We start from the raw sequence: 142,330 nt of genomic DNA, 5'->3' as shown, positions 1-142,330 counted from the left end.
TTTCAAATCAGACCAATTTTTTTGACAGTAACTGGCCCAGTGGATAAAGAGAAGCAATAGATGTGAAATATATTGACTTTAAGGCTTTTAACACAGTGCAACGGGATGTTCTCTGAGCAAACTAGGGAAATATACTTTATATTTCTTAAGAGGATGGGGGTGCAAGTAGGTGAAGGGATATTCTCAGAGAGATCCTAACAATCTGTCAAACCAGAAGTGTTGTTCGGATAGGTCTGTCCTGAGGCTGATCCTCTTTTGAGTTTCGATTCCCGATTTACAGGACAGAATTGAAAGGGTGCTTCCACCCATGTGAATAACGCCCAGCTGGAATGAATGGCAGAATCAAAACCAGAGAGGCCTTGGTAAAATGCAGAAATACTCTGAAACCAGTTACCTAAAGGGGTGCTATGGAAAAGATGGAACCAAACTCTTCCCAGAGGTGCATAACGAGGATTAAGAGTGAATGGACACCAATGCCTGAGTCTGTGATCTCATTGACCTCCCATGTGGAGAGCTGATATGAAGAAGGAAATGCTCTGACATGACCATCCAAGAGACAAATAGCCTCAAACCCCCCAGGAATCCATCCCTCCCCTGCACACGGGGCTCCAGGTTAGCCATTGTAGACCACCTGCCCTATCAAGTAATAAATCCCTATTGAAGGTCTTTGCTAGTTTTCATCTTTTCTCGCATTTGGCTAAAAGGACAATAGACAGTGAATTCTCCAAGATGTCATGTCAAATCCTGGCTGATGGCTTATCTTCATTTCCTCCCACTTAACAGCGGTGAGGTAAATCCTAGGCTCCCACAGCACCTCCCGTGTTCTCCAGGAGCAGCAGAGATGCAGCACTGCTCCATCGCTAGCCTGGCTCAAGGAAAGCTTGTGCAGCATGCCCCTCACCAGGGCTCCCAAAGGCAGCTCAGCTGGGCCAGGGGACGGTGGCATTCATTTCCAAACTGCAGATTACAAAAGAGTCTTAGAAAGGTTTCTGCTATGGGAGTTTTTCTAAAGCTTTTGTATTCTGCTCAAATGGTGCTTTTTTTCAGAGCAGAGCAAGCCCCCCCTGCCCTTCCCCACCCCCACCCCCCCACCCCCCCAAAAAAAAAGAAAAAAGGTCAAGCCTCTGCACAGATGAAATCCCTGAAAGAGCTGGTTTCATTGTGCAGCTCAAATGCTGCATTTGCCTGACTAAGACACGACGGCTGCTGCCAGCCTTTTGCACCAGTCCCAGGAGCCTCCATGGATTGCCACTATTGGCAGGTGCTGTGAGAGAGCCCAAGGAAGTCCTTGAAGGGAACGTTTCACTAGGGCTGCAGACCAGCAGACACCCCCTTTGCCTTAATTGCTTAATTAATACTCTGCACAGGCATCCAGCAGCATGAAAGCAAGCAGGTGTGAGGTTGTGAGCCGCCCTGCAGAGCTACTTCCCATTAACATTCACTTGGCTTCTGCAGCGGGAAGCGAAAGAGCAGGGCAGATAAAGCGTAATTAAAGGGCCATTCATTCAAATGTTACATTTCCATCTACTCGAGTGCTATCAGGAAGGCTCTGGCCTGGTGTGGGGCGCCAGTGATTTGATTAAATTTTCAGCCGTGCCCACTTGGATGTGCAGGAGGGGATGGAGTCTGGGAATGCTGCTGACCGGATGGCTGGGTCCGGGGGTGTCACAGTAAGTGCTGGGACTGGGACAGCGTAGGACCTTTCCCTGCACACCTAACTGCCCTCCTGCCTGCCTGGCATGTACTCGGAGCTGGGAGAGACCCCATTTACCCCAGTGATGGCCATGCACTGCTCCTCTGCCAGCAATACTTCAAGCAAACAAGTAACACATCCTTATCAACGCCCCATCTTTAGGACAGAGAGAGCTGGGTATGTGCAGTGCTCTTTCCTCCTGTTTTCTAAGTCCAGCTGCATCATATTGATTGAAGCCATGACCCTCCTGCCCCAAACACCACTTATCATAAATGCACGAGTGCTTCAAGTATAAACGTATTCCCTCAAAGACCAAAGCTCTCAACCTGCTGAAGTGATCCCCAAATAAAAAGCAGAGCAATAATGGGATGGATGAGTTGCATCAGGCACAGTCAGCTTTGTAATGAACACCTAGGGAAGGATGAGCATGTTAAACAGGGCTTGCTTATGCTATATGTGGTCACTATTACATGCCCTTCATTACTGGAAGCTTGTAATGGGCAGATGCCTCTGCCTAGTGTGAATTATTTTTTTTTTTAAAAAGACATGACATTTATGCTTCTCACAGCACTATCATTTGCTACCTAAAGAAGCATTATTTCAGCAAGAACTTATAAAAATAATGAGCAGGTGATTCTCCTTGCAATTTCTTGACATTTATTCTGAATGTCCTTAACTGCCTCATTTCTCAGAGCACAGACAGTGGCACTCACCTGCTCCAGGTGGGTGTATTTTTGATGCTTTTCTTCCCAGGATGAGATGTCCCATGGAAACCCTCCAGGAATTAACCTGAATGGGACAAAGGTTTCTATTTTGCGTGCAAATGCCTGGTTTCTTCTCCTCTGAAACCTGTTTTCTGGAGGCCAGGGTTTATCTTTTCAAGCACATTTGTTCCTACTTCTTGAGTGACTTCACTGCTCAAAACTTTCTATTTCCACAGCAAACACTGAGCAACATCAAAAAGAAGGGTTCCCCATCTTCCTCCTTCTGCCCTTCCTATACTGAGTGGGGATAAGAGGAAAAAGTGGCACAGCTTTAGGAGATTTTTGCTGTAGTATATTACTTGTATATTGATGAGGAACAACAGCAATGAAAATGTTCCATGTTGATTTTCTCTTGGGTTTCCACTGATGTGGAAGGTGTTTGGGTTTAGAAATGAAGGATTTTGCTTTCTCTCCTCGTTCCCTGGACAAATAGTACAGGGTGGTCGGTGTGCTGTGCACCCCTGGGGTGAGGTGGCTGTGCAATGCCTCCCGAGCTCTGGAACAGCGCTGGTCACTCTTCAGTGACAAAGATTCCTCTGTGTGGACCCAAATCCTGTGCCCTGTTCACAAAGAACAGCTCTGTTCCCCCACACCAGACCTGACCGCCTAGGAACCACTTCTTCTAATGTCCCTGAGGGATGGATGCCCTGCTCTGTTGCTCCTCAGCCCAGTTCTTGTGGATCGAGCTGCTTTGCTCTACACGGCTGCTGACGGTCCAGCAAACCCACCGGCCGCTCAGCTGGCCGTGCTGCTCCATAACAAGAAACAGGGGGGTTGGGGGGGTTCTCCTGAGCAGAGCAGAGGGGCAGTGGCCTGAACCATCACTGCCATCTGTTGGGCTCACATCTGTTGGGCTCACATCTGTTGGGCTCACTCATGCAGCCAGGATCCCTCCCAGGGAGGAGGAGGGTGAATCGTGTGGCCCTGCCGGAGTGCAGGGACTCCGGTTTGCATCACAATTCCCAAACTTACCATGTGCTTGTAAAAATGAAATGGTGTTCCAGTACCTACGGAACCGTTTTTTGTCGAGTGTAACATTATACTGAATATTTCATTAGTATTTAGGATAGTAGGATTAGTAGGATCACATTGTTAGGGAATTTACTTTTAGGTGCTTGCACAGTATAGATTTTGATGGATAAATCCCATTTTCCTTTGCTACTTAACCAGAATACCAAGAGATTTTCTGTTTCTCCTGTGAAAGCCCGGACAACCTGAGAGTTCAAAAATTACTTTAAAAAGTCTCAAAAATGAGGAAACTGACTTAAAAATAGATTTTTTTCAGAGACTGTTCCAAGTATCCTTGAATTTTACAGCATTTTTTCCTTCTGTCCTCCTCCCTTTCCTGCAACTGATCCCTACTGCCTTGATAAAAGATAAAGCAACTCCCTAGTAGCCACAAGTATTTGTAATTTTAACTCCAAGCTGTTTGGACTATTTGTAGGACTTGTGTTGACTCTTCTGATGGCAGCAACCGGGGCCCCTGAAGCAGAAAATGAGCAGTGTGTCTGCACCACGCACCAGCTGGGGACTAGCTTCTGCGTAAGCCTGTGGAGGTCCTGAGTCCATCTGGGATGATGAGGCCAGAACGGAAAAGCTTCCTATTTGGAGACCGTCCTGGATGCTGCTCAGCTCCCCTCTTGCCAGACAACTGGTTCCTTCCTCTTACATCTAAGAAGTCCCCCAAGTGCCAGAGCTGGGGCCTGAGCTTCTATTTGCAAAATCGTTTTGATTAATAGCGGTTCAATTAGCTTCAAACACGAAGGTTTGGGGCTTTTTCTGTCATTTTATGAATTTTCAATGATGTTTCCAGTGGCATAGTTTGCTCAGCACTCTGTTAACGACTGGGAGGCATCTGGGGTGATGTAGTCGGTGCTTTTTTCTCCTGAATTGCACAGCAAACAGCCCATTACAGTCACAGTTCAACCCAGTGCAGGGGAAGACCTTTCCAATGGTTGCTACACCAGGCTCGGGCGCTCGCTTGGGTGGCAGCTGGCAGGTGCTGCCTTCTGGCAGCAAGGGTGCCAAGCAGGGCTAGTTCAGAGGAGTCTGAGGGTCACCCAGAAGAGCAGGACACCCCAGCAGGGAAGACGTGTCCCCATGGCTGCTTGTCCTGTCCCCTGCTGTTGCAGCCCAGCCAGGTGCTCCCCTCCCTTGGGCGCCTGATCTTCTGAGCTGCATGGGCACATGCTGCCCATGTCTGAAAAGCAATGGCGGTGGGAGCACCAGCTTTTCTTGGCTTTGACTCTTCCTGCTGCTCTCTGCTCCTAGCACCAAGCCATCAGATGCCAGCTGTCCAAAGGGCCTCCAAACCACGTGCTCAGGTGGAGGCAATGCTAGCTTTCACTCATCTGGGGCTCTGACTTTGCCTCTTGCCATTAGGACATTTGGCAGTCAGGTCTTCAGGGTTTTAATTCTTGCTCTGCGAACCAAACCCTCAGAAGTTTTAGAGGAGAGCTGTGGTACAGGTGGCATCCCTCGACTTCAGTCCCTGGAACCAACCCCCCTGCTGTTCCTGCTTCGTGCTCTGGATGCTGCTGGAGGCTCTGGGTGGCCTCACCTGGTTTGGCTGGATTGTTCGTTCCCAGAGCCAGCCTGCTCCCTCCTCCTCCCCTGCTCAGGGTGTCACAGCTGGTCACACTTGCAGTGCAGAATGCATTTCCAGTGCAGGGACGGAGCCTGGCAAAGTGGGGGAGCCGAGCAGGGAAAAGGAAGGTGCTTTCCCAGCTGGGAATCCAGTCTCACAAGGCATCCCTGAGATGCAGAAGTGAAAATGCAGACATCTGATCGACTGCTGGTGGAAACGATAGCACAGGAGAAGCCTTTAGACAGTGGAGTGTGCAAAGACACTCTCCTGCTGGTCACCATGGGGAGAGAAGAGCCTCTGGTGGGAGAAGGTTAAAAACCACATACCTGGAGAGCCCAGAGCAGTTTCTAACCTCCCTGTGCGCCACTGGAGGGACCACACCGTACCAGGAACTGCTATTCCACAAAAAGACAATCAGCTTTTGTAAAATGAAGTCCATTAATCCCTTAGATGTCTCCAGTCTATCTTGAGATAAAGATGGCATGTTGTAAATGTGTGCAACTCGGATGATGCAGCAGGGGTGATGCTGCAGGTGAGATGCAGATGCCCAGTGTGACAGCGGCCCAGCTGCTGTGACCCAGAGGGGACATGCCATATGGTGCTGTAAAACGGACAAGCCCGCGTGTGAACAGCACATGGCACTGTACCACACTTCGCATCACTGCATGTGATGTGTGATTGTGGTTAAGTGTAGAGAGTTCTAGCTACAGATTAGGTTAAGATTATTTATAAAGACTTTTTTTTTTTTAACATATGTTTTCCCTTGTGCTGGACAGTTGTAGGCAAAAGCCTCGCTAAGTCTGCTTATCCCCTGCACAGCTGTCTGTGCCCATGTGCTGCTTCTGCCACTCCGTGTATCTATGGCAGTTCGCTCTCTCTGCTCAAGCCTTTGTGCTCTGGGCACGGCTGCTCAGAGCATCCTCCTTCCCACATTTCAGCTGCAACTGAAATAAGCAGAGCATCCTGCTGAGCCTTCACTTTTTTCATGCCCTTAGTACGCTCCCCTGGGCTTGAACTCCAGGTGTCCGCTGGGTGTGTTGGGTCCTGGGTGTATTCTGCAACCTGACTCTGAAAGGAATCGATAGGAGATACCCTGTGCTGGGCTGAGGATGCTTGTGCGGAGTTGGATAACCTCTTGTGTCTTGCTTTGGTGACTGGCAGACTCCTGAATGACATTTGCATGGTTTCTTAGCGGTGCTTTATTAATTCATAAATGGCTACTTCAAATAAAAGAGCTGCTGAATGCTTGGGATTAGACCAGCCAGTTTTTGGGGGGTGGTGGTGATGAGTTGTGTTCTGGTTTAAAAATCAGGTGAAAGAAGAGTCATCATGACATACAAAAGGTAAGTAAGACTACTTTCCCTATCCAAATTCCTATACTCATTTCTCTTTCCTGCAGCAGCTGAGAACTCTCCAGAGGAATCAGAAGCTCTTGTTGAAACAGCAGGTGACTTTGGCTGTTCCTTGCCCAGTGATGGGGGGTGTCCTGAGCCTGGAGTCCCCCTTAGGCAGCACAGCCTTGCAGGAAAGGTGCTTTCTGCCCCAAGGATCCCCAGCATGGGCTGTCTATGGCCATCAGAAGAGCAGCAGGAACATGGGCGATGGTGCCATGCTGAGAATGGGATGCCACTGGGAGCCTTGGGGTGCTACTAGCTCTGCCCAGGGGCAGTTCACCAGGAGGGCTTTGGGCAGGGAGCACAGGGCTGAGCAGGCTGCAGCCATACACCCTCCTTGGCTCCCCTCTCCCCGCCTGATTATTCTCGGGATTGCTGCATGGGAAATGCACCTTTTAATAGCTAAGAAGTCCTGTTGACTCTCTGCCCAAAACCTAGTGGAAGAGGCTCCGTTTTTCCACTGTACGATCTCTGATAAATCAATAGTGCCTGGGCATTGGAGATCCCAGGTAAATGAAGCACTGATTATTAATTTAATAGAATAAAAATCTCTCAGGTCATAAAGAGAAAGGCCACTCCCCCTCAAAAGTGAATACAGCAGTAAGCAGAAAGACAGTGGATAAAGCTAATATATCAACAAAATGCTATACCGTCTTAACAGAGTTTTCCAAAAAGGCTGAAGGCACCTCTCAGCCTTTTCTGTGCTTTGGGTACTGTGTGCGTTTGGTTTCTTCGATCCAGCAGCCTCCTTGTGAAGCAAAAAATTATTGTGAGGGAGAATGCTAATAGCAAAAGTTCAAGTGCTACAGTCAAAATCTGTTTCCTCTCTTCTTGGAAAGCTCATGAAAAAAAATATATGTATACATGTAGAAATGAAGCTAAGAAATACATCACTTGGAGCCAGAATATTAAATCTAAAAGCTGTGGTTGCTCTGCATCTTAATCTAGATGCTCTGGCTAAGGTTTCCTTTGCTGTTAGTGCATTATTTAGCGACTAAAAAGCAATGGAGGATATAAGCTGCAATGCCTAACACAGCGCAGAGAGGTCCGTGTGGATAGCAGTTACAGCACTGTGCATGCAGACCTGCCACCTGGAGAGCTTACTCCAGATTTAATTAATCAACAAGAAATAAGGGCACTCCTGAGCATGTGGTTAGAGATTTTGAACACGTGAATGGGGTGGAAAGCCCGGACCTCCACGGGTATTTTTGCTGTGTAAGGTCTTAGCTACAGGTGATATAAAACCCCCAGAGGGATCCCAGCATCACTGCCTGTTTGTCCTTGCTGTGACTCAAAATCCCCCTGCAGAAGAAGGTCCTCCTGCTGTCACCTGAGGTCTTTCTCTCCATGCTGCGCTTCTCTTGGGAGCTGAGGTCTTCTGGAAAATCATCCCCAAGCAAAGTACCACCTGCCAAACAGGAGAAAAATAACAGCGCTGATGTGTCCTATCCGTGCTCACCTGGAAGCACCACAGCCTCCATCCCTACACGCTCTGGCTAGCACCCTGTGACTATGTGGCCACGGCTGTAGATGAAGGCTGGAGCCTCTGCACTTGTTTTTCAGTGCCTGGCAGCTTCCCAGCCAGCCCAAGAGCATCAGTGGTACCGCAGTGCTGAGATGTGCTGAATGAGCCACCAGGGCCAGAGCAGGACCATCAGCAGAGAGGAGGCATCACTGGGCTCTACAGCCAGGCAGGTGAAAGGCACCAAGAGCTCTTCCTTTGCATATTTATCCCCTGAAACCTCTGGTCCTTGTCCTCTGGGCTTCCGGACTGCCCAGGCTCTCCCAGCACTGTCAGGCAAATGAAATAGCAGTGGCTGCAGTTGTGGATATTGATGTGTGCCTATATTCATAGCTCCATAAAGCTATTTTATGGTGATATAATAACCTTAAATATGGGACATATTGGCAACAGAGAGTTAGCAATTCTAAGTGGTCTATCCGTAGCGAAATAAATGCCTCCCAGTTATCAATAGAGGAGCTTGATGGAGTCAAGTAAACAGCCGCTTTTCAATATCTCTCTCTGCTGCAGATCCACAAGGTATCAATATATCTATTGGAGTCCTTTGTGAGTAAGACATAAATCTGGGCGTTTGTTTCCTGGGAACAAATGCTTTATTATTAGCAAATTGTAAAGCAGGGTCTAGGCACTTGGCTAACAAGTGCACGATCTGCAATTCTAATGGCAGTTCATCTCCCGTCTCACATACACATGCATGCACACACAAACGCCTCTCCAGTAAACACCTCCATGGGAGTGATTAGTATCTCCTGATGACTGATAGCCAAGCTTTCTCCTCCCGCTTATGCTGCCAGTTCAGCTGCTGAAAACAAGATCTGCAATAGCTCCAGGCCTGGCAAGGGAGCACACAGAAGAGCTGGGCAACACTGTCCGTGCAGAGTGGCAGCAGAGCATTTTGACATCTTGCCAGGTTTCCTGCAAGAGGAAGGGGGGAAAAAAATCCACTTTCACTGGTCCTTTCCTGCTCGTTGTTATTAAATGTGAATGGGGAGCTGTGTTTGTCAGGAGCCATGAGCCAGACAGGCTGCTCGTCACCCGTGTGGTGCAGAGAAGCGACAAAGCCTGGCTGGGAGATGGCTGCAGACATCCCTCGGGGATCTCCAAATGCCCAGGATATCAGACCTTCACATCTGGGTGGTAGCCACTACGAGTCATGAGCAGTTTCAGCAGCTTCCTCCAGCCCCGCTCCTCTTTCACACATGCTTTCAGCTCTGCCTGAGCTCTGTTTCAAAAGGGACCAAGTGGAGGCAGTGAGCAAACCCACTCAGTCCCTCTTACCTCCCTGTGAAGTGGAACCGGCCCAGGAGGCTGCCACAAGATCCTGACAGTGGATGCTGAGGGAGGTCTCCTCTTCTGGTTTTCTATTTTCCCAAGGCTTCACCATCCCTGGTCTGGGGGGCTCACAGCTGTGAGCTCTGCAGCAGCTCATCAGATACTCTCTGCAATTTAAAGGGGAAAAAATTAGCTGAAAGGCTGGTGGGGTGAGAGTCGAACTTTAAAAGACTCTCCTATCCTCCTGGAGCTGATCTTCCCTCTCTAGCGATGTGCAAGCTGCAGGGCTGTCATTTCAGGATACTTCAGAAGTGTGGTTTGCAAAGCTCCGGTATTCACAGCAGCTCCTTGGGAGCACTGCAGAAAGGCACCTGCCACCCACTCCTCTCAGGGAACAGCAAACACATTCAGATATTTGCAAGCTACGTTCATAATGCTTTGAACCAGTTTTTCAGGTGAATTTTGGTAAACCTATCAGTGATATTCCTCGCTTTGAAACTACTTTATAAATTTCAGAGCACGTTATCACACGTACATAGGAAGATGCCCTTCAGAGATGGCTTTTCTGTTGCTTTAGGGTGACATCAAGTTGTCTGTGTGATTCACTGACCTTCTAGAGCCTGGGAAGAGAGCAACCCCAAGGTCTGTCCGGACATCGACGGTCTTCCCACATCCAAGCAGTGGTGCAAGAACTTCCCATCCTGCAATTTTTCAGTGCATATAACTGACGGCCCTTCTCCACAAGGCATCTGTTAGACCAGATTGGAGATGCTTGCCATGAAAACAGCGGTGGAAGATGGAGTGTTTACATGAAGCCTTCCACTGCTGCTTTGGTGGGAACTCTGTCAGGGTTAGTGAAGGCGAGACAACCAACAAGACACACAGACCAACTGCTGGGGGACCTGCTTAATCCTGTGGACCTGCCTCCTTCCAGTTTCGATGTGATTAATTGCACAGGAGGAGCTGAAGCTGGATGGGATGCACCCTCATATGGGCTCCTTCATGGATGTAATTGCTGTCCTTGGGTGCTTGCAGCTGTGGGACTGCAGCGGAGGTGAAAATGGAACCAAGTGCTACAAAAGGAAGAGGCAGGACTGTGAAGTGTGGGAAAGGCAATAAGGTGGGTGCATTAGCCAAAGGGGCTGGATAGAATCTGGGCTTTGGAAAAACTTGAGGAGGAGGAAAGAGGAATCAGCAGTGAGTCCTGCCCTGCTCCCAGGGCACAGGGCAGTAGTAGGGGTAAAACCTCCATCACCACAGTCCCCCATGCATTCAGTATGAGGGCTCCTGCCCCCAGGGCAGCTCCTTTCGCCAGATGTGATGTGCAGGAGCCGAGGTAGGTAGTCTCCCAACCACTTACGGGAAGGAACTTCCTTCTGCACTGAGATGCTGAGGCTTTTCACCGGGCCCTCCCATTCTCACTGCTGTCTTTTGCATGCCAGAATCTGCAGGGGTGGGCAGGGGCCGGTGTCCTCCATACCTGCCCTGTTCCTGCACTGCTCCCTGAGCATCACTGCTGCTCGCTGCCAGAGTGGCAGCTCCAGCCGTGGACAGCCTTGGCACCACAGTTCCTCTGCTCCACGCCAGTTCACAGGGAAGGCCCCTTCAGCTGTGCCCATCATCCCTGAGATGCCCAGGACAGCAGCACATTTTTCACACTGCCTTCTGCCTCCAGACCACCTACTGTGCTTCAGCCTGTGCCCAAGCCAAAGCTGCATTGCTGAGCAAATATAGCAAAAGTGGTTATTTCCAGCAGACTGTGGGAAAAGCCCCCTGCCCTACAGGTACCACTCATGGAGAAACGATGCCAAAGTCACACCTGCAGCATGGAAATGCTCAGGGCTCTCTTGCCTGGCACCTGCAGCTATCTCTCAGCCTTGAGCCATGCGGCTGCTGGCTTTACCTGATGTCCCCATCATCACATGGGTCACCACACAAACACAGTCCGTGCCCGGCACTTGGTAGCATCATGCCAAGCTACTGAAAATGCTGCACTTTGAAGAAACAGAGGTAAACAGCAGAGCAGAAAGCAATGTTCTCCTTTCATCCTGCCATCCCTCCTGCTCTGGGAAGGCCTAATGCAATTCCTGTTCTTACCGTGCAGATGGCGGTAAGCTGTGCTCTGCGGTTTGCTGTGACTGCCCTTAGCAGCACGCCCGTGTGCGCACGGCTTTGTAAGGCCAAATATATATGCATGTGTGTATACATATATATATTTATGTATATATATATATGTATGTATTTGAAAATGTTATGTTTTGATAGTGATCAACTATTGGTGACCTAAATGATTTCTCTCTGTTTCGTGCTTAGCTCTGTTGTGCTTCAGATCCACTTCAACGCTGTCACCCAGGATCATCTTCTCCTGTCTCTCCTTTGTAGTCCCTAAGAAGGGGACTATCATGTGTACCTCCGTACCCTGCACGAGATGAGCGCCGTGATGCCTCTCGCCTTTGTGCTGCTAGAACAATGTGCCTGCATTGATGCTCTCTTGCTTCCTCTGGGGCAGCATGGTCGGATCACCAACACCCTGCCAGGCTCGATTTTCTCTGCCAGCTCCCCCCCAGGTCTGGCCTGCTGTTTCCTTGAAACTTGTCCTGTACTTTACTTTGAATGCAGCAGGGAGTCAGAATTACGCCCACTGTTCCCTTCTATTCTTGGCCCTCTGCTTCCCTCACCTCCCAACCAAAATCTGTTCAGCTTCTGAAAATGGCTTATATTTTCTGACTGCGAGAAAGCATCTCTCCCACGGGGGTTGTGGTGCCGTTGGCTGTCACACTTCAGAGCCCAGCAGCCTGGGGCAGGGGTCTGCCCCCCTCCCCTCCCTGACCCCTCTCTCCATCCATGCTCAAGTGGCAAGCGGCTTTCTTCAAGTGGCAGCAGGTTTTGTGGCTCCCCCACCCACTGTTTGCTGCGTTTACTGCTTGCTTTATGCCAGCATTGCTAAATTTACTGGAGTTTTCACTGGGAGTTGCTGGTGTGTCCGTATTTCTCTCCTTTAAAACCTGTGGTTGCTGGGTGAAGCGGAACATGCTATTTGTCCCCTTTCCAAACAACATTTCTGTCGAATCAACAAGAACAGACTATTCATCTGCTGCAGGAGGCTAATTGCAAACAATCGTAAAACAAAATATTATTCCTTTGCAAAGTAATGGACAGCACTGTCCCTCTACCATATGGCACCCTAGTTCCAACACGGCCTGGTCTGGCCACCTGAACATAGCTCCTGAGCATGCGCTCTTCCACTTGCTCAAGGGGGATTCATCTCCTGGGATGTTCTCCTCAGCATGGCAGCCGTAGAGTGCTGTCATTCACAGCCCAAGGGGTGCACCTGTGATGCCAGAGCAGGATGACCTGCATCTGAGGAAAAGCAAGAGACCCCAAGCTCACGTTGGGGCACAGCTGTAACACCTGCACCAGCTCCTCAGGGCTTCTAAACCCCTGCCTGCAGCATGGGAAATTGTGAGGTGCTCTGTAGTGCTTTGAGATCTCTGGAATACGAAAAACCCACCCAAATCAGCCTCCTGGAGTTGATTTATTGATCCTATTTTATGATCCTGAGCCAAGGGGTGGCACATACATCGGTACCCAGGGAGTCATGGCAAAGAGGAATGTCATGGAGACAACCGCGGAGCCCATTCGACTCAGAAACACCGGCAGGGTTTTGCTGGAGATGAGGTCTGCATGTCTTATTCTCACAGCATCCTCCAGCATTTATGGTTGGACCTTCCCTCTTCCGATGCACTGTGACATTTACCCTGGAGGAGTAGCTAGCGTGGCGTGAATGTCCCTGCGTGGCTTCACTTGACCAAGAACTGCTCAGCGCAGCCTCCAGGAGTCCTGGTTCTACAGGAGACGGGAATAAAAGACATGGAGCTTACGATGCTTACTGCCACAGCCAGGTCTCTAAATCAAGCAGCTGGTTTTCAGATAGTCAAATTTTCAATGAAAAGAACTGATTTCCATGGGACACTGAGTCTTCCCACAGAGAAGCATTATGTTTACCTCCAGCCTTCTGTCTTTTCCTGAAAACCACTTTCTTTAGGCAACTACGTGGGCACTTCATTTTTCCTGGGGACACACTACACAAGAACAGGCTTTTAGTCATCTCTTCAGCCTCCTAACTGAAATTTGAAAGGATGGATGACCAAGTGGCCACCGGACTAGTGGGGTTCACGAGATGGCCTAGCCACCGGAGGTCATCTAGGCTCAGGGCATTGCCAAGACCACCACCCCCCTCTCACTGTACAAGGTAATATTTTTTGCCAAAATGCTCCCTTCCACGAACGCCTCTTCCTAGTTCACCCCTGTGAATCAGGTGCCCAGATGTTCATGGGCCTTTTGTCAACAGAGCAAAGCCGTTGCCTGGACAGTGATATTTGTAAAATCTTCGTTAAGAGCTGGTTGAACAACGTTGCCATCATTTTCTTTGGGTTCTTTCTTCAAGCTGAAACCGTCTTTGTAAAGCCTCAATAGTTTCAGCACACATCTTCCCAAAAAATCATTGTGGTCCAAGCAGCAGCAATGCAACAGTAATCTTGTGGCTTGGTGATTAGTGTTCACTGGGCTGCAAGATAGGCAGCTCCAAAAGGCCAAACACTGGCATTTGGGGAGATCAAGGTAGCCTGGGACAATAATTGCCAAAATAGATCAAGGACAAATCCACCAGATTTGAGATCACTGTTCAAATATTACTATATATTCTATCCTGAATATAGAGCAAGTTTTAGGACAGAAAATCAGGTCTGAAAAAGTCCAGCTTGCCACAGATTCTCTTTAGGTGATGTCTGGGGTGACATTTAATCTAAAACCTTATATTGTGAACAATACATTGTTCCTCAAGACTTCTGCCCAGTTTGGCATGATCAGGGATGGAAAATTCTGAACTTTGCACTTCCATATATCAGCTCAACATCCCCCACACTGTGCTTTCAGGAAAACATGAATCTTGTTTAATTCTGATTAAAAAAAAAGACAACAGTGCCTCACATCTTTCTGTGAAGCACCTTAATGCACTTCAGTCCAGTCAGCTGCTTCACATGTTGAGTTTTGAAGACTTGTGACTGCACTACAGTTTTTAGAAAACAAAAGAGCCAGACAGTGGTGTCTGGAGATCCATGGGGCACCAACGGTCAAAATGACAAACCTACTTAAACCCGGTCTGTCCCACCTGAAGGTCCTGCATAGGAGAACCCATAAAGAGTTCAAGTGACTTCACAAGGAGCAATCTTTGCAGATGACTGAACAAATAATCACTGCCACATCCCAGCTCCCTATCTTGCACCTTCCTCCAGCTCCATATGTTTCTCTTTACCATGTGCAGTTTTTCTGCTCTTTAGCCAGTTTCTCATTCATCAAGCCATGCCAAGTCCTAAACTAATCAGAAAGAGTGTATGGGCATGGGACACTGAATCATTCACATCATCCAAACACAACTTGCTCATAGTCCCCATTGCCTGGACATCTGCCTGAGGTCAGTGGTGTTTGTCCAGCCAGATGTGCCCTCAGAAAACCTCAAGCTACTCTTGGGGAACTCGTTCTTCTTAAGGGCCAATTTCTTCTCCTAAGGCTGTTTGAAAGGTTTCCAAAGAATGGCTGGGCACGGTTCCTGGTTCATCACACAGGTGGGCTCCAGCATCCAGAACACATGTCCTTATTCAGGAATGCCATGCCATGATGGGGCACATCTGTATGTCCCACATGGTTTGGTCCAGCTTGCAGCTATAATGTGCTTCCAGCCCGCCCTGCTCCCCTGTCCACTCAGCTGTGTGCTCTCCTTCCTGCCCCGTTCCCCATCCCACCTCTCTTTTGGCTCCTGCTCCAGGGTGGTTCCCTTTCCTGGATTTCTCTCTGATGATGGCAGTAAGGAAGATCCCGATTTTTGGCCGGGAAAAGCCTTACCTTGACTGTCTCTGGACAACCCATGGAGCTGGTTTATGTTTGGTAGCACATGCACATCAGTTGAGAGGAATAAGTGCTGGCCAAGTCATAACAGCACACCATTATCGGCCTCACCATCACTGCGCCTGCCACCAACATAGCACTGCTGAACTCCTGAAGTACAGGAGCATCCCTGGAAATTTCTGCAGGCCCTGGAGGGTTTCAAGTTAAGACATGAGCTAGGAGAGTAATCTGAAATGAATAATTTATTTTGGTGAATTTTCTTTCCCTCTGTTTACAGATTGTCTAGGAGCAGATTGCAGCTTTCGCACCTCAATTCATTATTGGAAACTATTTGCAGATAGTTCCCGGTCTGCAACTCATTTGCTAACTCTGTTGGGAGTACTGCAGATCTGAAATCAGAGCTGTTTTGATTGGTCATGTGGTACTGCCATGCTCTCATTCCTCCATGAAATACATGTGACATTTAGAATCAGGCTGTAAGGGCAGATGCTCCTAGTCACGAATTAGATGTTCATTTTCTGTCAGTGCTCTCCAGTAGCCCTTCTGCATGTCCCTACAACTGCCCCTGCCAGGACATCCATCAACACTAAAAGAGTAGGAGTCAGCCTTAAAAAAAACCCCAAACCAACCAAACAAAAAAACCCAACCAGTAATCCCTTCTCCTCTTAAACTGGAAAACAAACTAACAAAAAACAAACCAAGTAGGAGAAACCATGTGTCAGTAACTGAAGGCAGAGAAACAATATCCAGCAACGTCCATCCAGGATTGACACCATCACAGTGGAGACTTGGAGGAAGACAAAAAGCTGACCTCTTTTTAAAGAACAGCCCACACCATCTGACAGCTGTACCTGACAGCAGAGCTCCTGAAATGCAGAACTGGGAGCAGTTACAGGACCTGGAAGGTGACCGCAGTTGAATCACACTGGTGTGGCTGTGATGGAGCAGCCATTCTTCAGCTGCTGCTCTCAGGACTTTTCCCACTCCTTGGCCACCATATCCAACACACGTTCTGATGGTCCAGGGATAGCCATGGAGTATGTGCAGGATCTGGTCACCAGGTCTTACTGAAGGGGCACTGGGAGAGCTTTCCACCCCAAATACCTGCTTGTTTTAGATGCTTTGTCCTTCTGGAGGTTTGGCATTCGCACAGCCGTGCATGAGAGCTGCTGAAGAGCAGCAGTGCAGAAATGTAATGGATGTGACTCTGCTGGACTCCTCTGGACCAGGTCACTGGGTGGGCCTGTGAGGCGCACAGCCATGCTAGTTTAACCCAGCCATCATCCACTCTGTGGTCAACACACACGGGGTGCACAGGGGTCCCCTCATGCAGCTCCGTGGAGGAGCAGGTGTCACCCTTGGTCCATGTTTGGTGGAGTTTTGCTGCCCTTCTCCCTGCTCTCCTTGGCTCCCTCTGCACAGGCTGATGAGAATCTCCTACTCTCATATGGTCCAAGCAGCCATGAATCCTATCCAGTCCATCATTTGGAAGGGAAAAAACCCATCCTGTCCACAAATCCAGGGGACCAATTGAGCCGCTAACAAAGGCAGACACTTGGGATGCAAAGCCTTTCTCAGCAGAGCCTACAAGTCCCCTGATCCACCATGGAGGACCCTTCTTTGAATCAAGAAACTGGCCAGGAAGTCACTGAAGAAACCTCTTAGGGCTTTGTGTTTCACCTTCTTCAAAGTCCATTTAGCATCTTTGACTGTTCCCAGTTGCTTCACACTCAGTGCAGAGCAAGCCCAAGGCAGTTCCAAGCCATGTGCACGCTCTCATCCAGCTCCCTTAAGGCTTGAAACTGAGCAGCTTTCTGCAAGAGAAGCCTAAATAAATCTGTGGCCCTTCCTGCATGGCCCTGCAATGCTCTGAAGGATTCTTGGCGCATCCCAGTCTCAGCAGCACCGCCAGGACGAGGTGGGAACCTTTTACTGCATGACAAGAGGGGATTGATGTGTCAGGCTGAAGCGAGGGCTGAGATGATTTACAGGAACAGCTCGTCCAAGCCGACCCTATTGCTCAGGCAGAAGAGACCTGAAATCTGAGAGAAATCACGAAGCAGAAGCTATGAGGCTCATAATTCACCTTCCTGGGAGAGGTAGCATCCATGGGGAATCGCTGGCTGTGCATGGGGTGAATGCACTGACAGAGGGGAAGCTTTTCTCACTCTGCCTTGCCCATCCAGGCCCTGCAAGGCTCTGGTGCAGTTTTTCATTGTAATAGGAGCAAAACAGCACATAAGAACAATACAGATGTTCAGTGCCTTTTCCTGAACTAATGGAATAAGTATAATAACAATACGGTAATAGCGATATGGTAATGAGCCGAGACAGTTGAGAGAGATGGAGTGTCGTGCCCGCCACAGGGAGGGTGGATGGTTCGAGCCAAGGAAAGCTCGCCCCAGGGTCCAGGACTCAACCAGCATGTCTCTGGTATGACATCTCTCACTACAAAGGAGTCTAGGAGTGGTTAGCCATGCTTCCATCTTCTGGTTACTGGGCTTTACCTGCAGTGTGCTGTTTGCTTGTACAGCCATCAGAGGCATTCTGGTACCCAGGACACATTGCTCCATGGGGTTTACTGCAGGAGAGAAATCAGACCTGCTGTGTAACCAGGGACATGGTAGTCTGGTCTCCTGGAAGAGTCACTCTGTCAGCATACGACTTACCTACCCATTGGTGTGCATCACTTTAAGTATTGAAAATGGAGTAGTAACTACACTGGTTGTCTGGATTAATCACATCAGCACCATTCATCCTCATGTGTGCAAACCTGGCCAGCCAAGGAGCCTTGCTGGTGTACAGCCTCCTTGTGCCTCCCTATTTGGTCAATCTGTAGGTATGTGTTTCGGCTGCTGAAAACACCCAGGAGTCATGAGGTATGTGCCCTTCATAGACCAGGTAGATGGTATAATACATAGGCTATGTCAATAATCCCAGTGCTGGTGGGTCTGGGGACCACTTTCAAATTTGTATTTGAGAGTCTGACTCATTGTCTACCTATGCCTGTACTCAGAGCAGGTGAAAACTACTTCAAGACAAAGTCTCCTTGGATATCCAGAAGGATAACTTGTCTGGGGGTCCAGAGGGGTCCTGATCTAACGGAGAAGGTAATATTCCCTGACCTGCTGACTGCCTGTGCTGCATTATGTACCGTGTACTCACGTCTGCTCCTGCCTCCTGCAAGCACAGGCAGTTCCAGAACTTGGCCTAATCACAACAGCAAACAGGCTGGTCTTCTAGTGCTCTTTTTCTTCCTCCTTGTTCCTCCAAACAGATGTTTTCAGATGCTCACATCCACATCAGACACAGAGAGGTGCAGGCACAAGGCAGTGTGGAAGAAAGGTAAAAAGCCATTATTGAATCAGCACAAGGATAAAAGTTACACTTTATTTAATACTGGGATTCAGAAATCAACTCCATTAGGTTCTATTCCAAAGAAAAGGTGGGTGTGAGCATGGCAAAGGGCAATGGCTTCCCATTTTTTGTGGCCTCTCTACTTCTCCACACCCATCTCTCTCCCACCTTCTCCTCAGCACCCTTAGACCCAGGAATGTGCCCCAAACATATTAGAGCCACTCTGCTCTCAAACATAGGCTAGAGAGAGCAAGTGAATGGTTGACACCTTGCAAACAAGACTCGCAATCCAAAGGAAGAGAATTGATCTAAATGTGATTAAGCATTAGGTAAAGATGAACATGTAATTATCCAGTCAAAGCAAGGTGTCTCTTGATCTCAGTGAATGTTGGCTCCTTTCCAAGCTGCAAACGAGATGCACAGAATTACTCACACCGTAACTGCGGACTACCTCAGTTCCCCCAGGGGATCTCCTACTTGGGAGACTCCTTCTCCTTCACCCAGTCCTTGCTAGACCATGCCTAGACACATTGGGAAATGAGAAGCACAAATGTCCAACATGCAGGCACAGTCTCCTGTACCTTGTGACATGAGCTTGGAAAGCAAGCTGGCACTAGGACACCCAGCATACTGTGGAGCACCGATTTGCATGCCAAGGTCACCGCCACCATGTTACTGCATGGTGACCTGTGCGTAACAGACCCTTGGGACTCAAACCAGCCCAAAGTCGTGCAGGAATCTGCAAGAAGAGTCAGTCCCAGCCCTCTACAGATGTGCTCTCTCCATTTCAGGATTAACCTTTCAGAAATGTCAGCCAAACAGCCACATGCAGCCAGCTGCCTTCCTGGTAGAACCTGTAATTTTTGGCCTTGTGACTACAGCTTCAGTTAACTCCTTCAGTGTTCATGTTCATTTTCCAGCCCTCTCCTGGACAATTCCAGCTCCAGGGTCCTTTTATCTGCAGCAATTTTGATGCCTTGCACATAGGTGACCTCTCTCTCCTGATGTACCACTTGGGATGGTGAAGTCAGAGGGCACCATTGAAGCACAAGTGCTTGAAGGTGTGTTTAAAGGCGAGGAGCAGCATATTTCTAACCGGTGGTAGCTGGACTGTCACTGCAGAAATAACAGGGCAGGGTAGGATCCTCCTTCCCCAGAAGATGTCCATAAATCAACAGGAAGGCATGCTGCCAGCAGATTGCCTTGTCTCTTCCCAGATCTCACCTTTCCTTTGCCCCTGACGCTCCCAGAGATCCCTTCTGTGCCTTCGGAGACCTGCCACAGACTGGCCCAAGCACCGATAAAGACACAGCTATGCTGAAAGCCATCTGAAAACCTGTCTGAGGGTCCCAGCCCTTGACCCTGGTGTGGGCATAGTGCTCCCTCGGCAGCATGTTCATTAAGTGCTGCCTTGGGCTGTGCATACAGGACCAGCAGAGAAGGAAGGAGCTGTATGATGCCAAGCTCTAGTATGTGCAAGGTAGGGCAGGGGATGCTGCGCACACTGGTTAGGGTGCAGGCACGGATACAGGATGGGCAGGGATACAGCTGGAGATTGCCCTTAGGCAGAACAAGCAGAAGGAACAGAGCAAGCATGGCAAAAGGGGCAGAGAAGGTAAGTCTGTGCCTAAGCTGGGATGCAATTGGGCATGCAGGCTGGAAATGTGAGAAGGAAGAGAACTGGAGAATCATCCCTGCACCTTTGCATTCTGGAAGGGTGGAAAGACAGTGCTCAGAGGGCCAGACAGCCCCCTGCCCTCCCCAGGCATGGTCTCCCATCTCCAGGGGAATGGAGGAGAGGGGCTCAAGGTATCAGACATATATAACTTTACATTCGGACCATGTTTAAGGGTGGCTGCAGTTCTCCTGGATCATTTTTAGGTGGGATTTCAAAGGTGGACAACTGCAAGTGAAAACTCTAGCAGGAGAAGGGGGAACTGAAACAGTCAGTGGCCCAGGAGTCTGAGGCAGGGGAGGGTGTACTACCCCACCAAGGGCAAAAGGTTTATAAGGATTGTGAGGCAAGGTAACTAGGTGAAGCATACTCAAACAGAATTATTTACACCCCTTTTTGTGATATGAACCCACAGAGCTTAGGCAAGTAGAAGACAGTACCCCCCAGCCCTCCTAACACCTCCTAACAGCCACACCACCTGCCTTTGAGCCAAGCTCTGGAGGTAGCTGCCCCCAGGCTTCCCGCACACCTAGTCCTGGCACTAGACCTCACAAAGGTGCAATAAGGGCATTCCTCAAAGCACATCCTGCTTCCAGCTGTTTCCCAGCTGGATGGGGATATTCCCCAAAATATAGGCCTCAAAAGATGAGTGTTATCGTATGAGAATGTGGCTGCATTTACATTTGTCAGGCTTTTCCCTGTCCTGAGAAAAGCCAGATTAATCTCTATTCTGCTGGTGGCACTGAAGGTCCTAAAAGATCTGCAGGTGAGTTAGGTCCTGCTCTGAACTCCCAATCCCAGCCTGGGGCCCGTTCCAGAGCTCTGCCAGCTGCAGCCCTCCTGTTCTGGTCCTGCAAGCTCTGCCCCTCAGCCTGGCTCCAACACACTGCTTCTATCATATATACATATATCCTAACAGCAGCCTTTCCCCTGCTCTGGTCTTACGCTTTGGTTGTGGATGACCAATAAAAACATCAGCAAAAGATATCCAGAAGGCACCTGGAAGCCATACCTCCCCGGTACCTTTGGACAGCTGAGGCTGTTTGCATCATTAAAGACCACACTTGGTTAACTACTCCATCTGGCTCCAATGTCCAGGTGGGCCTTCCTTCGGTCGCATTTCTTTTTTCCATAGATGACTGTGGTGACAGCATGAAGTATGCCACAGATCTTGGGGGCAGATGAGGTGGGTTATTGTGTGCAGGAGAAAGTTTCATGGCTCATCTTGGAATGATGCCTGCTGCATAGGCCTTCAGAGACGTGGCTGTGGCACAAGCCCTGGGTGCAAGCTGCTCTAGGGACGGGGCAGCGTTAGGGTGACAAACTGTTACAGAGGAATGAATGTTCAATAACATAACTATAGCTATGTGTACGTACAGAGAAACACGCGTATCTGGTAGCTGTTCTAAACCTCTTACAAGCAGGGACAGAGCCACCATGTCTTCATGTTCAAGACGTTTGGCTTCCTCTGGCACCATCCTTCCCTCCTCCTTTCTCCACCGAGCAAATGAGTTCACTTAATAAAAATCCGTCTTTCTGCTTCCCAGGACAGCTGCAGATGGGAGCCGCCTATGCAGTAAGCACTTGTCCGCTCCAGGACAGGGAAGGAGGGAAGCCTGAGGACAGCGGAGCCAGCTTCACCTGCCTCATCGCCGGCCGGGGTAACCCTCGTGCTTTGGGGGAGACTGAGGTGAGCTGCTGCCCTTCCCATGCACTGCAGAGTGATGCGGAGGCGCAGGTGAGAGGGCTCAGCGTGCCACCGGGATGGCTTTCCGACTCTGCCCAGCGGCCTGGCCTCCCCGGCTGGCTCCGAGGACCGCAGCGGCTCCGCACCGGCAGCACATCCCGGCCAGCACGGCGGGAGGAGCCGCTGGAGCTTGAGCTGCGCCCGGCCGCCTCCCCGGCCGGAGCCCGGCTCCAGGGGGGCAGAGCCGGGGGTCCCCCCTAGCGAACCTCCGGCGCCCGCGGCTCCGCTGTCCCCCCGCAGGGGCTGAGCCGGACCGGGGAGGCGGAGGGGCAGCGGGGCGGCCCCACGCCCGCGGCCGCCCAGGCGTCCCTCTCCGCGGCTTCCTTTAGGTGGCACCTCTCCTCCAGGAATGAGCCGCCCGGCCCCCGCGCAGCCCTGCCCGGGCCGCGGCCGCGCACCGCGGGGGCCCCAGCGCGGAGCCGCCGCCGTCGGAGCGGCCCCTGCGCGCTCCGTCTGCCCCCGGAGCGGCCCCTCCCTCCCTCCATCCCGTGCCCGTCTCCCCCGTCCTCCCTCTCACTCCTCCAGCCAGTAAATCCGATCTAGGCTGATTCCTCTCACGTCAAACCACATGATCCCATAAAACATTCATCGCCTCTCCATCCCTGCGCCCCGCTCGCTCGCTCCCGGGATACAGTGCAGCAGGCTCCGCGCTCCCCGCCGCCGCCGCCGGCTCTGCCGCCGCGGGATCCGCCGCAGCCCCGGCCCCGAGCGTGCGGCGGGCGGGAGGGAGGACGGACGGACGGACGGACGGAGGGAGGAGGCAGGCAGGCAGGGAGGGGGAGCCTCGCCTGGATGCTGACTCCAGCTCGGGGGCTGCTCATTCCCCCGATGAGCGAGGGCGCCGGCAGAGGGAGAGCCCCCTCCCCGTGCGCCGCCGCGCCGCGCTCGGGCTGAAGTTTTGTACCGGGATCTGCCGCGCTTTCGCAAGGATTGTACCGCAGCCGCTCGACTTTGCGCCTCCAGACGTGCCTTCCCCGATCCCTAAGATGAAGAGGGCGATAGCTGAAGGTAGGTGCGTCCCCGTGTCCGTGTCCCCCCCCTCCCGCGCCGGGGCTCCGCCGCTCCCCGGGGGGCGGCAGGGCAGGGCGAGGCGGCCATGTCCCCAACTTCGCTCCGCACCGGGAACTTCCCGCCCTGCAACTTTTTTTTTCTTTTTCCTTTTTTCTCTCTCCTTTTTTTTTTTTTTTCCCTTCCCCGCGGAGTCGGCGGGAGCGGCCGGGGCTGGCCGCCGGGGGCTGGGCTGGGCTGGGTTGGGCTGGGCGGCACGGTACGGTACGGTACGGTACGGTACGGTACGGCGCGGCACGGCTCCAGCCGCGGAGCACGGCAGGGGGATGGAAGGGGAGCAACGAGCTGAGCCCCCTCCAGCCCCGGCCCCGCGCTGGGGGAGGGGGGGGGAAGGGGGGCGGGGGGGCGCCCCCCACCTCGCTCGGCCTTGGGGTGCCCGGGCGAAGTTGGTGCCGCGGGGGAGGCGCCCCCTGCCCCCCCCCCCCAAGCGCGCTTCCCGCGGGGGCACGTGGAGCCGCTGCCCCAGGGAGGGGGGCGCGGAACCCCGCGGGCAGGGAGAGGGGATGGGGGCTGCCCGGCGCGCCCCCCGGTCCCAGCCCGGCCGGCGGGGAAGCGCCGGCTCCGCTCCCCCAGCCCGGCGGAGGGGCCGCGGGTGCCTCCGGCCGGGGAAGTTTGTGGATGCTCCGGGCGCCCCGCAGGGACGGCGGTTCCCGGGGTGCCCACAAAGCCCCTCCCTCGGGGTGCAGGGGAGGGACCCCCCCATCGGCTCGCCCCGCCGGAGGAGAGGCTCACAGCGTGCGGGCAGGCTGGCCTGGCACAGCCGGCTCCTCTGGCTGAAAATAGCCCTTTTGCATCGGCTTTGTCAGCCCTGGCGATGGGCTTTGCTTTCCCGGGGCGGGGGGCTGGCAACAGCCGGGGGCTGCGGCTGCTGTCGGAGCTGCCCCGCTGGACAGTGGTGGCTCGGGCGTTTGCAGGCGCTCCGGGTGAAACCTAAAATCAAGACCTACATTTGGAGGAACACATGGTCTCAGCGCCGCAGGTTCAGGCTGCTGGGAGAAGCATGTGCCACCCAGGTGTGTTGGCTGCCAACCCAGCCCACGGATTGCGATTTTTAACTGGTGGGAGCAGCCCGCTGTGGGAGCTCCGCTGCTCTCCAGGCTGCTGCTGGAGGGAGCGGTGGGCATGCAGAGCCCCTTGCTGCACGGAGTCTCTGCCCCTCTGAGCCATCTCCAGTTTGCTTCCTGTTCCCGTCAGCCACACAAATATAAATTTTTTTGGTCTGTTTGTTTTTCCTTTTCTTTCTGTTTTGGCTGGCTGATTTATGTGCGATGATCAAAGGACGTATCCAAGCTCTGATCCATATAGCGCACCACTTCCTTTACAGAGTTCGTACTGGTTTGAAATCTGAAATGGCCAATTTATTCCTGTTTGGGAAACACCTTGGGGAGCAGGTTGCAGTGAGGGCTTCTCCTGCGGGCCCTTAGGGGGATATTGATATTTCAAACATCCATTTGCTGTGTGCTGCACCGTAGCCTGGTGCGTGGGTTACCCATCGATTTGCACCCTGTGGTTGTGCGCTTGTGCACAGACTCCTGGTGCTGAGCTGGTGGTGTGGTGATGCTGTAGGACGGCAGACAGCTGTGCAGAGCAGCATCCAGGTGATGGGTGTGGTACAAGCACCCAGGACAGCCCATCCTCCTGCGTCCCCCATCCTCCTGCGTCCCCCATCCTCCTGCGTCCCCCATCCTCCTGCGTCCCCCATCCTCCTGCGTCCCCCATCCTCCTGCGTCCCCCATCCTCCTGCGGCACAGCTCTTCCTCTGTGCCCTGACATTACCAGTGGCTACCAGTATAATGTGAAACACAGAGGATAATGAAATATAAAAACTGTGTTACAACAGCTTTATTTATAGAACGAGGCTTTGGGGGGGGGTGCGTTTGAATTTTTTTTTTTTTTTTTCCCCTGCAGTTTATCAATTGCTCCTGTGAGAGGCTGGGTAGTCTGGATTGCTGGTAGGTGTGAATGTAAAGTCTTTATGAACCTTGGGAGGTTATGTTTAGATGAGTGACCATGCTGCTGTATCTGGACTACATTTCCTACTGTGGGCTGCCAGGATACTTGAAGTGCCTTGCAAGCCAGAAATAGCCACCAGGAACAGTTTGACAGGCAGAGCTTTTGCCTGTTCTCAGCACTTACTGCCTTATTAACACAATTTATTTATATTGAAAGAGGTCTTTCCATGTTTATTCTTTTATAAAATTTATTAAAAAAAACCCCAAACACAAAACCCTGTAACATGAGAACCTACACCAACCTCAGTGCCTACTTACTCACTGATGTGAGAGCAGCTCTTTTTTTTGTGAGAAAACACCACTCATCAGCGTATTCTTTTCTATTTCTTTTCTGTTGAACGTTCATTTTGCATCAAGGGGCCACAGTGTTTCTTGGGCTTGGTCCCCCCTTCCCCACCAGGTAGCACATACCTCAGACCTATATTCTGTGGGACCATCAAAGGGTGTGTTTGGAGGTTTTCTAAAGAAGAATATCAGGGCAAAAAGGTGGAGGTGCCGTCGCACTGCTGCGCGACTGGGCGTTGTATCGCTGCAGATGTCGGCGTGGCCCCGCTGCTTCTGTGATGTATTCCCCACTAAGAGCACTAGACAAAGCTCATCCAGTAAATAAGTTAATTAGTAGTGGCTGCTCTCTCTGCTGTTGTGGCTTGTGGGCAGCATGTGCCTGTGCTGCTCACCACCAGCATGGGGAGCATGGCAGTCCTGTCTTAACAAGCCAGGGCCTTCGTTAATTACCTCCATCCCGTGTTGGCTCTCTCTGGGCTTTGCTTAAGTAAAATCCTCCTGGGAGCCTGTGTTCGTAAGTGTGAAGGAGTCAGTGGTGGGAAGGAGCAAGGGGAGGGAGGGGATGGTTTGCTACACAACTGAGATGCCTCCCTTTGCTTTCGTCTGCTACCTGCCCTGCTCGAGGGGGCTTGATAGGAGAGGGCAGGGGAATGGTTGTCTGTCCGTACCCACAGCCTGGCAGCTCACCTTGGAGCTGGAAGCTGGCAGGGGACATGGGGGTCCACACCTGGCATCCCTGCAAATATACTCTGTGACAATCAGTGTGCTAGTAAAAAAGGCCTTATACCGGCACAACCTCCTTCTGACATCAACGATGGCTTTGGCCATTAAGCCTTCCAAAGGAATAAGCAAAATCTGCAAAATTCAGCAGCACCTGTGTGAATTTTCCACCTTCTTCAGCTTGGAAGCAGCGAGGGAGATTGTGAGGTGGGGGCAGGGAAGGGGAAGGATGCTCTGAAGGCCAGCTCTTGGGCATGTTGCTGCACACCCTGCATGCACAGCGATACTGGCTGTGGGGAGCTGTTGCCCAGCCTGGAAAGCACAGTGTCTTCCTTCCCTTCCCATCCTCCTGAGCCTTGAGTGAGAGGAGGAGGGAGACGGAAAATTGGAAAATCGGTTGAGCCAGAGCCTCAGCACAAAGCAGGACAAGGCAGATTGCAAAGAGCTGAGCTCTAATCTCTGCTGGAAGCCTGCACGGGGCTGCGGTGCTGGTTGCTCCCACAGCTCAGCCCCACCGAGCTGCAGGGTGCATCCTGGTGGAGAGGCTGGAGCTGCGGTCCCAGTGCAGGATTCAGCCAGCCGGAGGCGGAACCAAAGGGAGAAGAAAGGAGCCGGTCTAATTAGGTGTGCATTCTCATCCCCTTGGATTTGCAATGCTTTCTGCTGCTGTCACCTTCATTAAGACATATCTCTGAGTGCCAAGCTCCTCTTTTGATGTTCCTAAAGAGGTGGGGTTTCTTTATGCAGGAGGCACGCACACAGTGGAGTAGGAGTATCCTGTACTACTGCAAAAAGGTGTTGTAAGAAGCAACATCACAGTGTGGTGCCTGCAAGAGCTGGGAATTGGACTAGAGCTTCTCCCTCCTGTCCATGTGGAAAGCTTTGTGCTGTGTCCTAGAGCCATATGGATCTGTCTGGGATTTGTGACTAACAGGGTTTCAGGGCTTCTCCATCACAGACACACACAGAGGTGTGGGAGGGAGGAGGGAGGCTTGTGATCTGCAGAGCCCAGCCTCTCCTCCCCTTTCGTGCTTGTGGTTGCAACTCCTGGAGGTTTCCAGAGACAGGGAAAAGGAGACAATTGCACTGAAAATTCATAATCAGCTAAAAGAAGCAAGGGGTGGATCCTTCCATGTTTGTGCAGAGATGCCCAAGCAATTCATACAGACTTTGCTAAATTGTGCGAACTCACCTCAGCCTCTGCTGGTGGCTTATTATGGCTGTCGGAACACGCAGCAGCGTGAGTTTTGGGTGGCTGGTTATCCGTTATGGTGGTGTTCGGTGATGATGTGTAGACTGTGAGCAAAGTGGCATCCAGGTGACACAGATACTTCCCACGGTGTGTGTGCAGCATGCATGGAAAGGCCCTGCCTGTATGCAAGGCAGAACATGCCCACGCGTGGTGTTGCCCATGCTCTGTCCGTATTTACTTTGCTTTTAGACAGCTCCTGGAAGTCAGGGCTTCTGGAATCTAGTCTTGGCCCTGCTTCTGACTTCTTGGTATCCTTGAGCAGGTCAATGAGCCTTTCTGTGATTTAGTTTCAGCTTTTCCAGCTCTATTGCTGGGAGACTGATGCTGAGTTATCTCTCATGGGACCCAGAATATGCTTAAAGGTCAGTCCAAAGCTAAACCATGAAGGTCTGTGCGATTGCCGATCACTTCTTTAGCAGTGACATGGTGTCAGGTGACAAGACTGATGATATTCTCCTTAGGGGTGTTGCTGCATCAACAGCAGGTTTGTGTCTCTGCTCTGGCCTGCCTTCCTCGCAATCTTTGCATTGTAGCCTGGAGCTGATCGATAGCATCAGCAGATTTTACAGTATTTATTGTCCCTCCTGAGTCTCCGCTCCTGGAATCAGGGGATTAGAGAAGTACTTGAGTTTTGTTTTGTAGCCTTCCTCATTGGCAAGAAAACCAGAAGCATTACAGTAGCATGTGCAAAACATTGAGGAAGTTTGAAGCAAGGAAGTGCTCCAACATTGTGAGTTTTAGTAGTTTCCTGGTAGCTCAGTAGTACAGGGTAGCTCACTAGTATGGAGCATCAGCCTAACGACTTGCAAGTAGCAGGCTGCAACCCTTCTCCCCAAGACAGCCAGCAGTGTGAAGGTCCTCTCTGCATGGGTCAGGCCAGGCAGGGGTTACAGATTATTTGCTTTCATAAAACCATAAAATAGTTTGGAAGAAACATCTAGAGGTATCTAATCAACCTCCTGCTCAAAGCACAGCTAATTTCAAAGCTAGATCAGGTTGCTGAGGGGCTTGTCCTCTCAAGGATGGATGTCATCTCCAAGGATGGAGATACTCTCTCTTCCACCATAGCTCAGACTTCTTGGCCTGCCTGGCCAAGGCTGCTCAAGCCCTTTGTCACCTGGCCTGGGTCAGGACCATGAGTGACCATGTCCCTTTGGCGTGGTTGGGGTACCTCTTGTCTGTCAGTGGTGGAGCAGGAGCGATGGTGCACATAGTGCCTGGGTCCATGCTCGATGGCAGTAAGTAGTTGTCCCTGTGGGTTCAGGAGCAGGCACTGAGGGGGATACCAAGGAGGGCCCGAGAGGGGGTCACAGTCAGGGTCCCTGGCGGGGACACTCAGGAAGGCAGCAGAAACTTCCAGGCATTTCCGTCTTGTGCCTGTGTGTTTGCTTTTCTGACTGCATTTGGGGATGAAGCCCTTGGATGTATTTTCTGTATACTGGTTACAGCTGTCCCAGTGTGGTGTCCCACATCAGTGTTAGTTAAAGCAGAGCTTCTCAGAAACTCTTTAGTCCTTAAATGCACGCTGTGCTGGAAGCCATTCCTGGACACTGTGCCATGGCAGAGACCTCTCTGAGGGCATGGTGTAGCATGGCCAAATCCCAGGATCCTGTAGGTGCTGGTGGGAAGTGCCTTCTGGAGGGTCCAGACTCCCACCCTGAGCAGGGCGATTGCTAACATCAGCTCAGGTCTACTGTGGCTTTTTCTAGCCAAGTGGAGGCCTCCAATGATGGAGACTTGCTGGCCTTTCCCACCACTGGAGCCAATTAAAAAGCTTTTCGTAAGCTTCCTCTGTCTGACCTGAACCTCCCAAACTGCAGTTCTTGGGCACGGCTCCCTGCTGTGTCATCTGGCCTCATTTACATCTGTCACCCTTATAACTGCTTTGAGTAGCTGTTGGCTGCAATTAGAGTGCTGCTTCCCCTCCTCTTTGCCAGCCCCAACCATTCTAACTCCCTCTTCCTGACCTTGTAGGACATATGCTGTAGGCTTCTGACCATCTATCTAGCTTACCCTCCACTGGACCTTTTTGGTTTCCCCACGTTTATTTTGGAGTCAGGGACCACAGCTGGACAGAGTGTTTGAGAAGCAGCCTCCCCAGTCCTGGGCAGGGAGAGGCAGCAACTTCCCCCACTCTGCTGTCCATCATCCTCTTAGCACAGCCCGGGATGTAGTTGCCACAGCCTGGGATGTAGTTGCCATGTTCACGGTAAGAGCAGCCATTTGCTCATATTCCCCTTGGTGCCCACCATCACTCACAGGCTGTTTATAGCTCACAGTTTGCAGGCTGGAATTGGTGCAGGGGGTTATTCTGCCTCAGGTGCAAAACTTCATGCATGTCTTGTACCAAGCAAGTACTTCTTAATACGGTTCCTCTTTCATTCATTCAGCTTGGACATTTAGATAGACAGATGCCTACCTGCATATGAACTCGTTTCTGTGTTGTACTGAAGTGTTATTTAGCAGTGGGCTAGAAACATTTGAAGAAGTTCAGGGTTCCCATCCTGCACTTGGATTCTCCAGATCTCCTTGCTGAACAGTTGTCCCTTGTGCTGCTGCCCAAATTCCAGCCCAGACAGCTAAGGAGGTGCTATTCCTTGACATGGGTCGCCTTCTTCCTTCCATCATCAACATCCTTAGGTGATCAAAGTCCTTGTGCCAAATGCTACTACTTTTGCTGTTTACTTCCTGGAGTTGACTCAGAAGGACTTTCTTGTCCAGCATTCCTGTTCTTTATCCAAGGAGGTCTCCATGAAGGTCTGGAATCTTTATTATCAGCTATGCTTTGATCCCCATCCACAGCTGCAATTCTGCATGGAGATGAAGAAAAGGTCCAGAGAAAACGAATGCAAATACACCACTAGCGTGAGGTTTACTGCCTCGATGGGAGTTTCCAGCCCATCACAGCTTTGCTCCATCTCCTGGGAGTTGATCACGTTCCCTCAGATGGCTCTTTGAATCCTGTTGCCTTTTCAACAGTTGTGCCTTCTTTTATCTCTCTGTGTTGCACCCTCCTCTGGAAACAAAGGAATGTATGCATTCACATTGGATGCTTTCTTTTCTTCTCTGAATGCACCTGATAATTACAGTGCCTTGCATGGACTTGTACTAATTGATCAGTTATTAGTGATAATTACCATTTGCATGGTGGCTTAGGAAGAAGGGGCACTTCTGCTATAGAAGTGATGCTCTAAGGTAGCAGTTCAGAATTGCTTGCTGGTGTGTCAGATCATCTGTGTGCTGCTCGTTGGGAAACGGGTTAACTTTTTTGTTGTTGTTAAGAACAAATCTTTTGCAAGAACCATCTGGCTGCTAAATTCTTCTCCTGAAGCTGTGCAGTTTGCTGGGAGTTCATTTGCGTCTTTAGCTACTAAAGGGAAAGTAAAAGTGACTGATAGTCTAAGACTGGGACCATTCACATCAAAGTGACAGATTTTGTGAGCTGGATTTGGGAAAGTGTTTAAAACTGGTGTGTTTTCATTAAATTTTGAAGACTGTGGGCAGAACTATGCTCTTGGCACTCCAGCACAGCTCTCGACTCTGCACCCTGCGTCGTTATGTCAGAGTGAATTGTGTGGCTGTTAAAATTTGCGTGTGCTTGTTTGATGACTTTAAATATTGATTTTAATTGTGCGTCTTTCTTAAGGCTGTGAGTGATCATCACGTACAATACCCCATGTGCATAACACAGCAACGTGCGCAGGGAAGAGATGTGAACTCAGCCTGACTCAAGCAGAAGGGAGCAGGGAGAGGAAAGCAAAACAATCTTTGGAGACCCCAAATTCAGCTGTCTATGCTTCCAGGCATCATGGGGGGCTTTGTCAGAGACATGCCATCAGCTGCCGGGCAAGTCGGGATTTCAGAAGCCTTTTGTGAGCCCTGTTGTCAGGCTGTGAAGGCTCATACCCTCCTTTGACAGAAGGCATCTTTTGAATGCCTAAGAGCAAACACCGAGTTGGTTAACATTCTATTTGTCTCTGCAGAAAAAAAAAAAACAACCCACAAACATCACCTGAAAGCCTCCAGGACCATTAGGACGTGCACATTTCCATGGCATCAGCATGTTTTGAAGGGCGGTGGGAGGCTGCAGTGCGAGCAGCCAGAGAGCAAACCCCTCTGCCTGGGCGCAGGTCCCTTCCAAGCGCAGGCGTCCAGCGTGGCTGTGGCTGTGGTTGCTTTCCATGCCCATGCAAACATGGTTAGCGTTGGCTTTACACTAGAGGGCTGTCTGTCCCTTTCCCTTCAGAGACAAGGCATGAGTCTGTGCGCTGGGAACGCTCTTGTTCACAGCATCCGCGCAATTTAACAGTGGCCGGTTTTGTCAGGTGGGTAAAGTGATGCGGGCTTGTATTTACTGATCACCGCCTCTCTTGGTGCTGCACAGGAACAGCCATGCCCTGGTCTGGAGGGTGCTTGGATGCCGCTTGTCTCGGGTGAAGTGAAGCCTGTGTAGTTTTATCACCAGGCTCTCTGTCCTCCTGCACAGGTCAGCAACCTTTTTGCAAGAACCAACAGGCTTCAGACCAGTGGTAGTCACCCCCTCCTGTATTTTTTGGGTTTTATTGCTGTCAGGAGTGATAGCACCGTGTCAGTACAGGGGCTCGCTCTGGGTTTCCAGGGGTCTGGCATTTTCTGCTGCTGCCCTGTGCTTGCAAGGAGCCACAGCCCTGGCTATTTGCACGTGCAGTTCTGCAAGCTGTGTGGTGCACCCAGGTGGGAGGTGCTTTGGAAATGCCTGCACTGGGGGCTGGAGGAGGGTCTGCAGCTTCAGAGGGCTGGAAGAGATTTGGCAGCTTTGGTTCCATAAGCTCAGGTGGGATGGCTTTCTCTGGCTCTTCTGCTAGCAGCAGGGCAGGGACATCTGTGAGGACCTTGGCCACCACAACGGCCGATTGCTTTGAGTCCACGCAGGCACTCATATCACAGGTTTGTTTAATTCTGTCCCCACTCACGTTTGTCTAGTCTGGCTGTAACTCGGGTGAAGTTGAAACTAGCTGAGGTTTGCCTTCACGTAACCAACTTGGTTTCAACTGAGACCTTTCCTTAGAGCTGTATGGCCACCTGGAGAGATGCAACCACAAACACAAGCCCCTCAGTGACATTCGAGTGCATTGTGCCAGCTGCGTTCGGGGCATTTGTTTCTGTTCCTGGATGCCCGTGCAGTCAGCGTTTGGCTTGGCTTGGGCAGAAGTGGTGTTAATGGAGAGCAGTGAAGTCCTTTGGCTTTTGCTAACAAGGATCTGCCTCAGTGAGCGGGGCTGGAGGGGGGGGGGGGGAATGCAGTGAGGTGGCCGGGAGCCAGTGGGGGGGTGGGGGGGAGCGGTGCTGGGCATGTTCTGGGGCTGCATCTGGCACACACTGAAGTGCAGACGTGGGTTCTTTGTCAGCAGCTGATTTATCAAGTCCAGGGACTTCTCTCCCTCCCTCTTTTCTCAACTTACAGCTAATATATCCTGAAGGGAGGGGGGTGGGAATTAATAATGGTAATTACAGCAGCTCATAGTCCTGAGTGGTAGCATTAACCATATGCACCGTGATGGATGGTGGGAGACAGCTCTGCCATGAAGCATCTGGGTGTGGAGATGGGTGTCCACCCCCCCACCTACCCCCACCGGGCTGGGACAGCAGCTGCTGCCAGATGTGAGGCAGGAGGGGGATCAGCATCAGGCTGAGATCTGCTGTCACCTGAGGTCAGGGCAGGGATGTCCCTGGGCTGAGCACCAGAGATGAACCTGTTTGCTGCTCAGGGGCCACCCACTGCGGGCAGGCGTTGCCTTGCTGTCTCTGCTCCTGCCTGATCACCTGCTGCAGGAGCTGGCAGTTGCAAGCAGGAAGGATGGCATTGCCTGACTCCTGATGCCACATGTCTGCCTTCCCTTTTTGCTGTGGCCCTGCTCCTCTAACACCCCTCCGCAGACCTTGTCCTAGGGTCTCTGTGGAACATACAAAGTTCTGCAGAGCAGCACAGCTCTTTCCAGAAGCCAGTGCATGACCAGCATGGGGTTGCAGTGTGAGAAGGCAGCGTGCCTTTCCCTGCCCTTGGTGTGGTTTGATCCCTGCCCATGCACCCAGCCAGGCTGGTCTGCAGGGCAGTTTTGGGAAGCCCCTGGGGAGCTGCCTGGGCTGGACTGGTGGGCTGCGTCACTCCACCCCATCCCCAGCTCCCCCCACATTTGCACTCATCTGCAGAGACCAACAGCTGCTGAATCCCTTCGCTTGGCTGGTTCAATTTCAATCTACAAAATGAATTTTAGACCTTCTGGGTGAGACGGCAAAGGGATTCTGCCAGACCAGCCTGTCTGGGCATTATGGAGGTGTCATTGTGCAGGCTTTGGTGTGTCACCTTTAACACTCAATTTCTGACGTCATGCGGTGCCGTGAGACTTCAGCTGGGGCTTGGAAGCAAAGCCTGGCTGAGGGCCTGTGGCTTGAACCTAAGACTGGAAGAGGTGAGATCTTTGGGTTTGATGTTACCCACAAGACAGACAAGCCATCTCTCCTGGTCTTTTTAGCAAGAATCAGTTCTATCACGACACAATCTTTGCTGCTGGGGTGCTGCCTGCGCCCCGAGGAAAACGCAGTGTCGTGAACAGTATCTAAAATGCAGTGTCTTCAAACAGCGTGCCCAAGTCAGCAAGCACCATTCCGGTTATCCTGAGGCTGCATCCTCTCCTGTGTGCAGCGGAGGGTGGTCCTGAGCCCTGGGAAGAGGCTCGGTGTGGGGCTGGGGTTGCTGCTGGTGCTTGAGCATGATCCGCTTTCCTGCTGGATGAGTGGCATCGTGTCTGAATAATGGGTCCTTTTTCTCCTGGGTTGGAAGGGAGCACCAAGGGAGCGGCACAGCCAAAGAGAAACGTTTATATGAGTGGCACAATACATGAATCTGAGCTGCCTCCTGGGAACCAGCCCAGAAGAGACTTGGCCATGGCTTTCCAGTGGGAAATGCTTGTCTTTCGCTGTATTTATTTTTGGCTTTCCTAGTGTTTTGCTAGGCTTACAATTAATCCTAAGCTTCTGGGTGGCCAGCTGGGCTGCAGGGACAGAGTCTTCTTCAAAGCAGTTTGTTTGATTATTTCCTGAGGACCTTGGATTTACTAGGAGCTTGGGAGAGCTTGACCTGGGTCCCACCTGGGGCACGTGCACACACCAGTTTTGATGGAGAAGAGGTATCTCTGGCAGGGAAGGGGATGGAGAAGCTCTTTGGCTCTTTCCCATCAGATGGACAGGGAATTTGCTTGCCCTTGAGAGAGTTGCCAGCCGGTACGTTGCTGCTGGGAGCTGGCACATGGGGAAGGGACCAAGTGTGTGTCGCTGTGTGCATGAGTTGGTGGCAGTCTGGCACGGTGCATGTTGCATGGGTGTTAGGGCTGGGCAAGCCCCGGGGGCACCTGGTGGCTTTTCATTGCCATGAGGATCCCGCAGAACAGACTGTGCTGGATGGGCACTGAGAGGAGCTGTGCTGGGCTCCCCGGGACTCCCTGCACTGCACCGTCTCTGCCTTCAGTGCCGGAGGGGGATCCCAACCCTCTGATGTATTCGGTGCCTGCCTTTTGAGCTTGTTTTATTGGCAAACACCCAGTGGGTGCCAGCCAAGGCAGCTCTCTGTGTGCTGTGGACTTGTTTCCTTGCCTACACCCTCTTTCCTCCTCTTGCTGAAGCTGAGATGGACCCTCTGGAAGTGTTTGAGCTGTGTTGATTTTGGCTGGGTTTCTGAGCCTTTCCAGCTTCCTCCTTTCTTCCTAAAATGAAGACTTCGCTGCCGCTCATCTGAGCATGTCTCCCTTGCCGTGCACATTTGTGTCCTGTTTCCTGCTCGTAAAGCCTCCCTGTAAGGCACAGCCTCAACGGGGGAAAACTGCTGATGTCCAAACTCCTAAAAACCCCTGTGACAAGCCTGGGGGTTGCTCTGCTCGCTGTGTGCCGGTGGGAGATGGGTGTAGTTGAGCTTAGGCACCTGCTGCTCTCTGCTGCAATGCAGGCAATGTACAGGCCAGTGAGTAGAGCATGGGGTTACCTGGCCAGGGTGCGAGGGGCAGGTCTGCTGGTGACCTGCTGTCAGGGAAATGATTTAGCGTGTGACATACAGAGGCCACAGGCCAGTGGCTGCCACCATCCCTGCGTGTGACCGAGGCACGCAGCTCCTCCTGATAAATCCTCATCCTTCTGTCTGGAGAGGGGGGTGAGTTGTTCCATCTGCCTCCCTGCACATCCCCTGTGTTCAGAAGAGACCGAGCACAGACTGAACATTCCCAGGGGAGGAGGCTGAGCAAACCGACGGCCCACAGTACTGCAGGTACTGGGTCTAGCTGCTATGAACCCAGGGAATGCAGCACTGGCCTGCTAGAAAAGGCATGCGAGCTCTCCCTGCATGCAGGACTGGGGCAGAGCAGGTGTTTGCTGCTCTCTCTAAAACTGAGAGATCCTGTGAATTAACGGAATGAGCCTGACACTTGGCACCAGGAGATGTGGGAAGTGATAATGGGAGACAGGGCTCTAATGGCACAGGAATCTTTCAGCATGATGGGAGCTAAATGATGCGGTAAGGAAAATTGCACCTCGTTGTGTCAAAATCGACAGAGAGGAAAAGGAGATGAACAGTGTTTGCAAGTGCACCCCAACAGCTCCTGTAAAACAGCCTTGACTCATCTTTGGCTCAGGCTGGAGTCAGCCTGCCAGAGCAGCTTGCGTGATCCCCAGCTCCTCGCTCCTGCTTCCCGCCAACCTCTCCTGCTTGGGAAGGGTGAGGTGATGGGCAACATCAGTCATCCAGGCCAAGTGCACACTCATGCAGCCTTGCAGGGTCCTCCAGGCCTTTCTGGATTGTATGCATGGTTGTAAGACCAAAATGCCCATCGCAGAAGTATGAACGTGCCTGGATGCATGACAGTACATGTGTGCACGTGTGGCTGTGTGAGCAGAGGCCATACATGTGTTTGGCCAAGCAAGAGGGACAGCTTTTGTTTCTATCATGGGACAGGGCTGAAAATGATCATGGGATGAGCACAGGGCTTGTGAAGGGGAAGGGGCTGTAGCTTGTTTGTCACCCGAAAGAGACAGGAAAACCAAAAACACAGAACAAAACCAATTAAATGGCTGTGCTGAATACAGGCTAATGACAGGCTCTGCCAGGCACCTGGGCAGCGGTTGGCATTGCTGTCTGTTGCGTGGGCTGAGCCCCATGTGTTCTGATGGTTTTGGAGCTGATGAGGCAAGAGGCTCAGCACCCAGAAAAGCATAGCGGTGCTCCCTGTCCTCACCGAGGAGCTGGGCTCCAGGGGAGCTGGGAGCTGCCGGCACTTCTTGGCGTGGGGCTCTGGCAGCCCGAATGGGAGCATATGTGAAGGGGGATAAAAACTGGATGAGGAGAGAATGGAAAGTCTGTATATCAATCAGTGGTGCCTCCTCCCTTGGAGAATCATGGTTCCTTCCACCCCGTTGTCTCCAAAAAGACCTAAATTACTGAGGACACAAAGAGAGTTTGACATGAAGAGAGCTCAGCAGGGCTGGAGCTGCTTGATGTCAAAGGGAGATGGGAAAGACGGGCCAGTGTACAGGAGAAAGCACGGTGACAAATGGCACAGGGAGGATAGCTGGGCTGTTGCTTCTGATTGCAACAGCCAGATGGCAACGCGCTGAAAAGTGTAGGAGGAGAGTGTTTCACTAGCAGGAGAGTCCTCTGGAGCTGCCTCCCACAAGGTTCTGCTGGAAGTCCATGGAAGGTGCAGCAAGGGCCACGTATTTATATTTTCGGGAAAACATCCAGCAACACCAGCCGGCGGGCTCTCCCACTTCTGGCAGGGATGGAGGACAGCTGAGGCTACGAGACAGCCCTGCTGCCTGCAGGAATGCAAAGCGGGGTCAGCACCAGTGCCTGCCAGAGTAGCTTCTTCTGGAAAACCAGTGGCTGGTGCCACCAGCCTTGGCACTGCCCCTTGTTGGACCCTGTTTGCTCCTCACCAGCAGTTCTGGGTGCAGGTGCATCCTCGTGACCTGCTCTCTCTCAAGCATTGCCGCCTTGTTTCTTGCTTCAGAGGAGTTTGAGAAGGAGATGAGAGCGGGTTATTCTTCAGAGCATAACACAAACATCTGGAGGAGCAGAAGCAAGGCTTGGGAAGCAAAAGGTGACGGTTAAAGATGAATATTGAATACTCATTTGGCAATGGTGGATACGCATTGCCCCGTGTGTGTCTGATGCTGAGCTACGTGGCATTGCTGAGCTGGGAAACTGGTGCTGCAGGGTGGTCCTGTGCCCCCAAACAGGGGATGCCCTCTGTTTCTCCCACCGTGTGTGCTGCTGAAGAGTTTCTCCCTGTGTTGTAGTAGCTTGTGGCTGAGCCTGAGCCCCGTCCCAGTGAGAGCCCTCCCCGACTGCTGCTTTGCTCCTGTTTAGCTGAAGCCAACCCTTCCCTGTCGGGTGATTCACTCGTGGCTTGTTCATTTGAATTTGTAACAGTCCTTCTGCACACACTAAAAAGAGTATTTAATGTGCAGCATTTTGCTGAGCCTGTAGCCTTTGGAGCTTTTTGTGAAGACGCTTTGTGGCCTCCCTGGACGCGTTATTGGAGTGATACAGTCCCAGGCACACTGTTGAAAGCAGATGTCATGCTAGTTAATACAGAAATGCCTCCGCTACTTCTTCCCAGGATGCATCCAGTCCTGGCTGTTCCTCAGATTGAGGAATGGAGGTAATGCTGGCTTCTTCCTCGATGCCCTGGGCTGCTCTACAGATGCATGGCCAAAACCTTGCCCCCTCCACTGCTTGTGGTCCTTTGGTTTGCTCCCTCTCAGAACTAAAGGCCACTGTGGAGAAGTTGCATGGTGCCACCCGTAAGGGTCCCTCAGCCCCGGTGGGCACAGGCTGTTTGTGCTCCCCATGCAGCAGGTTGAAGCAGTTCATCCTGAACGACTGTCTGGCTTTTCAGAGCAGCACCAGGAAATATGCAAATTTAACCTTTGAATTTACTGTGCTGTTCTTTTCCTGGGAAATGTCACTCGGGGTATCAAGCTGGGATTGCCTGGTCTCGGGAGGGGGAGTGGGCATCAGCGGCATATGCTCTGTCTCTGGGGATGCATCCTGCTGGCCCACAGCACAGGGAGCTGGGTCCTCCAGGGAGTCTTCAGGTGCTCCCTGTCAGCAGGAGCTCCCATGCTCTGGAAGCGCTGGGAGCTCACGTGCCCTGCCTTGCTGCCAGCAGTAGCCACCCCGAACTGATGTGATGTGATGGGTGGAACATGTTTTGGTGACTTGAGCTGGCTCCTGGAGGATTATGTCCCCATCGCCGGGTGTTGGGTGGGGGAGCTGTCAGCAGCGACACATCTCACAGCAGTGAGAGCGGCTTGTGGGAGCCAGCATCAGTGCCGGAGAGGGCTCCTGTGCCTCGGGGGAGGGGAGTGCTTGCAGGGTCAGATCCAGATGATGATGCTGTGGCAGGAGGAAGCTCCCTGTTCAGCCGTTCGGTTGAATGTGCAGCAGTCAAAAGGCTGAAGGGAATCCCGGCTGTCAAAACTAGCAGTGACTGATAGGACCATCTTAGCTCAGACCGGAGACTAAGATGAAGGATTGAGTTTACAGGCTGCTCCTGAGAGGCACCTATGGAGCAAAAAAAAAAAAAAAAAAGTGATTACAGTGTGGACAGGAGTGACAGTGCAAAGAAGATGGATTTCAGCACAGGTGAATAATCAGACTGTATCAACATCCCTGGAGGGCTTTGTCCTGGTTGCTGGACCATGCATGCTGAAGCCTTTCCTGCCACATCAGCACTGTTGCTTTCATGAGCTCCTGCCAGCGTGGATATGCCTGTCTCTGCAGCGTTTCCACCATACCTGTGTGCGCTGTGCCAGCTTCAGGTGTGGCTTTGGGGAGACAGCACACACCTGAAGAACACTGTGAATGGCTCTGGTTGTGTGGCCCTGGTGCAGTGTTCCCTGCAGCTTTTTGCAGAGTTATTACATTGCCAGTACAGATCTGTCTTTGTTTAGGACAAATGCTGGAGGGTCAGCAGAGCAGGAACTCACAAAGAACAAGCCAAGGTGTGCAGCTGGGCTCTCCTCCAGGACCCTCTGATAACAGCCAGCATGGGCAGCTCCAGGCTAGCAAGACTCTGTAATAACAGAGCAGAGTGCAGCCTGCCTTCACTAGCATCCCTAAAAATAGCAAGGCAGGATGTCCATGTGATGGGTTTCAATAGGAAAATAGATTCATTTTCCAGCTCCCAGAGGGGTTTTTGGAAACAGCAGAGAGTAAATAAGGGTTTTGAAAGTGATGACAAATACCTTGGAGGTGTCCTTCCAAGCAGCCTTAACTGTTTGAAATTACACTCACATCTCCGCTGGCTCTGAGAAAGGGAGTGTGAGGCCCTGAAGATCTCCAGATCTAGTGTGCTCTTATTTGCTTGGGTGCTAATTAAGAGAATGTTGAAGCTCTGCTATGTATTCTGCAGCTCTCTGTAAATTCAGATAAGAGCCATTACAAATCCATCACAAGGTGTATTAAAATCTCCTTAATTAATAAACAATAAACACTGCAGTCTCCGGGAAAAGGCCTGCGAGCACTGGAGAGGAACACAGGGCAGGGATGGACACCAAGCTGCAAAGCACCGAGAGGAGGGGGTGGTGGTGGTGGTGGATGCTGCCTGCTCAGTCCTCATGCCCCAGGAACAAGGCAGGCTCCGCACCAGGAGAGCTGCTGGTCTCACAGCTGATAGTCGGGGGCTCAAGCTACTGCCAGAGCCCTTGGATTTGCCAGATGTTTCCCTGTGGCTGCTTAGGGGCTGAAAAACCATCACAGTCTTTGTCTCAGCAATGTGGATGGAAGGATGAGAGAAGCGCAGGGATGGGTTTCCCTGTCCTGTGCAGCTTGAGAGCATTTGGCCAGTGGTGGGTGTCACCCAAGGGATACTGGTTCAAGCCCCCACGGCAAGAAGAGGGCCCTGGACCAGATGTAGCCAAAGAGACAGCCTGTCCCAGGGCTCTGCAGGCATTCTGGGCTGAAAGGTGCTGGATTGTTTACACAGAGAAGAATGGCTCCAAATGGAGGTGGGGATTAGAGTGTTACCACCTCACAGCGATGGCTTGCATGGAGCGTGCTTCTGACCCCAGTGGCCAACTGGAATCTGAACTGGCCCAAAGCCTTGATGAATGCCTTGACCACTGGGGCAGCTCTGGACTTTGCATGTTCCTTGACCAGAATTACCTTCCTGGTCCAAAGATAACCCTTCCTGATCATGTTTTCTTGAAACTAACACTATTTTATGGAGCTTCCACCATGTTCACGTTTTCTGATGAAAAAGCGCCTCTCAGAAGGGGAGTCCTTACTTGTCTAAAGAGAAAGGATGCTGGGGTTCAAGCTGCGAGTGTGGTTAATGCACAGATGCAAGAAGGAGGTGGGTTTCTGGGTGGAGAGCTCAAGTCCTGAATTGTGATGGGTTTATGTCCCTGGAAAGGTATGCAAATCCCATGAGTTGTTTGTTCAGGGAGCTTAGGTCCTGAGAACAGGGGCTTTATCTTCCACTTGTCCTCTGGGACCTGGCAAGGAAGGTCCACAAGCTTTCTGAGTGACATGGAGCAGTTTCTTCTCCTTTGTCTCCAAATCTTTTTGCAACAGCTTGCTGAGGAATATTTCTATTTGCGGAAGCATTTCCTCTCCCAGATCTGGAAGCTGTGCTGGTGTCACCTGCTTCTGTGATGCGCTGCCTCTGGGGACATAGCATTTCAATTCACGTACCTTGGGGAGAAGTGTCAGACCGAGACAGACTCTTCTCCATGTTGCTCTTCTACCAGGCAGGCTGGGCTGTCCTGGTCTCCACTGTCTTTAGGACATCAAGAGCGATAGCTGAGGGGGGTGTAGCATTACTGTGGGTGGGTGGTCACCTGCTAGTAAAAGCTATCTCCCTTCATGTTTTGGCACTGGTGGTGCAGTTTCTTCAGGAGCAACAAGGCGGTTTGGTCCCTTGCTGGGTGGGTTCAGAGGTCTGAATGTCCCTGACAAGGTTTATTACTTGGCTGAGCCTGACAGCGTGACGTTTGAGCCCGTTGTGAAGCGTGCCGTGTCCGAACTGCCTTTTGCTCCCTGTGGTGCTCCCAATTTGTGTCAGTTGAGGTCTGATGAGGCAGCGTGTGTGACAAGCATCTGGGTGCTGTGCTCACAAAAGGAGAACTCACCAGGCAAAGATGCAAAATCTAAATAACCCTCAGATAGCATCTTAAAGCCCTGACAGGCTCCAGACAGGTGGTTTCTATAACAGACTCTATTCTCCACCTGCCCTGGGGCAGAAATACTGATCTGTCTTCTGCTGGCTGTGCCAGACTGTTCAGTCCCTCATAAACCCATCATGTCCTTCACCGTTCCTGGCACCTCCAGCCTCTCCTGACCATCCCCTGTCCTGGGTGAGCACGTGCCATGCTGCCTGGTCTCCTGGCCCCGCAGCACCAGCGCCGACAGCCACGAGTTTGTCCCTTAGGGACAGAAGTTGAGATCCGTGGAGTCTGGGCTGAAAATAGCAAAATGCACACAATTGCTGTCTCTCTGTAAAAAGAGTCTGTCTGGTTTCAGGCTGCACTGCCAGCCCGGGAGCAGGCGGGTTGGGAGGGAGCAGGGGGGTGTGCGGCAATGCCACTCACGTGTACCTCTCCAGCGGTGCTGACCCAGCTGTCTCCAGCTGTTTCCAGCTGTTCCTTCTGCATAGAAGGTGGGTGGCCCTCCATGCACCCTCAGAGGTTGGCCCTGCTACCAGGGCAGCCTGTACAAGCCAGGATGGTTTCTTGGACATGCACCCAGCATCAGAAGCTGTGGGCTGCAGGGGGGAAGGGGTATCTGTCCCCATTCCCGTCTTCCTCCTGCTGCTTTGCTTGGCTCCGGAGATTGTCTGCTTCTCCACATCTACCGTGTGATACCTGATCTGTGTGTAATACCTGCAGGTCCCCTGCTGTCTGAAGGGAGATGGGGCTGCTCAGTTAAAACCACAATTGCTAATTACTTATCCTGATTGTATTGCTAAGATCACGTTCATCTGAACTGCCACAGGCCTCTTGCATCTCCGGGGACAAGGGACCTCAGTGGCGGTGGCTAAGTTACATGTGGGATGGTCCTGTCCTGGGGGAGAGCGGGGTAAGCCTTGTGCAGTCGAGGAGATGTGGCTAGAGCTGGGTTTGGGCCATGAGTCTGGGGGGTCCTTGCAAGCACCCTGCCTCTGGGGCTGGGTCCTGCCTAGGAGGCGAGTGGCGTGTCGCATCTGCAGTTGTACTTGTGAGCTGGTGGTGTTTGGCTGGCAGTGAAGGGCTAGCAAAGGCATCATGGATGGACTCGTTCTTCTGGCATCCATCTGAGGAAGAAGAAATGATGGGGGAGCCAAGTTCTGGCTCGTCTGTGCAGCAGCACCTTTGCAGGGAGCTCAGCTGCCAAGTTCTTGCACACACAGCATCCTGCAGGGCGGGTATGGGTGCGTTTGTGACTTCCCTGCCACAGCCCATGCGTGCATGGCAGGACCTACAGGGCTCCCGTAGCTGACAGTATATTGCGATTGCACGCATCCAGAGCTGGAAGACATTTTGGGTAAGAGCTGCAACTACAGAGGAGCTGCCTGTGCTCTGGGGTATAGTCATTGCTTCCAAAATTCATTCAGGAGCAAACATGTGAGCTGCTGGTGCACATGTCTGACTGCAGCTGTAAAGGAAAGCAAGAGAGATTTCAAATGGCACTGCCTGTTTTACCATTTCAGGAATAAGTGTGTCTTATTATAATTGCCTTGCTTATTTGGAAGAAAATACCCACTGTAGTTACGAGAAATTCAATATAGAAATTACTAGTTACTACCCTCTGTAGACTAATTTTGAGGGTAGAAGAAGAATGAGGAATTTAATGCACACTATAATGAATGTCAATCTTCTTTCTTAATGAATAGGAATCACAGTTTGCTGCACATTGTAGGGAAATGAAAAGCATCCAAAGTTCAATTCACTTTTTTCTTTTTTTCCTTTCTTTTTTTTTTTTTTTTCCTTTTTGAGAGAGATAATACAGTGCACAGCAGATGGGTACATTCATTTGTGAGCGGTAAGGATTTTTATCTCTCACGGTACAAGTCAAGGTTTTCCTTCAACTGGGCTTTGTAAAATTTCCTATACAAGCGTCGGCATAATGCCGTTTACAGAGCTGGATCCTTGAGAGCAAAGTGGGTTGTTTTTTTTTCCCTCCTCCTTCCTGTAGCAAACCATCCAGACAATTAAAAGCAGAGATGACCCAGCTTGTGCTTGATATAGCTTTGCTATTCTCAGCCACGGGTTTGCTTGCTGGATTCGCAGAGGAGTGTGTGTGCGTGTGACTCTTGTGCAGTTAGGTCCCTCAGAAGGGACACAAACCCCCATCCTATTGCTGCGCGTGACAGCAGTACTGCTGCCTGCTCTCTTAGCTGCTTCCCTTGCCGGCAGGGATGCCCCACTGGCAGCCGACGGACAAGTTTGCACAAGTTTGCGGCAAGAGGTTTGAATTTGAAAAGGCCGATGGAGGTAGCATGGGACAGCCTCATTCCTGGCTGGGGAGGCTGTGCAGGAATTCCTGTTTTGTAGCAAGGACAGGGTGGACTCCTCAGCACGGCCCAGCTCCGTGGTCCACAGGACCTTGAGCTGAGAGAGGTTGCTTTGCTTGCGTGATGCAGGGTCTCTGGAGGAGCATCTCCATCTCACCAGGGGGGAGGATGTCCATGGAGCAGCAGAGCCTGTGCCAGGAGCCCTTCCTCATCCTTGTCTCACCGGTGCTGTTCCTTGGCAGCTTTGGCACTGTGGGAACACCACCCTCTGGTGTGGTTCAAGGGACCTACTGGAAATTGCTGAGCTCCTGACTGTGGTCTCAGTTAAGCCAGGCTTGAGGTCCTGCCTTTCTCTGTGGCTCCGTTAGCATCTCAGCTAGCTTGCAAACAGTCTTAGGACAGCTTGCTGCAGGCAGCCCATGGCTAGAGGCCAGCAGCTGGGTGTGGTGACTGGCAGCAGAAGGCTTGGTGGACATCTGTGGTGATGGGGCTGAGGCCCCTCAAGTCCTCTGGCTGATGTGGCTGGGATGAAAGAGCAGGTCTTGCTTGTCCGTCTTTCTAAACAGTGGTGGCTCATTGCTCGTGTTCCCCTGGGTCGTTAGAAGTTACTCCCTTACTACCCTGTGTTGTTTGTTTTCTTATTCCTGATTTTGGTGGCACCCTGAGCCTGGATAGTCTTTGGACAGTGACTGGCTTTTCGAATTTCTCCCTGCGTCTCTCAGGATTTGAGGTCATCGCACTCGTCTGCATGGGACAACCATGCTCACCTGAGGACCAAGCCAAGCCCCAGCCTGGCCTGGAGGGATACTGATGGAGAGTGCCCCGTGGCCTCAGGCCCATATTACAGCTAAGGTGACCCATGGACTAAGAACTGCAGAAAGACCCTGAGCGGGTCCATCTTGCTGCACTCTGTATCTTCTTCCAGTTCCCTGAGCCGAGCTGCCTCAGTGCTCTCAGGAAGGAGCTTTACGAGGAACAGCACCGAGATGACCCATCTGTCAGCCTTGCAGGTGGGGCAGCACATACTGAGCCTTTCCAAGGGTTGTGGTTTGGCAGATGGGACCATGCTCCTGCCCATACCCCTGTCCCAAGGCTTGCAGTGTGGTTGCCAGATGGGGCCAATGCTGCCAGTGCATCCCACCTGCTAAACTGGTGCTAACTGCGCACACTGGGACCTTTCTGTGGGAGAACGCAGACCTTGCGGAGCAACACCTATGGGAGAGTCCTGGACAGAAGCTTATGAGATGGCTACTCTGAAGACTACGGTTCAGGCCCTCTGCTCAAGCTGATCTCCACTGGATGACGTGCAGATCTTCCTAGCGCCTGCTCATCTCCCCCTCTTCCGCATGGACAGCAGGTCGAGTGGGTATGGCTCTTTGTGATGTGGATTGCTTCTTGCATGCTGCGAACTCATGCTGATGAAGGTGGTTTTAAGGCATGCGCTATGCTCTGTGGTCAAAAGGTGGAAGGTCTGAGGTGGTCCTGAGCTCATGAAGGTCTATTCCACCAAAGCCCACAGTGTCTGTCTCCTGCTCATTTTGTGACCCCCTTCAGGCTTGAGCAAAGGCAGAGCTACGTCATTTTTCTGGAGCTAATTCTGCCTGTCTTCTGCTCAAAGCCGGCGCTTTCCTTGCTGTGCCCAGGCAGCTGCTCTGTGGCCTCTGTCTGCTGGACTCCGTAGTGAGGGGAAGGAGACTTTGGGGTGTCTGTGAGGGTTGGGAGCTACAGGGTACCACACGGAAGGGCCTCCCGCTGCAGATGCTAGCACCCAGGGCTCAGATCTGAAAGGCTGTGGGATGTGTGCCTGCAACAGGGGGGAAGGGGGATTTGTAGGAGCACCTGGGGGACAGAGCTGAGGGCTTGGCCCCATCAACCCCCGAGTGCGTCCCAGGACACATCCCTGGGCAGGGATGTGCCAGCAGAGCCTAGTTTGCCCTCCGTGCAAGCCTGGCATCCAGATCCCTCAGAGGGGGAGCTGAGGCCACGGCAGCCCTTGTAGCCACTGCTTTGGGAGGTGGAGGCAGGGAAGGGCAGATCTCCCCGGGGAGACCTGGCGTCAGTCTGGAGAGTTTCCTTGCTAATGTGGTCCTGGGGATCCGGAAGGTGTTTTTCCATCTGTTTTCTCTCGTGCACAAATGCAAACTCCAGCTGACCAGATGCCGGCTCTGTGCCAGAGGAGTTTAGAGTTCCACTGTTTTAAAATATTTATTAATGTGAAGATGTAGTTAGCACTTAAGCTGAGGCAATACAGTAGAAGTCTTTTTGTTGGAATGGAAGTTAGTGATGCTGAAAAGCCATTAAGCTGTAAATATAAACTATATTAAGCACTCAGTAGCAACCTTAAATATCCCTTTGTTGGTTGCTTTGCTTCTGCAAGGCTGAGAGTCTGTTGAGGGGATTACTCACTGCTATCGCTCCACGGCATGCCCAGCTCTGCCCGATAGCTTTAAGAGGGGCATGAATGGCTTTGCAGGCGAGATTTCCTGAGCAGCACAGCTCAGTGCTTGCCATTCGGCAGCTGATTATTCCACAGCCGATATGAGCTCACAGGTTCTGTGAGCAGGGTAAGATGGCAGAGCTGCTCTGCCCACCCCCACCCCCCTTCCCGCAGAGGCTGTACTGGGATGCTGTGGCTGCCTGCAAGGGCTGGCCTCACAAACCACGGTTTCTCTCTCCTCAGTCTCTGTGTGTTGCAGAAACTGCTCGTTTGCCCTCAGGTCTGGCAGGTCCAGGTGTGGATTCCCACCTTGTCCTGGAGGCACCGGCACCTGGACAAGGTGAATCCCGGCAGAAGGGAGGCTGTGAGCAAGGTGCTGCGCTGCCTGGATGAGTGCTGCCTGCGAACATGACCTGCAGCCTTCCTCACCCAGCCGCTGCTGGTGCTTCCCATCCACATGGGCTCCGTGCCTGGTACGGGATCAGCCCTGATCCTCTCATCCTTGCAGATCAGTCACAAGAGATGGGCTTTTCTCAGAAAGTGCTGTCAGAGCTCAAAGGAGGTGTTAGAGAGTCTCTAGTAATCGCGCTGCCTCTGAGCCTTCCCCGCTCTCCATCCCTCCGTGCCGGCTGCTCGCGAGGAGGGTGTTAAGGGGAGGAAGGGGGTGATGCTGGCTGTTGGTGGGTCATGACTGCACTCCCTCAGCACCTGCTCAGCACAGGGCAAAGCAGAGCAGCTGAAGCCCTTATGGCACCGTGTTCTGAACCCTCCTCCGTGTCTGGTGCCCCGCTGCAGTGCCAGCCTGGCTCTGCTGCCTGGAGTTTAATAAGCCTTGTACTTGCTGCCTGAGCAAGGGCTCGGCTCTTCCTTGGACCTGTGTATCTTGACACGCTGAATCCCAGTAGCTGGTTTTGGGTGGATTATCCCAGCCAGAAGGGGCTGTCTGGGCAGCGTGCTCTGCACCTTTCACAGCCATCCCACAGATCCCCTGGCAGCAGGGCACCGTGCACAGCAAAGGGAAGGAGCCTGGCTGTACAGAACCTGCCTGCATCTGCTGTCTGGCCATGTCCTTCTGTGCTCCAGCCCAACAGTGGCACTTGATTTAGTAAACTCCCTTTACCCAGGAGAGCTCATATTTCAATCTTTAATATCAACCTGAATAAAGATTGCAAAAATAAGAAACCCCCGCTCTGGCTGCTGAGAGCATGAAGCTATATAGATTTCTTAGGCAATTAAATTTTACATAATAGAGTAGCTAGGTTGTACAAATTTAAAGAGCACCTGGAATATGCAGGTATATTCTGAAATTTCTAATCTCATATTTCAGCTCTAGACCATTAATCTGTCACATTTCTTGCCTTTCTTTCTTTTCTATCCACAAGAGTTGGGGATATTGCTGGTACATGCAGCCATTCCACGTTTGCCTCTAGCTCCTGTTCTGTCGGGTGCTCGTCCCCTGTGCCATGGGCATGAGCACCTTCTCTTCAGATTCTGTGCTCAGAAGCATCTTCTGAGGAGAGTGGAGCATAGCTTCTCAGCATACTTATCACTTTGCCTCTCTCTACCTTGGTGGGAAGCAGTTCTGCAGCAGAGCTGGGACAGATGCTTGGGAATGGGAGCACCATCAGCAGAGACAGCACAGACCTTCTTGGGGAGAGGGGATGCAGCCTCATGACACCATCATGCGTGGAGCTGGTGTGCTGGTGGGGGGACATGGGCTGGGTGGGCGATAGGGGGAATAAGCAGGTGAGGGTGGGTAGGTGACTGCAGAACCCACATAACAGAAATCTCTGGCAAAACCTATTTGCTCACATCCTGCCATCTCTGCTGCCCTGCTGCTCGGTGGCTGAATGTCACTGCTGTGCGTGAAACGGTGTCTCCAAGTTGCCCAGCCCCCCACGCCCTTCTGAGCTCCCTGAGCACCCTGCTGACCTCTGGGTATCGGAAATAACAAGTAAGGGTGGTTGTTTCCCCTGGCGATGGCAAATGCCCAGCTGGGCCATGCTCCATGTGTGGCCAGCTTCCTCCCCTTTGCACTGATCCCTGTGTAGCAGCTGCCACCTGCCAGCAGCATCCGCGCAGGATGATGCTGCAGAGCCCCGTCATCCCCAGCCTGCTGCCTGGTCAGCACAGCTCAGACTTCTTCATTCTTCCCATCCCCAGCTAGCTCTTGCCTGCCAGCCCTGGCTGCTGGCTTGCCCCCAGGACATGCCAGAGCATGTAATCCCCTTTCCTTGGGCAGCTAATTCTGGTGTGCTGGCCCCTTCCCTGCTACTCTCCTCTCTGTGCTTACCCCTAAGCTGCTTTCCCAGGTCAGGTGGACAGCAGCAGGATTTCTGCTTGCTCTTCCTGAGCGGGAAGATGCTCTGTGCCTGTGCAGAGGTCTGTGAGTGTGAGCTGGCTTCAGGAACCAGAACTGCTTGATTATTTAAAGCCCAAGCTGCAGCCAGTGGGATCTGGACCCTGAGCCCAGAGAGCACTGGGGGAACACCTGGATGTTTTCTGCTCTCCCCAGTGTAGTGGTGGTGGCTGTGGCTGTGCCCTGAGTTACAAATTCCTTGTTGGCTGGCAGCTGTAAATGGTCCAGCTGTATGAATCCTGCTGCTTTGAAGGCTCAACAGGCTCTGTATGTCTAGTGAGGAGGCTGCTCTGGCAGCCCCCCTTGGGACAGTTTGCATTTGTGCTGTTGCAGGTTTTTTCCCCACTACTTGCCTTTTGGGTCAGGGAGTTAAAGGGGACCTTTTTCCCTTTACCCATCACAAGAGGATCCCCTCCCAGCTCTCCAAAGGGACCCTTGCAATCTCGCTTGGGTTTGCAGATGCCCAGATCTGTCTGAAACAGTGGCTGGTGTAGTTTTGTGCATTGCTTGCAGGAAATCAGTGGGCTCTCTGTGCAGCAGTAGACTTTAGCAAAACAAAGGGCTAAAGTCATGGTTAAAACGTTGGAGACTGTTCACCAGGAGATGGTAAAGCAAACATCTGAATTACAGGTCATGTTTATTGCTAAACCTCATGCCTTGTTTCTCCTGTCCCTTTGGTAGCTGGACAAGCTGGCAAGCTCATCCCTTTGCCACTAAGCTATGGCAGCTGCCCTGGGAGGTCTTGCCATCGTAGCAGTGAGGCACGGCTCCTGTCAGCCACAGGAGCTGCCTCCATGACCCCTTTCCCTGGATTAATCCAGCTCTGTAGGGATTGTGTCTGTAGGAGCATTGGACATGATGGGGGGCGGGGGGCGGCTTTGGTCTGAGACTCTGGCTGCTTGTAAAATGCTGATGGTATTTAAACAAGGAGCTCCAGTCGGTGACGAAGGGAGCTGAAACCCTGCTCAGCTTCATCTGAAATAGGTTACAGGTTGAAATGATCGTGTGATGTCCCTGCCAGGCATTTCTGGGAAAAGACTTGTGGGGTAGCTCAGAATTAAGGAGTCTTCAAAATGCTTTGTCTCTTTTTGGCTTCTCTGCTCGGGAAGGAGAATGGTGATGCCCATCCCCGAAGTGATTCTAGAGGCTCTGGGGAAACAAGGAGATGTCGGGGGCAGCAGGTCCAGGAGGCCATGGCATACATCCCACCCTCCAGGATGCAGCCAGAGGCTCTGTGGGCACAGGGTCTTTCCAGCCTGCTGTGATGCAGCTTCTTTCAGCCTCAGCTGAAACTGCATCCACCTCTGGGAGCTCATTTGAAATCCAGCTAGAGGGAAAAGGGGAAAAAAAAATAATTGACCTGTTTTTGTTTGCCTGTGCGCACAATCCAGGCCTCTTGGCTGCTTTAAGCTCCTGGCCTAGATTACTCAAAGATAAATTGTTTTCACGTGGAATTGTTGGGGAATAAAGACAGGTCTTGGATGTTAATTTGCTCTTTGTTGTTGCTGAAAGAACCAAGGAGTCTTGGCGCCTGGTTGCTCTGTGAGCAGGGCAGGTGGGTTTGTGTTTTGTTTTCAAAACAAAGTTGGAGGGAGCTACTTTGCAGAGCAAAATGGGCAAGAACGGAAGAAAAGATGTGAATGCTATCTCTGGAGAGCTTTAAAAGTCTGAGCACCTCTGAGATGCTTTAGAAATTCAGAGTTGACCCTGCTCACTTTGTTTAAAAAAGTAAAAAATAAAGAAAATACCCCCGCCCCCCATTCTGTGGCATTCTTCGTGAGGACTTCTGAAAGACTCTGAAATGTGCTGGCTGCTGAATAAATTATAAACACACTTCCTCTTGTAGAGCGCTTGTTTCAGGCTGCACATCCAAAAGCAAATTAAATACTCTTTGGTGTGATTTCAAATGGAGCTGTTTGCTTCATTCCGAAGACTGTGTATTCAAATTATTTATCTTTTTCTCAGGCTACTGGGGGGGTGCTACCTCTGGCTGAGGGCTTGGATGCAGAGCGGGCTGGAGGGAGGTGCAGGTGGGAGATGAGATGCTGCGCTGGTTCATCCGAGCAGGCTGCCTCGGGCTGCCTGTGTTTGGAGAGGGCTCAGGAGGCAAATGTTTAAATCATGCTGCATTTTAAAGCAAGGAGAACCCAGGTGCCATGCTTGGGCTGTGGCAGGGCTCCCCTGTGCTTCCCTTGCAAGGCAGGGATGGGGCGCAGAGGTGCTGCTGGGTCTCCTGGTAGCAGGGATTTTGCGGTAGGGAGCCAGACCTGTTAAACAAGCTCTTCTTGGCTGCTGTGCTTTGAGAGCAGCCTGGACATGGCTCAGCAAAGAAACAGGCAAGCCTTGATGGAGTGGTCCGCAAGGAACCTCGCTGGAGGGATGTTTTGCAGCCCAGCACTGCCTCGGTGATAAAAAGTCCTCGGGATGCAACACTCAGGAATGGGGTGATGCTGTGCCTGCCCAGGGTCCCAGGCCTCCCAGGGCTGGACGGGGAGATGATGCTCCAGCTCACCAGTTTGCCGTACACCGGCAGAGCTGCAGCACCAGCACCTCTGAGCTGCGTGCCAGGCCTGCTGGGAGCACAGCAGTGTGAAATGCGTGCGGAAAAAGTGGGTCCAGGGCTGCTCTAAGTGCTCTAATTCTCCACAGGCGACAGGAGAGGCAATAGCTGAACATTTATACCTTAAGTTATGTAAGGATATAATAGCACTTTATGTTGTAGAGCAATCCAAACTGCACTTCATCACCCCTTCCACTGGCTTTCTGCCTGCCAGCTGGACGCATGATGTGTCAGTTCCAGCCTGTGTCTGTCCCCAGCCTGAGTTATCAGCTTGATTTCAGAAAAAGCTTGAAGTATATTTGAAACATAAAGGAGAACAGAATCCCCCTGTATCTTCTCCATGAGCAGAGTCCAGTCAGAAATATTACAGATTGATCAGTGTTTTGTCTGGGAAGGAGGATGTCTCCTTAACATCATTAAGTGGTGACCTTTAAAACTCATATTCTCCTGCCAGCCAGATCGAGCAATGGATGGAGCAGAGACAGATGGCAGCGGTGGGGAATAAAATAAATTGTTTGCTGAGATCAGTGTGTGTGTGTTTTCAGTGGCGTGGAGGTCCCTGGGCCACTGTTCACCGTCTCTTTCTGCACATTTCTTTTTTACAGCAGAATAAATTCTGTTTGGTGCCCAAGATGAATTTTCAGAGTCATATGTCATGTTTTACAAGGGGCTGACAGCGCAAATTGGGGGAGAATAATGGTGCCCAGCCCTAACTCACCTCAATGACTTTATTAGATTTCTCATCCAGAAGTAGATGAGCAGGCTGAGTTCTTGGGGGTGTTTTCTGTTGAGAAGCTGATCTGCTTAGTTTCAACTTTAAATTTCTGTGTATGTTAATGCTGTGGCCACATGAGGCTGTGAGACACGCTCGGTGGCAGCACCAGAGCCAGGCTGAGGCTCTTCATCAGGGACCATGCAGTGGCTTTACACCAGGCTGCTCTGGGTCTGGGTCTGGGTCCTGCCCTCTTCACCCCTGGTGCCACCTGCTCGTAGCTTGGGAAAAAGAAGGCGTCGATCCCATGTGGATCTGGGCAGGCTTGCCTTGAACTCTCTGAGTTTATGGCAGCCCATGGCTGTGTGGTGATGGGAATCTGCTCTGTCATGCCCTGCTTGTGGTCTTGTGTGTTTTAAGCTCATGCACGTATGTTGCTGGTGCTGTGAAAAAGAGACCTTCTCAAAGCAGAAAGCTGGATCGTGGCTGGCAAGTGTTGCCTCATGATAACATCTTCATGCTCTTAGATGTTGTCTTCCAACTCCTTCATCCTCCATGGCTACGAGGTCATGGCAGGTCCAGCTGCCAGGACAGCCATGTGCCACAGCCACCCTCTAGCCTTGCAGGTATTTGTCACCTGTGCATTTGCAGATGGCCTGGGACACAAGCTGTCTGCAGATGTGTGGCTTGTAGCTCTTGTTGGCTTTGCCGCAGCCTAGGAGCCCTCACTCAGCTGTAACCTACATCTCCACTGTGGTGGCCACTTCAGACCTGTTGCAGTGCATCCCCCAGACCATGTCTCTGCTCCCCCCCAGCCTGGTGAGTCCAGCCTCCCAGGGTGGGCAAACCAACCGTAGGTGCCATACGCTTGGAGGGCTCAGTTTGCTGTGCTCCTGCAGCCTCGGGCTCACGTAGGGTATGGTGGGCTCCGTAAAGTGGGTCCAGCACTGACGCTGCAGCCCACAGCTTGACTCAGCACCTGGCAGGCAGGAGAGATGCCCCAGGGAAAGCAAAGAGCAAAGTGGGAAGGAAGCAGGTGAAAGCCTTGTGTAGAAGAGGTGTAACTCTGTGAGGGGTTTCTACTGCCCCAGGGCAGTGGGTGACTGGAAGACCCTGCTCCGTCCTGCCAGCAGCCTGGAAGTTAAAGGTAAATCCCAGTTTGGTATCTCTGTTTCCATTGCCTGCGCCCTGGGGCTCCCAGCCCAGGCTGCAGCATCCCTGCGGGCAGCGTGGATGCCAGTTGGGATGTGGGGGTGGAGGGAAAGATGAGACGGAGCAGAGAGAGCTGGGGCAGTCTTGGTGGAGTGAGGGTGAGCTCTGGGGCTGGGTCCTGAGTGCAGACACATGGCATAAGGCCACAGCGACCCACTTACGTCTGGTGGAGGAAGAGAGGAGCAGGCTCTGTGCTAGCCCAGAGCTGTCTCCGCTCCTGCCAAGACACAGTGCAGAGTCATTACAGGGTAACGTGCTTTCAAAGATGAGCAGGGAAGTGCTGCATCTTTTTTACGGCCCTCTTCTTTGACCTCTGAGAGGCAATGGTGAGGACTTGGCGTTCATTCCCATGCATTCCGCGCAGCGGCACTTTGTCGTTCGACAGGGAGACGGTCGCTCATCCAAACCAGAGGCAGGGGGACAGCAGCGGAGAGGAGCTGCATCTCAAGGAGGGGTGACAGGTCCTAGGGACAGCAGGAGTGGCACAGAAACCATCTTTGGTCTCATCTCCCCTCTGAGGACAGAAATGGGGGTTTTCCCCAAGCCCTGAACAAATACCGCAGTTGGCATGGCTGCTCTGTGCCCCTGAGCTGGGATGCGCTTGCTCCTTGTCCCAGGGCCATGGTTCCCCAGGGGGGCAAGGACAGAGAGTCTGTGTCTTCCATGAGGATCTGCCTGACTTTGGGATGTCTTTGCAGGGCTCAGACAGCCCTTAAAGCAGAAGGTTACCCTAATTTATAGTCCCTTGATTTATGGGAGATATATATCAAGGGAGAGTGTAATTGCTTTCATGCAGCCCATCAGCAGAGAGGGGACCATCCTGAAGTCGCTGGAAGCAGACATCCAGCTTCGGGATCATTCACCAGCGTAGCCACTTTAACTCTTTCACGTCAGCAGCAGGGAAGATGCAATCCTGCCACTGCCTCGCAGTGATGTTGCAGCTTGCTCCGTGCACTGCCTGCAGGCAGGTGTGGCATCTTTGCTGGGAGGAAGCTGGGGGTGGCATCCAAAGCCCCTTGGCTTCTGGCAGTGGGTGGGAAACTTAAGAAGTGGAGATTTCCCAGCGCTCATCCAATGCAGCCAGAGATCTTGCTGATTCCCACCAGATGCCCTGCCCTGCCTGGGGGACCTTCCTGCCGGTGCCCTGTCCTGTGCACACCCTTGCTCCATGCTCATGCCCCCCATCATGGGCACGTTTGGCCTTCCTGTCCCTCCCTGCATCCATACCCAGAGCTGGTACTGCTGTTGCTGGGCTCTCTCTGCCCCTTGGCCCAGCACTAGGGACCTGCCTCAAGGTGTCCTTCATCCAGCATCATTTCTCGGTGCTCCTACCTGTGAAATGGCTTCAGTTACCATTGGTTTATCTGGCAAGCAGAAAGCTGAAAAGTCAGATTAGCTCCCATTCCACTCCCCATAGCTCTTCCAAGCAGCCACTGAGCCCTGAGGAGGGTGGGGATAGAACTGTGAGGTCTGATCTCTGCTGTGCAAGCCCTTTCCTCCTCTCTGTCCCGTGGTGCAGTGCCCCATTGCCCCAGGTGGTGCCCTGGCTGGGGAGGTGCTGTAGGCAGGAGAGAGCTGAGCTGGTGGTGGGTGTGATCGCTGTGGCTCCGTTTGCTCTACCTAACAGGAACACAGGGTCCTGGGTGTCAGCCCCATCTAGCGTGCACCAGATATTCATAGCTGGAAGTTTGTCTGGGAGCTGGGGATCACAGCAGCCGCTGACTGCAGCAGCAGCATCCCCCTGGGAGCTGCTGGACAAGCCCTGAGCAGCACAGGGGTAAGAAGGGCTCCTCTGGGCTCAGTGCCTGGCAGTGCTGGGGCCGAGAGGGTTGTGTTGATGAGCTGGGCTGGAGCAGGCTATTCCCTGAAGAGGGACTGGCAGAATATCTCCCTTTTTGACTCATTCCTGAGGCTGCAGGCAGGGCACGAAGCAGCTGATGGGTGCTGAGGCACTGGAAGGAGCATGGAAAGGGAAGGCAGAGAACAGGGGTGGATGTAAGCAGGGTCCCAGACACCGGGTCCATCAGCCCCACCAGCCCCACACAGGACAAAGGGCATGAGCCTTCCTCACTTGTCCCAAAAAGCAAAAATGGCTGGAGCGTCTCAGCTCCCTGTGCCTTTGCTCTCACTGTGCAGACTCCTGAAATCAGGAGGCATCACTTGGGGTTTCTTCATGGACACAGCAGCAGTTCAGCTGACCCCATCAGCAGGAGCTGCACTTTTAGAGCTGCTTTGCTGTGGAGGATGGTGGTTGCAAAGCTGCTATTCCTCAGGCCCAGGCTCTTGGGTCCTTCCTCCTCCTCTGCAGTCCCTGTGTGGAAATGGCTGTTGCCCACTCTAGACGCTGGCATCGCTTCTAGAAGATGTTCTGCTTCTTTAGCAGTTCAAGAGATTCAGCAGTTACAAAAACTTCTCTTTAAAAATTCATGCTGTTCTGTATCATGTTAAATATTTATTCTCAAGGAACAATGCGTTCCCCCTCCCCCATTCTGCTATGATACCTATTTTGCATATAAGCTGATTAATAATTAAGTGTCTACATTTTACTTGGACTAACAGAAGATGTGCTCTAGCCAATTGGATGCTGTTACGTTCTGCTGAGCTGTGAATTCACCTTCCCTCTCTAGACCGAGGGATTCTCTCTGGTCGTGCCTTGGAGCAATCCCGCACCAGGAATCCAAGCTGGCCATGGCCAGTCCTGGACCACTTTTATATCTGTGATGCTGTAGAGCCCATCCTCACCTGGCCATGGAGAATACTAGGATCTCCCCTTCCCTTTACACCCAGCAGGAAGCCAGGGTGGTTTCTTCAGCCCCAGCTGCGTTTTCTCCCTGCCTTGTAACCTTGCTGCCTTCAAGTGAAGACAGTGCACTTTTTCTGATGGAGAGGTCACCCCTAGGCTGGGGCAGGAAAGAGTTGGTGCTGCTCCAGCCATGCAGCCAGGATGGCCCATGGCAGCAGTGAATGCCAACTTTAAGCCCTTGCTGAAGCAGGAGATGGGAAGAAATTGGGTGTCCTGGGTCAAAGTCAGCCATGTCCCGGCTGGTTCTGAGCACAGAGCTGCTGCTGAGCCTCTGAACGGCTCTGTGACAAACACCGAGTGATGGCATGAGGTCTCAGAGGACAGTTTCCTCCAAGGCAGCTCTGAGCTCTGGGGAAGTCACTGCTGAAGCTGAGACCCAGACTGCCTAAATGATTCCCTGATGGGGAAGAGGAGACCAGGGAGCCGGCCTGGTGATACAAAGAGGGCTGCTTAGTCCCTTAGCGCCCCTGGGTGCACGGTCCTGGGGAAGCAGTCGGTAGGTCCAGCTCCGTATCCGGAGCCTCCCTGCACAGGAGTTTTCTGCAAGAAGGAAGCATGGTGCCTGCAGCTTAGTGGGACTGGGCACACAGCAACTGGAGCGAACCTGTGCAGGTGCTGAGTGTGCACCTCTGGACAGGTATGGGGCCCTTTCCTGCAAAGCCAGCTCCAGTAGACAAGGGGTAACCAGAGAAAAAGACCCTCTTGGCAACCTGGGACCCAGTCCTGCTGCAGGGGCTACTCATGGCATTGCTACTCTGACACTACTAAGCTCAGGAGCAAGGGCTGAGGAAAGAGCTGACAGAAGGGCAAACTGTACCCTAGGATTATAAGGAATTAATCCTGCTAAGAAAATGGATTACTGTTCAGGAGAGATGCTGAAAGAACAGCATTTGTATTCTGTGGGAGATTTCAATGTTAGCCCCCTCTTCTCCCCGCCCCAGATTTCCCAAGGAAGAACAAAAATAACTCTTAAGTTTTCCCATGGAAATACAATCCTGACTGCTTTGCAAACATGGGAGCATCTTGTTTTCTGTAATTCCCAAGCAGAGTAATATACATTCTTTTCACCAATAAAAATGAAGCTACAGGATCCATTTTGGAATAGATGTTTGAATGTTCAGGAAACAAGGAAATTAAAGCAAATTGTGTTGAGGTGTTTGTTTGGGGGCCTCTGTCAGAGCAGATGTGATTCCTCATTGAGGTCCCTTTCAGGAGTGTTGCATTTTCTAAATGCTCTGTCAAAAGCGTCTCAACTGGCTCTGCCCTTTAGACTGGAATTGCAAAACGAAGAGACTGTGCAAGACTGAGATTTACTCAAGCAGCACGTGGTGCAGATTCACATGAAATCTTTGTCTCAGACAGAGTTTTAAGAGCCTGGGTTGTAAGTGCTGTCATAAAGAGCAAAGATTGCCTGGGGGGTTGTAAACAGAGGGCATGGATGGGTAACGGTGGAGCGCAGAGTGGGGTGCTGAGGCTGTGCGTGGGGTGCAGGGGACACACAGCAATTGGTGTTTCTTATTTAACAGCTTCATTAGTGAGCTGGAGGCAGGCACAGGCAGCATGGTAATGAAAGGCGCAGATGGTGCTCAACTGGGAGGTGTTGCAAACAACAGCTCAGTGTGCGATGCAGAACGCCTGGGAGAGGCTGGAAAATCAGGCACAATAGGGTGATGCTCAGCTCACGAGCAAACGGCCCAGGACAAAGATGGCCAAGGGCAAAGCTGGCAATGAAACAGCAATAAAGACCAAGGGAAGAGTATGCTCAGGAGGTGGGGTGGCAGGTTTCGTTTGCCACATGGTGCACGTGCCGCAAACCCCTCCTTCCCTCCTTGAGCAGGGGGGAGGCTGTGTGCATCTGTGTCACTTTGTCTCGCTGGCTGCACATAGTGTCAGAATTTTAGCAAAATCCTGAAAACCTGGGAGCAGAGAGAGCCGGCGGAGTGAGCAGGACCTGGGGAGAAGTAGCTGTGTGTGCTGTTTGCATTGCTGGTGCTTGCTGCCTGCCCCTGCGTGAGTATGTATGCATGTCATAATCTGCTTTTTGGAGGGGAAGGGACCATGAACATAGAAATCCCACCTTGAAGGGGCCAGTTTTGGCTGTGTCAGGCACTGGCTGTAATATATACAGGGCTGAAGGATCCTCTTGAGGATGCAGAGCTGGGACCTCTAATGAATGAGCTACAAGTGTTACTTACGTACAGCCTGGACCTGCCATGCTGCCACATCCCCTCTCACCACTCGCTCAGTTGAGGCTTTTTCCTGCAGAGCTGTGTTGAAAGAAAGATGGTGTGTGGGGCTAGCAGTGGAGCACCCCAGACGTGCCACGAGACAACAGGAGATACTTGCAAAGGCAGGTCCACAGCCTTGCCTGCCTCTGTGCCAGGCAGTGTGCACCAGCAAACGCTCTCTCGGAGGGCAGAGTCTCATGTTTCCCGTTGGTAAGGCTCGGGAGCAGGGATGTGGAAGATGTGCTGCAGGCTGGTACAGCTCTTTGGCCCGGCTACAACTACAGGATTGGGTGTGAGAAGGCAGTTTGTATTTTGTACAGTCTGGCTTTGAAGGCACCAGTTGCTGGAGGATCGGCTGTTGCCCTCCACCTTTCCTGGTTGCAGTTAATCACTGTGACTCATCTAATTTCTGATTTGAATTCTCTGGCTGTAACCCTAAGCCACTGGATCTTGCTTTGCCATCCTCTGCTAAAGATCCTTTAAGTACCCTGTAGTTTTCTTCTCTGCAAGTACTTAGGAGCTGTTATCAGGTCACCTCTTTTAGCTTCTCTTTAGAGGAGAGGCAGATAATGTATCTTCAACCTCACACCATTTTCCCAGGCTGTTGGTATGGGTTTAGGCTCTTCTTGACAACTGGTCCCCCCTTTCAGGCTTGTGCCCTTCTCTAAACCCACTTGGGGTGGTTTGGCACTAGAGCAGCGATACTGTCGTCCTGCCTGATGTGTGATCACGTTTATTGCTGCTGTTCAATCCCAGCACTGTCACTTGAGCTACAGCACTGGCCGGACACTGCATTTGTGATGAGTAGTTATTATTTGTGGACATGCCCTGGCAGAGTCACAGACCTGGGGAGCAGGAAGAGTTGGATCCTGGTGCATTTCAATGAAGTTTTGTTTTCCTTTCTTCCTCTCTGCGTGAAGCTGGCTGGCCTTGCGCCAGCAGCTCTCCTCTCCTCCGCCAGCAGCTCTCCTCTCCTCCGCTTGGACAGCAGCAGCCTCTCTCCCTCCTTCCCCTGCGTTTTATCTGCTGTTCAATGCCAGTGCCTGGCGTGGAGGCTGCAGGGGCATTTTTGACTTTGTTTTCTCTGGAAGGAGGCAATGCCTGCAGCCTCTGCTCTCTCACTGGAGAGCTCAAGCTGTAGCTAATGCCTGGGCCCAGGTATGAAATGGTGGTGGTTAAAATGGTCAAACCAGGTGAACTGGCTTTGCTCCTACCCAGCCCTTTCCCTTCCAGCACAGTCACACAGCTGTCCTAAGGCTGTAGGGGTGCGCAGGCTTGGCTTGAGGACACCTGATACAGGGTGGCAGTCAGGGCTCGGGCTCAATCCCAGTTCCCTGCACCAAGGAGTGACTCTCAACCCCTCTGAGATGCAAAGGCCATGAACTTGCTATGTCTCCCAAAGACAGGCTGGAACCCAGCCTGTTCATGAGGCCTGGAGGGAGCTGCATCTGGAGGATTCCTGGGGGAAGGAAGGGGAATGTCATTCTGCTGGAGGAATCAGAAATCCAGGCTCAGCTGGAGAAAGGAGACATGCCAGGGCTCTTGCCCAACCCAAGAGAGCTGGAGACCATGGCCAAACCAGGGAAGTACTAGGGCAGTGACCCTGCAGGCTGGCACCGCGCATCCCTGATAGTCCTACTGGGCTGGGCTGCATCTGCTCTCATCAGCCCAGCTTCTCAGCTCATTTCTCCTGCTGGCAGAGCAAAGGCAGTTTAGGCTGGGGTAACAAGGATAACATGCCAATAGCAGGGGAGGGAAGCACCAAGACCTGGATTGGAATTGACCTGGGACCTGATTCCAACGTGCAGGGACCAGGGATTGTCCTGGTGCACACTCAGCCACCTGCTGCTCCCCCCCAAGCTGGACACCACTCCTCAGTTTTGCTCTCAGAGCATGGCTGCCCTTTTCTCTGCCTTGTGGATTGCAGCCGGGATCAGATCAGTGGGTTAGCAGGTCCCCCGATGTCCTTCCATCACTGGGAGCTGTGGTAGGTCCAGGAGAAATTCCCAGGAGCATGCTGGACATGGTTGTCCCAGGATGCTGAGCTAGAACCAGCAGAGTCCTTCAGAGGGCCTGCCTTCATGGTAGTGACAGCTTTAATTGCCGGTTTTAAGTCTGAGGAGAAAAATAGATGGTGCCTAAATGGCAGAGACGTAGTAGGAACTGCAGGTGTGTGCACACAACAGGCACACGTGGCTTGTAGCAAAGGCAAGTGTACTTGTGCACAGAAGTTGCTCCCACTTCTTTCCATGCCCACTCTAGTAGAAATCCCCCTGGTTCTGCTGACTGTTCCTCCTTTGTTCATGCTGAGCTCCATGAGTTTTGTAGAAATGCTCCCTTTCACTGCAAAAACACAGACAAAATTAAAAATCAGCATTTTCATAGTGCTCAGGGCAGAGGGTGAACGGATGAGTAGGGCTGGGGGTGGACCAGGAGTCTTGCTAATAGATGTCAGCACCTTTTCTTTGGCTCAGGACCATTTCCTGAGGTTGCAAGCACTGCCCGTGGCAGACTTCAGTGAGTGGATGGCTTTCCTTTGGGCTCCCAGGACCCCTGTGCGTGACCTGACTCTTCCTCTGCTGCCGTTGTCCTCGCTGGCCCCCAGCAGACAGGCTGGGCTGTGGCTCCCTGCCTGCAAAGGGCAAGCAGAGACACAAAGATGCAGAGGTGATGGCTCTGTAGGTGTCTGAACAGAGACAGTGGGGCATCATTGTTTGATTTTAGACAGAATGGGCTCAGAACCTACAAAACCTCTGTCCCAGGAGGGATGGTACCCATTCACCTGTGGTCCACCCACAGGAGCCTGGTCCTACTGTCTGCCTGTGCCGAGCTTGGTGTCTTGTCTCCATTCATAAGGCAACCTCTGAGCTTCACTTGCCTGTTGTCCATGTCCCTACGTGGACAGTCTCATGCTGAACTCTCCCCGTTGTCTCCATCAGCAAGGAGAGCAGCAGTGGGCAGAAGCACCAAGGATGTCGTGGCTGGTACAGAAAGCAGGTATGAGCCCATGCTCAGCTGCAGGGAGCTCAGCTCTGTCTCAGTCAGGAGCTTGTTCCTACTCCAGCTGACAGGCAGGGACTTACACTTGGGTCTGCACAATACCTCCAAGCAGGCACTGCTTGTTCTCTTTTTCCAAGTTGGGCCATATTTTCTGCAGGAGTTCCCTCCTCCGCAGGTTCTGCAACACCCATTTCAGGCATTTCCATGGGTGTCAGGCAAAGCCAGGCTAGGGCTGCGCTACCAGTAAAGCTTTCCTAGACAACGTATAGGAAGGCTAATAACTCTTTCCTCTCCTATTCACAGCATTAAGCTCATCTCCTGGGACAGTCCCCTCTTTAAATAGCAGGCTGAGTGTTTTTAGGTTTCAGAGTGGTTTTGCAAAGAACTGCATCAAGGGCTCTTACTGCTTGACCTTTGCCTTCTTACTGCAATTTCTGAGCATGAGGCTCGGGCTGTGAAGTGGCTGGAACCGCTGCTGACCCCACACAACCTCCTGATCTTCTTGGCAGGGACCAGAGCCACAGCTGTCTTCTGAGGGTCATGCCCAGGCATCTGCAGCTGGGGCTTGTGATGGGGCTTGTGGAGACCTGGGCCACCCTTTGCATGGATGGTGCTGGTGAAAAGTGCTGTGCTCCCTGGGAGGGCTGCCAGACCACAGCCTCAACACATGCTTCCTACCACGTATGCCATGCTTGTGTTGCTGCTGCTCCAGGAATACAGTGTGATGGGGCTAGCTGGGGTGTGCTGCTCTTCTAAGGTTTGGGTCTGTTAAGTTCCTCTGGCTGAAGTTGGCTGAACCAAGTGGCACCAGAAATGCAGACAGTGCGAGCTGGAGGAGGCAGAAGGCACCCAAGGTCTGTGCGAGAGCAGACCTGAGGGACTTCAAACTGCAGGAGAAGGTCATACCAGCACCGTGCAGGAGATAGGACCTGTGTGGGTTTCTTCCCAGGAGGTGAGAGGGGCAGTCAGCAGTGTCACCTGCCTGCAGAGGGTCTTGCACAGAGCTGTGGGTCCCATGCCCACCATGGCTATGCCAAGCCCAGCGCAGATACGTATCTTCGAGTTGGCTGACTGTTGAAGTAGCTCACGGCTACTAAAGCCCACACAGGAGATGGCACCTGAGTGGAAAGGGCTCTTCAGACAGGGGGGCAAAGGTTAGACAAGGGTTGGGGTCAGGAGCTGGAGTTAAGCACACATTGCTTGACAGGGACAGGAGCTAGCTGCTGTGCCAAGGGGGCTGGCAGGTCTGCTGTCACTGGCAGGTTCAATGGGCAGGTTTTGCATTTCCCTCTTGATCATCTGTTTTGTGTTTCCCTCTTGGATCATCTATGAGCTTGAAGCAGAATTAAATCCAGATAGGTTTATTGTCTCTGCAATGCAGGAGGTCACAGAGGTGGCTGTCTCCTAGGGCTTTCCAGCCAGTCTGTGGACCAGGCAGGGATGCTGCCTTGAGAGCAGGTTTCTTCTCCCTTCAGCTCCTTGACCTGTCTCCTGCATGGTCAGACCCCACTGCCCATGGCACACACAGTTGCTGGAGGTCAGTGACCAGGCTGGTGGACTCCATCCCTTGCTCTGCAGAGGATTGCTTGTTAAGAGGAGGAAGATCCTCGGGGAAGGCACATACATTGCCCCGGACAGTGACCCTGCTGGAGGATCTGGTGGTCCAAACGAGCACAGATCTGCTTCAAATCCAGCTTTGCAGAGGACTGCCGATGTGTGTGTGTGAAATGGCAATGGCTGAGCTGTGGCCAGGGGCTGTTGTGTGCAGAGAAATCAGGGTAAGCACAAAGCAATTGAGAAAAAAAAATGTTTTTAAAATTTAAATTAGTTTTATTTCTTTTCATGTTGCGGGTCTGCATTTTCTTTTTGTCTTACAGGCTTGTGCTGCTGAAGTGGTTGTTTTGTGCTTGTTTCTTTAATTAGTTTCTTAGCAGTTTCCCAGCTTTTCTATAGAGACATTTTCTTCTGAAGAAGTTTATTTCTTAAGGTTAGTCCTTAAAATGCTCATCCATACTGAAAAGCAGTGCCAAAGCCCAAGGAAAAATTTTGCTATAGAAATGATACAGACACATTTGTTGAGCAACAAACTCCTTCCTAATGCACTGAGGTGTCTTCCTGCAGGAGAGCCAAGGGTCTTCAGTTTGGTCCTACCCTACCATCACAGTTTGCAGGTTGAACTCATTGGGACTTTGGCTCCTCAAGCAGTTAAAGGCTTCAGAAAAGCATTTTCTAAATTTTCTAATTCCCTGCTGTTGGGAGTATGAGGCTAGTTTTATACCACTTCATTTGGAAATGTCAGCTTGTGTGTACAAAAATTTTACAGCAACTTTGTGCATTGAAAACTGAGCTCACTTTTTAATATTAACACGGAATCAATTTGTTTTGAATGTGATAAGGTTTTATGCCAGTAAGAGGGAAGGTTTTTTAATATGTATCTCATAAGCCTGTGGTATGTCCATGTTTTTAATAATCCTATCTTCCTTGTCACCCTGCCTCAGAAAAGATGCTGTAGTAAGGGAAAAGCTGGGATGACCAGAGGTACAAAACGGATCTTGGATGGGGAAGGACCCATGCAGACGTTTTTACATTTTTGGAGACCTTTCACGCAAAGGTCTCCAAACCAGTAAGTGGAGCAGGACAGATGAGCAGAGAGCAATTAGTCACTATTTTTAACACTGGTAACGCTCAGTAAAGTGGTGAGGACAGAGCTTCATGGCGCATCCATCACTTCTGCAGAAAAAAAACAACAAACAAACCAGGGTGCTATGGGAGTCAAAAGAGACAGTGAGTTTAAAGAGAGGAAACACAAACTGGCTTTCTGGGATCCTTTGGTGGCCATAAAGCGGATGGTTGGTGTGCAGTCCCGATTTTGGAAGTCTCCAAGCTGCTGTTACCTTTGACAGTGTGTCAGGGGAAGGGCTATAATATTTCTGCCCCGTTTCACCTACTCCTACCGAAGCGGAGGCTGCTGGCTGTGTCAGAGGCAGGATGAAAGCCCTGGCGATCTTTGTTCTGGTTCAATATGCCAGTTCTTGTATAAAAAGAAACCCAGAAGTTAGGAAAGGGTTCACAGGAGCAGCTAAGACACAGATTCAGAGCTGTTTAAGTGTTACAGAAACAGGAATTTAACTTTTAGAAGCTTCAGATTTCTTTCTCTCTCTTATCTATCTTTTTTTTAACAGTTTCCTAAAATTACAGTAAAGCATCCCATGGCTGTCTTTGGTTTGTTCTCTGTGTATGTGTGTGCACATGTGAAAATCCACAGTACGCTGGTGCTGCTTAGTTTCCTAAGACAGACAGACCATGCAGCTGTATATACATATATACATACATAAAACGTATGTAAGTCATACAGTGAGCATAAGTAGGGTAAATCATTGCAGGTGTTCTGAAACAATATGAATTATTTTTTAAAAGCTCCCAAATAATAGTTGTATTGGCTTTCCTCGTTCATTGTGCTGTGATCTATCAGACGGTCACCTTCCCCAAGCTGGTTCCAAGCTGGAGGGGCCTGGCTATCTCCTCCCAAGGATGCTTCTCTGTCATCAGGACATCCTGGTGCTACTGGTCCACAAATACAGGATGGTGACAAGTGTCTGCCCCAGCTTTGCAGACTCTCACGGTTGCTCTGGCTGGATACCAGGCACCTTAACAAGATGCTGTCACCGTGGGACTGCTGTCCTGCCTGTGCCAGCTGGGTAGGCTTGACGGGGTTAAAAAGGATAAAGTCTGGCTGATTTCACCAAAGTCAAGGGGATCCTCCTAATGACATTCTAGATACCTGCTACAAAAAGTTAACAGAACATCATGCGTCAGAAAAGCCAACCAGCAAACCCAGCTCCCACTCCCAGCGCTCAGTCTGGATGACTCCCTCTGGCCTCTGCTCCACCAAAACCACCCCTCTGACCTCTGAGCATCTCCTCCTGGACAAAACGAGCATGGAGACACCAGGTGCCCGGCTGGGCTGGCAGGCTGCTCGGATGCGCCCTTGGCAGGGGGAACCACAGAGCTCCAATGCAGGATCCAGAGTTGTCCAGGGGACTCTGGAGTCATTTCCATCCACACCACAGACAACATCTCAAGGACCTTTTAATTCTGCTGCTGTTGGAGCTTCCTTATACTGGGGTCTTTGCTGCTAGTCTTTGAGCATCTGCAGGCCCGCTAACAAAATGCTCCTAAGCTGATCTGAGGTGAAAACTCTTTGATGAACAAAAAGGGACCCTCAAGTGCTGACTTTTCTACCCATTTGCCTGTTCTTGAAAGAGGTAATTGAACCATAGTCCTAAGAACATGCTGTAACAGCTTGCAGATCACACACTGCAGGAGGTCCTTGGTGTCTTCTCACAGCTTGAGCTCGGTTTTCCCTCTCCCGACCAGCACACCGTGGTCTGAAACACGGGTCTGAAAAATGTGAACTTTCTCACTACTTCTCAAAGAACTGGTAATCGGAGTATTTCAGAAGTCATTGTTGACTCAGTATTTATGACAAACCTTGGCATTCAAATTGAGTTGCAGCAAACTAGCACACAGGCGGTTACTTTGTTATTACCTGATTTCTAAATTACCTTCCTAGAACCCTTGTTTTTCATGGTTTCTTAGTCCCCTCGGTGCAGAGCTCTGATATTGCCCAGCAGCTCTGTAGTTCACCACTTGCCCTGAATTTTATTTCCACCTGTTTCCTTAGTGCCTCCAGCAGGAACGGGAGTTGTCCCCCTGACCTTGACTTGGCACAGCTTGAGCAGGAAGATGTCACACTGATCTCTCCCAGGTTTCTCACCTGGGTCAGCAAACAGCTTGACAACTCCAACATCTTGGAGTGCCGCAGGATTAAGTAACTGGTCTACAACAGCTAGTGAAATCTGTTATTTGGATCCCAGTGTCATGGGCTTTAGGATATGTGCATAAATATCTGTGTAAGTTATCTCAGTGAGTTCTTGGTCTAGACATCACTTTCTTAACCCCCAGAGCCAGCAAAGCCTGGTATGGATGTTGTGCCTTCCTTTCACCTCCCTGGTCTCTTGTTAGCAGCTACCACTTTGCTATGAGACCCGCAGGGTTCTCTTTCTGTTCTCTTTTATTTGTCCCCAGGCATACCAGGTTGGGCATGAGCACTTCCTTCAGGGTGTCCCGAGGAGTCACTTAGCCATGGAGATGGCATCCTCTGGTGCCAGTCTTTGCATTCCCCAAACCAGCTCTTGCATTGTGGTGCTCATGACTCACACTGGGTTGGGAGGTGTGTTAAAAGATGCTCACCTACCCTGGCCCTGCCGTGACTTACGTGTGCCAGTCCCTTGCAGAGGTCCAGCTTATCATTCTCCAAAGCAAAGAGTAAAACAGCAGCTGGTATGTTTAGCACAAAACTAAAGCAAGAAAAAGCTGTTTTTGTAGCACTTTGCTGCCTTCTAGGTTTCTCTTCTCTGGCAGCTGGAATGGTGCACCAACCAGTTCATCACAATTTAATTCAGCCTATGGCTTCAGCATGATCTCTGTAGCTTGTCTTGCAGCCCTTCTTCTTCTGCAGGAGCCAGTGGCACATTTACTGCAAACCATCTGCCACCCCTGTGTGCATCTCAGCATGGACCAAATTGCAGCTAGCTGGATGTGGTGGAGTTGTTGTCCAGGCAGGAGCTAGAGAGTGGCTATTTTTTATTGTTCGGACATGCATTTGTTGTATCAGGTGGCGTGGAGAGGGAGCAGCTGTAATGTTCCCGTGTCCCTAGTTCCCTGTGTGCCCTGCCAACCTGGGAGAAAGCCAGCTCTTCCCTGTGCTCCTGTGGATGATGGGAGCGCAGTCTCTCCTGGGTTTGCAACGTGGGTGGAGGTGTCCCAAACACGAGCTCCGAACACCTCCCTCTGCCCTTGCTCAAGCTGGGATAACATTTTTTCACTCCCCCATGCTTGCACTTAAATAATTTACAAGAGATTACCAACACATTTAGAGGTGCTATATCACCTCCCAAACACCGCTTGCTTTCTGCGGTGCTGAGCGTTGCAAAGCATCCACGTCAGCCTGTGGGCTGGGGTTGCCACCCCGGGCTGCTTTCAGGGACCCTGTGGTGGCACAGGTTTATCCCTTCCCCTTGCCCTCGAGCAAAACCCTCTTGGCATGCCTGAAAGCTCACCTGCCACGGAACTTCACATCCCACTCCCGAATCCCTCCCTTGCAGCATTAGCACCGGGTGTCCAAGGAGGTGGATGCCCAGGGATGGTGGGGCAGCCGCTGGCAGCAGGGAGAGGGAGCTCCCTGGAAGGCAGGAGAAGCTAAGGGGATGCATTCCCTTCTGCTGATGTATCTCACTGTGGAGAAGGCACTCTCCCTGCCATCCTTCTGGCACTGAACCTTGTCCTTGGATGTGAATGGCCCAGCACAATGTACAGGCATCGCAGCACCCAGCTCGCTGTGTTGACACAGGCTCCTGGGAGAACAGCATCAATAGTAGGCGAATATTAATACTAACATGAGGAGGCAGAACCATTGTTTACCCTGCTTTTGTTAATCAGTTTGTTTCCATTCGTGATCCCAAAATGAAATTAAAAGGCTCTGTTTACATTGCTGAATTATCATCTGCTTCAGCAGGTAAAGCACTTTGGCAGAGAATTAATGGAGCCACGGACAGATTTGTGTCAAAAATATGTGCATATTTTCCCACTGAAGGATTTGTTTGAAATGAGCTGAAATCTCATGCCTTTGTGTTTAAATAAAACATCATCCACCAACCACCCACACATGCTGCTGGGATGCTGTGGCCCTGAAACAAGTTCACCTTTAAAACAGCTGAGTTGAAGGCTTTTCCCGTGCTAGATTTAAAGGTGATTTTTTTTCCAAGACCAAAGATGGCCTTGGAGGGTAGCTTAAGGATTCAGAATATGCTTGAAGGAAAAATCCAATCCTGATGCCAAAGACAGACAAGAGAGTATGCACGGGGCTTCAGCTTGTCCTCAAGAGCTTGTGCTAAATTGCGCTGGGGGGGCAGGGAGGGTATTTCTGTCTCAACAGCAAAAGCCAAATTATCTTCCCTGGTGCCGCAGTGCAACCCAGCACAGAATGGGGCCCTTGCACCTGCCTCAGAAGGCTGAAAAATCCAATTCTGATCATTTTTGCTCCAGCAGCACTAAATTTATAACCCAGCACAAGGAAGACAAGATCTAAAAACCAATTTAGCAAAAAATAGCCTTTGCAACTAAAAATTAATGCTTCGAACGGCCTAAATGAAGCTTGAAAATAGCTTTTTTTCTGCTCCAACCGATGATTCACGTGCCTATTTGCAAACAATTCAAATGCAGTAAATTGAGAGGAAATATAAATCAGGTTCCTAAGTGAAGCTGCATAAATCCAATAAATGATTGATGAGAGAATCCTGTTTTAAGATGCTGCTGTCTGTCTCCAGTGCTGAGGCAGAAAATAATGGTGCCTTCGCTGCTTTGGGCCATGCCGAATGAAGCGAGTTTGCACCGACCTCTGATCCCCACTCAAGGTCAGATGCAGCGTTCTCTCTCCACCTGGCCAAGCTGCCTGAAAAGACAACCGCAAAATCAGGCTGTGCTCACCCAAGGACCTGGCAGAGATGGTTACGGTCACTCCCCCAGGGAGGAGGAGGGGAACGGACTCACCGGCTGTGCTGCAGAAGAGCCAGTGTTGCAGCGTAACCCTGCAAAGGATTCGGTGGTCTCAAAGAGACAAGGCCACCAGCATGGACCCGGTGCTGCAATGCATCAAAAGCATGGCTCAAGCCAGCCAGGAGCCACGCATCCCTACCCGGTTTCAGGGCAAAGAAGCTGATGTGTCTGACGAATGCCATGTCTGCAGTGGGACCACACTATGCTCCTTTGCTTTTATGGTGGGGATGGGGCTGGACGTGCCCTGGAGAGAAGCTCTTGGCCCCTTTGTGCTCTCTGCTGCTCTCTGCACTGGGGCACTTGCGTCCTGCTGGCACGGGGGAGGGCTCAGCTCTGAGCTTGGAGCACAACTGATGGCAAGGGCAGCTGGAAGGGTGGCTGGAGTTGGTGTGATCCCAGAGCTGATGGCTGTGGCAGTTGAATGGGACTGCAGAGACCTGAAGACGTACCCAAAAATCTACCCAAGAATTACCCAAATGCAACCAAGGTTCCTGCATGCTTCAGTCAGCATCCAGACCTTTGCTTGGGAGTACATGGGGACAACCCACTGTATATGTAGCTCTTGGTACACATAGGTAGTTCTTGGTCTTTATTGCTTGTTCTGCTTGTGACCAGCAGTTCCAGCGACTGTGCCTGGGGGTCTGCAATGCACGTGGCAGACAGCTGGCAGACCCCATGCCACCAAGATACCAGTTTATGACCTGGTGACTGATGTGAGCACTGAGCCTGCAGTGAGTGATGAGTCTTTAACACACCAGCAGCTCAATTCCCTAAGGGAAGACTGTCTGAGAAATGGAGGAGATCTGGGTACCCCATCCAGCTGCCAGCAGCCTGCCCCAGCATAGAGCTGGTGCCAGAATGTCTCAAGCCCCCTGAAGAGATGGTTGCTCGTCCTGCTTGGATTGAACAGCTCTGCAGGCATTTGCAGACCGGGATGTGTCACATGCTGGTGATGCAGCTCTGAGGGCTGGCAGTCACGAGCAGCTTCTTCCATCCACAGAGTGATGGGTGCATTGGGAAAGGGACAAACCTCCTACAAGTTGCTCTTCAGCCCTAGAGTGGAGTACAATACTTGTGGGGTGCCACCTTTCCCATCTCTTCTAGGGATGGAGAACCTGAGACACAGAGGGCTCCTGGGGACCGTGCGGTGCTGAGCTGTGCACCGCTATTCCTGCTTTGAGCTGTGTCAGCTTGGGTTGTAGCAGAGCAGGTCACCACTGAACAGGCCTTGCATTTCACCTCAACCATTGCTCTCATCCTGCCCCACCATCAGGCTGCCAAAAATGCGAGGGGAGAGGATGGTTTGCTTAGGGAAGCAGCAGTGCAGCCAGCCACATGATGCTCTGGATGCCGAGGTGTTGGGAAGAACCTAAGCAGAAACCAGAGCCTCACTGTTCCCGTCTTTGCACGGGGATTGGGAGGTTCAACCACCTTTTTCTGCAACTGGCAGGTCAAGACAGCTGCCACCAGCTCCTGCTTCCAGGCAGCTTGGCATAAATCAGCATCAGTGGAACGAGGTGGCTTGTCTCTGCTCCAGGTTGTCCCTGCTTGGATTTGGCTCTGACACAGTTTTCATGAAAAATTTATTATGTGAGAAAATGGATTTTCAATCACACCAGGCAATTCTGCATAAAATATTGTTTGCATTGACATTATCCCATATTTTTTTTCAATGATACCATTCCCTTCATTTCTTCCCCCACCCTCTTCCAAAGAGACAAGCATAAAAATAATTCAAGAAGCAGTGTTAATTTTTCAGTGAAAGTGTCTGGGTTCGCGTAACAGAGGACTGCATATTTTTAGAGAAAATCAAACGTTTTTCATCAAAACTGAGGAAAAGTCAGTTGTCAGAAATGAAACCAACAACTGTTAACGTAGTGGGGAAATGATAACTATCTGGTGAATAGTTTGCAGAGGGCAGTTGGGGTCTGTAACTGGCCAACCCACAGCACAGGAGGAGGATGCTGTGTCCTGCTCAGCACCTCAGCTTTACAGCCCTGACCTTGCAGAGCCATGGGGGGAAGCGGGGACAATAGTGCCAGGGGTGCCAGATGTGCCCAGCTGTGCCTAGGATGCCCTTCTCCATGCCGGGATTGACGGCGCCCATCCTCCTGCTCTCGGCGGGCTGTGCCCAGTTCTCCTTTCGATCCTAATGAGGCTGGACCAGGCACCAAATTAATCCACTCTGGTGACAAACAGCATGTTGGGCACAGGAATAATGAGGCAGTGTCTCGGGTCTCAGGGGACACCCGCTCTGTAATGGAGCTGATTTCCACGCGCCCCATGTGGGCTAGCTGCTGCTGGGGAGTACGCCAGCCCCTGGTGCCCTGGATTCTCCTGCCTTCTGCCCTAGTTCTGCCTGGCCTGTTGACAGGCCAAGGAAAGGCTTGGCTTTCCAAAAGCTCCGTGTGACAAAAGTCTCTTAGGACAGCAAAGGCTTTGCTTCATCGAGCCGTGATGGATAGCCCCTGTATCTGCCCGGTGAGCATCCCTCAGCAGGTGGCTGCGGGTCTTCCATCCTTCAGGTGTTTGGCTCTGCTGATGCAGGGCTCAGGGCCAGCATGGGGGAGCCCAGCACCTGGGCTGTGGCCACAAACAGCATCAGAAGACCAAGCAGTAACTGCTGAGACACACAGAAGAAAGTCTTCCCCATTCCACCGGTGTGTTTTGAGGGGCAGAGACCACATCTCCCCACACAACCCTTTGTCTTTACCACAACTGAGCTAACTGGGGGGGGGAGGTCTTTGGAGGGGTCCGCAGCTGTTCTTGCTGAAGTTACCTGATGAGAACTCATAATCTGCGATCCCACAACAGCCCTGAGCTGGCTGTTCGTTCCCACTCCGTGAGCTGGCTCAGCCCTGGGAGCAAAGGGTGCTGGTGCAAGGGATGGGCTGGGACCAAGGCCATGGTAGGTAGGTCAGGTAAAGCTGCCATGGCACTGCACATCCCTGTCTGCTGCAGGGGGCATCCTGCTGGCTGCCCTTTAAAGGAGCAGAGCTTGCTCCGGAGGGGCCTCCGTGAGCTTCACCCTGCCAGCTGTGGCTGGCAGCTGGCTAGGCATGCGGCCTTGGGAAATTCTTGCTATTTTCCAGCTCTTGCTCTTTTGCAGGACTAGCAGAATTTCTCAGTGTAGAGACATTTGTCAATTTGCATAATTAAAGCACTGCAAACTCATCCAGATTCACAGATCCCTGCGCTGGCTCCCCTGAGACTCACCACTTCTCTCCCATGAATTATTTATTGGCAGCGCTGTTTCAAACGGGCCCCTTTGTCTGCTGGGTTTGCTTCAGATTTCATCTCTCCAACGCAGAGACGATGCTGTGGTCCTCTGAGGCAGAACGTGGGGGAAAGGAACAACTCCATTTGCCACAGCCCTTCCTTTTACCTTGCCCGTCAGGTGAGACTAAGGGAACTCCCTTGGAATTCCGGGGCTGCCAGTGGTCGGGAGTGAGCTGAAGGAATGTACGGGAACCTTAGGGATTTGTATGAGACAGGCTGCAACGCCTCTCCAGCCCAGTGTGCTGTGGGGAAGCAAAAAAGGCAGGGTTTTTTGTAACTGTGAGCAGTTACGCTGCAGCCAGGCACCCCGAGCTCTCCTCTGTGCTCCCCTTTTCCCCAGCTGCTTTGCCTCCAGTGAGAGCACCCATTAACTGACTCACTTGCCAGAAAACACGTTTCACTGGTTCAAGCACACGAAAAATGACAGGTAACGCAAGAGAGAAAGCCAGATAGACAGAGGAAGGCAGGAGCAAGTGGTGAGTACATAGAGACCTTGCTCATATTTGCAGGCTCTCCCTGCTGGAGTCGAGTGTGTGCTTGTAAATCCCACATCAGAGGAATACAAATATTTGTGCTGCGGAAACACTTGCAATGAAGTCCTGGAGCTCCCTTTCTCAATTCCTTCTAGCCTTTTGGAGGCCGGTTTGCTTCTTGGTCTGGGGGAGCCTTGCAGATAGCATGGCTCTGGCAGAACCCCCCCTGCACACCCAAATGGTCCAGCTCCTTCCTCATCCCATGGCTGTGATGGCTCCCTGCAGGCAGCATCCACAGCACCAGCAGCTCAGCAAAGATGGGCAAAAATGCAGCCGCTTTCCCTGCATCTCTCAGCAATGCCTGCAAGAGCAGAACAGGGCCAAAGCGAGAATGAAATCCAAATGCGATGTCCCAGCACTGAGTAAATCAGAGTTAAGTCCAGGTGTCAGCTGCAGCACCCAGCTTGGCTAAACAGTGGTGCAAAGTGATCTGGGGGTGGAACAGGCCACTGTGGGACAATGCTGGGACAAGGAGTGGTCCAGCGAGACCAGAGCTGCACCTTCCAGCCGCGTATGCCAGGCTGACGTGTCACCCTGGAGCTGGACCTAGCGAGGGAGTTTGCGGTTGCAAATTCAGCCCTAAAAAAGTTGCCATCTGCCAAAATTACAGATGCCTGAGCAGTTCTCACCCTCTCCGCACCCATGAATATGTATGTACAGCAGCGTGGCTTTTAATAACATAAGCTTTTGCTATTTGATCTCCTGGAGCCGTGCCAGCCCCAGGGCTGCCACGGGTGGGAAAAGCAGCGGTGGGGGCTGAACTGAGAGCACTGGGGTTGGTGCTGGGCATGAGATTTGCGGTGCTTTGCTATGATGGGCCCTTTTGGCTGCCCACTGAGCGGGGCTGGGGATGCTCCTGGTGATGCTGGTGGTGGGCTCTGCTGGATCTACAGCTGAAGGCTTTGTGTTGGGAGGCTGGAGCTTTATTCCAGGAGCCTTGGCTCTCACTGTGCTCATCAAAAGGTGTGATCACGCCTGCAGCGGTGAGGCCCGCTCGTGTAATTTTCAGCTCCTATCCCCTTCGTTAAACCAGACGAGGCGAGAAATGGTACAATGCAGTTGGGGGCTATTGTGAAAAACCTTTGCAAAGGATTTTCACAGTGTGATGGAAGCTAGCATATTCATCTGGGCTTCTTAGTTTTTGTGTGTGGGTTTGTTGTTTTGTTTTGTTTTTTTTTTTCCTGGAGACTGCTGTTGCTGATGTTTTATTTATATAGCAGGAAATTAGACTCTGAGGACTCAAGTATTCTTCAAATAAGCTTCCTAATTCTGTCAATTAAGAATGCACAGGCTGTTGGGTCTCTGGCTTGGGAAGAGCCGCAGAGGAGTGAAAGCTGCCCCTGGTCATTGCTCTGATGTGCTGCACCGGTGGCACGCTACAGACATTTCAGCTGGAGGAAGAAGGTCTTGGTCCGAAAATCAAACGCCTGAGATGCTGGGAGCGTTATATACAGCAGCTCTGGCTGATTTCAATGGGACAAATAACTTCTCTGTGCTGTGGTGGGGGAATACTGAAGCCCTGAACGTGTGGTCTCTCGTTGTTAAGTTCTGTAATGTAATCTGGTGCTTTTCATTGCTATTAACAAAAGGCTGCCAAAGCTGGGAGACCACTGTTATGGGTTAGGGGTCATTTACTCTCTAATTAATGCGGTAATTCTTCATGTGCTCCCAGTGTAGTTCTAGAGCAAATGAGTTGACATGTAATTAATACATAAAAGAGCATCTTGCCTCGTTTAGTGCCTTTCCTTAACCAACGGGCGTTTGTAAATGGGTCTGGAGGTCTCCTCCTGCAGCAGGGCATGGGGATCTGTTCCCAGCCATGGGAGAGGGCTTGGGCACAGGGCTGCAGGATGGGCTGTCCTCACCTCCCAGGGGAAAGGGAATGTCACAGGGCTGAGGAAAGGAGGAGGCAGACGGTCTCTGAAATGCAGCTGGGCACGGGGCCGCACCACGAGCTGCCGGCACCAAGCTGGGAAACTTGCAAAGTTTCCCTTCTACCTGCAAAACGCTCAGCCCCAGTCTGTGACTGAAGATGTTCATTTCAGAGCCAGGAAAAAGCAATGCGAGGGGGGCAGGGGGTGTTGAGGTGATGCTTGCCAGCGTATTTACAAATGCTTGGGTGCATTTGCTGCACAAGGATGTCAGGCATGGGAAGAGCTAAATGCTTGTCCTCCCCTTAGTGTTGCTATGAGAAAGGTGAGACCTCTCAGAGGACAACCCTTTTGTCCCCTCCTGTCCCTTCTACCGCCCCACAGGTGCTCTGTGCTCTCTGAGGGAAGGAAGTTTATGGCTGCAGAACAGTTTTTCTTTTTTTCTTTGCTACAAATTTAATGTCCACTGCAAATGCAGATCTCTCGAGCTGGAGGAGGAATAAATGCCTGCACTGTCTGCTCTGCATAGACGTGATAACTCATTCTGGAGGACAGGGACACATCACTCTCTGCAGCACTTGCAGGAGTCCTGCTGAAGGGCTCTGGGGACAGGACTGCCACTACCGGCAGACACCCTCACTGCTCTGGGTCAGGGCTGGATGGGTGATCCCTCTGCTCCTGAGGTGCTCTTCAGTCCTGCGTGCCAAGGACCAGTCCAGAACAGGATTGATTCCTATGGGCCCCTGGGATCATGGGTTTGGCCCCTGTGCGGGCAAAGATGCCTCCAGCTCTTCCCAGTCCCCAAAGCCTTGCAGATGACACCACAGTGACTGACTTGCGCACCGCCAGTGTGAAGGGAGCTGTGGACCCCCCAGTCACAGAGGAGGAGAGAAATAATTTCTTTTGCTTTCTGTAACCCTTTACAGCCTTGGCAATGTATCTCTCTCACTCCCCTTTGTCAGCTAAACAAGTTTTCCCTCCCGGCCTTCTGTAACATCACCCCTTGGTTGAAACCTCTGGTTTCTGGGAGCATGGGTTTAATACTTTAAGTGGTTTATAGTCATGATGGCTGTGGAAAAAGATGAAATAACTCACCCAATTTGGATTCACACAGCAGAACCACAAATCAATGGATCCGCAATGCTGATGAGCTGTAAGAAAAGATGTATGCTGTTTTAGTGCTTGTGTATCGCATGGGCTTGTACATGGCATGTGGAAGACACTTTCCACTGTTTTCCATGCAGCCGTGCAGCCAAAGCCCAAAACATGGGCATGTCCCTGTGCAAACGGCTTTGCATGAGAAGCAGAGATGTTGGAGGGGGAGTGTGGCCCCTGTGCTGCTTTTCTTGGTTGCTGAAGGAGGGCAGAGCATTGACGGTCCAGTGTCAGCTTCCCTGGGAGCAGGGAGCATGACAGCCATTGGGCATGGTGGAACTGAGAATAGCTTTGATGATGAGGGTGCCCTACCCTTCTTAATCCATGGGCTTTCATCTTTTTTGGCCTTGGCAATGCACAACCTCTCCCTGGATGCTTTCCAGGATCTGGCTCTTAATTCCATGTGTCCCTAGCCCTTGCTTTCTGGTTTTCTGCCTGTCATTGGATACGGCAGTCTTGGTCATCTCCCATCTCGTGTCTGCTGCCTGCCCCTCTGTCTCGTCCTCCCACACCTGCCGTTGAGGTTGCAGTGCCTTCGATTCAGTTTTGCTCTTGTGCTGTTTTCCATCGCTGCTTCTCCGCCGTGCACGTGGGCCAGGAGCAGCAATCCTCCCTCTGTGCCCTGCGTGGCCCACTGCTGCCCCGCGGGTACTGCGTGAGACCAGCAAACCCATCAACAGGGAGCACAGCTCTGAATCGCGAAGGCTTCAACTCATGTATTGAGTTAGAGAGAGAAAAGCTGCCAGCAGGCACTCGCTAGCAAGCTATTTCTGCTTTGAAGAAACTTGTGAAATATCAACCACACGAGGCATTAGACTTCTCCCTGTCTTCATGCATATGAGGGAATAAATGCTTTTCTTTTCAGCTCCAGTGAATGTAGGGCTGCGCCTCTCCATCTGAGAATGCTGGGTTTGCTATGGAAACCAGTCCCTGTTATGACAGCTCTCCAGTCCTCATCCAGAGAGGGATCAGAGACAAGGCTTTTGGGCTGGAAACAATGAAAAGAAGAGAGGCACCGATCCTCTTCTGCACCTTGCTGGGGCAAGCGTGGAGTACCTCCCCGCCTGGCTGGCCTTGCTCTCCGTTTGGGACGGCAGCAGTGGAGAGGGGGACTGGATGCCAGGAGGGAAGCACAGCAGAAAGCTCCCCATTCTGCTCATTTCTAAATGGATCCTTTTCTTCCTTGCTATTCCTATTCTCTCCTCATCTTGTTTTTCGGTCCTTCTAGATAGGAACATACAGAAACATAAGCCACAGGGTTTTAAAGAGGCAGCGTACTTACAAAACAAGGATATATGTGGTTAAGAGATTGTGCTCTGTGGGATTACTCCTGATGTTCTAGTTCTTGTCAGGAGGCAGAGCTTCGGAGGGACCTGCCAGCCAGCTCCTGGGGATGACTGTGCTCTGCAGTGGGCTGTGGGTGAGAATGGAGGGAGGACAGTCCTGGAGGACACATGCCTCACATTCTCGGGCTTCTCTGTCACAGGCGTGAGGCTCAGCAGAGATGCTGTGCAATGATCAGGAACAGAGGAGGCCATCGGGGGTTTGCCTACACACATTACTGAGCCCCTGCTTCTGCTTCCAAGGCTGTCCGTAGCCGAACAGCTATCTGCAGAGCCAGGAGGCAGCAGGGAGGAGTGTGTAAAGCAGTGAGGCATCTAGTGGGGCAAAACTTGTTCCCTTCAGGGTCCACACAAGTTCTCGCTCAAGGCCCGTGCAGGAGGTGTCACTTCAAAAAAAAAAAAAAGGTGAATCAGCCCAGTATGGATATGTACATCTGATTTGGTTGTCCAGTGACATTTATTTGACCAAACCTGAATGTCTACATCTAAGCAAGGCATCTTGGCACTCTTTACACTCTATGGAGTCCAGAGCATGATGTTTCTCTTTCTAAGCACCTGCACTTTCTCAGCTGAATTGTGTCCCAGTTTGCAGCCCAGACTGGTCAGATCACCTCCCCCGAATTAGAACAGTGAAATGCAACTGCAAACACTGTCTGATCTCTGCAATCTGTGGTACACAGCAAATCCATGCTTGCACTGGAACTGGCCCTTAAAGAGGGGGAAAGAGAATTTCAAAGGATTTGTGGCTGAAATGGATCATCTCCAGGACCCTCTTTGGGGGTCTCCAGCCCTCACATTTTCCACAGGAACCCTCCAGCCATTCCCCAGCATCGCTGCTGCGGGCAGGAGAGCCTCTGCTGCTTCTACAGCTGACACCAGGTCCGTAAATCACTGCACCCCCTCCCGCCTGCCTGCCCTCCCCAGGAGTACTTAAATCAACTCTAAATGAGCTCTTTTAAGGAAATGTAGGCAATCAGTGGTGAATTATTGCAAGGCACAAGGGCTTTCTTAAAAGGGACGAGCGCTTATGGGTCATCTGGTCTCCAGAAGGCACAGCCCTTTAAATGAAAACCCACAGGTCTGCCGAGCATCCCTGAGCAGAGTCTGCGCCAGGGGGTTGTCAGCATCTTCCTCCCTCCCCGCTGCCCTTTCAAACCATCCTCTTTAGTACGGTCCCTGTGTGTTCCACTCCCTTTTTTCAGACTGGCTTTTGCCAGGTGTTTTTCAGTGTGAGGATGGTGTATGCTCAGGCTTCAGCTGGTTTGGAGACCTTGTGGAGCTCATTCCACACTGCCCTGCTTGGAGCCACAGGGAGGCTGACTAAAATCAGAAGATGGTGGGAGATGGTACTCGTGTTGCTCAGGAAAGGGGTGTCACTCTCTTCAGAGGGAGTGCTGTGATCTGTGAGCCTGTTGTTGCGCCTTGCCTCAACCGCTGTGTTTGCAAACAGCAGCTACAGAGCTCAGCTTTGAATAAGGCAGGGAATTCTCGAAGAACACACAGTCCAGGACATTTCATTCACCTCCTTCTTTCGGAGGTTTGGGAGAGAGATGAGTTAGCAGTTTCTGTGCCAGAAAAGAAAAAAAAAAATTAGAAAGAAAGCTGTGATGAAATCCTGAATTCAGAAGCTGGGGCTTAAAAATTTTGCTAAAGTTCTTAAGATCAGTGATAAAATTCTGGAAGCTGGCAAGACCTGCAATGTGTGAGTGCCACACATCTCCCTGCCTTTGATGGCCAGGCTGGGACTCAGGTGGGACGCCTGCCCCCTGCCCCCCTCCCCTTGCCTTTCCTAAGCTGTGCAAGTGAGGGGGCAATGGGATCAGAGCAGCCTACGTTTAACGTGAAGACAAGACATTAATCATCAGCCTGATCTGCTAATTTCTGTGTTGTGCAGTGGCAGTGAGTGACAGCTCTGTAATCTCACTAGGGGAAGTCATTGTGTGGGTCATATTCTGTCAAGGAAACCACAGGTAGTGTTTTGACTTCCTCCTTTGAATTTTCCTGCTTTAAAAGCATTTCAGAATTCCTTCTTGTTTTGCCTGTAATGTTAGTGTCAAGGGACTCATGGCAAAATGTTATCCCTCCCCCAAAATATTTTACCTGCAGGTGAGAGCTGCTTTGGTTTCTGAGGGAAGCTGGAGCATTTTTGGGTGCGGAATGTGGAGCAGGGGCTGGGGTTCAGCATGGGGGAGAGGCTGCAGCAGCAGTTGTGGTACACAGTTGTGTGGTGGCTCTCTGGAAAACCATGTCTTAGCAGAAACGGGTGGCAAACCCTCGATGACCTCCCCCTCTCGGGTGCCTGACACCTTTTCACTCAAGCTTTTATTAATTATTTCTCAACACAGAGCCTACCCTATTGGTGCCTAACCTTGAAGATACTTCTCTGGCCACGGTCACTGTAGCACCACCAGCTCCCCTGCCTGCAGGGTGCTGAGCCACACGCCCCTGCTGTATAATAGGGCAGAGCAGCTATCCCTGCTCTTCAGGGATGTGGCATCCACGTGCTGCAGTCTTAGAGCTTAGGTATTCAGTGAAGACAAAAAGTCCTGAAGTTAGTGAATCTCATAGTTTCCATCTTGGGTGACAATGGGTATGTTCCCACGGCACAGTGACGTGCAGGGCTGCAGCGCCCAGGCAGCTACTGGGTGTTCAAGGCGTTCTTGTGCGGGATGTCTCCCCTACAGCTCTGACTGCAAGTGTGGGCATGAATGAGCTTCATCACCTCTGTCAGTCCCACTGGCACCCACCTGCAGCTGGGGCTCTGAAAATCAGGCCAGCAAGGAATGAACTCCAAATAATTCATGGTAGCTGGAGGGTGAAACCTGCCTGTGCTTCTGCCATCAGGGTGAAAGAGAGATGCAGGAGCCAAGACTTGAGTCAGAAAGCCCTCCTGTCCATGCTGCCTGGCTTCCCGGTTTCCAATGGCCACCCTCAAGTGAGGTACTGTTGTTTGTAGGGGAGGAGTGGTGCTCGGCAGCTTCTGCTTCTGAGCCCAGATGCAGGCAGCAGTGCGAGGGGCAAGCAGAGGACAGCATGGGCTTATTGCCTGAGCACATAGCAGGGGAGGGAGCCCTTTTTCCTCATCCATCCTCAGTGGAACATTCCTGCCTTTTAATTCCCAGATATGTCATGTTAAATACAAAAGCGCTTCTCTGAGTGGGGACTGAAATAGACCTTCTCCCTTCTGCTCTCTGTCCCAGTCTCAGGTTCATCTCCTGCCTTATCCTCTGCCAGCTTTTGTTGTACTTGCTATGGCAGACCCATGCTCAACACATTTCATTTTTCAGTCCTTCCTGCTAAGGTTACTGATCCAGCCCTTCAGCGTGCTTGTTAGTTCCTCTTGAATCCACTTGGACGTGATTATGATCTGGAGTGTTCAGATGTGTTGCCCCCTTTTCTCTGGAGTCTCCCACCAACCACCGAGATGCTGCTTAGTGATGCAGATGTATATAGCTTTAAGCTGCAGATGTATATAGCTTTAAGCTTGTGAATTTGCCAGTGAGGTGCAGGTAGACACATTCAAGTGGCATAGAGCACCAGGTTTATGAAGGAACCTCTCCTTGTGCTGTGATGCTTTTAAGTCATCATCATCATCATTGTGAAACGATGCCACTGGTGTCTTTTGCAAGAAACTGATGATTTTTAACTTGCACGTGGGATCTGACAGCTCTGTTCCCAGAATATGTGTGTCTTGCACCGGCCCTGAGTATTTGCTGAGGAATGGCTCTTCTCTCTGGGCAGATGTACAGGGCCACCACTTTGCTACGGGAGCTCAGCCTGTGTGAAAAGCATCATCTTGTAACACTGCAATGAGACCTTCAGCTGATCGTCTTAAGAGGGATGTTCTTGGTTGTTAAAAGATCACAGTTTATACGCAAGGGATTTGCTTTCCACCCTTTTAAATAGTCTTTCCATTTTCCTAGGGTGTCTCTCATGCTCTGTCCACTAACTTACTATTGTTAAAGGTGTCTGAAAACATATAGTACTCTTTATATGTAAGAATTTCTCAGTTTGCTGCTTCATTCTTGCTTACGTAGGCAGTCCATCACCCTCTCTTTGCTTGGGTAGTGTTGTATTTGGCCACCCTTGCTCACTTTGTTCCAGAGTCCAGACTGGTGTACCAGTGCTGTGAATGTGGCTGGGGTGGCACTGGACCCGGTTGTTTCCAGTCAGCCTGTGTTTCTGGAGCTGATGTAAACTCTTGTAGTTTGAAGTTGTTTTCTCTTTCTAATGTCAGAGTCATTGGAGAGGCCATGCTCTAAAATGTCAGGCTATTTGTTCTCTCTTTTGGGGATAACGGGTCAGTGACTTTGTCTGAAGTTCAGCTCAGATCATTTTTCTTAAAGGTTGGTCCCTCTCGATGTCACATCAGTGCATCCATTAGTTCAAATTGCATGCAAATATGATTTGAAATGTTCTTAATTATCTTAGTCAAAGCTATGATACCTTTCCTTGGCTTTGCATGTTATTTCAGGTAGTCCCCAGAGACAGAGTGATGGATGGTAAATGTACACTGAGGTCCAGCTGACAAAAAGGGCGGGTGAAGCAAACGCAGAAGAGCCAGAGGTGACAATGTGCCCCTTTAAAGGATAAGTCCTTGGTGTGGAAAGCTGGGTGGGATCTCCTGCTCCATCAAAGCCAATTCAGTATGTGTTTTAAAGTACCGCACATTCTCAGTATCTTCCATGTCCACCAACACAGAACTAAATGGAAGCCTTTTGGTCTATCCCTATTATCCCAAGCATTTGTTCTCTCGGATTAGGTAGTTTGTAACTAGCTCATACGTTGAAAATACTGATTTCCTGTCTGTTGTACTTCATTTGTCTCCTCTGCTGAATTGCTCCTGTCTGGATGCGATCTGATCAGTGTTTACACAATCTGTATTCAAATGAGTGGTCTGTAGCTGACAGCAATTTCTGTGTATATATGTTTGTGGGTTTTTTTAATCATTACCCTATATCACCCATTTATTAATTTCTGCAAGGCTGTACAAGTTTCAGATGCACCAAAGCTTACAAGCACCTTAGCAGAAACCTTATGTGTCCCTCGTTGCCAGTGCTTTTCAATTCTCTCTTTCTCATTTAGATTTTCTTCTCAGTCTCTTGTAAATGTCTTCCAGGCATGGGCTTCCCTATTATTGTTGTGATTATCAGGAATGGGTGAACTCCCCTCCAGGTGTGAGGGCTCCTGTTGTTCTGGAAGCTGTGGGTCTGCTCCTCCTGACATGCAGAAATTATTTTGCCAGCATTAGAGAAGTTGCTTTGATTTTGTGCATTAATGCTGCTATCAAGCTTGAACATTTTTTTTCAGAGCTTGCCGTCTCTGTTCTTCAGTAGCTGTTTTAAGTAGTCAGACTTCCACATTTGCCTTGAATATCTTCTCCCTCTTTTTTGAAGTGACTCTCTTTAAGAAATGGTTTTAAGTACACTTAGTCTCCCTCTCTCTCAAAGAGTTTTGTCTCACATTCACTTCCCCTCTGGAGAGAAATTTCTGGCGTGCCACGGGACCTGACTTTCATTGCTGTTATTTCACAGACCGCTTGGACTGCAGCTGGTTTATGTCGGCAGATTTCACTGAAGTTCTGACTCATGTGTGGAGCGAAGCTGGAGTGTGGGGGGGAACTTTTATTGCCATCTGTCATGGTCTGGGAGTATTTATACCTCTAAAAGGTGGTATTTTGATGTCCCTTTTTCTCCAAACGTATTCTCCTGAAAATTTTCTTTTTGTGGAGTACCAAATGTCCTTCGCTTCCCTTGCGTAAGGATGACAAAAGGGAGGCCCAATGACCTGTGATGCTGTGCTGGTCTGAGTGATGATTTTATATCCAGATGCTCTGTTCCAGTCTAATGCAGAAATTGAGCTGGGACTATTTTGTCCAAAACTTTCTGGTTGGTTTTTTTTTTTTTTTTCCATCTATTTGCCAACAACCTGCCTAGGGTTGACCTGGCATGTGTTTGGTTCAGTGGCTCTCTGCAGCTCTCTCTTCATGTGGGTACCAACCTGACTGCAAGGGGCTGCCCCACTGCACAGCTCATTTCTGAGGTTCAAAATTGAAATAGAGAGGATGGGCAACGTGTGCTCCTCTTTCCATATCTCCTTGTTGATAAGATTTGCTATTAGTGCCTGGTAGGGTGATTGCTCCTCCTTCAGCTCGGTTAATTTGTTGTGTTACGCTGCCTACTCCTGCATTGTTTCCAGGATTCTGCAGCCCTTAGGACACACAATTAAGACATCTCAACCAGTGCGCACAGCTGGTCCTCCAAGTTCACCTGTGGATCATGCTCTTTCTCTCACCACTTCCGTAAGTTTCTAGGTGTTTTGGTTAAGCAAGAACATCAGAACGTAAGAGCTGTTGCAACAGCGATCAATAATAACAATTGTATTCTTTCTGATAGTGTCTAGGAGCCCCAGGCAAGAACTAACATTTGGCGATGCAAGCACGGAGCAAAAATTCACTACCAAGTAAACCACCTTCCCTTCACTCATTATCAGCCATCATCTCGCAGCTCTCTGGCAGCTCCTCAGATACAGCTCTTTTATCTACAGTCTTTCCCCTTCACACTGATTAGTTGGAAGGCTGATCATTTTCCCCAGAAGTCGCTGCATTTTTCTAGCCTGTATCAATCTGCCATTTTTTTTCCCCACAACCCTCCCTGTCATTTATCTATCCCCACTAATGCTGAAAGCTTCTCCAGCTCAGTAGGGGCAAATTTAATTAACCTGCTATTTTCTCCCATTCTCATCTAGATCATTAAGGAGAGTGTCTAATGAGCCTGGGTCTAACAGTGGTCCCAGTGGCCCATCACAGCACGTGTCCTCCTCTCGATATATCAACCAGTTAACATTAAAGTTCAATTGGGATCTTTCAGGCAGTAGTAGTCGTTCCTGCAGTCCCGTATGAATTTAAAAATGTTAAAGTTCAATTGGGATCTTTCAGACAGTAGTCGTTCCTCCAGTCCCATTTAACACGTCAGGAGGGAGTTGGTTGGTGCTGTAGTGTGTGGTCCATCTGCCCGCTTTGCCCAGCCAGCTGGGGATGAAGGTGCGGGTCTCTGCCTCAAGTCAGGCATTCTGGGGGATGTGGCAACCAGGTCTTGTCATCACGCTGGCCTTATGGGTGACAGTGTGCACCCCTGCAAGGCTCTCCAGACTCAGTTGGCCAAGCAGACCCCTCCGTACTGAGGTCCATCAGCACCTGGCGATGGAAACGTCCCCCTCAGGCTGGTAGGTGGCAGGAAAATTCATGCGCCATTGGCTTCGCAGGCAGCTGAGATGAGTTTGAGAACTGCTGTCAGTTTTAGGTGCTGACAGCTCTTGGCGGGGGGTGGGGGGGGGTGGGGCTGGGGTGCTACTACCACAGCTACCCTTGCACCAGCAACCGGCCACTGTTGCTGTTCCACAACCTGTGCTGCTTGCCGGCCAGCTGCAGCTGAGGGGATGCTGCGCTGTGGGAACTGGCCAGAGTCCCAGGGAAGATGAACAGGAGGACATTGAACTTGTTTGATTTCAATTCAGGCAGCGATTCTGAACAAACCCAGCCATCACATGCACGCACCCCTACCTCCAACCCGTCACAGGAAACCCCAGAGGGACCTTCCAAATCTAGGATTAGCTGTTTCCCTGATAATAGCCTGTGGGCACCAGCAGCTAACACGAGGGCTAAGAGGCATGCGTCACCTTCAGCAGGATTTAAACACGTCAGAGGAGAGGAGAAAGAAATAGCAGCTGGATTTCAACATTAGCAAATGTCAAACCAGACATTTGGGAATGGAAAAAACGTAAGGTGACCTCTAGACTGCTGGGAAAAGAGCTGGAATATCTTGGTAATGAAGGGGATTTAGGGATTCAGAAAGCGTTATCTGAAGGATGAGGGACACATGGTGGCTTCAGCAAAGGATGCTCTCACCCGGGAAGAATAAAGATCCAGAAGGAATTTTATCAGTGTAAGACCTATGTGAAGGCACTGGCTGACCCCAGCGGCACGTACAGCCAGTGACATGGGGAGCATGGATGGCTCAGGGCAGGACACGCAGCTCCCCAGCAGCTGGACCCCACAGTAGTACAGAATGGTGAGCGAAGGGAAGCACAAGGCTTTGCTCAGGGCAGAGGAAGACTTAGGTTTGTGGCAGGGTGAAGAAGAAAGGCTGCTCTGTGGTGATGACCAGGAGAGGGATGCAGGCAGGAGACACTGTGTAAACACATCAGCAAAGACTGGGATACAATCGGTGCAAAGTCAAGATGAGTTTGGCCTCCTGTGGAAACAGCACAGGCTTGGTCCTCGGAGCATGGGGAAGCCAGCCTTCCTTGAGGAGACATTTCATCAGTCTGTGCAGAATTTGCCCATTATTTCCTTTGCTGTCAACCTCATTTGCCCTGTGTGCCTTCCCCAGTTGCTTGCTGTGTCAGGCTGTTGCTGCTTGTTACGTGATGCTACTGCATGGTGCTGGTTTGACTAAGCTGTGCCACAAGGGAAGCTGGTTTGGGCTGTTTTCTTGGCACAAGGTGGGAGTGAAGGAGATGTCACCCCAGATGACATCTTAGAAGGAAGATAGCAAGGCAGAGGCCAAGGGTGGTGAAGCAGAAATGGCAGTATTTAAATCCTGGGTGGAAGCAGGTTTTCATGAGGGTCTAAGTAGTAATGCAGGAACCTTTCGTACTCCATAATCAAAGCGAGATTATGCGAGTTTACTTAGTGCTACATCTCTTAAAACATTCCCTAGGGGAGGGAGGATGGACAGAGGCACCAGAAGAAAAGGACAATCTGAAATTCCTAGCTCTGCTCTGAAGTATTCATAGTTTCCCTGTGTGAGATCCCTGGGCTGATTCCCCACCCGAGGCTGGATGGGGTTTGCTGGGCTGAGATGGTTTGCTGGCCAGTTTTTGTGGCGTTTTGATTTTGGGAGAGTGCTGAAAAGGCTTGCATGGCTGGGCTGGTACAAAGCACACTTTTTTGAAATATGTTGTCTGGATGGTCCCCACTGGAACTGGCAGGGTTTGCTTTCCTTGTTCCGGCTCCTGTCAGAAGCTGCACGAGCTGTTTCCCTGGAGAAAGGAGAGTTTGCTTCCACTTTGGCAGGGAACAGAGAGCAGGGGAAAAGGAGGACTTACTTTATCCTGTCTTCAAATCCACAAGTTTTACTATTCTCTTTCCTTGGCTTGCATCAAGTGTGAGAAATCCCAAAGAAAGTAACAGTGAATATGCTGGAATGAGTTTTTTCCAGGCTGTAAGAGATGGGATATTCTGCTCATACATGTATTTCCTATCACGTGCTGTTTTGATGCCTGATGTTATTGCTCTTCACCTCAGGGGTATCCTGCAGGATTGAGCTTCCCAGGTGCATTTTTTTTGTGATTCTGATGTAATTTTGATCGGTTTCTTTCTTTTTTTTTTTCACTTCAGTTAATTCCTTTGGTGATATGATTCATTTTTCCCCTCAAATCAGTAGTTGGTCCTTGGTCTCCCTCCCAGTGCTGAAGGAGGTAAACTAAAACAAATAAAGATGGCAAATTAAATGGGAAAAAAGTACACTTAGTGTTGTGAAATATTAATAGCCACTTAGTATTAGGGGAAATTAGACCTGCTGCATTAAAAATGCTCTGCATGGAGTGACTGAACTGCAGCGTGTGAAGTCTGTGTCCCCATGGAGATCTGCAGGTCCTGGCTATAGGATGAAGATTGCCTTCAAAAAGCTTCATGGTTTGCTTCTTTTAAGTAATGTGCTTCAGGGGCTGAAGCAAAATGTGTTGCTACAACATCCCTTTCTCAAACAAGGCAGCAGTGGGACAGCAATGCCTACCTTGCCTGCTGTGGAAGAGTAAGGAAAGGTTATTGGTTTGACAGGGTGGTGGTAGAACGACACGAACACCCGATCCTGGAGAAAAAACAAGTCTCACTGAGTCAGTGCTAATGCAACCTTTTTCTTTTGTCTGAAATGATCCTGGGTGCTTAAGCAACCTGCCTGTGGAGGCTGTGAAGTAGCATCTTAGCTGGATGCCCAGCTGAGGTGAGACACCATCCGTCAGAAGCGGTTTCTGGAGAGTAACAGTAACCCAGCTTGGAGGGATGTGCAAGCCTCTTCCTAAGGAGTGCACGTGGGTGCGCTGTCAAAATTAGCTGACAAGGTTCCTGGTCTAATTCCTTATAAATATCCGAAAACCTGGGGAGCCCCAGAGGCAGGGAAGGCCAGTGCCCACCGCTGGTTTAAAGCAGCAAGTAGGAGAGCTCAGGAGGTGAGGAGAGGCTGATCAGTTTGGTCTCAGTGCTGTGGGACAAAGGATATGTTAACATCGCTGAAGATCAAAGGCATAGAGATACCATTAATTTCAACTGGTAGATTTTCCATTTCTTAAACCCAGTCCCAGTTCTTAATTGTTTCTGATATAGTTTCTAAAGATACTGCTGTCACTGTTATTTATTAATCATATTGCCATGATGCCAACAAGCCCCAGGCATGGACTGATGTCCTGGTGTATTAGATGTGGGGAAAAAAACCCAACCCAGTCTCTGCTCATGTATCCGTTTTTTTTATAATGTATTCAGGTTTATGTCAGGCACTTGATTTACTTGGTCAAAAATATACTCTCTATTGAATCAATGGACAGTTATTAAATGGATTAAGAAAACAAGCAGCTAAAAGCTCTCAGAATGCGATGGTTGTTGGAGGATCATTGCCGAACAAGATGCTTGCATGGTAGCTTTGCAAGATTCAGCTTTCACCCCGGTGTATTTCACTATTTTCATGAATGATCTGGAAAATATATATAAATTAGTTGCCCGTAAAGTTTGCAGCTGATTCAAATTTTGCCATGATAAATAATGATGAAGGCAGGTCTCTAATGCAGAGCAATTGCAATTGCTTGGTAGACTGGCAACAGCGAAACAACATGAATTTTAATACAGCTAAATGCTCGGTCATCCATCTCGGAGAGCAGAATGTAGGCCACTCTGTCAGGCTGGGAGACTGCCTGCTCGAGGGCAGCGACTCTAAAATTGATTTAAGGGCCATATTGGATAACAGGTGATTATGAACATTTAATGCCCTGTAGTGGTGAAACGGATGAACATGATCTCTGGATAAAGAGGGGAAGCCGAAGTCTGAATGAGGAGTTTTTATCCACCTTGATTAAAGAGTGGGAAGGTGCTGTAATGAGACCCAATGGCTGGAACTTGAACTGAAGGCTTTTGGCATGGGGATGTGGTGCAGATTCCCGGTGGGATCCCGCAGGGTTTGAAAACATGGGGTGGGTATCTGTTGTGAGGGATGTGGGGAGCTCAGCCAGGCTCTGGGGGCTGCTGCCACCAGTGAGGCTCCAGCCTTGGCTGCAGGCTGGGATCCTTTCCCCGCTGCGCTTCCCCAGTTCCACGCAAATGGGAAGGTGTATCATTAGCGTCCTATTGTATTCTTGTTTAGCTTGGCTTCACGGAGTCTGCACAGCTCAGAAATATGTTTATAGAGTTGTGGTGTCGTGTTTCTTATCTGGCGAGAGTGGATGAGAGAGCTGCAGAAGGGCAGGCAAGCATGTCTAATGCTGAAACGGCAAAGGAGACAAAGCCGGCACCCGATAAAGACAGCGGCGGTTGAATTTGCACACTTATTAAAAACCAGTCCCAGCTTTTATCTGGGAATGAAAGGGCTCACATAGCGGGGTTGTGTGCCGGGGAGCTGGGAGGGATGCCAGGAGAGACAGGGGAATGGAGGCGGAGGGGGGAGCACGGCTACACCAGGCTCCTGTCCCACCATGTTTGGCATGGGGATGTGGTGCAGATTCCTGGTGGGATCCCATGGGGTCCTGTCCCACCATGTGGGTGGAGGGGCCAAGTGTCCAGGGCAGCGCCGAGAAATGCCCGGTGCCTGGACCACAGAGCTTGCTGTAAGGCAGCATCGTGGCAGAGACCTGACATTTCATTGCACGGCTCTGCTACTCCACCGATCAAGGGGACAGCTCATGCGGTGGCATTCAGAGCTCTGGACATCCAGGCTCAGAAAAAGAGCATCAGGTTGTGAGCAGGGTGGAGAAAATACGATTTTCAGTCACCCGTGTCTGCTCTCATGTTTTCATTTCTAGCTGTTCTTTGAAAAAGTGGCTGTGCCTGAAATTAAAATATTCTCCCTCTCCCCATCCTACTTGTGTTGCCTGGGGCATTAGCTCCCAGGCTGTTTCTTCAGCTGCAGGGGTTGTCTGCATCCATGCAGACACCTAAACTGAGGTCATGGGAAATTTTTGGAGCAACTTTTCCTTCCAAGCTCTTTCCTAGACTGCATTTCTCCACATTATCTGCAGATGCCGGGTCTGTAAGCAAAAGCTGAGATAAGTGTCATTTTAGAGAAAAAAAAAAACAAAAACCCAAGAAAAAGGCTGCCTCGTGCAATGGGGCACATCCAGCGCTGAAGATGTGGGGGTGGGATTTGCAGCTGCCAGGTGGGGTGCAGTCGCAGATGGCTGGGGGAGAGCAGGTGTAAATGCCATCTGGAGCTTTACCTCTCCTTTCTGTGAGTCACCCGCACACACAGTGCTTTCACCAGTGCCAGGTTTGGATACGCAGGAAACTCTGCGCCTTAGTAATAATGTTTTGAAGCATTCCTGAGATGCTTTGGGCTCCACAGGAGATCTAAGTCATCTCAGGAACCCAAGTTTACTTCCTTTGGACACCTGTTTGTCCCTGATTTTTTTACAAATATGGCACAGATAATACCAAGTTCTGTAGGAGCTAGTTGTGATTCACAATGCATATTTTCTCACTTCATTCTTCACAGTATGAGGATTGAACGGTGGCAGTATCATAGATGATCCTGTTCATGCAATGTGCTGGATGCATCCCATCTGGATAAGCTGGAAATGAGGATCATGACCACTTTGTGATGCCCTCATCCGCTGTGCTGGTGACCGCTCACACCTTCTTTTGGTCTGCTTTCTTAGGCAGCCTGGGATCTGTTCGGATGTACTGGGCTGGGTGTGGATTTTGGTCATATGACACTTGGCAAAAGGCAGAGCGGCAGGGATAGCTATGATAATACCATGGCTGTTGGTGGCCGGGACTTGGAAAAGATGCAGATGTGACATTTTTCCCAGGTTGTGAGGAAGGAGCCTGCTTCCCTTTCGTCTCACTGTGCTCGGTTTGGCCGAGCTCAGCTTGGCAGTGAGCGTGCCCCTGCAGCCCTGTGTAGTGGATTAGGATCGTAACAATTGTTCAGAACAGTCGTCCAAGATGAGTTCCTGACAGGTGGATTGGGATAGTTCAACTTGGACCTGTAGGATGTCTGTCTACCCTTGTTTTGCTGGCTCTCCTGCCGCAAGCCTACAGCCTTCCTCCCCATCCTCTCCCTTTTTCCTCCCAGGGCTGCCACAGGGTTGCTCCAAATGCTTGTTCCAGGCCATGTGCTTTCACCTTCCCTTTGGGCACTGGGCATTTTCTGCCTCTCGTCTGACTTCCTCATTAGATGTTTGCCTTGGACTTCTGCCTTTGCCACAGACTGTCCCCTGCACTGAGTATCGGCATCGGAGTTTGGTTCTCCTCCAGCCATCGCTCTTGCGTTTGCTAACTGGCACGGTATCATGTCAACCTCACCTGCTCAGAGCCGGATCCCTACGGATCCCGTGTGATCTACCAAGTACAGAGGCTGATGCTGAGATTGGCCCGGGGAAGCTGTTGTGCAGCGACCTTTGCGGTGTCATACTGGTGGAAGGGACACTAGAGAGGGCCAGGAGCAAGGCAATGCCAAGACTTTGCATTATGTCTATAGGAGAGCTGGACATGGCCATGGTCATTCCAGTGTTAAGGAACCATACCTGCTCACATCCTGAAAGGGGGCACAGTTCTGCACACCGAGGGGAAGGCAGCCTGCCTCTGAGGAGGAAAAAAGGAATACTGGGAGAGTTTGGATGGGCCAGCAGCATCTGGCACCCACACTGTCCGCATGGAAAGGACCCAAGTTGAACGGTGTCAGGCCTGGGACCGAATGGTATAAACCCATGTCAGAGGCCTTTTCTTAAGGAATTCTCCATGCTTTGACTTTAAGGTCATAAACTTTTCACTTCCAGATATGCGCTAGGTAGCAGGAAACAAGATGGATCAAAAATATGCAGATTTATTGCACCTTACACAAGAGCAGCTGAAAATTCTGTCTCTGCCAATAGAATCAGCAGAGACTTAGTCCCACCAGGTGAGGTGGCAGAGCACAGAGCTGGCAAGAGCCCTCACTGAAGCATGGCCTAGGATATCCATAGGATTTCCTCATGCCTATCCATAGCAAACAGTGATAACTAGGTCAGCTTTTTAATACCTAAGAGAATAACCTCATATCAAAGATGCAAGCAAAGTTTATTCCTCTTTTTTGTGTAAACCATTTTAAGGAGCATCTTTAGGCTGTGTTGGTAGGTAGGGATTACCGAGTCCTTATTTCTGTGAAGTGCTGCTGCAGCTTGGCTGCTGGATCAGGAAGATGCCACTGCATGCAGCCAGCTCACATTTTAAGACTGGGGCGCAACTGTGAACGCTGCTAATATTTCTGCTTGAAGGAAAGTGGATATTTGGGCAGATGATTTGTTGCAGCAAGGGGTTTTCATGGTAAAATTCGTAACCACAGACTAGATGGCAGATGCAATTCAGCACTTATAAATACAAAGTAATGTACACTGGCAAACAGCCCAGACCCTTACCTAAACAAACACAATGATGGGCTCTAAATGAGCTATTGCTGCTCAGCAAAGTGATCCTTGGGACTTTGTGGAGGGCTCCCTGAAAAGCTCAGCTTGATGCTGAATGATGGCAGAGCGCAGGAGCTATAAGGGGAAGAGCAGAGTGTCTAAACCTCTGCGCAAGTCCGTGCTGCAGTTGCATCCCAAGTGTCATCCTCCCACCCCTGCAGTGACGAGGTCCTGGAAAAGATGCAGAGAAGTACATGGCAGAAATGTCTGGAGCAGAATTCATACCGTGACCTAGGGCTTGGAGAAAACCTAAGAGAGTGGAAAGAAGATTTTGTAGTCTGTTAAGGAGACAGGGAAATTCTGCCACAGGCAGGCCCTGGGCCACTGTTTGCCTGGGGCTTGGAGAAGATGCCAGGGCAATTCTCCCCTCATTTAGTGTTGCTTTTCCATCCCCATCTGCTCCCGACCGCTGTGTGAGACCAGCCCAAATGGGCCCTTGTCTGACTCCATGCAGCTCTTCTCGCATTCTTCTGTTATAACGAGGGCTTTTCTCTTTCTCATTTCCTGGCCTTGCAGGGCATTACTAGGCTATAATAATTGATATTAGTGTTATTGTTATGTAGGGACCTAATGACTCCTGTATTTAAATCCTGTGATATTTTCCCCTGTGAAGGTTTCTCTTGACCTTTTCTTTGAGACTCTTTCACACCTCTGTGGCTTGCAGCAAGCCTTTGAAATTCAGCAGGAGGAAAACCCTCTGGCTAGAGAAGAGGCTTTTTTCTTTCTTTTTTTTTTTTTTTTTTGCCCTCCTCATCAAATTCATATTCAAATTGGCTGAAATATAAACTGTTAACTATCACCTTTCCCTTTCTCTCCCTGATGTTGCTGAGGGAAATGCTGGCAAACCACCAAAAGTATAACCCTGCCCAAATGTTGTTAGGCTAAACCGATGCTGCTGCCAAAACACAGGGATGGGGAGCACCACCGGCCAGGAACTGCTTTGGCACGTGCCTGTGAAGGGATGGAGATGCCCTGGTTAAGGTTTGTGGTGCAATCCACTCACATAATGAGTCGTGTAGCTCAGCCATAAGTGGTGCTGAAAAATCAGCATTCAAACCCCTCTGGAGATTTGGGAGGATGGATTCTAAGAATTGCACATGCTATAACTCGCTTTTACCTTCTTCCCTTAAAAGTATCCCTGCAATATTAAGTGCAAAAATCACATTAAGGGAGGGAGTATGATTTAGGTGGAAAAGATGAACACCTAGAAGTTAGGAAATGGCACATCTATTGCCTCCATCCCCTGCCTGGATACATTACGGAAATGACCTTTCATTTCTGACCACATACCATATTTTTTCTGCTGAAATCCTGTCTTGTTCAGGGGAGAGGCTGGATAGACCAAAGAGCAGGACTGAGGCTGTACTGCCAAAGGGGATGAAGAGCACCACAGTCCCAAAGGTTAATGGATCTGGATGCAGTCCCAGAGCATGTGGGATCAGAGACTGTACCTGTAGAAGTTAGGGGTGGGATTCAGGTGCCTAAACATGGCCTGCTGCCGTTTTGTGTCACACCCAGCTCCAGCTGCTGGAGGAGAGCAGGTCTAGAGGAGCTGTGTCAAATCTGTCAGCACTCATGTTGGCGTCTCAGACCCTCAAGGGTATCTAAAAAGGGAATTAGCTGCCTATTTTTAGGCAGCTGGGATTCAGCACCGGAACAAGGCATAGGTGTTTTGCTTTGAGCCGGGACTCTGAGCTCCAGCAATGACCCATGGAGATGGAGCTGACCCAGCCAGCCGAGCCTGGAGAGCAATACGGCGCCCCAGAGCAGACACGGAGCCATGGTCAACTGGCTCACCCCAGTCACCTCACTGACTGTTCTGGAGAGGGGTGCCTGACACCCCAACACTCTTATGGAGCTGCAGATACACCACGGGACCTGCAGCAGCCCCCAGCTTTTCTGCTGCGGCTGGCTGCTTGCGTGGCAGTGGGCACCTGTGTGCTGAGACCTGCTCTGTTCGTACCCGCTCCCAGTCCTCGGTTTCCCAGACCAGTTGCTTCTCCCAGGTGCTTGTGTGGTGGCAGAGCATCACTCCTTCTCCCCCTGAAGGCACTCCAGCCTTCCTCTCTGCAGTGGAGGGAGGGAAGAGGCAGCAGAAGGGAGGGAAACTCCAGCCTGGGGTGAGGCTAGTCCAAACCAATTCTCCTTCCTCATTCACTTCTCAATTCGCCTTCCACTTGAAATGCATAAAAGTGCTGCCCTCTTCCTTTTGGCACACACGCTTTCACACACACAGACCCACCTTTGGCCACAGGACAAAGAAGGAGACACTGAAGCTGCTTTGCAGAGTAGCGTTCAAAGCCATGTGCTGAATTTCAAACAATACCCGTTCAGAACAGGGAATTAAGCAGCTATAGTGTTGTCATACTATAAACAAAGGTAAAATGCTGTGTGCATCAGCAAAAGGCTTTGTATTGTAAAGTACTCCCTTTATGTCCAACCAGGAGAGAATTCAAATGATTATTGACCCTCCACTGTAGGAAAGCCGCATTATAATATCTTCGAATCAATAGAGACAAGTGCAGCACGGCAGAGAAAGGCCAGGGCTCTGTAAACTGCAGAAAATTGCATTTTGCTTTGGCCTCTTAAAAAGTTTGCAAAGCATCTATTAGAGGCCCCCGGAGCCTTTTCTTTCTAATTGCCATGTTTGACAATGTGATCGCACAGGGGACTAGCGGAAAGACAGATAATGGACCCACTTTAATTGCTTCCCAGTTCCGTGAGTCATAACACTTCTGAGATGGCAAAGGGGAAGTGCAGCAGTTTGACTGAAGGAGGTTTCTGGCTTTTAAGAAAGCTCTGGAGGTACAAATGCTAAACTCAAAGCCAAAGTCTTGGAGGGACTGAAGGCTCCAGGTACTGGATTTTCTTTCATCTTTTGCTTTTGACTGGAACTATCCAGTGAAGTTTTAATCATGTTCTGGAAGGGGTAGGAATAGCTTTGTGTCTTAAGAGATGAAGGAATGGATGTCACGCCAAGACCCTTTTTCTCAGGGATGGGCGCTAAAGCTGAGTCCTGCGGGTAGAAGAGGCCGGCAGGTGGTGGAGGACTCGGCATCAGTCAGTCAGCAGTGATAGTGGGAGCGCACTGACAGCTCCCGATGGATTTATCTGGCAGGTCGAGAGGACACTGTAGTTCTCCATGGGGATCTGGGCTTGGCACGTATTCTGGGAACAGATGCACGGTGGACCTTCTGACCTCACTCCTCCCTGTGACACCAGTGAATATCTCTTGTACTTCTGGCCTAAGGGCAGGCTTTTTCCTGGAAAAGGAAGGAGCCCACAGCCAGTGTTGAACCCAGAGCTCCAGGAAAACAAACAATGGTCTTTGCCTGTGCCAGCTGGGCTGTGGAGTAGCTGGGGCCCTTCTGCCCAGGTCCTTTGGATTCTTGTTATCTGCCCTCAGCCAGGGCTTTGACCTTTCTGCTCAGGGCAGCACCCACTGGGACCCCTCAGCATCATGGATGCTTGGTGCCTCCTGAGAAGAGCAGAAGCCCATGACACTCACACTATTCCTGGCAATTTTTAAGCTGCATTGGTATGATCCTTGCCTGACCACCCTCTGAAGGTCTTCAACCTTCCCTCTGCTTTGTGCCAAGAGAAACAAGCTGCAGTGTGATGTACAGAACACTGTATATCTGGGCACTGCTGGGATGTGCCCCAGCCTCTCTGGGGATGGACTGGTTTGCCTGGGTGCTGCCTTCACCTCAGCTGGACAAACCCTGGTATGTGGTGGCTGTGAAGGAGGGGAGGATGATGGAAAGGAGGAGGCCGTCAAAAAGGGGGATGAGTAAGGGGGAGTGGAGAGGAGAAGAAGATGAAGCACCTGGTTTTGTGCCAGGGTGCCCAGCTGATGGGTGTTGTGGTGCCTGGTTCCTGTACACACCTCTGCGATACAGTCCCCAGATCAGTGCTGCAGCTCATTCCTCTGCTCCATGGCCCCAGCTCCATGCTAGAGCACAAAGCTCAGCGAGGTGATGCTCCACACCATGCTGCAATGCTCGGCTCAGCGTAAAGGGGCTTGGGTCTGTGCTTTGTGTCATGACACTGGAACCCAAAACAGGTCCAGCTGATGGGCTCCAGCCCTGGGGGCTCAGGGCAGTGATACCACTGGCCTGTCTTGATCTTGCAGGGCTTGATCTAGAGTAAGAGAGAACTTGAAGATATAGGGGTATATTCCAGGCAGACAGAAACAAACTCTGCTGTGCTTCAAACCATCCTAAAACTGTGCAGCTGTGTTAATGTGGCTTGACGCCAGGTCTTAGCAACCTCTCTGTCCCAGGACCCTGCCTTGTGCTCATGCCTGTCCTAAAGTGGTCAGTTGGCACCTGGTCAGAAAAAGCAAAGTAATATTTGCCTGAAATTGGATGGATGAAACTATCCTCAAGCAAGGTTTAGATGGCTCGTGGCATTTGGTGGTTGCTGTGGGCTGGGGACACTGAGCGCAAGGCACAGTTACTGGTTGAAGACCAGTGATGGAGAAGCTCCTTAGAGGAGCGGGAGAGGGCCAAGGCATGGTCCCTGTGATCTCTGCCACAGCATACCCCAGTCTGGCTTGGGAAGAAAGGGTCACCTTGACTTCCCAAGGCTGTCTGTGGACTGCACCCACTCCTGCACTTGCTTCAGGCCCTGCGCCGGCCAGGAGCCCTCTGACGACTGCTGGGTGCTGAGCTTTGTCATGGATCAATCAGGACATGGTTGAGCTGCATGGCAGGAAACTAACTGGAAAAAAGCTTGGGGGGATGATTGACAGTAACTGTCTCCAGTGGAAGGAGCTAATTCGAGCAGCTTATGAACACCAGGTCCCTAATTAAAGCACACAGGCTAGCCCTGCCTGTAATTAATTTCCCTATGCTGCTCCACTGGCAGCCGGCTATCAGTGCCACTGACTCACAGCTCCCAGCAGCCTCATAGGCATTGGCAGTGGGAGAAGAAAAGCCGTGGTTCAGAGTGGAGCGGGATTTGCCCCTCCCTTCTGCTCCTGTGTGCTGGGGAGAAGCCGTCGCGTGCCTCCAGCTCCGCACACACTCAGAAGCTGCGCCAGGACCTTGCTGCCCAGCCCTGGCAGCCCTGTCCGTAGGAAAACGCTGGTGTTGCACGCTTAGGGCACAAGCAAAGTGCTCCAGAGGGTGCAGGAGCCTGGCTGTCAGGAGGGGCTGGCACGGGGCAGGGTGATACTCATACGCATGGCTCATTCTCTGCCAGCTGCTTCGTGTTTTCTCTTTCTCCTCCCGTGTATATGTATATTTATTATGCACTTGCCTCCCCTGGCTGGAGCTGGAACAGGAGCGTTGTCATTGTGATTCCTCTCACATAGGAACGGTTCTCTGCCTTCACTCCGCTGTGAGTGTGTCACATTTATAAGGCCTGTGGGATGCATCTGGGCTGTGGTTAGCTTTTCCCTGGGTAGGCTGTAGCCCCTGCGGTATTGCCAAAGCAGGGAGGAGCAGCTGGGAAGAGCCATGCAGCTGGTGGCCCTGTCTGCAGCCCGAGCGCTGTTCTGCTGGAGTGGGTGGTGTTGCATAGCGAGGTGAATCCCATTGCTCCAGTGCTACCCCGGCCCCCATCATCTGAATCAGGAAAACTGAAGAAGGAGGCTCCAGAAAGTCCTATATCTCTGGCTATGGGTTTTCATTATCAGCTGGAGAGGAATTGTGTTGGTCAGAGAGTTGCCAGGGTGGTTTTAATTTCCCAGGAGGCTTCTCTTGGTGTGACATGTCTCCAGCGGGGAGTTTCAGTTGTCTCGTGTTACTTTGCTCCATACAAGGGGACGTGATATGTCAAAACATGACAAGCCGGCCAGAATGTGTCATAATACTGCACTCAACACACTGCCTTCCAGGGATGCTCAGCAGCTAATAATATCAGGCTCAAATTATCCCTGCATGCTGAGCTGTTATTTTTTCTCCCATGTGGACTATGATGTATAGGAGCCTCCCACCTATATGGGACTGTTGGACCACCACAGATTTATTAGCTGCACACGGTGAATTCTTTTGACTAGACTAAAACTCAGTCCTGGGATCCCAGCCTGTTAATGCAGAAAAATTACTTTCCTGCCTTGGCTTCTCCGATACCTCTGTAACTGCTTCAGTAAACAGTTGGGTGAAATTTCCGTGTGATTTAATCCTTTATCACTGGGGTTTGAAGTTGCTACTTCGATGCAAAGATGATGTGATTTCATTAGCAGCGCCATCGCCTTGCAGGCTTTTCTGTGAGATGCAGCCACCGTCTCCAGGATTCAGCCCCGTGGGAGCCAGCGTGCTGCGCCGTGCACGTGTGGCTGGATGCAACCGGACTCTCCCCAGTCTCCCCAGTGTATCCCATTCTGCGTCATTGTCCTCTTCCGTCTGACTTTTTGAACTCTGCTGTATTACCGTGGGGTGTAATGAGGCATCAACATGCCTGAACAATTTTTTCAGTCTTTCAAGGAAGAAAACCCCTCCCATAACAGCGAAGAGGGAAAGGTGCTGTTGTCTCTGGGCTGGAGATCCCCAGCGATGGGGAGGAACGTGTCTTTATGCCAGAGGTACTGTGATGAGCTGGGAAGGAGACACACATGTCCCTTGCATGTGGTATTTCACAAACGGAGCCTCCCACTGCTGCCGTTGCTGCCCATTCATTTTAGTTTCTGTATGCGGTTTAGAGGAAGCGATCTAATTACTTGCTGCTAATTGATGGTAAAGGACTGCTGAAACTTCCTCTTTTCCCCACCTTCCCCACCATGGGTAGGCAACAGAAGGTCTCTCTGCAGGTCTCTCAGCTGGAGGTTCATGATGACCCTCCCTTCCAAGTCCCCTTTCAAGAAGGTGATGCTGGCTCCACAGCCTCTGCCCAGCCTCCGGGCCCTTTCCCAGCATCCCAGCCAGGGCTGGTGAATTTGGTGAATGCTTCCTTGTAAGTCCTGTGCAGCCCAGCTCCTGGGGAAGCAGGTGATCATCACTATGAAAAAAATATTCCTCGCAGGGGCTCTTCAACCCCGGCGGGCTGCCTGCATGCTTGGGACACGGGAAATCTACTTCTGCCTTGCAAACTCTGAGGAATCCCTGAATCAAGCATTGTACATTATCTCCTCCAACAACAGCACTGCCCTCTTTGGAAAAATGTGCTGTTTTCTCCTCTTCCTTGGTGGCTGCACAGATTCAAAGGAAAAAATGGGGCGAGAGGAAGGGAAGCAAGAATATGTGGCATAAGACTTTGACCGAGAGAAGGAAAGGATGCTCTTGGCCCCAAGACCTCTATAGGCCAGTCTGACCTCTAAGTTATTCTGGGAATCTCTTAGTTATTTCTTACAGGAAGACCAGAACAGTCCACAATTGTTCATGGAAAGTCACAAAAGTCACATTTCCATCTTACATTCTGAGCGCAATCTGGAGAGACCTGCTTGTTCAATGATCCTGAAAAGCAAGGAGCCGGTGGCACTGCTGGAATGGGACGCAGAGTTGCCTGGTACAACCTGGTGGCTGTAGGCATCAGCCACAGCTGGGCAGATGTTTTCCCACAGGCTGAACTGTGCTAAACGTGCCTGTGGCAGAGACAAATGCCCCCCCAGAAGCCAGCCCCTTTGCTCAGAGGTAAGCTCTTTGGAGCAGGACTTACGTTAGACGTGCATCCAGGACCCACGATGCAAATACATGATGATCCTTCTCTTTCACCACCAAAGTCAGAGACCTCCCAAGTGTGAAAGGCTGAGGAGGTGCTCAGACTTTGTCACTATAAGCGTATATTGATTTTAGCTATTGTGTTGAGGGGTAGAGCATTTTTAATTCTGCAGTTTAATTGTTTGGTTTCCCTGGCATATGTTGTTTGTGGTTAGTGGCAACACACTTAGAAGGGTGATTTTTCAGGCTCATCTATTAGTTGCAAAGAAAAGCACTCTCCCATGACCCTGGCTAATTTGCATACTATTTTTGTTATCCTTTAGGAAGCAAACTGCTGATTTTGGTGCTTTGCTTGAACATCCAGTCAGAAGTGGAGTCTTGCCCCGGGGCGTGTGTATGCTACAGTGAACCGAAGATTACAATAAGTTGTCAGCAGCAAGGACTGACAGCAATCCCCACTGAGATACCCATCCAGAGCCAGCGCATCTTCTTGCACAACAACAAGATAACCCTTGTGAGGTCCACCAGCTTCACGTCCTGCCGCAACATGACTATTCTTTGGATTCACTCCAACAACATCAGCCTCATTGAGCCTGGAGCCTTCTATGGGCTCAACAAACTGGAGGAGTTAGATCTCAGTGACAACACGAACCTGAAATCTATCAACCCGGTGACTTTCCGGGGTCTTGTTCACCTCCACACCTTACACCTGGATCGCTGTGGGCTCCTGGAGCTCTCCACAGGGCTTTTTCGAGGGTTGTTCTCCTTGCAATATCTCTACCTTCAGGATAATAATCTTCAGAACCTGCTGGATGACACCTTCATAGATCTCGCCAACCTCACCTACCTGTTTTTGCATGGGAACAAAATCAAGAGCTTGTCAGAGAACGTCTTTCGTGGGCTAATCAACCTTGACCGGCTGCTTCTGCACCAGAACAGGGTCAGCCTGGTTCACCGTCGGTCTTTTCACGACCTTGGGAAAGTGATGACCTTGTATCTGTTTAACAACAACCTGACGGTGCTCACGGGAGAAACCATGGCTCCCCTGGTGTCCCTTCAGTACCTGCGTTTGAATGGCAACCAGTGGATCTGTGACTGCCAGGCTCGGTCCCTCTGGAATTGGTTTAAGCAGTTTAAAGGATCATCTTCAGAGCTAGAGTGCCACCTTCCCCCTCGCTTGGCAGGGAGAGACCTAAAAAGGCTGCAGAGCTCCGACTTGGAAGGATGCGTTGACTCCTTCAACCAGATACGAACAAGCGTTTTTAGCACTAAGACCAGATCTGGTAAACTGCCAACTGGGGTCCCCCCTCTTGGCTCCCACGACGGCTCCCCGAAGTGCTGCCACCCAGAAACTGACAAGTCTTTTATTTATGAAGCTAAAAGCAAGGCAGGTCCTTCTTCCCACAGCAGCCGGCCATCCTCCAACAACCCTCTCAAGGATAAGGAGAACATGTCCAAAACCAAGTACGTTGAGACGGACCCTTCCAAAAATGGCAGCAACAAGCAGATAAACGATTCCCCCTTTGGGACCTTTCCCAGCATTGTAGACCCTCCATTGACCAAGTTGAAACCAGAATTTCTAGAGCCTATTGAACCTTCCACAGTCCCAACCAAAAAGAGGCAGGGCTGCTCTAAAAAGAACAAATCAAAGGCCCAGTGCCGCCTCACCCAGCAAGGAAACAGCTCCACGTTACAGCTCAGCCTAAGCCTTTTGATCCCCCCCTTGGTGTGGAGCTTACTGTTATTCTGCTAAAATTAACTCTTTTTCCTGGGTTGATGACACTTTAATACTAGACTTTTGCTGACCTCCATAAATGTTGCAAACAAAAGCAAAACTACCATCCACCCTGAGAAAGCTTTGTTACACAAAAGTTAACTGGATGCCTTTATTAAAAAACAAAAACAAAAACAAAAACAAAAAAAAACCCCACAGAAACAAAAAAGACAAACACCAAGATGTACATAATTTATTTGTCCTGAAACCTGTGAATTATAACTTTGGTCTTCGGAACTGCATTGGCCCACAAAGCAGCTTTTGCTACAGCAGATGGTAAAGAAATATGGTTTATTTACAGGCAAAAAAAAAAAAAAGTGTAAGAAATGCTCCGAAAAGAATGTCTAAAATCTGTTTGTAACTTGACATCACACTGAACAATATTGCAGGTTCCCATTTGCAGAGGTAATGAATTTGATGCTGTTTTAATCCTATGTTTATGAATATTGCAGTTTTTCCGTATTCATTCCATCACACCATGTTTACGGGCAGCATTTGTTAAAGAATGCTACCTTTTCCTTCACAAGATTGCAGTATATATAGATATGCATTTTATTTTACTTGTGTACGAGTATACAAAAAAAATATAAAATAAAGATTTCTTTTTCCTAAATGATTGTCATCTGCAAGGGGTGAAGTATGCTAACCAGCTAAAAAAGCTGAAGAAGTAAAAGGAGGCTGAGTAATCCATGATCTGGAGGCAGGTTGAGCATTTAACATGGCAGGAATAAAGAAAACATTCCCGGCACGGTTATGCAATCTGTAACTGGTGCCAACAAAGGGCTTTCTTGCATGAAACATGCGCTGCTAACGCTCCTGTTTGCCTCCAAACTGTCCCACACGTTTGCCCAACATATTTCAGGATGCTGGGAACAGCAGGGAACAGCCCCTAGGAGCTGAGGGCTCCAGGTGGTAGGTGGAGGAACGTTGGGAAGCCACCCCAAGAAGCTGGGCAGGGCCATTTTTCTTCTGATATCCACAGATAACTAGACTCTGCTCTGTGATTAGAAGGTAGTTGCAGAGTTGGAGCAGCACTCAGGCTTGGATTTCTGAAATAGGGTGTATCTCCCCCAAAACTCCTGGCCTCGCAGCTCAGGCTGGCTCTGCTGGAGAGCTGGTGTCCATTCCTGGCTGTACCACCAGTGCTTCATGGAGTCACTGGGCAAATCTGGTTGCTGCTATCACAGCTGCATGACCGGCATCAACCTCTGTGGAGAAGCCAGGCATGTTTTGGTGCAAAGACATTGTCCTGCCCAAAGAATGAAGCAAGTCAGTGCCCTGTGCTGGGATTCCTAAGTGCTTTGGTAAGCTGGACAGCCATGACAATCCTGATGCCCGCATGCATGTCCAGTTTGTGTGCATACTTATCCCCACACACAGGTGAGTGACCAGTACATTACCAGCTGCTTTCTGCCAGACTTGCCAGGATTTCTCCCCTTCATGCCAGTGCTGAAGGGTCTTCCAAGGTCCTGCATGCCCAAAGCAAGCCCTGTCTTCTCCTACTCATCCAAAAGCATCACGCAAACTCTCGAGGGGTTCAAAGCTGCACCCAAAGCTGAAGTAGCAGAGAGCAGCTCAGCCTGGCTTGGCACGGGGTCAGTACCACTCCAAAGCCCGTAGCAAAGCCAGAAGGAGAATTGCTGGATGCTGTGATGGGCTGCTCTGGAAACTCCTGTTTTGGTCACGGTCTCAGGGCACGCTGCATGTCTCCCTGGTACAGTGAGCCTTGTGGTCAGAATGCTTGGACCGGTGCCCACAGCTCTACAGGCATAAGGAAACCAAACAAAGTGGCCCAAAAAAAAAAGATGAACCTGGGGTGGGGTGGAGGGGGGGAAGGGAAAAAAAAAGAACAGCTGTGTGTTGTGGCACTTCCCCACAGCAACTAAAGGGGCCCTGAACAGAGCTGAGATCCGCGCTTGTCCATGCCCAGGTCAGTATCCCAGGGAGTTGGGCTTCAGTGCTCCCCATGGTTAACACAAAGCAGACCAGCACGTTACTGTCACTTACCCTGAATGGACCAGGAGGTGCTTATGCCAACCCAGTGACACTCTTCCTGCTTTCTAGAGCTTGACTCTGCTGTGCTTTCAGTGGCTCCTAGGACTATATATTGGCCACAAGCCCAGAAGAGTCCCTTGTGCTAATTTCCTAGATTTCCTGCTGTCCAGATGCCAATTTCTGTGTTTACAGGCATTAGAAGGCCGTTTGAATGACAAATTATTGAAGAAGGGGATGCAGTGGACAGCAGGAACACCTCTAGGAGCTTGGAAGAGGCAAAAGGTGAGCTCTGGTATTGGTGAGGGTAGGGAGGGTTTGAGGACTTCAAAGGAAGGTAGATTTGCTTCTGCTTTGTGCTTTGCTGGGGTTGGCACAAGTCTTCCCAATATTCCCAGACCTATTTTACACTCAGACGTTGCTGAATTAAATGGGATTTACGCAGCAGGGCTCATGACCTTGTTGACTGTTCCCCATCTTATGATACTTTCTCTCTCTTCCTTTCTCGCTGTGCAAGTCACAGTCAATTTTCTGCTCATGTCCTTGATGCTGGGAGTGAAATCAAATAAAAAAAGTCAACAGCAAGGAGCTGAAAAGGCTCTGGATGGATGAGGGATGCAGTCCAGACTGTCCTGGGAAGAATGGGCTCCCCATCACAGAGTGCAGAGCTGCACAACTCAGCACATAGTGTCCCCTACACATTGTCACCGTGCAGACCCTTGATAATGCAGTGCCCGCTATTGATGCAGTAAAAACACAGGTTGAGCAGTGGTGGAAGGACATGGTGTTCATGCTTGCTTCTCTGACAGCATTTGCCTCCACAGATCCACACTTATCCTTTGCTGTCAGCTCCACACTTGTCCTTGCAACAAGCTGGAGCAGTACCAAGTGAGAAATACTTTTTCCAGGTTTTCAAGTCCACCTGTAAGCACCACCAGGCTCCAGTCTAGCCAAGGAGACAATTACGCCCCTCCTTGTCATGGCAGCATGTGAAGTGTATTTATCCTCTGCTCCCTCCCTCCATCTTCCCATTCTCCTGCAGAGGGCACAGGGACAGGACTGTACCCGCACCTACGGATGGGAAAGTGGAGTCCAAAAGCATGTGTCCCCAGGTGGTCGTTTGTCCCATCCTAAATGAGGTGCCTGGCACAGGTATGGTTAACCTCACTCCAAAGGTCACCATCTCTATCTACCACGCTGCCAAGCTGCATCACCTGACACAGACACATTTTATGTAAAAGCAATTTAATCAAACTGGTTTGGTATTTTTTATTGGATATTTTTCTTTTTTATTGGATAACTGATTCACTCCAATCAGCACTTTATAGAGGGATGCTGCAGCTTTGACGCTGTTTGCATCAGCAACAACTTTTTGATCAAAGCCAGGGAAGAAGAAGGGGGTAATGAAATAAACCCCACTAATAGCCTGGTTCATAAGAAATCCTAGTTCTTGACTGGAAAGGACTTAGATGCTCTGGCACATGTAGCTCAAGCAGCTCTAGTGTAAGCTGTGGTGTCCTGAGGATCCATCTTTCCCTGCTCAGAGCCCCTCCAAAGCCTTCAAGGGATAAACAGTCTGGGTCTGTGCACTGAGAGTCCCTTACAGGGCTGGATCTGAACCTCATTGCTAGAGCAGCTGAATCAGCCTTGCTGGAAACATCACCAGGAGAGGCTGGGGCAGGACAAGACCAGCCAAAGCTGACCGTGGCCAGGCACCAGACCTCGGTAGCTTTGTTCTCTGCCTGCTGCACACAGCAGGCTGCGTTCCCAACAGGAGCAGTCATTTTGCTGCATGCAGGGGGTCTAGGAGAAGCACAGTGCCGTGAGGGAGACAAGCTCAGGCAGAGCTAGTAGTGTTTCTTCAGGCTTTGGGAGTCTACAGTTGCCTCAAACACCTTTGTGGCAGCTGCTTTCCTTCCCTCTTGCTCCTCTTTCACTGGATGTGAGAGGACATGCAAGTTGCCTTTGCCTCTCTTGCCCTTCCCCTGAGACGGGATTCCCGTTTCCCAGCTGCTCCTTCAGACAGCAGCACTGTGACTCTCCAACTTCTAAAAGACCCTTACTCAGGTCCCCGAACTGAAATCAGCTTAAATACGTGGGGCTTCTTAGTGAAACTCATCTGAGTTCTGCTTAGCTGCATACTGGTTTTGGAGACGATGTTTTCAAGCTTTTCTCATCTGAGGCTGAAGTCTCCCTACTCCTCCTCCAAGTCAGGGAACCATCAGAGAAACACCAGATTCCACAAGATCCCACCCAGGACAGTGCCGAGAGCTGGCAATGCTGTGTCAGGGACTGGCACCTGCTTTTGGTGGTAGTGCCTGCAGTGACCCCTCCGTGAGGACCAAGCACCTGCTTCTAACCCTGGCCCTGGGCTGCAGGAAGGTGGCATCTCTGCCCCATCCTTCCCCAGCAGCTCATTGAAGATCATGGGGCAAATGCCCAGCTGCCTGTGACTCCCCAGGGCTGAGGTCTGTGCTCCTAAACAGAATCTCCTAAACCCTGTGAGCAAGTGGTGTGTCCGCCTCTCCATGCTCTGACGTGGAGAACATGATCTGAGCTGCTGAGTTTTGCTACAAACAAACATGATGCATAGAAATAATAAAGGCCGGAAGGTTTTCTAATTTGAAGCTGTGTTTATGGATTAGTTCCCTATCATTAGGCAGTCGGGGAGAAGATCTGTTCTGCTTCCTTCTCAAAATCAGAGAAGGATGAAGAAACCCAGAGTTATTGAGAGATGGGCGTGGGCAGAACAGAGAACAGGCAAGAGAGGCAAAGGGTTTTTAGGGAAAATATTGGTCCACAGGGTCACAGTTGCTGGTGGGATGCTCCAAAGGTAGTATGAACTCTGGGTACAGCCATAATGAGGGCAAGGAATCTGTGAAATGATGCAGAGACCTTCCCTGTAAAGCCAAGCCTGAACATTTGAATCTGGCTAGGGACAGAAAGACTAATTAGAGACCCCTTGATTTGTGCCAGAACTAGGGCACTGCATGGGGAAATGCTGAGGCAGGTGAGACTTAATGGAATTGCTTCCCAGGGCGTCTATAAATAGGGATAATGGAGACCTGGCAAAGAGAGGCAGGGTGAAAATAAAGGATACACTGCCCACTCGCTGAACGGTGAGGCACTTCAAATCTTGAAATGACCCACCTTCAGTACCGTTTGAGAGACTTGTTCTAGGTCAGCAGGTACCAAAAAGGCCCAGCTGTCACCAAGCATAAAAACAGTAACATCTTTTGGGATGAAATCATAGCTTTTGATAGGCTGCCGCGCTGCACATGGCAGCGACACCGGCGCGCTGGCTGGGATGAGTCACGGGCTGGGCTTCTTTGCAGCGTTGCGCTTGTGGGTGGCTCCATCTGCAGTGGTTTATTTGTGTCAGGGTCCATCTGCAGTGGTTTACTTATGTCAGGGTCCATCTGCAGTGGTTTATTTGTATCAGGGTCCATTTGCAGTGGTTTATTTACCTCAGGGTCCATCTGCAGTGGTTTACTTGTGTCAGGGTCCATTTGCAGTGGTTTATTTATGTCAGGGTCCATCTGCAGTGGTTTGCTCGTGGCTCAGCTCCTTTGCGGCGTTTTGGTTGTGGCTGACTGCAACTTGCATCGGTTGTCCTGTGCCTGGTTTTGAGTGTTAACACTTGGATTTAAAGTAGCAAGGGAACGACTGGAAAATCTGGTGTGAGGAGGGAGTGCTGGACTTTTCCATGTGTGTGCATAGCTAACGTTTGAAAACAGTGAACCTGTACCTCTTGGCTGGTTGTGGTCAGTGGGGTTTAAACCAGTGCTCCTGCAACTCACTGCCTGTGTGGCTGCTGCTGCCTGAGCTGTAAGACCCTGCTCTGCTTTTTGGCATAAGCCTCTCTGGTGGGGTTTGATCCAGCACCTCTAGAGAGTGACTAGGAGCTTCACGGCATGGACAGCTGATGTGGCCCAGCAGCACAGCAGCACTTCTCACCAGGTCTGCTGTGTGATCCCTCCCATCACCCCAATGGGCCAAGGAACCTCCCTGCTGCCGGTGAGCAGAAGGGCACGTTACACACTAGCATGTCCGTGTCTGGGAGAAGTGGAATGGCATCTTTCTTTTACAGCACCCACCACGGACAGTCCCCAAATACACATGGAGCTGCGCCCCTCCACACCTTCAGACAACAGCCTCCCCATCACTGCCTTGCCCTGCTCAAGGAACTCTGTGTTTAGCCTCTGAGCTTGGGGAAAAGCGGCAGAGACAGCTCGAGCTGAGCTGTGATTCCCAGCAGTGTCACACGCACGATGCGAGACCTTGGGTGAGTCATTTAACCACTTCCCATGCCCGTCTGGGTGCGGAGGGGCTGGTGGTAGGAGACCGTGCTGGGTCTTCACACACATCCAGGCTTCTTCAGCAGGAGAAGGGCAGGATGCTCAACTGCTTTTTGTTTTCACTGGAACAAAACCCTGGAGTGGGCTGGCTGAGGACTCTTGCTTAGCTGCGTGCTTGCTGAATAAGGGCAGAGCTGCTCTTTTCTCCCCTGGTATTTCCATTCAAACCACAACAACAGTGGCAGCAGGAGCAGCCGCTTCCATGGAATATTTATAAGTTGTTTGCAGAAATGTCAAGAAGAGCCAGTGGTTGTATTAACACACTCTCAGAGCAGCCGTCTCAGAAAGTTATCTTATGCGATTCTTAGTCAAAGTGCTTTATGTAAGAGTTACAAGCGCTTACAAATCCCAGTGACATTTTCTTGTTTCTTGACAAACAGCCGTTCAGTGTCCTGACACTGAGACAGGAATCAATCACTTTTGCTCGTTCATTAGCTGTCTCCGTCCTCCCCTCTGCTCCATGGTGAAATTAACACCAGGTTACCTGGAAAGCTCAGTCCCTTTCTGCATGACAATTAGAGGCTGAGCTCAAACGAGATGCAGCAAGGCTGGATAACAGGCACGCTCCTCACCCGGCAACGTCAGACGTTCACACGATGCCAGGACTAAATGTTCCCATTTGCTTTGGGCAGTAAAAGTTGAAAGTTTAACAAGGTTTTCAAGCAAGACTATTACATTCTGTATTTTGCTAAACACTTTTGGTGTGTTTGCTCCTCGCTGCCCCTCCCTTGCTGCAGTGTCCTTGCTGAGGCTGTGGGGATGAGGCTGGTGGGGACGAAGGGTCTTGAAGGGAAAGCAACTGGAAGTCTCCCAATCCAGGAGGTATGGGAATGCATTCGCATACGTGCCTGATTTCCATGAGTTAGGGGTGGGAGTGGGAAGTACACTGGGATGTTTAACTTTGCTGTGTATGTTTTGAGGTTGTGTGTCACTTGCAGGAGCGTTTCCCTCAACGGCAGCTCACCAGAGCAGTTCAATGCCAAGGTCTTCTGGACTTCATCTGGGTAAGTTCTTGTGGCGGTGGTGGTGGTTTGGTTGGACCTGAGAGGTGCTTTGGTCTTAGACCAGCTTGTGTTTGGCCTGAACTTTAGTAACCTGGAGAGGTCAGGGATATTTAGGTGCAGCCAGAGGAGCATTTGGCTTCTGATTTCTTTCCACGCTTGAAATATATTACTTATTTCCACCAGAACTGCAGTCTTTGAACAACATAAGAGATTATGTCCAACTGCTGGGTAAAACAGGGCCATCCCAGAAGGAATGGGTATTTTCTAGGGAAAAAAATCTGTTTTCTCCTGCCAGAGTGGCCTGATAGTTCTGGGAAGGAGAAAACTGACACACAGACACCCCATTTTCCATTGTATGTTTCTGTCTATCACTGGTGCAGCTCATACATCTTGCCAGGGCCCTGAGATAACTAATCGGTCCTAATGGTCCTGCCCAGCCTTGTTGGGAGTTTTCACCTCAACCACAGGCCCAGGAGATCTATTTATGTTCAGCCCAGTGCCATCAGAGCCATGCTGGAGGAACGCTGGTCTACAGCTCAGCCATGGTTGTGTCCCTGCCCGGCTATGGAGCCCTGCTGCTGTGGGCTGATTTCATGGGATGACCTTGGCCCTCTCACCTCGCTATGGACCTGCTTGGTGATCACTGGACCTGTTTCTGACCTATGGATTGATGTCCAGCGTTCATCTTGGTTTTGTTTCCTCACTCAGGCTGTGGCTGGTGGGGCTCCATCCAGCTGTGGGATCCCGCTCAGCTCCTGGCTTGCCTTCCCTGGGGGAGCAGTCCCGCTCTTGCTGCTCTGTGACATGTCTCCTGAAACCATAAACCTCACAAACACCAGCTTTATGAGGAGAAGGGGCCAGCAGAGCAAAAGGCAACCCAGGTGGCCTGAAACTTGTCTAAGGTATGACCCCAGCCTTCTCCAGAGTCACTAAATTTTGCTGCTTGCAAAACCTCCTGTGGGGCTGGAACATCGCATATAGGTATAAACGTCTTATAAGGCATATAAGTCTGGTGAAGCTTTATACTTCCCAGGTTTTTTCTGGTTTGCTTGAAAAAAATAAGGAGAGTAGGCTCCCAACCGTGTACCGAAGACTGGCAAGGAAGCATCTGGTGTGCCCAGGGGTTGTCATAGTGAAGATGAGTGACACATAATAATGATGAATTCAGAAACTTTCACCTTGATTTCCCTGCCTGTTTGAGCTTTGAAGCGAGCCTCTAATATTATGTTAGCAGTTTATTGTGTGTGCTTCATTAAAAATACATCACAGACTTTTTTGAGCTAGAAGGGACGCAAATTAGGTCATCTCGTCCAGCCTCCCGCTGTTCTGCCAGGACTCTGATCTTGCTAATGACTCCAGCCCAGCCCTGACAGGTGCTCGTCTGGCTGCCAGTTGAAGCTCTTGGCTGATGGGGGGAACCAGGCTCCATCCAAGATTATTTCACTTTATAAAAACTTTCAGGCTTCTTGGTTAAACGGGATTTTTTATTTCGTGTTCCAGCACACCCGTTTGGCTGGTGCTTGAGCTGCAAGGAGAGCGACGTCTCCTCTGATGTGTTGCAGCTCTCCTCTATGCTTTGTGCTGGGCAGATTTGGCTGCCTCTGAGGAGCGATGCAGGCATAGGCAGGTGTGACACAGGAGCTGCTCACCGCCGGGAGGTCTTCTCAAATGCCTGTCCGTGGCTGAAAGCACTCTGGTGGACCAGTGGCTCCAGGACCCCGGCTGCAGCAGTCTTTCCTTATGGTTTGTCCCCAGCCCTTTTCCAGCTTTGCTTTCCCCCATGTCTGTTGTCTGCAGTTCCCTTGGCCACTCCTTTGGGGCAACGGTGCAGGCAAAGGTCTAAGCCTCAGCAGTACCAAGAGAAGAAGGAACCCTTTCTATCAAGTTCTGCAATGTTAGAAAGGTAGGGGTTTGCCTCAAACTCTTTGTCAGTCTGAGCTGGAGGACACAGGGGTCTGAGAAACACTAGGGCAGATCTAAATGAACATACCTGCACGTTGCCATCTTATTTTCCTTTTGGGCTGACTCTGTGGAGCGGTGCAGGGCTTGAGATTTGGTGGGACCTTGGCATCACACAACTTATTTCTAAGGTGAGCTACTCGTTGCTGCTATTGAACCCCATGCAACCTTGTGTCCTCCTGCCAAGGGAAGACTCAACAAAGCTGAGCTAAATGCTCACCTGTGCTGCCTGGTGTGGACAACCAAGGAGGCTGGCTACCATGTGAATTCAAGAACTAGCTCACCTAACACTATAGCCATGTGCACGGAAGAGCAGTGAGATCCATCAGCTCCATCAACTCTCCTGTGGGCAACCCAGGCATTCTGTGCACCAGCTGCTGCACAACTGAGATGGACTGGAGCAGCCAGGTCCTCCCTGACATGGGTCTGTGCTGGCTCTCAGCAGCTTGGGAGATGCATCTGAGACATGTCCTAGTGCGGAAGAATTGGACCCAGAATTTCCTGCTCCTGGAACTAGTGGTTTGGCCAGGGTCAGCTTGGTGTTGGCAGATTTGGGGGAGAAACAGCAACAAAAATGCAGGGGAGGCACCAGTGGGTTTTTCCCTGAAAGGCGATTATCATGCCATGGTGTTGCACTCTGAAGTGAGGTCTACAAGCAGGGTTTCACCTCGTGGGGAGATCTGACTACGTGGCTCCCCTGGGAGCATGGGGACCCTTCATCACTACCTGTGCAGCAGGAGCTGGGGAGTCCAAGCAGCCTGAGCTGGCCTTCCCTGGACTTTGAGGCAGAAAAGACCAATTCCAGCCTGAAGATGCTTCTGGGTTTTTCTCAGGCTCTGTGCCTCCGCCGGGGGAAGGAAAGCACAGACCTTCATTAGCTGTAATGACTGTCTGTCTTGGGTTGGGGCCACGGGCCCTGGGCTGTGCAGTGCTTGGCAGAGTGCTGTGCTGAGCAGTCTAGCATGACCTAGAAAAACCTCTTAATGTGTTGTTCATTTGGAAAGGGGCAATGGTCTTATCTAATCACAAACCACATCCTTCAGCACCAGAGCCACTGCAGCCAAGTTAACTCAATTAGTAAATCACCATGCCGAGCTATTTAGAGACAGTTTTTAATGGCTCTAGCAACAGGAGGATAATAATATAGAAACAAAGTGCACTAATATGCTGTGATGGGATAACTGCCATCCCTCTCCACCCCTGCAGGGCTGTTGCAAAGCGGTGCTGTTGTACGGGGCTTTCTCATTTCCACGGCGGCCCCCTCCCTAGACCCATTCCCTGGAGCTCCTTCTTTGTCATCTCTGCAGCCTCAGAGAAACACACATTTTCAAAGCACGCAAGTTGGAGAGGGTGTGTGGTAGGGTTTTCTTTCTTTTTTTTTTTTTTTTTCCTTTCCCCAACAATCTTATTTTAAGTATATCCTCCCCCTCTTCCCTCCTCCAGGTCTGTTTTGCCTTGTGTTAGCCCACTTGAGATCTGGGCACCTGCACTCGGAGGGGCTGTCTCCTGGGTTGTTTTTTGTGGTCTTTTTTTTTTTTTTTGGGGGGTGGGATGGTGGTGGTGGGCTGCAAGCTACCTGGGGGACAAAGTCCAGACGCTTCACCAGGGAATAGAGGCCAGTCCCTGAAAGGCTGTTTGTACCCTGAGACCCAGGACCATGGTTAGGATTCCTGGGACCTTTTCCACCCTTTACCACAACCTGCAACAGCAAAACCTAGCCAAAGCAGAGGGGTTAGCAGAGTGGCTAGACCCCTGTCACAAGAGTTAAGAAGAAAGGCAGAGCTCCTGTGCAGTACTTCTTTTGCAGACCTCAGCCTCTCTAGGAAGGGCTCATCCCTATGTTGTCATTAATCATGGGAGAAATGGAGGCTCTGAGTGGGTAAAATGCCCCAGGTGATAGCAGAAGTGGGATTTGGACATGAAATGCTGTATTTTCACCCAGGGCTCAGCAAATAATATGCAAAGAATTTAAATCCTTAATTGAGCATCAATCAGCATCTTTCCCAAATAAGGCTGAAGTCTGATATTCACTCCTATATGGTTTCTTCTTTGCATTTAGCCTCGTGTTTTGCTAACAGGGGAATGTAGCAGTTCTGAGTCAGTTTTGGAGATGCTCTTTTCCTCCACACAAGATGGGCAGCTGTAGCTGGAAAGCCTGGCTTGAAGGGCGACCTTGTGGTAGGGTGATGCTCAATTGAATGCTATAGAAGTAGGAGGACCAAAGCTGCCTCCCCACGCAGTTTTGCTGCAGACTCCTTGCAGGCATGCCTTTGGACTATGAACCAAATGATCTCATAGTTTTCCCACATGGCCTCACCTCATTCAACCTGGAGAGCAGTCGGGGTGGACCGGCTGCTCTGTCCTCCTTTCCACAGGCACTGTTTAATGCGTGGCCTGTTTCACCCAGCCCTGCTCTGAATATAGCGCTGTAAATGGCCTGGTACTTATTGCTATGGTATCTGAGTGCTTCCCAGCTGGTCCTGAATGTTTTCAAGACTGTTGTAAATTAGGGAGATTATTTCAACACGCCGTTGTGGGCAGCGTTTTGCAGGTACTTGGGAGAGCAGGGCATTTGGAGAGCAGGATTTGGTGCCACTGCCCTCTCAGCCACTCAAAGCACACATGGGATTTGGCTTGTTGGAGCAGCAACTGGCAGAAAGTCACTCCCAACCTCCTCAAAAGCCATTCCCAACCTCCTCCCTTTTAGCAAACAAAATTTCTATGGTTTGACTGCTTTGAGGATGCCACACCGGTTAAAAAAAATTAAAAAAAAGACAACAAACCAAAAAAAAAAAGCCCACCAAACCAAAATCGTGATATTTCTATTCTTTTCCTTCCCGAACATTTAGCTAAAGGCAGCATTTCCCATCCATCTCTAATGAGAGTGCTATAAATGTTACCAACATGCAAATAATCTTTGAAGCAGAAAGTGGCCAAAAGAGGCTGGACCCAACAGAAGCGTCAGTGGTTTTCCACTTTTTTTTTTTCCCTCCACCTTTCAGGAGGGCTGAAAAGAGGAAAACTGTGTGTTCAAAAAATAAAAAAAAAATCTGTTAAACTGCTTGTATTTCAGGTTTCTACAGTTGAAGTGAAAGCTTGGAAATAGCAGCCTGTGCATAGGCACTGGTCCTCAAGAGAGTGAGGCAAGGGCCATATCCTCTGCCCCCAGCCCAGCCCTGGGAGCTCTGCTGAGGATGAGGAACACAGGTCTGGTCCCTCCTCTGCTTCTGTTCCTCAGGAGAGCGATCTCACCAGTGGCCAGCCAGGGGAGAGGGATGCTGGAGGCAAAGAAAGGTCCCAGGGCATCCCCCCTGCCCCTTCTCCTGCTGCATGATGGGCTTGCTGTGAAATCCCTGAAATCCCTCCCAGGTGAGGGTCATTGTCACTAGGCTACAGCATCATGCAAGGGTTTTCCACCGTGGAAAATGCTGGTATGCTTTGCAGCAGAGGGTGATCGCTGAGTCATGACTAAACAAGCCTGCCTGTACATGGGGAGTGCTGCAGCACCTTGTCCTCACCTTGCTTTTATGAAGAACCCAGTGGCTTTCCCACGAGGTGCAAACATGGGTCTTGTGCCTGTATCCCACAGCGATGCCACATCCCACGCTTGACCCCCTGGTTGTGGGGTACAAGTTCGTTCTCCTGCTCTTGGACCCCACACCTCTGCCTTCAGCATTTCCATGGCCACTGGCTCATGGTGCGCATCAGCACCTTAAGCTTCGCAGCATTTTTGCACCCAGTGTCACTCCCCAGGGCAGGTTCGAAAGCTCAGTGCTCTTCCATCAATCCCAGGGAACTAGTCACAAGAACAGTAGGAGCACAGTCTCCAAAAGATCTCGATTACTTTTATGAGCTTCTCTTTTTTTCACCTTCAGGGGATGTTTTTCAAGGCTGGAGATGCATGTCGAAAACAGCCTGGGTGCATCATGCCTGAAATCAATGGGGTTTTGATCAAGATGTAGACGAGTGAAATGGTCCCTGCCCCGCCCCCCTCCGAAAAATGGGCTTTTGCCCAAAATGCCTGCATATATCTGTATCTGTGCAGATATCAGTTTGGTTTCTTTTTCCTCAAGTTTTTGCTGAAAACATTGAAACAGGAACATGTTCCACAGCACTTTAGCTTTCACAGAAAAAAAAAAAAAAAGAACCAACAGTTTTTGAAAACTGAAAATTTTAGTGGAAAACTGCAATTCCTGGGCGGTTTCCTTTTCCAGTGCTAAGGGGAAATTTTGCAAAAAGTCGATTTTTCCTGCAAAGAAGTGTGAGCTGTGCTGTTTTTCAAGCAGCTGTAGCATGAGCTCATATAGGCAAAAAAGAAATGTAGCCTGTGCTCTGGGGGCGAGAGGCGTCTGGTGAACAGGAGCAGATTGTTACACCAGTGACAGGCACCGAGACTGAATGAGTGAAAACTGACAATCTTGAGAAAGGAGCATGGAGGGAAAGGATCAGGTTAATTAGCCTCCCAGAAGAATTGGAGGCCACAAGCTCAGCAGAACTTTGTGGAGGAATTAATTAAAGGTTTGTTTGTAGCTGAGCTTGTTGATTAAAAAAAAAAATAATCCCCAGTGCAAGTACCTATTGCATCCTGACACATGGGGCTCCTCCTGGACTGCTGCCAAGCACTCACACAGCCTGGTGTGGACACCTTTAAAGAGTCAGTGGACAGGAGGGAGAATTAATTGCAATGAGCCCAGATAAGCCTGCCAGAGGGATTCCATCAGAGCTGACTCCATCCCTCCACCCTGGCAGGGGCAGGACAGCGAGAGCGGAGCTGTGCAGCAGGAGGGGACCAGGCAGGGCACTACAGGGCCAGAGGGATGCAGGGGTGTGCCAGGCTTGATGCTGCAGCATCCTCAGGAGTCAGAGCCAGGATGACTTTGGAGAGCAGGGCAACAGCTGACCTGCTGAACATGGTTCCTGCAGAGCTCCTTTCCCCTCTCACTATGGCTAACCCATTCACTGTGCTATAGCATCGCAGGGGCGTGCTGAAAAAAGCAGCAGGAGCAGGTCGAAAACCTGCAGAAAGGTTGTGCCACTGCTGGAGTAGGAGCAGTGACTGGGAGTACAGGAGCTCTGCTTCAGCAGGACCAGTCCTCAGGGCAGAGCAAACTCCTGTTTGGACTGAGGTTCCCGGACCTTGAAGTCTGAATTTTGCTTTTGTGCTGTTTGGTCATGAGGTTCAAGGACCATTGTGTACGGTGTGAATAAAGCAGGACACAATGACAAAATAGATGGGCTTCATGGCACTGAAGTCTCCCCCAGCATGGAGCTGACAGATATAACCCATAAAAGGCTTTTGCAAGGGATCTGACATCATATTCTGTTTTTAAACATTAGTGTTGGGCATTACCTAATCCATGTTAAATGGGTTGGGAAGTGACAACAGACTACAAAATACTAGTAATCAACACAAAACTGTCACTGAATGGGGACATTTCTGTCGGGATCTCAAGGAAACATCGAAGCCTTTGTATTTTTCAACATTTCTATAAATTATCTAAAAATAATCTCAAATTTACAGATAACATCAAGCCTGGCGGAATGGCATACACAGATAAAAGCAAGCAGCTATACAGACTTAGCTAAGTGCCTGGGTGAGCTGAGCTGCTCAATTAAAATGTGTTTTTGCACAGGCAGATGAGTGTTAGCTGTTTTGGTGCAGGGCAGACGTGAGCTGTGAAAGGCACCAGCTCCAACAGGGATCTGCAGAAGGTGACTGTGCTCGATGTCATTCCCAGGCCAGCAAAACGGGGTATGATTTAAGAGGATCAAGGAGAGGGTAGCAAAGGTAATTTTAACTTTTATGTAAGACACTGATGAGACTGGTAAAAAGATGCTCTTCCTTTGATACTCTCTTCTTAGCCAGTCCCAAGGAATATTAATGCTGTGGGATTACTGCCATTGCCCTGAGCATCTTAACTGGTGTTACTGGTGGACAGGCAATGGATGTGTGCTGTAAGCACATAGACCTAAACACTCGCCACACTGGAGCGTTGCAGCCTCCTTTGCTTTGGACCACACTGTGCTCCCCTCGCTGTCTGGGTTACGCAGCCCTCCTTAGGCAGGCATCATAGGGTGGCTTCGATCCCCAAATTCTTGCCAGCCAGCTGCGTGGAGGGGGTGTTTGGTGATGGGCTATATGGTCGTGCGCGCTCTGGCTAAGGCAGAGGGCAGTGCCCAGGGTACCCCACGCAGATGTGCCTTGTGTGGGACCACTGCGGGTGCTCCCGTTGATCTTGGGATGCACCAGGATGGGCTCTCCTGGCCACCACAGTCAGGCTGCTGTGGGTACCGGTCCTGGCTCTGGGTGTGACAAACAGTCCCTGCTGTAGGACCCAGCTCTGGTGTGCCAGGACCCCATGGGGCAAAAAGTCATCAAACGTACACAGGCTTTTCGGCTGCCTTTGAGTTTTCTTTCCAAGGGAACGTGTGTCAGGGTAGGACCTGGGTGGACAGCAGTATAGGGTCAACAAGGACAAGCAGGAGCTGGGGATGCTCCAGCATGACAGTGTAGATGCAGACAACCCTAGAAACATCCCTCAGTGACTTGTGAAGCTCAATGGTGAATTGAAACACCAGTTCCTGCCCCTGAAGTGCTCTCCCACCTCACCTGCCTAACACAATGCTAAATGGGTTGGATGAACGTAAAAATCAGGCCACGTAGCATGGTCTTACAGGTACCTAAGGAAACAACCATGTCACGGGTAGCTTCCCTGAGGCAATACAAGTGTGGCTTTGTATGCAAACCCCTAAGACAGCTTCCCCCCCCCCCCCCCCCGGGGTGGGGAATGGTGAGACACTGACACAGCCCCAGGGGAGCAGGTCAGCAGCCAACACAACGCAGCTCTTGGATGCTTCATTTGGAGTGGGGTCAAGGACCACAACACTCACTGGACTCTGTCTTAGCTTGCCTACACCCATTGCGGCAATTCAAGAAGCAGCCTTGGAGGTTTTTGGACAGCCTGTTTTGTCTTGGCACTCTTGCATTTAAATTATTTCAAGTTTACACCTGAACAGGAACCTCCCTGGCTGAAGCTGTGTACCAGGGCACCTGGGCCCCTTGCAATTTTGCAGATGTGTTTTAAACCTGCTTCTGCTCCAGGGAAGGTTATAAAATGTCCTGTGAGGGCATTTATGTGCCAGCAGGTACAACTTGCTTATCTCTGAGGTTAGAGCTGGATCTCCACTCTGCCTGATCAGCACACACATGGAAAGAAACTGCCTTTTACTGTCATGGATGCGGGTCTGCAGCACAGGCAGGTGCCAGGTGGCTGCCTGGAATGGAAATGGTGCCTCTGAAAAAGAAACTTTAGCAGAAACATCATGTTTTACAGGGACCGTCCATGCAGACCTTAAAGGCAATATAACGTCCCTTACTACAGCGGTACAGCCACTGCCATGCACGTTGCTTAATAAAACAAGGTGTGAGATCTTTTGCAAGCTATCAAGATAAATAAAGGGAGCTGAGGCCAGAGGAGAGGACGTTGGAAATGCTCACACTAGGGCACCGGTGCTGAGCTGACTTCAGAGGCAAAGCTCTGAAAAAAGGCTTTTCTCAGTGATCTGTGCAGAACTAATGATACAGCTAAAGAAGGAGCTGAAATGTTAGACGAAGCCTGAGATCAGAAGGAAGATAAGCAGATGTAAACAGTTCAAATTCCTACAATAGGGGGATTTTTTCCAAAGGTGATGAAGAGAAAAGAAGAATCTTACCAGCAGCACCGGTCCCGATTGGGGGTAAGACAGCAGCCCCAAGCCTCCTGAGACAGGGGGATTTATTTAGAAGACAACCACAGGCAAATATGTATTTTTTCCCCTTGCTTTTTGATGAGGAATATTGCTGGAATCAGCTCAAGGGAGGGAGGCTTTGATCATGCTTTCGTGGAGCAAGAAAAGCTGCTTTGAATTCTGGCACAAGCCAAATCCCAGGAGGGACTGTGTGCATGATGTTCACACTGGTGTAGAGGCCTCTCTTCAGGTGGTGGGATTGTCCAGAGACAGTGACCGCCCACTCTTCACATCCCACACTTCAAATAGATATGCATGGGCAACAGACCCCTGATATCCCCACAGCCTTCTGATGAGGTGCGAAATCAAAGGTAGCTACCCAAATCTGAGCTGCTCCTTACAGAGGAACCCAGAGCACCAGGGACTTCCAGAGGACAACTCATACAAACCGTGTTAGCACCTATTTTAAGGGAAAAATATCCAGATGCCAAAGTTAGTACGGAGGAACCCAAGGTCAAACTGCCAATACCACCTGGTGTGGTAAGGACCAGGGCTTCCACCTTCTTCTGGGGTTGCATGGTAAAACCATTGTCCAGTTGAGATCCTCAGCTGTGTGCAAGAAGGATACGAAGCGGGGGCAGACTGGTGTTAGGAGCTGTTAAACCTATTTCTACTAAGCACGTAGGGTATCAGCAAATGTCTAAGAAGAATCCTATCATCTGTGTTGGGGTGGGTCATAAATATGCCTTCACCCAGGAAAAGCGTCATTAAAATTTTCAGATAGTGACATTAGATCTGCTAGAAGACAGAAAAGATCCATGTCCAATGCCATAGGTATGTGATAAAACCAGTATGTGTGGATTTGGCTAGATTGGTCCTATACTCAGAAATAATATTATTTATCTAGATGGTGTTAATTGGAGTTGCCTGAAAAAAATCCCAAAATAAGTATTTATTTATTTTTTTATTCAGGAAACAGTGTTTCTCTGAAGGAAATTGCTTTTGAAGAGTGACACCAATTTTCAATTACTTTTTTTTTCATTCCCTGCTTCTATTTTTAAGCAAAATGTTTGAAAAACAAAACTTTACAAGACTTTGAAAGTGCGTTTAGTTGCATGTGTGGAATTTTCTTCTTTGGTCACTGAGAAACCTGTGACCAAAAACTGGTCACATGGAGAAAACTCAACTGCTCTCACGTGGATATTGGCTTCCCAGCTCATGTCACCTGATAAAAATCAAGCCTTTTCCAAGGGTAGCTTTCTCTGTGAAATCATGCAAGATTAAAAACAAAGCTTTGCCTTCTAAAAAATGAGAAGGTGTCCTCCACTTGCCCATGTTTTTGAACTGGACAAAGATCAAATGAGAGGGAAAAATCACAAACTGTGTAGGAAAAGGAAATCTTCATATGAAAATAATTGTAAAGAGCTTTCTTTTCTCCCTGAATATACAGTAATTGCAAAAAAACCCAATCAGACACCTCCTTAGTTTTAGTGTTATTATTTCCCCGAGCCATTTCGAAAGATTTCAGACTAGTGATGGAGACAAACCAAGTTAAATTTATTCCCAACACCTGTACAATGTGGCAAAGAGCTCTAGGTTCCCTGATAGGTGTCTGAGATAATTGCTATGGCATCCTTTCAGTAACAGCCTGCCCTGGCACTGCAGCTTTCATCATTAAAGCACATTTACCTCCCCCAGCGTGATTAAACCCTTGGAAGGGCAGCCTGAGCATCAATCCGTGCAGCGGACCCTGCCCGCACCCGGGCAGTTCTGCCAGAGCTGAGCCCCCAGCTCTGCGCGCACCCCACTCTGTTCCTCCCAGCATTTGATCCAGCTGGGATAGACCAGAAGCTTCTCCTTCCTCACCTCCCCGTGACACCCTTTAGCATGGCCAACGCCAGGCTTGGCTCGCAGCTGGAAGGTGCGAGGGGAGAAGGCAGCAAGGATGCGCTGGGGAGCCCGAGGAGCACAGCTGACTCTACCTGCTGCCTCTAAACTCACCTTTTCCACATGTAAGCCTGCTGTGTTTCCAAATCCTGCTCAGACTGCCCCTTCCAGAGATCTGCTGTGTCCCCTTGCTGCCCATCCCCACAGCTTTGTCCCCCACACCACGCAGGCTCTGCACTTGGCTACTGCCTCTTTTCATCTTCCCTTTATCATCTCCAGCTGCCGTTTGGAGCGAGCCAGCACTTCCAGCCCAACAATTAACAGTTGCAATTAAGAGTTGCGGAGGTAGGTGTTTCCCCTCCAAAGGGACCTGATGTTTTCCATGCTGAGCATAAGAGAGATTCCCACTGAGGGAGCTAATTTGTGCTGCTTAGTAAATGCAGCTGAGTATTGTCCTTGCTGTAATCTGGCTGGCTAAGTCTACAAAGCTGCAAAGTATTAAGCCAGGATTTTTCTACCTAGTTACTGACAATCCCAAATTTCTGTCAGAAATGAAAGTACACGAATGTTACGTGATCGTTGCACAGTCTGTGCTCTTCAGAGCTGTGAAGCGGTTTAGAAAATCGGGTAAGCAACAAGGAAAAACAGTAGTTACCCCAGCAAAGGATTTTTCCCCCTATCCATTTTAATGCTTGCAGTGTGAAAGGCAGGATATTAGGGTTGTCCACAGAATACAGCCATAGAAGTAACGCTGCTAAGTAGATGGTGCATCAAAATGTTTCTGTGGAGTTCTTAAATCCTTCAGCGAATCACAAAATGGTAGAAGCAGGGAAAAAATGGGAAAAGATGATCTGGACCTGAATGGGGGGGAAAAAAAATCTGCAAAAATCAAAACAACCGACCAGTGACACAGAGTATTTTTACTGACTTTTAGCTCCTAAATTCAGACGTGCTACTGGTGTCCAATAATGGCGTTTTATGTCTTGTGCAGTGAATGCCAGTATGAAATTAACAGTGAAAATATGTATCTTACAAATAAGACTGTGTCTTAGTATCTGCAGGGCAAAATGTGCTCAGATCCTGCTCTGCTTGTTGCTAAAAGTGATCTAATGTTGCCAGCAAAACAAGAAAAGCCTCCAACAATGTCTGTCTGGTGATGAGAAATGATTAATATAATACCTGCTGGAATAGCTTCGTAGGCATCCCCAGGACAGCTGGATGGATTGTACACTACACAGAGATGTAGCACTGTTCAAATAAAACAATGAAGAAATAAGGAAGTGTTATTGATGGAGATTATTTCTCCCCTTACTTGATCATAACAGTTTTATATTTGTGTAAAAATGAATTCTAGTTTGTAATGTGGTCTCTGGGAGTTGTATTTATTCTGTTTATTAGTATCAGGAACTTATTACTTTGCATAAATTATTCATGTGAATTAGACATGCTGATGATACATTATTTGTGTTTTGAGGCATTGGTAGCAGAAAGCCACCATAATACTACCTTTTTTTTTTTCTTTTTTTTTTCTTCTTTTTTGAGAAAGAGCACTTGGAAATCATGGGACATGTGTGAGTGGCATCATACTACATGCCCTGCATACCACAATATACTCCTGGCCACATAAAATGTGAGGGTGTTGGAGCATCTTCATCACACAGGGTAGAGCACCATGCAAAGCCTCCCTGCACCAGCACTGATGGAGCTCCGTGGGGCTCCATGGGGGCACAGCAAGGGTCCTCAGTGTAGCAAAGGGTAGTAGCTCTCCCCTAGCAAGGTACAAATTTATCCCAAAGCCTTTAAACGTGGAGGATCCTGTGCAGATAGAGCATTTAGGTGAAGATTTAACATCTTGCTGGAGCATCTGTTCTTCCTCAGCCATAAAAAAGGGGCCGGGTGGCCATTGCTCTGTGATCAGCAGATCAGAAAAGATCAGCATAACAGTTCCCTCTGATTATGAATTTGTAACAGAGACGTACAACCACTTCATTCACTGGTCTCCATTGGCAAATGTCACGCAGTAGGAGCCCATAAGATGAGTACCAAACTGCTGGGATTGTGCCTATAGCTGCTGCTTGACCCATCAGGGGCACATGGGGAATCCTTGGCTTTGGCTACGGGGTCTTTTGCAAACCAATTAGCCTCTATTTCCCTCTGCAGACAGTATTTGTCTTAAAAGCAGATTTCTTTCCTGATGGAATTTTGATTAAAGTGCTATTCAAGTTTGGTAGTGACCTCAAGAGATGGATTTGGCAGGGGTGCTGCTGCCGTGGATCCCGCACAGCTGGGAGAAGCGATGCTGCTGCTCCGCTCACCCTGGGTGTTTTCTTTCCCAGGGCCGTTGTTTTTGCACAAGCCTTCCCCCTGATGTATTAGTGCCTTTTTTGCAAGTGGCAAGTCAAATGACCTAGCTGACGTGCACTTTTTTTGAGAGTTCTTGGAACCACTGGGGTGGTTTTGTGTCCATCTGAGCCACGTGTCTGTCCCATTGCAGCTGGAACTTCATTAATCATACCCCAGTGGTGATGCACTCAGCAAACTGCAAAATGGTTTTGCTGCTTAGCCTGTCTGGCTGTCCCGTCCAGAGCAAAGCTAGAAATTCCTCTGGTGCATCATTCTCCAGCTTCTGGGCACATTTTCTGTACAGCATCCAAATCTCTCACATCTGGACAGCCCTGTCCACTCTGGTTTGGGTGAAGAGCAAGGAAAGCTGGGGATCTGGTAACCTTGTTGTAGTGAGAGAGCAGCTCCCTGTGAGCACCGCAGGCACCAGATTGCAGCACCAGGGGCTGGGTGTCCATTTTTAGCTGTCAGGTGGCTGAGTCCTCCTCCAGAAGCTCAGGAAGCAGCAAGAAAACTGTCCAGGTGCTCTGTGACTTGCTCTTCTCCATTGCCAAGGGAAGAATTGAGTACCCTGGCAAAAGCCATGCTTCACTGATGATGGAAAACATAAGGGCAGCAGAGGAAAAAACTGTATTATGCAGTAATATTTCTTTCTCAAAGCGCACAGGAGTCACTTAAGATCTTCCTCTCATCTTGATGAGAAAGCTGTGAGGAAGTCGCTGGCTTCCCCTGTGGTGTGGTGTCATCCCACATGGCAAATTCCTGACCATGCCAGGCAGCAACCACCCACCCAGGCTACAGGCAGGCTGAGGTGCCCACTGCCTGCTCCTCCTGGCTGCTCTGGTGGGCTCTGTCCTCAGCCCCAAACCATGCAGCTTCTTCACAGCTGAGCTGGAATGAGGTGCTGTGGTCTTAAAAAGCTGGAGAGGTGGCCGGTGGGTTATAATCCTGTAAGGCAAGCCCAAGGGAATGATACACATCTGATCCTACCAGACACCAGGACTTAAGTCAAGGCACAGGCAGCACAGATCATATTTGTGATAGGAGAAATAGTAAAGCCATCACCCCACAAATGAGTTGGAGATCATCTGAGATAACCAGCTAATGGAAGCTCACTAAGATAAAACCAGTATGGTGAACGTGAGCCAGAAATTCATTCATAGGGAAAAGCTAACTGGATAGAAAGAGGTGGTGTGATTTCTGCATACAGTATCAGGGAGAGCAAGATAAACTACTGGATCTATGTCTGATACCCACATTGTTAAAATATGTTGTCAAGCTGGAAAAGATAGACAAAGACTTGCAAGGATGAGTCAAGGTTTGGAAAACCTGCCTGAGTTTGAGAAACAGAAGTTTATGAATAATAGTCACAGCACAAAAATCCACCCATAGGGTGCAGATTACTGATAGCAAAACTGTCTAATTTTGCAGATAAGGACAGATCAAGATCCAGAGGTAGGAAATTGCAGGCATGGAAGGCTGCGTCTGAAAATGATGCACAGGCTGCAGTTTATGATAATGTTCGCTATTTAAGAAGAGCTGGACTTTTTGCTAGAATGACTGAAAAATTAGACACGCTGAAGCTAAGCACTGTGGGGTCCAGGCTGGGAGAACCAGCTCTTGTGTAGAAATCCAGAGCCCTGTGGCTGCACAAAGTCCAAAGCAGCAGATTTTTCAAGGCAGCAGCCTGAGATGACATTTTAGGACTGAAATTTAGGATGTGCGCTCCTGTATTACAGCTAGAGGCACGTCCAACACCCATGTTTTCTTGGGTGTTGCCTTGGTGGACCCTGATCCTTTCAGTTTGCACCAAGAAAGAGGAAATGCTAAGCCAGTTCACATTTCAGGCAGAGATAGCAGGGCCAAGCTGTGTGGGATGTCAGGCTGACCCCTATGGGTACGCTTCTCTTTTCTGTGTGCCAAATATTCCCTGCCAGTGCAGCCTGCTGTACACCATTTCACAAGCTGTGAGAAGCTAGTTCCTGATCCGAGATATAAAAGCCAAACACAAATGAACATCAAGATTGCTGGTGTCAGTCCCATCTTTCCGAGAGGTAATTTGCTTCCACGGATTGTCCCTTTCCACGGAGAAGGAAATTGCACCAAAGACAACAAGGGATGGAGTGGAAACCACGATGGAAATCAACCCAAGAATGAGCAGCGAACAAGAAAACACACTTCCCATGCATCCTGCCTGGCATCTGCATCCCTGATCATCACTTTGCAAGTGATAGGTGGCTTGAACAGATACAGTGCATCCTTTGGGCTGTCTGCAATTGTGAATCCCTTTGCATGAGGGAGGGCTGTAAGGTTTGCTAGAAAGAAGATGTGAACCTACAGCTAACAGCCTGGGAAAGCACTTTTCCTTTACTATGCTGAATTTGCAATGCATTTGCTTCTTGTTTTCTGAATTTCTCTGATTTACATGCATTCATTTACTAAATGAAATGGCAACAAGAGTAGAGCTGTCCTCCAGTGTGCACGCTAAAAAAAAAAAAAAAAAAATCACCAGGATGTTTCAAAGAAACTGCAAATATTTAATCATCAACAGCTTTGGGCCAGAATCAGTAATTATTAGATCACCTCTGTAATAAGTCTAATTGGAAACAGTCCTTGACAGTGGTGCTGGACTCTCAACTCATGCCTACTCTGAGGGTTACACTCCCTTTCCTAGAAACATCAGCGATGGCTGTGACATGTGGTTTTCCCAAACACACTCTTCCACGAATCTCCAAGCCATGCACATTCTCTGAATCACAACCCCATCCCTCCCTCGCTGCTCCAGGGAAAGGAGCTCAAGAAATAATTAACTTTACTGCTTCCTGTAAAATCACTTGTTTTTTGGGGCCCTGGAAGGCAGGAGCTGGCAAGATTGCTTGTATGTTAGTGACAGCTCAGATCTTTCACCTCTTTCTGCTGTTTTTTGCAAATGGAGGGCAAGACTGCCTTGTCTGATTGTCACGAGCAGAGATATGCAAGCAATTGCTTTCTTGAGTTGTCCAGCAATCCAGAAAAAAATAATTGTTTCAGGTTGACCCAATCCCACAACTTGGCAGAGTTTTGGGTAAAGCAAAACAGTTCATATTGGGTTAAAACGCCAAATGAAACACTTCCCTCTGACAAGAAGTGAATTGTTTCATCTTAAGGGAGTTGTTTTTAATCTGATTTAGGGGGCGGGGGTGGGGGAGTTTTACTTTGTAGCTGACCATCTGGCTTGTGTTGGAGCTGGAATGGGAACCCAGCACTCCTGTGACTCCAGAGAGCTACGGGCTGAGCGAACACAACCTACACCAGGCGATGGGGCAAGAAGGACAGGACCTCATCCTCCTGAACTCGTCCAGTATGCTGAGCCATTAACTACGTGAGGCAGAGTGCTCCCTCCTGGTGTACGGGCACGTGTCAGAGCGACTGGGACCCTGGCAGGATTCCTGCCTGAACACTGATGCAGAGTAGAGGTGTTTCCATCTGAGTAATCATCTAGAGTCCCATTATGGTCAACGGTGAGAAATTATCTCTGCCAGGAAGCCATCAATCTTGCTATCAGGGAGATATCGAAGCAGGTAAAAGCAGTGACTTGCATGATGAAACCTGTATTTTTTCTCTAGCTTGGCTGCACGCACCTGGACTGTAGAAGTATAAATTTGGGCTGACACATGTCTCCTTTCCTTGCTCCTCTCCTCGTTTCCAGCTTTACTCCTGAAACACGGTGTTCAGGGCTGAAAGAGCACTGGTGAATGCCCTACCCTGGGCTGGGATGTGAGGGGTACGCTTCACCCACACGCATGCCTGGGTGCTGCAGCACCTGCTCCAGCATCACTGCCTGCGTGCGCTCGCTCCAGTTTTATCCCTGCATCTCCTCAGGACTCCAGCAGGAAAAAGCTACTGTTTTTTTTCTCAGCTAGTACAATTCATGAATTTTAGTCGCATTTGTGATACTTCCCCAGCCCTGAGACACGGTCATTGTGGTCAGTCACAGCGCTGGGATTGTGCCACCAAGTGCTCTGGTGTTTTGGGAAATAGTGAGTTGGGGAAAGCAGATGAGAAAGAAGAAGTGAGTGTAGCTGGAGGCCACTAGAGAGAAAAAACATTTTTAGGGAGGAAGATGCCCACAGTGGCCGCCCGTATGGGTCAGGAATTCACCCTCCCACAGGCTGTGCTTTGGTCTCTGCTGTGCAAAGTGGAGCTGAGGTCAGCAGAGGAGTTGGGTGCAGAGCAAAGGCACTGCACAGCTCTAGTCCCAAAACGCATCCCACTTGTAGGCATGGTTTGGAAGCTCCTCTTCTTCCTCTGCCACTCAGGTGGCAGATTCACTGAATCCCAGCTCTGACTGGTAGGTTTTCTGCTTGGAAGCCATGGTTTTATCAGGAGGATTGGAAGCATGAATAAGGTTGTCTGCTCCCGGGAAAGAAAAATATTTGTTTTAGCCACTTCCCACAATAAATTTAGTATAAACTCCAGAAGCTTTGCTTACCCTATTAGGCATTACTGTCTTAGCATTACTCTCTTCCTTATGTTTTGGTTTTTGTTTGTTGTTTTTTTTTTCATGATCATCTGCTCAGGAAATGGAAACACTCTTCTGCCTTCCTGTGTGATGGAAATTAAGAAGAGATGGGATTTGTATTGTACTGTGAGGGCATCTGCCTAGGGACTGTATTCCACAGTCTGGGATCTCTCCTTCCCACCCAAGATGCTCAGGGGCCCCTGAGAGATGAGCGAGCAGTGCCAGTGGTGATGTCCGTTGGCCTTCTCCCATGGACTACACACTGGGTGGAGCAGTCTCTGTCAGTGTATGGTATCCAGCAGAGTGCTTCCAGCTATGTTTGGCTCATGTCCCTTTCTATGTCCTTCAGCACTAAAAGGATTTGTCCTCATCCTTAAAGACCTCTGATTTCTCCCATTTTCCACTGGGACTTCCCTTCATCCCCACAGATCTCAGAAGAAGGGCTTTATCAAGGACATCCCAGTGGGGTGCTGGTCCATCACCACCATCTCAAGCACAGGGAGATGGTAAGTACCTCTGGGGAGGGAGGACAGCAACATGACCATGAAGAAAGCACTGCCATGCTGGGAACTTACCGAGAGTGATGTAGAGGTACAGCTGACACGTGGTCTCTTGGTAGCATATGACAAGACATTAAACATGGCAAATTTCCAGTGGCAAAGGCTTTTAACAGGACTGAGCATGGAGAATGCCCCTACATGTGTCCTTCAGTTCCCAGCACTGACTACTGCAGAGTTCATCACCAAAGGACTTTGCACTTGAAAGGAAGAAGAAAGGAAGAAGAGATTCTGACTAGCTTGCTGACTAAATATTTACTAAAATAGATTGTAGCAATAAAAGTCAAAAGCTCCACAAATTTAGGATGCAAACTGAAGAGCTAGAAAATAGAAAAGGAGAGAAGTTCTGGTGAAAACTTCAGCTCTGTCCTAGCTTCTGTTTATACCCAGATTTTTTCATATAATCAGAGAATTCAATTCCAAGCTAAAGCAAAATTGAAACAGAAATTTTCGGAAGACCGGAACCTGAAAGAATCTTTTTTTTTTTTTTTTTTTTTTTCAGATAAAGTGAAAATTTGTTTGACAAACCACAAACTTTTCAATTTAAAATTGGAACATCCTTCTTTTTTTTTTTTTAATTAACCTCAAACTATAAAAAGCACAATGATTGGAAACCAAAGAATATGACATTGCCCAAGTGTCTTTAATAAATGCACAAGCTGCAAAACAAATATGGATTTGCAAAACATTTTCTTGTTAACACATTTGCATTTTCACTGACTAAAAGCATTCCTACAAAATTTCAGCCAATTCCCTCTCTAATATTCTGCCTTCTTAATGCAATCTTTTAATACTGATTTAAAGTCTGTGAAATGAAGGATGAAGAGCTGATATTTCTCTGTAACCTTTTGATTTTCCATATTCTGACTTCGGTCCATTTGATCCATAACATCCAGATTTCAGTAGCATAAGGGATTTTTTACACTTATTTTCATAATTTAATGTTTGTTTTAGAAAAAGGAGGGAGGGAAAGCTGCCAGGGCTTAATCATGCGGCAATCTTGAATCTTACCACGACTGGGGGAGGAAAAGAAGGTTTGGCATCTTTGCTGCAGTGCTAATTTGCATTGAGGAGGATCTTTACCCTTCGCAGCTAAAAAAGATGAAGTGCTAACTTCCAAAGTGACATTTTGGAATTTGTGTGGAGGTTCTCACACTGCTGGGGCTGCATTTAACACTCTGACTGTTTCTTTTATTAAGCTAAGGATAGCAAATTTGTCCGGAGGAATAAATGCTGTGGGGGGAGGTGGTGGTGGTGTATAACTCAGGAAGGAAAGTTTATCCCAACAAATAAATTGATATAGTAGCAAAAGCCATGAATTTTGAAGCCCAGAAGGTGGAAGGCACTGACTGCCAGGGCACATGTTGCTCAGCACCATTCTGCAAAGGTCCCCTTGTCCCCCACCAAAGAGGTCTTCTCCCCCTTCTGGGCCGAAATCAAGGAAGACAAAAAGCTGCATTTACCCACAGGATGGAAAATGCTCTGAAGTCTGCAGCTGAAGCTGTTTCACAGCTCAGCTCTCCAGAGTCAGGACATTTTTGCTTCAGCTCTGTTACAGGGCATCTGTGACCCGTGTGGGCAGCTAAAGCTGCTCTCAGCTGCAGCATCATTCAGCAGCCATTCGGAGCGAGCACTGCAAAATTATTTTACGTCCTTATTTTGCAGCTCTGCCTGGGAAAGGGTTAGATAGAGCTTTTATGGCTGGACCTTCAGACTGCGGTCTCCACTGACAGCATCCTGGTACACGCAGCTCATCACGATGCTGGGTTTCTGCGCGGTGCTGCCTTCCTGCCTGCCACAGGGACTTCCACAAGCTCCTCGCTTTGCTGATTAAGCATATCGAGTCGGGCGTGTGCACAGGAGTCTGAGTACGAATGTGTGTGCACGTCTGTGATGGCAAGGTGGAGAGTTTCTCCCCTTCTCTGCCTCTGTTGCTGCAGCCCCCTCGCCCTGGTGGTCTCCTTGGGAATGGAGCGGGCTGAAGGCTCAGGACTGTCTTTAATAATCCAGGTGGTTTCTTTCCAGTTACAATTCAGTCAGCATTTCTCTTCATTAAACATTAATGAGAAGCCTGAGTAATGGCTACCCATGTGATGGAGTATGGTGCGGCTCTTGCAGCTCCCTGCTCGTGTCAATCCAACCCCTTTATTCCAGGAGTTTGCACAGTGTGCTCAGCACCCGGGGCAGAGGGGCTTGCGTGGAACAGAGCGTGAAATCACCGTCATGGCAAGCAGTGAGCACCGGGCATTTCTCCTTAGTGCTTATAAGCAGGTGCAGAAAGTCCCTCTAGTAATATCTATTTGTGGGTGACAGACTGTTGTGCACCAGCAAGGCATGGTCCTGGGGAGAAAAGGAGCTCGGAGCTGTTGTGGTTTAAATGCAGTCTGGTAGCGAGGCGGGGGGGTTCCCAGCCTCTGAAGGGCTGTTGCCATTTTTAGCAGTGCCGTCATGGGGAGGAGGGCCAGGCATGCTGTGGCATCATTGTGGAGACTGGGTTGCCTATATAGTGCTTAAAATCCGTATTCCCATTTCACTCACCTGCTCAGTGTCCCTCAGCCAAGCTGGAGCTGAATGAGAGCTACACGCTATTTTGAGGCTGGGAAAAACGTCTGGTTTGGATTTGTAGGTAACTCCAGGCTCTGCTGGAAGGGGCTGGTCACAGGAGGGACATCAAGGGGAATATATGGCATTAGGGGAAGAATTACATTTTACCCCCAAGGATTTTTTGAATTTATGGGGGGAAAAAATCCCAAACTAAAAGACAACTGCTTAGAACTCCCTAAACTCTTTCTAAAGCTCCTGTCTGCCCATATGCTTCATTTCCAAGCCTGGTCACCAGGGACTGGTAGGAAATCCAGGCAGATGATATACCCTGCCTCTTTCAGGTGTGGCTGACTGGGGCTGTCCCAGCTGGCTGCAAAGGCCAGCTTGAAGGAACTATTTTCATATGGCTCCTCCCTGGGACACCTTGTTCCTTGGCTGGGCATTTGGACTCGTGGAAAAAAAGCAGAAAGGGGCAAAGCCTTCTCTAATCCTCAGTTCTGCTCAGTCCTTCAGCAGCTCATGATCCTGGTAAGCCAAGGCCATCAGGAAACCTGCTGAAGACTTGGAGTAGCCAACAGGTGACCAAAGTGTGGAGCAGTGTTGGTTAAGGTAAAGTGACAGCAGAAAATCCCTGTTAGTTCTTTGCGCTGGAATATGGAGACAGTTCTTCACTGGGGCCTTTGGGTCGTGGGGGAGACAAGTTAGAGGAGCAACCTCAGGTTGAATTGTCAGTAAGGAGGATTTTAGACTGAATCGATAATGTGAATAATGACAAATCGTCAGGACCAGCTGGTGCTCACAGAAGGAGCTCAGATCTGAAATTGCTGAGCTGCTCACTGTGGCTTGTAACCCATTGCTTAAATTGGCCTCAGTGCCAAAGGAATAGGAGGTGGCAAATGAGATGCCAATTTATAAAAAGAAGTCGTGGACAACCCGGGGAAGCACAGAGCATTAAGGCTGACTTCTGCGCTGGAAAACTTGGAAAAAGGCTGTAGTGCAGAATAAATTAGTAGTCATGGATATACAGCAGGAAGAAATGCTTCAGACATTCGTCTGAGCTCTTTGAGTGAGATGACAAGCATGTAGAGAAGGGTGATCCAGCTTTATACACCACACATGGATTTCCCAAATGTATCCTGCGTGCTCTCTCGTTAGGAGCTCCTCAAGAGCTGGCTGCCTTGGCGTAAAGTGGGAACATATAGGTTAAAAGAGGGGAATAAAGAGCAGGGATAAATGGAACTGGCTGCCAGTAGAGTTCCCCAGAGGTCTGTGCTGAGATTTGGGTTGTATAATGTTTCTAAACCACCTGAAAAGGGAGTAAATCGAAAGGAGACAGTATTTGCATACGATGGGCTGTTACTGAGCACAGTCAAATCTGAAACCAGCTACGGAGGAAATTCCGCAATATAGAAGGGCTGGGAACTACAAGACCCATACCGGTGTTGATAAAGGCGAAAGAAAGCACACGGGGAAATCAATCCTTTCCACCTTAGTACAATGGCAAGGTCTAAACTAGCTCTTGCTAGGCAAGGGGAAGAGCTTGACGGAGATGGGAAGGCATTAGAGCACCCTGATCAGCAGTAAGCAAAGAGCATTTGGGCAGTGTAAGGAGCAGGGACCAGAGCAGTGTGAAGCAAAACACCCAGGGAGCATTTGCACCCTGAGGGCCATGTGCCTTTCTAGTCGTCTCCTTTCAAGAAGGCTACAGCAGGACTAACAAAATACCAAACAGGTTTAGAAAAGGGCGGTGAGGGTGAACAGAGATACAAATCCCCTCTGGCATGGGCAGAGAATAGTCCAGCTTCACAAAGAAGGGATCTGGTGGCCCTGTGTGGAGTGGGGGTGAAGCTGAATGGGGAACAGTCATTGCCACCAGGGCTTCTTGGGGCAGGGTTAGTCCAAAATGCCTATGGGAATATCCGTGGTTTATTTTTTATTGGGTGTTTTGGTTTGGGGTATTTTTGTTTGTTTTGGTTAGTTGATTGGTTCATGTTTTCATTTGGTTTGATTTGTTTTGGTTTGATTAATTTTGTTTTGGTTTGATTTGTTTTGGTTTATTTTGGTTTCCCTTCCTTCCCTTCCCTTCCCTTCCCTTCCCTTCCCTTCCCTTCCCTTCCCTTCCCTTCCCTTCCCTTCCCTTCCCTTCCCTTCCCTTCCCTTCCCTTCCCTTCCCTTCCCTTCCCTTCCCTTCCCTTCCCTTCCCTTCCCTTCCCTTCCCTTTCTTACCATGCTTGAAAGTATGGCAAATCCAAACCACCATGGAGACACAAGCACTGATGATGGGACCCAGCTCACCACCCGGAGATGGCTCCAGCAAAGATACCTGTATCTGAGTCATCTCGGACCGTTCTTCACAGCCAAGGGAAACGTGTAGGCCTGAGACACGAGTCACCGGTTCTTCCTTCAAGCAGGATGGGGAAAATGGGACGCAGCCATGTGGCACCCCCGGAGTCCACACAGTCTGGGAGGACCCATCTGTGATGCAGCTGCACAGATACGGCTGCGTGGCTTGAAGGCAAAGCAAGCAAATTCCAGTTTTTCTGGTATTAGGCATGTTCTCACTTTGGCTGCAACACCAACAGGTCTTAGAGGCATATCCATCTTATGGTCACAGTGTAGGAGGTGATGGTCAGGTGGAAGCAGTAGTTTCCCAAAGGCTGTTGCCAATCCCCGAGCTCAGGGGAGCAACTTTCCAAATACAAGAGACATTTTTCTCTCCAAGCCCAAAGGTCCTGGGGCGCATGGCACCACACTGTACTGCTGCTGCTTCTTCTACTCGTGATAGTAGTCAGGGTTTTGCAGGGACTGACACTCATTCAAACTGAACTTGAGCTGAATGGGATTCCTGGTAAACACCCTGATACAGAATCTCATTAGCAAACACAGCACATTACCCCAGCAGCAGCAGCAGCAAACACAGCAGTTGCTTCGTGGGGATGTCAGATTAGCTGCTTAGCTTTGTAACAAATATACCATGGTTCATTATCTTTTATATGAATCCACCTCTCCAGTGCTTTTAAGACCTTGTGAAGTAGGCATTCGCTATTTGCTTTTTGCTCATGCGGCAACTAATTCTCCAATTATAAATTTGTATTGGAGTCCCCTTACTCGAAGCCTGAGGCCAAAACCCTCTGTGCAGGGCAAGGGGTTCCCAGCTGACCACATCTTTGCCTTTGGCACAGCTTCTTTGTAAAGCCTTTGGTGGCACAATGGAAGTATCAGCATTTTCCTCAGCATCGCTTACCTCCCTTTTCATCACAAAGTGGGGATGATTTTGCGTCGGAAAAAGTCAAATTAAGAAATGAGCAAACAGTCCCTTTGATGTTAAGGAAATCTGAAATGTTGCATGTGGGGAATCCATGTGGATTCTTCCTAGGGAACGCTAAGGGCATCTTGGTCCATTCCCTTGGTGTCCTGGGAACTCAGCCTGAGTATTACAAGAATAGGGACAAAGTCAGGTGCACGCATCAGGGAAACCTCTGAAAAGCCTGACAAGTGTTTACACAGCTCTCTTGCTGGTGTCCGTAGTGCAAAGTTGTCTGGTGTTTAACAGGCATTCACTTGGAATAACTAACACAGCTCACGCATTTGATGCACCACTGCAAAGTCATGCCACTCAAACATTTATAACATGCCATCAATTATTCTGTACACAGAACAGTGCCCACAGATTTATAGCAAAACCAGTTCCTTCAGGCCTGTTCCATTAACATGCAACTAATTTGATAACGATCGATATTTGAGGGAGACTGTTATACTCCTTGTAGCTCCAAGTCCCAGTAAATATGGGAAGTCTACCTGCCCAACCGCAGTCCACCCAGGTACAACTTTCTTCATGCTCAGAAAAGAAAAAAAAAAAAAGGAAAAGAAGAAAAAAAAAAAAAAGGAAAACAGCTAGGAGGGGATAAAGACCAAGAACTACTTAATGACCTCTTCAGGGACTACAAGTATTTCAGAACAAATTCAACAGCAATTTCTGTCATGTACAAGAGAGGGATCTGGGGGGAGGGGAGGAGGGTGTCACTTGAAAAGTGGAGAGAAAGGCAAGCATTCTATGCCTAGACTGTTTCTGGATGGAAAGTTGGATTCTTTACTAAACCAAATTGATTTCAGAAAGTACCTGATTCCTGTGGGGATACAAAATCACATTTTCAACTGAAATTTTTAGGCAGAAAAAAACTTGAGAGTTTTGATGAAAAGTCAGCTCCAAGAAATAAGATTCTATCTGCAGCTATTTCCCTCCTGATCCAATATTGTTACAGCTGGTTAATATTTCCCCAGTTAAGCTATATTTTGATGGGGAATTGAATATTTTTTTACTAAACTACCTTTTCTCTTTTTTTCAAAGTTTCTCCTTGCACAGACTGTTGAACTTTTAACAAAAACGTTTCAGATAACCCCTCTTTCTAATTTTTTAATGAAGAACAGAAAATGCTTAGGGAAACATTAAAATCAGTTTCCATCGACATTTTCATTCAGAGGAAACCTATTACACAGCCAGCCCTGAAACCAAGATTTCCCCAGCTGCTCATGCCTCTTTAGGCTGTATTTTTCTATAAAGTTAGTACTGCCTAAAAATCCCAAAGTCCCAGAGACCCTGAGTGCCAGGCAAGTCCTGATGGACTCGTACACGGTGGTGGGTCTCCCATAGCTTCTCCTCAGGGGTGCAGGAGGCAAGGACTGCACAGGGCAAGGCTAGAGCCCCACGACAGATGCTCAGCAGCCTGCAGACAGCTGTAGGACCTTGCTCCGTGCTCCTGCATCTCTGGAGCTTCATCCCCAGGAAACTTGCTTAATGCACCAGTCAATGAGCAAGGGGAGGAAGCTGATTTAGGCGTGTGAAGACAACACAGCTGCAGAGTAAGCTTCATCATGGCTTTTTGAGTTACCAGACAATGACTTGGTTTATTGCCTTTTCTGGCTTACTTGCTCTTTGACCTGCCAATATAGTCAGGTTGAGTTCTGGTGGTGTAGCAAAGATGGTTTGAAGTACCTGTCTGATCTGCTGGGAGCAGGGTGGAAAGTCAACAAACGTGGGGGAAAGGATAGGTCAGATTCTCCAGACAAAACGGGAGATGCAAGGCAGAGATGCCATCTCAGATGGGCAACAGAAAAGAGAAGATAGATACAGCAGTGAAGGCACAAGTGAGACACAAATGAGAAGAGAGGAACGAGCTGGCGGAAGGAGCAGGGAGGAGGAGAGCAGGGGATGTTCTGGGGTCCTGGGATGGAGTTTGGCTGCTCAGAAATGATGGCAAAACACAGTTGGTGCACACAGTGTGCAAAGGAGGGGGGAAAGGCAGTGAGGGGGCACAAGGGAGCCTCGCAGCAAAATCAATTAATACTTGAGCGAGTCAGCTGCTATTGAATGAGATCTGAATTTCACACCATTGCTGGAAACCTCAAAATAAACCTTTCCCCTTCCCAGTGCATCAGAAATTCTGCCTTATAAGGCACTATTGCCTGCTGGGTGTTGTGGGGGCAGGAAAGGGAGAGAAAATAGACTCCAGAGTCTCTCTCCTCTTGCATCTCTCGATCCTTTTTTTTGTGCTCTCATCCCCGGGTCATGATGGAGTTGGGAAGGGCTATTTTCACCCAGCCTGTATCAGGAAGGAGGAAAATTCCCATGGGATGAAAAGCAACAGAATTACAATTTCTGATTCACTGCCTGCAGTCAGCTTAGCGTCCTGCTGCTTGTTGCTGGGATGGGGGGAAGGCATCTGGCTAGGTGTGCTCTCCGGGGAGGCTTCTGCCCTGCCTTTCCCCGTAAAATGCTACTGCAGAAAATCGCGCTCACGACTTGAAGGCAGGGGAGGGCATTGGGGGGAGTTCAGCTGCACTGAAGGTTTGGGCAGGCTGAATTTCAGTCAGTCACTAAGCAGAGCAGGGGGATGTTTATAATGGGATTTAATGAAGCAGAGAATCGGTGTTGTCCTCTGCATCAAAGGGGCTTCCAGTTACAGGGGAATGCAAAGCTTTTCATTACTAAATGAGCACAGAAATACCTGCCTGATAATTCTCAGCAGTTATTGAGCACTTCCTAACTTCAAACAGCTTTGCCAGCTCCAGAGAAAAACCCCGAAGTGCTGCCCAGAGCCATGAGCACTTGCCATTGCATCTGCAACTCGGTGGCAGCGCCAAGGCCAGGGACTGGCTCATCCGTGGGTGCTAGCCTGTCTCAGGAGACCTTAAGCCCTGCTCACTGCTCCACCTTTATTTCCATATACCTGACTGCTGTTGGGGCACAGGCAGCGGTTACAGCGTGGCACAGCTCCCTGTTTTAGCACTGGATGTCTGCAAACCTGCCCATCCATCACTTGTCCGCTGGGCTCCTGAATTTTTGCTACCATGAGATGCTTATACCTGGAATCTTCCAGGGGCTGGCCACCCAAACCTCTCTTCCCCTTGCAAGAAGCATTAGTCCCAAACCTTTTCCCTCCTCCCTGGATTCAATGTCTCTTCCCTTACCTGCTGAGAAAATGTCATCCCTGTGTGCATATTTTCCTGAAGCCATACCTGGCTTCTGCTGCTTCTCTTTGCACCATCTACTTCATTTCTCATTCATCGTTCCTGCATGGAGGACAGGGCCAAAGACCTTCCCATCATACTGCCTCGGTACACACTGGGGTGGTTAGCTCCACAGAGGACCTGCAGCTGGACCACAGGCTTTTCTTTCTGTCTTCAGCTTCTGAGCCACCCACTATTGCTGTTCCCCTCACCTCCAAACCATTTTCTTTTCTTTCTTTCTCCTGAGCCATTTCCCTAGACCCAGCTTACCCAAACCCAGAGTCCTTTGGGCAGTTTCAGCAAAGCCAGAACCAACCCAGGACATGTGACCTGTGATCAGTTTTCACTTTGCTTATAGCTCGCTTACCATGTGCAGACTGAGCTGGTGATGCTACCCAACCCGTGTAAATAGCACAGGTTTTACCCGTGTCTAAAAAACTGGGATCTTTACAAGCTTATGGAAAATCTCCTTAATGGATCTATAGAGCTGAGAGAGTTAATTACTTCTGCAGTAAATCATTCCTAGAAAGTTTACTTCAAATGCAAACAGATAAATTTAATCTCCCTGATAAAAATAAGCACAAATAGTCCCACTTACCATGTGCTTCACCCTACCCCACCCAGGCCCTGCTCTGGGCAGCCCCATGGTGTGGATCCCCCCATGCTTTTCCATAAGAAAGGGCCACAAGGCTCCTCCTCTGCTTCCCCATCCTCCCCTGCTCTCCCCATCATGCAGGGAAAATCTAGTATCTTCTAGATAAGATAAAAAGAAAAAGCAGGGCTTTTTCCCAGTGTATTTGGAAGCAGCTGCACCAAGACTGGCCCCGTTCTCCTGCCTCTGCCTTGATTCATGCTCATGGGGACTCATGAATCCCTCTGCACACTCTCCCAATCTCCTTGTAGCTATTACCACTCATATCTTCATCCTCCCTCCTGGCTCTCATTTATCCTGCCAGGTCCTGTGCATGGGCAATACCTCTCTGGCTGTTTGCAGTTGTGGATGGATGGTCGGATGGATGGATGGATGGATGGATGGATGGATGGATGGATGGACGGATGGTGCAGGGCTGACAGCAATCATCATGTGCACTCATGATGCCAGACTGCAGTTCAACCATCACCATCTCTTTGTTTCCTGAGGAGACTGACTTGGTGCCCAGCACATCAGCTCGTTTAGCAGTGCCAGATAAATCATTTCCGAGCATCCCACGCTGAAGTCACGTGGTTTGTGAAATGGAAGTGAACCAGCAACTTCGCATGACCTGTCTTTGAACTGGCAGCCTGGAAAGCAGAGAGGCAACCTGCCTGCCCATGGCGGAGCAGTGCCCTTCTGTGGTGTGAGCATCCAATCCCCGCCCCCCCCCCCCCCCCCGGGCACGATCCATCTGGGGTACCCTGGCGACCTGCGGACTGAACGAGTTAACCACAAACCTCACTTCACACGTCAGCTGTTCACTTCTGGCCAATCCATCCTTTGCTTAATGGTGATTTATTTCACAACATCTCAGCAGAGGTAATTTCCATATGGCACAGGCTTCTGGAGTGGGCATTTTTCATGATATTTAGAAGCCAAGTCATTTCAATTTGCATAATATTCAAATGATTTCTAAATGTTGAAAACAGTTCACAGGAGAAAAAACAAAAAGGTTACTCATAAATTCCGTGTCTTTGCCTCTGGATGCAGGGAAGCTGGTCAAGATCCATCCTGGATTACTGCTGAGAGAGCAGTGAGCGTAGCTGGAATCTAACCTGGTGGGAAGGGTAAAGGGAACCCGGTGAAGAGGGAAAGGTGTAAGTTCACCTACACGTGCAAAGCAAGGGGATGTCCATCAGGTTGCTATCACCAGTCAGAAAGGTTGTTTTGATCTGAGAATTTAGCTCTGTTCCCCCTAGTCCTATGGTGGTGGCATGGTGTCCCAAGGGCTTCAGCTCCCAGTGCCTTGCTGTCTACCTATGAAGACTTTTTTTTTTTTTTTTTTTTTTTTTTTTTGTGCTTGCCTGGCCAGTCCCTCTGAACTGGGGGGCTGTGAACAGGGGGACAGGAAACCTGGCTTCCCATCTTACAGCTTCTGTCCAGGTGGGCAACACCCCCATGTGCAAGGGGAGAAGAGTCTCCTGGTCATCATGGGAGCTACCAGAGAAATACATTGTGTTCCACACGGGATCCCCATCAGGGCTGAGTGCTGCAGTCGATGAGATCCCAGGCTTGCTCCCTGGAGTTGATCTCCGCAGCGGGCTTTAATCCATGCTTCAGCCTGTTCTCCCTCTGAAGTTTATTCCAGGATGGCTCCTTGCTGTGCATTATTTCATCTTAAGTAAACCTTTTCTCTTTGTTTAGCTTTGACAAATATTTGCACATTTAGTAGCTCACATCGTTGGGAGGGATTATGCAAAAATCACTGTAGCCCTCTGCCTCACATACGATGTTCGATGTTCGTATCTGAGATCTCCTAACAAGCTCAGGCCTTTCTCCTGCAAAGCCTTTAGCTGTGCTTTACCTTAAGTACAACGCACACTCCTGGGTGCCTGTGATTAACCGTGAAGGCTCTGTGGTGCTGGGAGATACTGGGCAAAATTTATCCCTTGATTTAGCTGAAATGATAGAAATAGGAAGGCAGGGGAAAAAAAAAAAAAGACTGCAAATTCTTTTCATCCCATTGGCTTTGAAATAGATTTAGGGTTTGTTTGCTTTTTAATTTTTTGTGTCAAAAATATGTATGATTCAAGGCTGATTTCTTTTTTCCCCCTCCCCATCCCTCTCCTCCCACACCTGGGTTTTAGGCATTGTTTCACAGCTGGTGGAAGAGGGCAGGAGGGGCTTCACCAGCCACCAGGAGAAGTTCTCAGCTAGGGGCTGGGAACCGGGGCAGAAAAGCAGGAGGCAGGGGAGAGGCTGTGCTTCACTATTGCTAGAATGGGAAGCACCTCTGAATATTATCCCAGCGTCGTCTCTGTTCTTCTATAGCATAAATAACTGCCTTATCCCTAATGACTCCGTTCTTGTTAAGAGGAAGCTTCATTTGGGAGCTGTATGCAGCCACTTAACATGCAATCTGCATCTTGCTGACTGTGAGTCAGTGTCTCTTTGATCCTACAGTGCCGTAGAGGATAGTGCTGAGCATGAGAACCTGTATGCAGTTCCCTCCCGGAGGGTCTCAATCCTGCTCTGTCCTCTGGAAGGTTCATCAGTGGGGGACAAGGAGGGATGCTCTGGTAGCACTCCTAGGCTCTGGTCAGCACATAGATGCCAAGGTCCTGAAAGCTGGTGGAATGTGTCCTTCTCCACCTGATTTCTGCATTGAGGGAAAAAAAAGGGTACTGAGCCTGGCTGGAAGCACTGTCTCCCTCAGCTGAGCCCACAGATCAGAACATGTCCTCTTAGAAGAATATCACTTTGAGGATCCACACCCCAGGCACATGGGAATGATGCAAAAAGCACCTTTGGCATCACACTGGCATGCAGTACCATAGTGGTTCCCCCAAATATGCTCAGACTGCAGTCCCATCCAGGCCAAGAGAATCTCGCTGCACCCTGTGGCTCGCTGGCTGCAGTCACCTCATCTCTTTTTTCCATACTTGAAGCTCTTTAGAGAAGGAGCTGGTTTGTTTGTTTGTTCAGACCCCAGCATAGTGTGATCTTGGACCATGATTGGGATGCTTGCATGTTCCATGCATACAAATGTAATTAATTAATGAAAATAACCAGTGGGAAGCCAGAACTCATTGCTAGAGGGACTGATTCAGTGCAACAGTATTTCTTTTATTCATTCCAAGCTCTTCTGCGCAGGAAGCAGCTCTGTAGCTGGCATGGATGTCCAGAAATGCTTCCACCTATTCTCAGCATTAACCTTTTCAGTACTGACTTAGCAAATCAAGTGAGATCACAATTGTCTGCTGGTTGGAGGGTCTCTTGAGCAGAGACCCCCAGCACCTCTGGAAGGAGGCTGTAGAAGGCTGAAGGGTCCCTTTGGCATCTCTGAGCTGGGCAGGAAAGAGCTACAGGGCTCCTCATCAGTCAGCCATCATACAGGGAAAATCTAGTGTCTTCTAGCAGGCTTTTTATACTGTATTAGGAAGCAGCTGCCTTTTAATTAGAGGATAGCTAAGTGCTACCTTGTGATCTGTGAGGTTATGCATATTTAATAACGCCAGCTCCCATCTGCTGTTGCCTAGTGCTGTGTTTTAGGAAGTGCAGCCTGGAAAGTCCCCTTTGATGTTTCTTCACGCTGGCTGTTCTTAGAAACAAGGAAAGCACAGCAACTCAGCAGCCGGGAAGGCTTCAGCCATTCCAAAAACTGGGGGAAACCATGTTGTGCAGGGAGGCACCTCACCCGATCGTGCAAGGCATCGACCTGGTGGCTTCGTTGATGGCAGAGCAGACTCAGCCAGAGCAGGTGGTGTTTCTCAGCTGTGCATGCTGTGTGTGCACCGAGGAGCAGGACCATCCTGGAGAGAGAATGGGAAGCAGGGCACTGCTGCTGCCTCTCCTTATCCAAATATAGTTAGCCTAAATTCTGCTAATAGATTCCTTTTTTTTTTTTTTTTTTTTTTTTTTTTTCCCCAGTGCTGGTGTAGGATCAGATTAGCACAAGCCTGTTTGTGGAAAGGCTGGTCCAGTTCCTCAAAACAGTGACCTTCCAAATGCTGTCATCAGCTGTACTGTCACCTTGGGTGAGCCAGCAGCAGAAGGTGGTGGAAAGGAGTGTTGGAGTTGTTCTGCCAGATGCTGAGTGCAGCAGGAAGCACAGAGCTCTACCCATCGCTGAGCACTGCAAAACCAAGTGTGTCCACAGTCCTGCTCATGTTCCAGCCCTTGAGAACATTGTTTGAGATACTCTTCTCTCTGTTTGTTTTTTTTTTTCTACTGTCTCTTCTATTCTGTGTTCTCCACATAGCTCTCTAGATATTTCCATGTCTATCTTCTCCATTTCTTGATCCTCCCTGGGGCATTTTGCAATTTTAAATTACAGTGCTTTGGCACTTCACCCTTTCCAACTCAATGCACTTAGGTGTTACTGAATTGCTCTCGGTATCTTTATTTTTCCTCCTTGAATGTCAAGAAAGGGCTCCACAATATTCAAGTAGAATTCCAGTGTAGGGAGTCACCCATAGAGGAGTAAATATTTACAGGTCTGTATATGAAACCACAATCTGGAGCTCGAAAAGACTGATAGAGGAAGCAGCTCCTAGCAAGAACAAACCTGACTGCATTGGTTTTCATTGTCTGACATGAGGAAAATGCAAAAAGATAATAAATAGCTGGAAAGGAAGAGGCATTAGGCTTTCATAACACTTCTGCAGCGTGGTATTAGTAACAGAGGCAAAGCAAGAAGTGCCACATCCCAGTGTCCTGTTCCAGCAGAGATGTGTGGCCTTGGACCTGCTCTAAGTGGGATGCTGGGATCATTCCAGGTGACACAAAGACAGCTGGCACAAGCACTCGCTCTGTGAGTCTGCCCCCCGGCACAGCAGGGAGCAGGTACATGTTTGAGCTGACATAACTGAAGCAGCCCTGCAGATGTCTTTGTGGCACCAGGGACCAGCTTGGTACCTGTAGCTCCTGGTCCCTGGCTCCCTAAGGATTTATCCCTTTGTAGATGTGCTTTGTGTCATCGGTGCCTCCTTTGTTGCCAGAGCCCTTCAAACCAGGAGAGCAGTACCTGGAAGTCAGCAAGTATTCAGAGAGAAGTGAGCAAGGACAGACTGTTTGCTGCTCCTCAGGATTTCCCCCAGGCAAAGGGTTGCTCCGGAGAGGATCTTCTCCATCACCTCCAAGTTGTTGCTCCCTCTTGGCCAAGCGGACTCTGCAGCCTGGTACTAAGCTCAAATCATTCCTCTGCAGAGAGGCTTAGCAGGGCATCCTTACCTCCAGGAGGCACGGGGTACCAGCAGCTCAGAACCAGATGCCTAATTGCTACAGCTCCATCCATTTGGAGGTACGGGCACAAGCAGCTCTGTAGCTAGCCAAAGGAGGGTGCCTGCAGGCTT

At 50.1% G+C, this 142,330-nt stretch overlaps 1 protein-coding gene across 1 annotated transcript; it reads left to right on the top strand.

Moving 5' to 3' along the window:
• Positions 1-22,462: 22,462 nt before the first annotated feature.
• On the top strand, positions 22,463-101,575 carry RTN4R (reticulon 4 receptor). Its single transcript, XM_055700956.1, has 2 exons — positions 22,463-22,923; positions 99,512-101,575. Exons 1-2 carry the CDS (start codon positions 22,902-22,904, stop codon positions 100,939-100,941), a joined length of 1,452 nt encoding a protein of 483 aa, XP_055556931.1. The 5' UTR covers positions 22,463-22,901; the 3' UTR covers positions 100,942-101,575.
• Positions 101,576-142,330: the final 40,755 nt, after the last annotated feature.

This window comes from Falco cherrug, chromosome 1, assembly GCF_023634085.1.
Source record: "Falco cherrug isolate bFalChe1 chromosome 1, bFalChe1.pri, whole genome shotgun sequence".
In the NCBI taxonomy this organism is placed as follows: domain Eukaryota; kingdom Metazoa; phylum Chordata; class Aves; order Falconiformes; family Falconidae; genus Falco; species Falco cherrug.
This window is presented reverse-complemented; position numbering and strand designations above follow the sequence as displayed.

What these genes read in the sequence shown, in the direction of transcription:
- RTN4R (XM_055700956.1), top strand. Translation starts at nt 22,902, where the DNA reads ATGAAGAGGGCGATAGCTGAAG. An exon ending in GAAGAGGGCGATAGCTGAAG is followed by an intron (nt 22,924 to 99,511) that starts GTAGGTGCGTCC and finishes GTTATCCTTTAG; the next exon opens with GAAGCAAACTGCTGATTTTG.